Source organism: Rhinatrema bivittatum, chromosome 2 (assembly GCF_901001135.1).
Source record: "Rhinatrema bivittatum chromosome 2, aRhiBiv1.1, whole genome shotgun sequence".
NCBI classification, from domain to species: domain Eukaryota; kingdom Metazoa; phylum Chordata; class Amphibia; order Gymnophiona; family Rhinatrematidae; genus Rhinatrema; species Rhinatrema bivittatum.
In genome coordinates this window covers 25,511,368-25,655,546 of record NC_042616.1, presented here as the reverse complement: position 1 = coordinate 25,655,546, position 144,179 = coordinate 25,511,368, and the positions used below count along the sequence as shown (strand labels likewise).

At 45.0% G+C, this 144,179-nt stretch overlaps 3 protein-coding genes and 1 non-coding gene across 4 annotated transcripts; 1 reads left to right on the top strand and 3 right to left on the bottom strand.

Annotated features, from left to right (window-relative positions):
* Positions 1 to 9,414: 9,414 nt before the first annotated feature.
* Positions 9,415 to 9,488, bottom strand: TRNAI-GAU. The gene has a single exon. It is a non-coding gene; the product is annotated as a tRNA-Ile (tRNA).
* An 865-nt stretch (positions 9,489 to 10,353) lies between these two features.
* On the top strand, positions 10,354 to 14,072 carry LOC115083710 (gastrula zinc finger protein XlCGF57.1-like). The gene is made up of 2 exons (XM_029587692.1): positions 10,354 to 10,408; positions 11,825 to 14,072. Exon 2 carries the CDS (start codon positions 12,124 to 12,126, stop codon positions 13,777 to 13,779), a length of 1,656 nt encoding a protein of 551 aa, XP_029443552.1. The 5' UTR covers positions 10,354 to 10,408; positions 11,825 to 12,123; the 3' UTR covers positions 13,780 to 14,072.
* A 37,755-nt stretch (positions 14,073 to 51,827) lies between these two features.
* On the bottom strand, positions 51,828 to 55,562 carry LOC115083713 (zinc finger protein OZF-like). Its single transcript, XM_029587694.1, has 2 exons — positions 55,507 to 55,562; positions 51,828 to 54,164 (listed from the first exon to the last, which is right to left on the bottom strand). Exon 2 carries the CDS (start codon positions 53,863 to 53,865, stop codon positions 52,489 to 52,491), a length of 1,377 nt encoding a protein of 458 aa, XP_029443554.1. The 5' UTR covers positions 53,866 to 54,164; positions 55,507 to 55,562; the 3' UTR covers positions 51,828 to 52,488.
* A 48,874-nt stretch (positions 55,563 to 104,436) lies between these two features.
* LOC115083704 (gastrula zinc finger protein XlCGF57.1-like) lies at positions 104,437 to 142,806 on the bottom strand. Its single transcript, XM_029587676.1, has 4 exons — positions 142,672 to 142,806; positions 133,673 to 134,074; positions 110,685 to 110,808; positions 104,437 to 109,264 (listed from the first exon to the last, which is right to left on the bottom strand). The coding sequence occupies exons 2-4, from the start codon at positions 134,006 to 134,008 to the stop codon at positions 107,838 to 107,840; spliced, it is 1,887 nt and encodes a 628-aa protein (XP_029443536.1). The 5' UTR covers positions 134,009 to 134,074; positions 142,672 to 142,806; the 3' UTR covers positions 104,437 to 107,837.
* Positions 142,807 to 144,179: the final 1,373 nt, after the last annotated feature.

The window sequence follows — 144,179 nt, the reverse complement described above, 5'->3', positions numbered from 1 at the left end:
GAAGGACACGGCATTTGCAAGGGCAATTCTAAGTGGACCACGGGCAGCCTCCCACCCGGTTCGGGAGTAGCTTTTATACATCCCATTGGTCCTGAGTCCATCTGCTACACGCTAGGAAATGGAGAAATTACTTACCTGATAATTTTGTTTTCCTTAGTGTAGACAGATGGACTCAGTATCTCACCCTTGGCTGCCGTTATGCATGGTCTTCCAAATGATTCAAGGGTAAGCCATGTTTTGTTTACCTAGGGCATCCACCCTGCCGGGTGTCGACGCTTTCTGGTTGAGTACACTGGCGGTCTCCAGCTATAGTCAGTCAGCCAGTTCAAGTTAATCATGTTAATCAAGTTTTAACGTTTAACCAAGTTATGAAATTATTTGTTAATCAATTAGTCAGTCACACATATATCCACAATCTTTTCAAGGAGAATACTGAAGACCTGCATTTCCTGCAGGGGTATATGTACTAGGGGCTGACGTCAGATTGAAATCTGATCCGTCTCCAACTGCTAACAGGAGTACACTATACCCATTGGTCCTAAGTCCATCTGTCTACACTAAGGAAAACAAAATTATCAGGTAAGTAATTTCTCCACTATGTGAGTTTTGGGTGATGGTGCTGTTTAGATTTGGGTTTGATACAAAGGTGCTGGGAGTGTTTTCTGCAGGGTTTTGATACTTCCCAGAGTGCCCGGTACAGGAGGGAGTTAACTCTCCAGATTCTCTCTTTCTTTCATCCTCAGCCCGACCTGTCTCTGATGCCGACTACATCGAATAGAAAGGGAAAGTCTTAATCTCGCCCGTCTCCCATGGATGTTCCTGTCGAGCTGATGGATGGTTTTATGGGTTCTGGGACTTCAGTGGAGCCCAGGAAGGGGTTTCTACCTTCTCCAGAGCCAGATCCCTCCTCGGTGCAGCCTCTGGCAGAGCCCCCGGGGTCAGAGGAGGGGGCAGGGCTGGCTCTGGATCCCCTGCAGCCCAGGACTTTGGGCTCTCTGTGGATGGTTCTGGTGCGGCTGGAAGCCACAATGAGCAGCAAGTTGGAAAGGATTCAAGGGGAAATCTCCTCGCTGGAGCTGCGCTCAGGGACCCAGGAGAAGAAAATCTCTGCTCAGGCGAAGCGGCTGCAGGCGCTGGAGAACAAGGTGGGACGTTTACTCTCAAACTCTTCTGAGTAAGTTCTGGATAAGATTTCACTTAGAAGGAAAATTAAGAAGTTAGAAAATGTTGTGAGAAGAGAAATAATTTAGACTTATCAGCTTTCCCAAGGGAGATATTTCCCCAGGAGCGATGATTCGGGGCAGTTTCCTCCCCTGTGATTTCAGGAAGGGGAGGGGTGTAAAAGTGACCTGGCTTAGAACTCAACTAAAAATGACTTAAGGATGCAAAATAATTTGTTCAAATTCTTCTCTTCTTTAAATTTGTGGTTCAGCAACAAGAGTCTGAAAATCTTTTTAGATTTAATTTTCATCAGAAAGGGAATTTGGTTACCAAATAATGGATCTCATCTTCTTTGATCTATCGCTGCTTTTGACACATGGATCTACTCCTCGATTGTACTGATTGGGGTGGGAGTGAGCCCTTTATCCTGTGGCGGAGTTGGACCTACGAGACTGACGCCGACAGCAGGCGAACGCGCCCTCTAGCGGGTCAGGCTGGAGCTTCGCCTATACCAGTGTCCTACCCTGCAGGTTGAGCCCTGGGGCTCTGGCAGCAGGATTTGGATGGCTCCTTAGGGCAGTAGAGAGGGCACGCCGGGGACAGGACAGGCAGGCAGCAAGCTGGAGGTACTGGGGGGGGAGGGGGGGGGGCAGGCAAACACATGTGGTCAAGTCTAGGCCCATATCTGTGCATTTTCTTAGCATCAAATTGCAATTCCCAGACCCTAGCCCATTCATCAAGCTTCGCTAGATCCCTCCTCCATGTTTTCCACTCCTTTCTGGCTGTGTACTCTGTTGTTCTCTTGTAGTTTATGAACGTAAACCTTTTCAGTTACTTCTTTAGAAACCCATTGTTGCGCCCGTCAGTCGCAGACAGCTGCGCCCTCTGTGTCTTACCTCTTTTTTTTTCTCTCTCCTCTCCTCTGGGCAAGATGGCTGCCTCTGCCTCTCCTCGCCGACCTCTCCGGCATCCCCAGACCAGCCTGGGTGATTGCGTTCGCCATTTTTACACTTAGGGCGAGCGCAGTCACCCTCCCCTTTGAATATGTCACGGTGGGAACTGCAGGGGCATCCCTACCTCATGATGTCACTACCTCCAGGTACTTAGCCTCTGATCTCCAATCCAGCTACGAGTTAGCAAGGATTCTGCTCCAGCTAATTTCGACCACATTCAGAGACTCTCTGCTCTGCGTTCTCGCTACTATTAACCCTCCGGGGTTACGCTGTTCCAGCAAGGACAATCAAGGCACCTGCTCCTTGGGGGACTTGCTTTGCTCCTGTCTACTCTCCAGGTTACCCAACTTCTTCAAGGACTCCCAAGGTACCTGCTCCCCGGGGGGGCCTTGCTTTATTCCTGTCTACTCCCTGGGTCAACCTGCTCCTATAAGGATATCTTGGCTCCTGCACTCCGGGCCTTGCCTCATCTCTACCTTCGCGCTGCGGAGGTCATATCTCCTACACCTTACTAGCCTTCGTGAGTATTCATATTCTTCAGTTTCTCTCTGCCTTGTCTCACCACAGAATAGATTCTTGCCGCACTCCACTCTGTGGACCACTACCGGATCTACCACCACTAGCTACGTCATCTGTGACTGGGTTGTCGGCCTGCCCCGCTCTGCGGACCACTACTGGGTCTACCACCACTAGCTACGTTATCTGTGACTGGGTTCTCGGCCTGCCCTGCTCCGTGGACCACTACCGGACCCCCTCACTTCCTGGCTTCAGGCGAGACCTTCTCCCTACTTGATCAAACATGGTACCTGGCCTGAACTCTCCAATCTGAGACAAACGCTTTTGGCTGAAGAGCGCTGCCTGCTCCGCTGGCATTGCTGTATAATAAAGCTTCCATTCTCTCTGTGTTCATTTTTGTAGAGAAGGCCTATTGCTATATTTTCCCCATGGGGCTCCTCCCTGTGGGAGGAGTCATCAATATAGCAACTAAGGGTCTACAACCATGTCAAACCCACAACACCCATAGTGGCCTCTCTTTCCTCTAATTACTTTCCTAAGAAAGAGATTAATTGTTCTTATATTTCCTTTTAGTTTTGTCCATTGCTCTTTTACTTCCCCTAGATTTTCCCATCCGGCTAATGACTCCTTCAGATACTCCCCCCATTTCAACAGAGTTAGTTTTCCTGACATCTTGGAACCTTGCCTTTCAATGAACCTTCATCTCCTCTGCTCTAATACTGAACCTCACCAGTGAACATTGGCTCCCAGAAGGTTATCTACTCCATCATCAGAATTCCTGTCCCCCGTTGGTAAGGACCAGGTCCGGTACTGTCCCCTCCTTTGTAGGTTCTGTTACCGGCTGACAGAGCAGTTCTCCAGGCAGAGACTCCAGGCTCTCCCTCCTCCTAGAAGACACCGCAGCCAGGATGTCCCAAACCACATCCGGCAGCCTGAAATCTCCTGGCAATGGTGCTTCCCTTTTCAGAGCAGTTTTGTGAATCTCCTCCATTAAATTTCTCTCCATCTCCTCTGTCTGGGATGGAGGTCTGTGCCTGACACTAATATAAACAGATACTCCAGTCTCTATTTCCAGATTAACCCACAGTGCCTCCTTCTCACCTCGTGTGCCCTGTAATTAGGTTGCTTTAATATTCATCTTTATATATAGTGCCACGCCTCTTCACTTCCTTCCCGAAGAAATAGTAGTCCAGTATAACGATATCCCAGTCATGGTTTTCCATTTACCAGGTGTCCGTGACAGCCACTGCATCCAAATCAGCTTCTTCCATGACTCCCTCTAGATCCAGGACTTTATTTCCCATACACAATTTCACAGATTTCCAGATGTTGCTCTCTTTCCCATTTTTATACAGTATTTCATGTTTTACTTACCGTCAGGGGTTTATTCTCCCATCCCTGACCATCCTCTCCTGGTTTTCAATTCCATCTTATGCTGATGATTCCCAGATTTACCTCGACACCAGGAATCCAGTCCCAAATCTCAGCTTCTTATCTGACATCGCTGCCTGGATGTCCCTCCACCACCTTAAACTCAACGGGGCCCAGACAGAGCTCCTCATCTTTCTCTCCAAACCCAGGTCCCCTCTTCCTCCCCTCTTCCTGTCTTACTCTGGACAGCACTGCCATCCTCCCAGTCCCCTTAACCCATAACCATGCGGTCATCTTCCTCTCCTCTCTCTCTCCTTCTCTACACACATCCATAGCACTGCTAAAATGAGTCATTTCTTCCTCTATAACATCACCAACATTCATCCCTTCCTTTCTGAACCCTTATCCGCTCTCTCATCTCCTCCCGCTTACACCAATGCTGCCTGCTCCTCACAGCTCTCTCAGTGAGCCCTCTCTCTCTCCCCTCCAATCCATCCAAAATTCAGCTGCGTGACTTCTCTCACCACGGTCCCTGCACCCAGATAACCCCTCTTCTCACCTCACTACATTGTCGCCTTATCCATTCCCAGTTCAAGCTCCTCTTACTCACCTACAAGATCCTTCCCCCTGCAGCTCCTCACTCCCTCTCCTCTCTTATCTCTCCCTGTACCCCTCCTCGTGCACTCCCCTCATCATGCAGGTCCCTCCTACCTGTGCCCTTCTCCTCTGTCCTCAATTCCTGACTCCCTGCTTTCCTCCTGCCTGCATCGTGTGCTTGGAATAGACTTCATGAGCTGCTGCCTCAGGCTCCCTCTCTCGCCTGATTTATATCCCATCTAAATACCCAACTTTTTGGGGCTGCTTTTAATTCTTAACCCCTGATTATCCCCCTGACAGTCTGTATTTTTTTTTTGTAAATAACACTTTATTGTGGATATAATATAGCCTGATAGCCAGGAATACAGGAAAAGAAACATCCAAATAGTTAAAATGTAATTTCAGTAAATGTACAGACAGCATGTACCCATGAAATTTTCACATTTCAAATAAGACCCCTTCTAATCCTCCCCCCATACCGCCACCCCTTAATTACCCTAACATTATTCCTGACACTAATCCTTTCAAATGGGTCAGAGAAAATTCAGCCCGTCCACTTTTCGAAAGCCAACCATCCAGTAGAATATTTCGTCAGAGCATCACGTCGTCTGGCAGTGTTTTTTTTTTCTCCAGGTACTGAACTCTTTGCAATTTATCTATCACCTGGCCAACATTTCCGCTGTGCAGCCACCAGCATTGTGGCCACAACTACACAAAACAAGAGGTAAGGGCTGTTGAGCATCATTTTAAATCCGGGCACATGTCCCGTGTCGTAGGAATCGACGCGTCCCGCAATGCCGTCCGTCAGCTGCTTACGTTCACCCCGAAACTCACGTATTTTTGGGCATGTCTGCCACGCGTGCCCTTAGCAGAGCATTGCCTCCAGCACGTAGGACCTCAGCTTGAAAGCCGGTGAGCCGCCCTGGATGTCGTCGTTCTCCCGTGCCCACAGACGGCTAGCCATGTCTGGATCGTCTTTTTTTTTTTTTTTTTGTGTAAGAGCTGATGCGATTTGGAAATTAATTTCACCATTTTATCTGCCCATTATACAGTACCCTTCAAAAAAGAGATCGACCTTTCCTGCAAGTCTCTCGGAATCTCATCTGTAGGCAAGAAATGCTTCAGCTGGGCGTAAGCTAGAGACTCCTTTTGCATCCAAACCAAAAGGGGCCAGTAGGACAAGAGAAAGAAGTCACCACCCAAACGTGCGAGCCCTTTCTCTTCCCATCTGCGAAAAATATGATTATTCAGTCCCTGCTGGGAATTCAGCTAAATTAGCGAATCGGGGGGGAATCCTGAACACGCCACCTTGCCCCCGATCTCCTGCCTTTTCTGATCAAGTTTCCGCATGGGAATTGAACCAGGATATTGTTTGTGGTGTTCTAATCTGCTCAATTCCTGTATTAGAGTAAGGTGTGTTTTCCCTTTCTCCTTTTTATGAAAGGAGCCCAACCCCCATCAAAATTCCCCTTTCCTACCGTGTAGCCAGATGGACCCAGGACCAATGGATTATCTGCTCCCCTGCTAGCATATGGGAGACGGAGTCAGATTTCAAAACTGACATCAACCTAGATCCACCCCTGCAGTGACCTCAGCCATTCAGTATCTCTCCATCTCCTTAGCAGATGCGGACATTATCCCACACACTAGAATAGTGTTAAGTATTACAGCAAAGAAGAAACAAAATTTACCTTAAGAACATAAGAAATTGCCATGCTGGGTCAGACCAAGGGTCCATCAAGCCCAGCATCCTGTTTCCAACAGAGGCCAATCCAGGCCATAAGAACCTGGCAAGTACCCAAAAACTAAGTCTATCCCATGCTACTGTTGCTAATAATAGCAGTGGCTATTCCCTAAGTAAACTTGATTAATAGCCATTAATGGACTTCTCCTCCAAGAACTTATCCAAACCTTTTTTGAACCCAGCTACACTAACTGCACTAACCACATCCTCTGGCAACAAATTCCAGAGCTTTATTGTGCATTGAGTGAAAAAGAATTTTCTCTGATTAGTCCTAAATGTGCTACTTAAAGAAGATCGAGCCCCGCTCTCCTGTGGTGAAACCTAAGGGTCCCTCCCCCAGTCGAGAATTCCTGAGGTGATTTCCGATATCCCTCAGTGGTGAGCCTTGGTCCAGTAGCTGGTTCCCAGCGTGGACGTAGCCTCCAGGGTGCTGAAAGGCAGCGGGTGCAAAACAGAGCATGGCGGTGAAGGTAAAACCCTCTCACCCCGCAGCTGGAGGCAGTCCCAGCACTCGATCGGTAAGCAGGAAACTTTAAATTCAGGTCTCCGCAGCTCGGATTTCCGTACCGATCTGATTTACTTCCCAGCGAGGTAAAAGGGAGCACCGATCGGGTTGAGCAGCCCTGGTTGGGCTAGGCCCTGATCCGGGGCAGGGGTCCACGTGGAGACCCTCGGGTGCGCCATTTTACGCGTGGGGGTGTCGGCACCATCTTCCATTTATTTATTTATTTATTTATTTATTTAAGGGTTTCTTATATACCGAGGCACGTTTGCAAAACATCACCTCGGTTCACAATGTAACATAACTTAGCAACAAGCTTTACAATAATAATAATAATATTAATAACTTAGCAACAAGCTTTACAATAATAACATTAACAGGTAGCGGTTAATAGGGCAGGGGATGATAATACGAGATATATATACAAATGTACATGTTAGTTTAAACAATAAAGTTATATAAAGCAATCAGGATAATCAGCAGGGTGAAGTGATAGATGGAAGGGGAAGATGAGGAGAAGACCTAAAGAGGTTGGGAGGAGGGGAGAGAAGATAGAAAGGGCGAGGGTCAATTGGGTAGGGAGAGAAAAAAGAAAGGGCGAGGGTCAGGTGGGCGGTCGGTTGGGCGGTCATGTCGCTTTCAGGCCTTCCCAGACCAAAATAGGGGATAAGCCTGCAGATTCATTCAGAAAAATATACTCTTCTAAATCCCTTCTAATCCGCATACTATACCCCACATCCTTAAGACAGTCATTCAACTTCCAAAATCTCCTGCCAGATTCTCTTTCTAAAGAGGAAATTTCCCACCAAATGGGTGCATGATCTAACCCATGTAATACATTTCAGACCTACATGTGCGAGGCACTAAATCCTTAGCTATTAGGAAAAAATCTATCCTGGAATATGAATTATGTGGATGAGAATAAAAAGTGTAGTTTCTACTAGAAGGGAACATGAGGCACCAAATATCAATCAGTTGCCAGTGGTTCATTAATTTTTTGAGAGATATCCTATCCCTCTTGCCCCCCTCCAACATTACCAGAGGAAGTATCCAACAATGGCGACCTAGTGATGATAAAATCCCCCGCTATTACAATGCTTCCCCCAGCATAGGCCTCTAGCTTTACATTAATCTCATCAAACAATGCTTTTTGAGCTGTATATGGGCACTAAATACTACTAAGATGTACCTACTATTGTTTATATCCATGTGGAGTATTATATAGCGACCATTTGGATCTTTGTAGTCGCCAACACTTGAACCGCGGCTTGACTGGTGAATAAAATCCCAACTCCACTATACCTACTACCTGGTGCAATAGAAGCAAAAAATTGTTGGGGGAAACGGCGCGTGGCCAGTAATCGTTCGTCCCTGCGATGCAAATGTCTCTTGAATGAACGCTACTGACGCTTGTAGCCGATTCACCTCTCAAAACGGCATTTGGCACTTAAAAGGGGAATTTAACCCTTTACATTAATAGAAACAAATTTTACATTAGCCATATATCAATCCCCGCCTCCCCTTCCCAACCAACAGAAAAATAAAACCTCCCTTGTTCCTCGCGCCCACCTCTTCCACTTGCGGCTTTATCCGGCACCCCTAAACTTACTCAGCACTGAACTAACTTGACACACAGTTGTCCCTCCCAACAACCCCACCCTAATCTTAAAATACCCGTCCAACCCATATAATTAAAGTCCTATTGGAAACCCCGTCTACTAAACCTGTAGACCCCCTTCTGAAGGGAGGAGTGAGCCACCCGTCCCCCCTCCTCTTCCACTATAATATACACATCAGTTCCTACCTCCTACCACCTCCCGTCTTAAACAATTAACCAACCATATACCTAAAATTACCTCAAAACAACCCACATTCAAATAACGGTGATAAATATCTTTTAGCGTCCAGATAATAAATCTAGCAAAACTCTTGTCAGGCCAATAACCAGCCTGCCTGTCTCCTTATACCGCTCTGCCCCTCCTATCCCCTGCCAGGAAGTTCTCTCCTTCTTCTCTTTAGTGTAAAATACCAGCTCATGTCCTTCCCAGGAGAACGGGCCCGACTTCCTGCCACGTCTTTCATCAGGAAACTATGTAAGCAGGCAATAATGTCTCTAGGGGGCGTTCCCCCAGAGCCCAGTGAGCCCTTTCTGTTACTGCCTCTGGCTGTTTATTCTCCGTTCCAGGCTGCGCCACTGTGCAGAGAAGCGCGGAGCAAATCCATTGCACCACTTGGCATAATCTGGTGTTCCCCGGGAGCCCCTGAATCCGTATGTTAGATCATCGCCACCTATTCTCCAAGTCCTCCGTTTTTAATGCCACTTCCTTACCTTGTTGCGTGAGTTCAGCCACTTCTGCAGTGGTAGAGGGTAAATTAGTCCCTGGTCTTCGACGAGGGCCTCCTGCGTCTTCCACCCGCTTCTCCGAATTGCAGGAAATCTGAACGGAGGTTGGCTGTAGTCGCACACAGTTCTTCTTTTATAGAAACGACGGCAGAAGAAGACCAAACGGCCCATCCAGTCTGCCCAGCAAGCTTCGCACTTTTTTTTTCTCATACTTATAAATGCAATTTGGCCAGTACGGGGATCAAACCCGCGACCTTGGCATTATCAGCACCACGCTCTAACCAACTGAGCTAACCGGCCATAAAAAGCTTGACTAGTACCCACTTTCAGTCTCCTTCCCAATTTCTCCAAAGCAACAATAGAACCTGCGGCAGCTAGGGGTCCTGGAGGACAGTGCTTTTAGTGCAGAGCCACTGGGAAGTGCTATCTGCTTTTAAAGTGCGGATAGCTTGCTTAAGATCAAGGAACCGATTATCAAAGTCCTTCTTTTTTTTTTTGTTAAGAGCATCCGCAGTTCCGCTGCCGCTGGGAAGCACGGTGTCTTCCGCTGCTGCGGGTAGGCCGCATACCTCGATCCATTCGCATCAGACCAGAATTGTTTCAGATCCAGCTGCTTTTTCTTGCAGGTCATGTTCACGGTAATTGCAGGGCTGCTACTGAATATTTCACACTTTAAAACCTGGAGGTAGGTAGGGATAAATGCTGAAAAACCCGGGAAGAGGAACCCAGAGCGAAGCTCAGACGTCCATTAGAGATCAGTGATGTCACTTCCTGAGCCTCATTCATTTTTAATCATTTTCTTAAAAACTCAAGTCTCTCTTGCCCTCTCTCTCTGTGTTGATTAGTTTGTAAGCTCTCCTGAGCAGGGACCATCTTTTGTACTTTTTTGTGCAGCACTGTTTTTGTTGAGGAGCGCTATATAAGTGCTAGGTAATAGTAGTGATACTGTCAGAGACCTCATTACCTTTTGACACCAAAGAAAAGTTATTAGGGGATAGGGCACCTTACACTTGTACTTTTAGGGCCCGATCTCAAGAAGATTAAAGCCAGCTGAGCCCCTCCACGTGTCCCTGAGTGTTTCTGGTTTGTGTTTCAGGTGCCGGTGACATTCGAGGACCTCACTGTCTCTTTCTCCCAGGAGGAAGGGGGTTGTTTAGATGAAGGACAGAAGGAGCTTTACAGGGATGTGAAGGAGAATTATGAGACCCTGAGCTCTGAGGGTAAAGATTGCATTATCTCTATTTTTAGTAAATACAGGGGATGTTGTACTAAAAGTCATTTTTTCCTGGGTCAGTTCCATACCAGAGATTTGCAAACAGGGCTGGATTTAGCAATAGGTGCATGAGGCCTTTGCTCTCTCCCTCTCCCCTCCCCATACCTGCTCCTCTCTCCCTATCCCCTCCCCATGCCTGCTCCTCTCTCCCTCTCCCCTCCCCATGCCTGCTTCTCTCTCCTTCTCCCCTCCCCTCCCCATGCCTGATCCCCTCATCCTCTTTTTTTCCCCCCATCCCTGACATCTCCTCTCTGTGTTGATACCTGAGATCACTTTTTCTCAATTAAAAAAAAAGTGAATTATGCAGACACACAAGTTTGGAAAACTACTTTTATTTATATAATGTAATAGAAAAGATGGAATTGTTAGGGATGTGAGAGATTTTTAAGTGATCTGTGCTTTAGATATAGACATGCTATTGTATTTTAAATGTGGTTTCTTATTATTTTAATTTGTTATTGTAATCTGCTTCATATGGCAGGTCCACTATAAGCAGATGATAATAAATTATTTAAAAAATATAATAGTAGATAAGTCCAAAGGGTCCAGACCCACAGGAATCCTAAAGGAGGGACCTGTGTGATCTCCAGCGTTCCTGTATTCCCACAGCTTTATTGCTGCTCAGATAAAAATGTCACATCATTAGTGGCGGGGTAGGTATGATCCCAACTTCTCTGTTAAAGGATTATTACTGGCTCCCTGTGCAGAGTCGCTCTTAGGTGAAACTGATGGTGATATTCAGAAATAAAGTGTTTGATGTCTTCTAAGTTAGGAGATTATGAGCCACCGATATCATTGAGGGCTGAAGGGACAGGGATGCTTCTGTTCCCTCTGCTCGTGCGTACTGATTGCTACTAACACGTAAGGGAGCCTTTCCTTCCTCCACATCTTTTATATGGAAAGCTTCTCCAGTGTGATTTTAAAATAATTCAGAAAGGGTTTGAAAACTTAATTTTGTAAAGATGTTTTTAATTTATCCATTTAATGTAATGTTGTTTTATTTGTAATTGAATGTGCAGGTATCTTTGTAACCCAGCCTGAGCAATTGCTTTGAAGGTAGCCTGAGCAATTGCTTAGAAGGTAGCTTTGAAGGTAGCAATTGCTTTGAAGGTAGGGTATACATTTTATAAGTATAAAATAAATGCTATACAGTATGGTAACGTGAACAAGACGCTCTATAAAGACATCACACAGGAGTTTTCACAGGCATCTCCTAAAGCTTCTGCTAAATTACAGAATTCTCTAATATCAGAGATCCCATGCAGTCATTGTGTAATCCTTCAAGAAGTCTGATTCCATGTCCTTGGTAGCTTTCCATTCTGTGGTCACTGATACATGATTAATTCCTTCTTTTTATATCCAGTAGACAATGAGATCATACAGGAAGCGAAGGAGGAGGAGAATAGAGAACAATACCCTATACTACTGGCACTTACACTAAGACCATCAGGAATTGTCTGTGAAAATCTTTCCCAGAGGATTGAGGGGGAAGACACTAGCCAAAGTAATCAGGAATTGGAGAAGCAGCAATGCGACCCTGCAAGAGATTCACTGGATGGAGTCACTGCATGTGACAGAAGTCACAGAGATGTCATAGGCATCCCTGAGCACCAGAAACATCTGAGAGCAGAGAGATCCTTCCTGAGTAATAACATTGATCAAATGACTTTTACTCTCCATCAAATAGAGGAGAAAGGGAAGAAATCCTTTCACTGTGAGACCTGTGGGAAAACCTTTGATAGAAAATGTCATTTTGTATTGCACCAGAAGTCCCACACACGTGTGAAACCTTTTCCATGTTCTCATTGTGGAAAATGTTTCAAGCAGAAGGTAACCCTGAAATTACACCAGAAAATCCATACTCAAGGGAACACTTTTACTTGTATTGAATGTAAGAAAAACTTTTCTAGCAGGGAATCCTTAGTAATACACCAAAGAACACACACAGGTAAGAGACCCTCTCATTGCCCTCAAGATAGGGAATCTTACAGCTCTGAGTTCTCTTTATTAAATTACCAAAAAATGGAGACAGAAGCGAGAACATTTTCATGTTCTGCAAGTGGAGACAACATCATTCAAAAGCAAGACCTAATAATAAACCAAACAGAGAGAGAAGAAGAATTATTCATGTGTACTGGTAGTGACGGAAACTTCTATCCGAAAGAAAACTTCACAGGACAACTACCATTGCAACCAGGAGAGAGAATAATTTCAGGTAATGAATGCAATAAAAGTTTAGGTGAGGGGAAAGTCATTTCAAGCTTTGGAAAAAAACATATTGTTGAGAGACTGTCGTCTTGCTTTCAGCCTGAAAAATGTTTCAGTAGGAAGGCAGATGTCCCACAACAGAAGAAAATCCCTAAAGTAAAAAGTCAGTTTATATGTTCTGAGTGTGGTAAAAGCTTTAGGCAGAAGTGCAACCTCATAATCCACCAGCGCATTCACATTGGAATCAAGCCGTTTAGATGTAGTGAGTGTGGTAAAAGTTTCAGTCAGACAGGAACCTTCAAACGCCACCAGAGAATCCACACAGGAATCAAGCCATTTCCATGCTCTGAGTGTGATAAATTCTTTAGGACAAAGGGAGCACTCAAAATCCATCAGAGAAGGCATACAGGAGAGAAACCATTTCCATGCTCTGAGTGTGATAAATGCTTTAAGACACAGGGAGACACCAAAAGGCATCAGAAAATCCACACAGGAGAGAAGCTATTTCCATGTAGTGAATGTGGTAAAAGTTTCAGTTACAAGACATCTCTCGTATGGCATCACAGAATCCACACTGGAGTGATGCCATTTCCATGCTCTGAGTGTGATAAATGCTTTAGGGCAAAGGGAGAACTCACACTCCATCAGAAAATCCACACAGGAGAGAAACCATTTACATGTATTGAGTGTGGTAAAGGTTTTATTCAGAAAGGACACTTCAAATACCACCAGAGAATCCACACAGGAGAAAAACCATTTACATGTAGTGAATGTGGGAAAAGTTTCAGTCAGAAAGGACCCTTCAAATGCCACCAGAGAATTCACACAGGAGAGAAACCATTTACGTGTATTGAGTGTGGTAAAGGTTTTATTCGGAAAGGAAACTTCAAATACCACCAGAGCATCCACACAGGAGAAAAACCGTTTACATGTAGTGAGTGTGGGAAAAGTTTCATTCGGAAAGGAACCTTCAAATACCACCAGAGAATTCACACAGGAGAAAAACCATTTACGTGTAATGAGTGTGGGAAAAGTTTTGGTCAGAAAGGAAACCTCACCCGGCATCAGAAAATCCACATTGGAGTGAAACCAAGTCCTTATAATTTTTGAGGCAAAATCTTCAGAACGAAAGAAGAAACTGCAAGTCACCAGAGAAGCCACCTAGGAGTCAAATGCAATTCATGCACTCTTTTAAAGTTTTGAAATTGTAGACTGGACTGATAAGGATCTTAAATTGTTGGCTGCAAGAACAATAAAACTATCAGGCAGGCCAATGCAGACTAGTGGGTTATGCATCTCTATCAGCAGTTGGAGATGGAGCAAAGCTGACATCACGGTATATATACCTCTGCACTGACAGCCTGCCAGTAATCTCTGCATCAGCAGATGGTGGACGTGCACCTCCCTACTGAGGATTGCTTGTAGTAAAAAAAAAAAAAAAGGGGGTGGGGGGGGGGAGAAAAAAGTTGAAGGAGAAAAGAAGCTTAGCACCACTTAGGCTCCTGAGGTGACACCGGGGGGATCCTTCCCTCTTAGGGCTGAGCTCAGGTAAAGGAAAGTTTTGTTTTCTTTAATCGCCTATATTGAACAATAACGAAATAAAACAAAACAATTTCAGTAGAATGCAATACAATTTCTAGATATGCACATTCACAGAAACATGAAAATCTTTTTCCATCTTTTATAATTCTATCCCTTGATGCCCCCACTCCTCTCAGCTCATCCCCTCCCTACAATATCAGCGTACAAAGCCCTTAGTTATTGTTCAGTATTTGATCAGAATGTCATAGAGAGCATTTGTTTCTTAGGCCTCCATGACTGAAATGATATCCTTTTAACCTTTCCTTGTCCCCTCTCCCATCCCCCTCCCCTTCTCCATAAATGACTTTTATATCAACCACTAAAGACTCAACACTTAACAAACTAAAGAACTCAGATCTTCGATACTCAGCTTCTAGCACGCAGTGAGAAACCCTGCCACACTCCTAGAAATGTCCTCCGTCTCACAAATGTATTATGACAAGCTGGTTTTGCCAGTGCCAGAAGAAAGGTCTGTCCATATCTTTCCTAACCAATAGAATTGATTTCTTCCTCACAAGAACTCTTTTTTTTTTCCTTAGCACAAAACTGTAATTGTGATAGAGCATAATCAAAAAAAGATAAGATTTATATCACAGGACACTTTATGACCACCAACTTGACTTAAAATCTTTTTGGACTCAGGTGGTTGTTTTTTTATCACAGGACCATCCCAGAATCCATGTAGAAAGATCCCGGAGCTGTCCTACGTTTTTGGCAGGTGCCTGCGACCATTATAGACGGGCCTTGTAAGCGCTAATAGGAGTGATGCAAGCCCTATGCAAGAACCTAACAAACATCTCTCTCAGGTCTACATTTCCTGTAAGGCCTCGTATCCTTTTCAAGCATTTCCATAAGATGTCTTCAGACAGGATGAAGGCAATTCTCTGCTCCATGTTACCACCAAATCGCTACAAGAATTAGATTTGTCTGTGTTCTGAAAAGCTTTCTGAAGTTTTGAAATGGAGACACCCCCCCATATCTCCTCCCCTAACAATAATTGCTCGAATTTACAGAATAGACTGGGATCAAACTGAGGTCTCTATAATTCCTAGGTAATGTCTTGGTTGCAAATAAGCAAAGTAGTCTGAGTGAAAGCATGCTGGTCCTTTCATTTCTGAAATGTCAAAATCCCCATCCTTGGATCCTAACAGGCATTTTATCTGTGTAAATCCCCAGTTTGGTCCAATTTTAAAAAGTCTTAGCCTGCTCTCCTCCCGGGAAATCTGTATGGACAAAAAGGCGGAGACTTCTGTGCTGGAGCTATTAAAACACTTCCCTTAACTTCTTTAGCCAGTTTGCTTCTGTCAGCATGTTAAGTATAACACAGGGGGGAGATGTTATGACTGACTCCATCCTAGCGCCGGCATTAACAAAAGATAGAAAACAACCTATCCCTCAGGGTTCTGGCCAGACAGGCATCATTATATATTTTCAAATTTGGAAGGGCCAATCACACCCATCCCATTCCATCTTCAACCATTATTTTTTTAATTAATATGTTCTTTATTGACCATTTAAACATTACATTGTAATAAACACATCACAATCATCACAGTAAGTAACAGTGGTCAAAGACTTTTGGTTAATATCTATTTGTAACACCCCCACCCACCCCCTCTCTTCATGTTCAAAATAACCTTACAGTGATTATAAGGTAATGCAATATGATATGATAAAGCCAACTGGTACATTTTAATAATAAAATAAAGAAATATATATATATATATATATATATATATATATATATATATATATATATATATATATAAATAAAAATGTACGTGAAGTTTTTCATTTTCTAATGCTTTGTGTAAGGAGATTGGAAAGCGACAATCTACCTTCTGTCATGCTGTCATAATAAAGTCTACCATTAAGTCTCTCCGCTTTATATATTTGAATTCTGTAGCCATGTCCTCATGTATCTCCAGACTAATTGAAATGCCTTGAGTTTATCTAATTTCACTGCTGACAGTAGAGCCATCTGATATTGGTTATAAAGCCTATGAATCACAGAAGGTATAGTAGGGAGCAAAGGCTGTTTCCACGCCTTTGCAATTTTGCTCCTTGCTGCTATAAAGACTTGAGAGCAAACGTTTTGGGTATGGATATCAAGACCTGGGATTGGAATGTTTAACAGGGCATTTCTGAGATCCACAGTTCCTATACCGTCTATTAATTTGGCTAGCCACTTAAATCTCCTTCCAAAAAAGGGATCACATTTGGGCAGTGCCACCATATATATATATAAAGTCTCCCTTTTGACCGCAGTTCCTCCAACACATATTTGAGGCCATTGGATACATGTCATGAAGTTTAACTGGAGTGATATGCCAGGGATAGAGAAATTTATAGCAGTGGTCTTGTGTTTTAGCAGAAATCGAGGCCTTTGCTGTCACCTGGAACACCATAATCCCAGTCAGCGTTTTCCAATTCTTCTCCCAGATCTTGATTCCATACCTGTATGTGAGAGAATGTATATGGAGTATGGGTATTCAAACGTGTATATATCTTAGAAGTGATACCTCTCATCTTATCTGAGTGTTCACAATAATTTTTCAGCATGGATTTTGACAACCTTAAAGATTTTGCTTTAATCAGGGATATTCAAAAGTGCTTAACCTGGGCATATTCCAAGAAGTGCCCTGAAACCAAAGTATATGTATCTGACAAAACTGCTCCGTCTATTATGCTACCGTCTTTTAATAGTTGCTCCATTTGGAAAAGCCCATGCGCTATCCATTCTTTTAAAGTATGAAGATCCCATGCCTCCAAGAAAGTTAGTATTATGGAATAGTTGAGAGAGGTGGAAATAGTCAGAGGGTCCTACTAATTTTGTTTTCCATTGTGACCATACTTTCAAAGTGTTGACTAAAGGAAAGGAAATATATACCAGCGGTCTTGCTGTGCATCTAGGTTGCCAAGGTGTCACTTCTAATGGCATTGCCGCTACTTGTATCTGTTCCAAACGTACCCATTGTTTAATTTCAACCTTGTAGTACAGATCTACTAATGCTCTGAGCTGCTCTGCTGCAAAATACCAATGTAAATTTGGTGCCTCCCAACCCTCCAGCGCTCCTGGGAAGGAATAATACTGCTCGAGCTACCCTTGGGGGCCTTTTTTTTCCAGATGAAGCTGTATATTTTTTTCTGCCATTGTTTCAATATGGTGGCAGATATGTGAATGGGTATTGTAGAGAAAAAATATAGTAAACGAGGTAACATTTTCATCTTGATGATCGCTATTCGACCCAGCCAAGAGAAGTGTTCCCTGCTTCAAGAATTTAGACTTTTTAAAAAAATTTTCCTCCAAAGTGGTATATAATTTAGAGCAAAAAGATTGGCAATATCTGGTCCAATTTGAATTCCCAGATATTTAATAGACAATTTTGCCCACCGAAATGGATAATCATGTTTAATTCTAGCTATAGCTGTTCCAGGAAGATTGATATTCAAGAGCTCAGACTTTTCATAATTTACCTTGAAACTATATGGAATTGTTCTAATTCTTTCATCACATCCACGAGAGACCTCTTCGGCTCTGTCAGTGTAAAAAGGATGTCATCGGCAAACAATGACAATTTGAAGTGTAGAGTCTAGATCTTTACCCCATTGATGTTAGCTGATAAACGAACCTTCATCGCGAAGGGGTCTAGAAATAGAGCAAATATCATGGGGGACAGTGGACTACCTTGCCTAGTGCGCGTTGTATATTAAAACTAGGGCCATATCCTCCATTCATCTTTACCCGTGCTTTTGGCAGATCACACAATCACCGAAACTATAGCTAACAAGCTATGCCCTTCAATTACAAAAAAACCACACCAGAATTCCTCCAAAAGACAGCCCTGGTTCTCCTCAGAACTAAGAAAGCTCAAACTCCAACTAAGACAAAATGAGGCTAAATGGCGCAAAAACCCAGGAACCAACACCCTTTCAATCTACAAATCATCTCTGCACCAATACAAATCAAGCACCCTAAGATCCAAGAGGGACTATTACGCCTCGAAGATACATGACCTGGTATTCGATGCCAAAGCCCTCTTCAGCTATGTAGCCAACCTCACACAATTAAACCAACCAGAGATTCCACATGACCAAGCTCAATCGAAAGCGGAAGAATTAGCTCTATTCTTCAGCAACAAAATCAACACTCTTCTATCTCAGCTCCCCACCAACCATACTGTTCCACTAACCACTCGTCAACCCTCAATCAACTACACTCAGTTAGAAGAACTTGACACAACTTCATCCATGGAGATCCAAGGAATTCTAAGGAAAATGAAACCTTCCTCCCACCCTTCAGATCACATCCCAGCTAAACTACTACTATCAATTCCAGATTCTATCGCCAAAACACTGGCAGATATCATAAACTGCTCCCTCACTCAAGGACTCTACCCGGACAACCTCAAACTAGCCTCACTCAAACCCCTTCTCAAAAAACCAAATCTGGACCCAAACGATCCTAACAACTTTAGACCTATAGCCAACCTCCCCTTCATAGCCAAGATAATGGAAAAATTGGTAAACTCCCGACTCTCAAACTACCTTGAAGACAATAACCTACTTTTCCCATCACAATACGGATTCCGTAAAACCTTAAGCACGGAAGCCCTTCTCATCTCTATGACCGACCACATCATCCTAGGCTTAGACAAAGGACAATCCTTCCTTCTGATCCTACTCGACCTTTCGTCTGCATTTGACACGGTCAATCACTCTCTTCTCATCAACCAACTAACAGCCATAGGTATCTCGGGCACCGCCCTATCTTGGTTTAGAACCTTCCTCAGCAACAGAGGATATAAGGTTAAGATTCATAATAAAGAATCCTCTCTTCACCCTGCGTCAGTAGGAGTCCCTCAGGGCTCATCCCTGTCTCCTACCTTGTTTAACATTTATCTGTTACCTTTATGTAAACTTCTCACTGACCTCAATCTCAAACACTTCCTCTACGCTGACGATATTCAGGTCCTGATCCCCATCAAGGAGTCACTCGCAAAAACACTGTCTCACTGGGAAACCTGCCTCCAAAATATCAAACAGCTTCTCACAAGTCTCAACCTTATACTAAATTCTTCAAAAACGGAACTTCTACTCATCACACCAGAAAACAGCTCCCTCACACCCACTCATCCAGCCTTACCAAATACTACACAAGTGAGAGACCTAGGAGTTCTAATTGACAATCACCTAAACCTGAAAGCGAACATCAACAAAACCACCAGAGACTGCTTTTATAAGCTCCAAGTGCTGAAAAGAATACGGCCTCTCTTCCACACACATGACTTCAGAACGATTCTACAATCAATCATTTTCGCAAAGCTGGACTATTGTAACTCCATCATGCTTGGTCTCCCTTCTTCACACACCAAACCATTGCAAATGGTCCAAAATGCCTCCGCCCGTATACTCACTAACACCAGGAGAAGAGAACACATAACCCCTATCCTGATGGGCCTCCACTGGCTGCCTATCCACTTCAGAATAATCTACAAGACCATTCTCACCATTTTCAAAAACATCCATCAATTAGCCCCAATCGATCTCCATATCCCCCTCCGATTACACTACTCAACAAGACCGACAAGAGATGCTTACAAAGGATCTCTTCAAGTACCTCCAGCCAAAACTACCAGACACATCACGCTTAGAGATCGGGCCTTCTCCACAGCTGGTCCAACTTTATGGAACGCCATTCCCCCGGATCTTAGAATGGAACCCAGCATCTCAACATTCAAGAAAAGACTCAAGACGTGGCTGTTCACGCAGGCCTTTCCTAACTCCAACATTACTTAACCTCCTCCAATCAACATTCTTCGCTAGTAATAGCATTAATAGCCAATCAACATTCTTCGCTAGTATTAGCATTAATAGCCACCTCTTATAATGTTATTATATATATATATATATATAATTATTTAATCTTCATTTTCCTTCTTACTCCTAGTTTTTGATTCCCTGTTACATGTAACTGCTTTTCTGCACCATTGTTCAAATTGTAAAGTTTATTGCACCCCTGTTTCTTGTGAACCAGCATGATGGGACTACTGTCTTGAATGTTGGTATATAAAAAAACTTAAATAAATAAAATAAATAAATAAATATAGTTTCATAATCCATTGTTGGAAAAAGCTTCCAAATCGCAATTTTTGTAATATTTTAAAGAGAAATGACCAATGGACAAGGTCAAAAGCCTTTTCAGCATCAATTGACAATAAAGTGGTAGGAATATGTTTATGCTGAACCCAGTCAATTAAGTCCACTACTTTCTTATATTATCACTTGTCATTCTGGAGGGTATAAATCCTACTTGATCATTATTGACTAGTTGAGGGATAATTATTTTTAGTCGTTCAGCTAATATCCTCGCCAGGAATTTGAGGTCAGATTTATCAAAGAGATGGGTCGATAAGAGCCACAGTTAGTAAGGTCTCTACCTGGTTTTGCCAGCATTGTAATTCCTGCTACATTTGCGTAGGTTGCTAATGAATTGTCTTCTCTCAGGGAATTAAACATTCCAGTAAGAGAGGAGTACTTAATGTGTGGACTAACTTTTTATAGTAATTACCGGTTAAACCGTCTAATCCAGGAGATTTACCAGGTTTTAACGCTTTTATAGCTTGTCTCACCTTGGATTCCTGGATGGGTCTATCCAGAAGAGATTGTTGTTTGAGAGTTAATTCCATTAAGGGTAGGTTTTCCAAATAGGCATCTATCTCTGTCTCTTGAATATTATCCTGTTTGTACAGAGTGGCATAAAAATCAGTAAAGCAATTTCAAATTTCCTCAGAGGAAGTGACAGTGTATCCCATTGTATCTTGAATTTTAGCAATGTTATTTTGAGCCAACACGGCTCTCAATCGCCTGACCAGTAGATGCCCAGCCTTGTTTCCCCCCTCATAAAATTGCTGTTTGGTTAACTCCATGGCAAAAGCTACAGTCCTGATGTTCAAGGTCTGTAGTTCTGCCTTAGCCTCATTTAGTCATCGCAATATTGAAGTATTTTGAGTTGTCATATGTTAAGAACATAAGAAAATGCCATACTGGGTCAGACCAAGGGTCCATCAAGCCCAGCATCCTGTTTCCAACAGTGGCCAATCCAGGCCATAAGAACCTGGCAAGTACCCAAAAACTAAGTCTATTCCATGTTACCATTGCTAATGGCAGTGGCTATTCTCTAAGTGAACTTAATAGCAGGTAATGGACTTCTCCTCCAAGAACTTATCCAATCCTTTTTTAAACACAGCTATACCAACTGCACTAACCACATCCTCTGGCAACAAATTCCAGAGTTTAATTGTGCATTGAGTAAAAAAGAACTTTCTCCGATTAGTTTTAAATGTGCCCCATGCTAACTTCATGGAGTGCCCCCTAGTCTTTCTATTATCCGAAAGAGTAAATAACTGATTCATATCAACCCGTTCTAGACCTCTCATAATTTTAAACATCTCTATCATATCCCCCCTCAGCCGTCTCTTCTCCAAGCTGAAAAGTCCTAACCTCTTTAGTCTTTCCTCATAGGGGAGCTGTTCCATTCCCCTTATCATTTTGGTAACCCTTCTCTGTACCTTCTCCATCGCAATTATATCTTTTTTGAGATGCGGTGACCAGAATTGTACACAGTATTCAAGGTGCGGTCTCACCATGGAGCGATACAGAGGCATTATGACATTTTCCGTTTTATTCACCATTCCCTTTCTAATAATTCCCAGCATTCTGTTTGCTTTTTTGACTGCCATACTGAACCAACGATTTCAATGTGTTATCCACTATGACGCCTAGATATCTTTCTTGGGTTGCAGCACCTAATATGGAACCCAACATTGTGTAATTATAGCATGGGTTATTTTTCCCTATATGCATCACCTTGCACTTATCCACATTAAATTTCATCTGCCATTTGGATGCCCAATTTTCCAGTCTCACAAGGTCTTCCTGCAATTTATCACAATCTGCTTGTGATTTAACTACTCTGAACAATTTTGTGTCATCTGCAAATTTGATTATCTCACTCGTCGTATTTCTTTCCAGATCATTTATAAATATATTGAAAAGTAAGGGTCCCAATACAGATCCCTGAGGCACTCCACTGTCCACGCCCTTCCACTGAGAAAATTGTCCATTTAATCCTACTCTCTGTTTCCTGTCTTTTAGCCAGTTTGCAATCCATGACTTTTTACTTTTCCTAGAAGCCTCTCATGAGGAACTTTGTCAAACGCCTTCTGAAAATCCAAGTATACTACATCTACCGGTTCACCTTTATCCACATATTTATTAACTCCTTCAAAAAAGTGAAGCAGATTTGTGAAGCAAGACTTGCCTTGGGTAAAGCCATGCTGACTTTGTTCCATTAAACCATGTCTTTCTATATGTTCTGTGATTTTGATGTTTAGAACACTTTCCACTATTTTTCCTGGCACTGAAGTCAGGCTAACCGGTCTGTAGTTTCCCAGATCACCCCTGGAGCCCTTTTTAAATATTGGGGTTACATTTGCTATCCTCCAGTCTTCAGGTACAATGGATGATTTTAATAATAGGTTACAAATTTTTACTAATAGGTCTGAAATTTCATTTTTTAGTTCCTTCAGAACTCTGGGGTGTATACCATCCGGTCCAGGTGATTTACTACTCTTCAGCTTGTCAATCAGGCCTACCACATCTTCTAGGTTCACCGTGATTTGATTCAGTCCATCTGAATCATTACCCATGAAAACCTTCTCCATTACGGGTACCTCCCCAACATCCTCTTCAGTAAGCACCGAAGCAAAGAAATCATTTAATCATTTAATCTTTCTGCGATGGCCTTATCTTCTCTAAGTGCCCCTTTAACCCCTCGATCATCTAAGTCAACTTAATTAATAACAGGTAATGGACTTCTCCTCCAAGAACTTATCCAATCCTTTTTTAAACACAGCTATACTAACTGCACTAACCACATCCTCTGACAACAAATTCCAGAGTTTTACTGTGCGTTGTTGTGTCAATGCTTTTATTTCTGTGTTTAGGGACATACATCGTTGCTTTCTCTGCTTTTTGCAAAAGGTCGCTTGAGAGATAAATATGGCAGTGGCTAGGGGCATATCATTGGGGGGGATAAGGTTGAGGCGGAATGTAAATGAAAATATTCCGTCAGTTGAGTTCCAAGTTTAGTTATGAAATCGGTGTCTTTTAATAACGTTTCATTTAAATGCCAGAAGCGTTGTCCTGGTGATTGAGAAGTTAAGTGGATGCATATCCATATGGGCACATGATCTGTCCACGTAATGGGTTCAATACCGGCTTCCACTACCCTATTCTGTATTTGCGTATCCCCCGACAGGTAGTCACTTCTCGAATTGGGGTGCAGCGGAGTAAAAGGTGTAATTGCATGAGTGGGGGTAGCGCTGTCGCCATATGTCTCCCAATTTCCAATGGTTTAGCAGTGAATCAAACTGTTTTCTCGCATGCCCCAAGGAGGTGGAACTCTGTGTTGAGTTATCCATCTTTGGGTTATGGGAGAGGTTGAAGTCCCCTCCTAAAATTAGAAATCCCGCCACATGCTTAATTAATAGGTTATCTAAAGTGCAAAGGAACATTCCCTGCCCTGAATTGGGTGCATATAGATTAACGAGTGATTATTTCTTTTCCTATGCTTAGTTTTAAGAGAACATATCGTTCTTGAGGATCCGGAATTAGCTCTAGTACCTCGTACACTGAGTCCCTGGAAATCAAAATACCCACTCCAGCATATTTTCCCCCTTTCATACTTGTTGAGAGATATTGAAATTGGCAAATCGATAACAAATGCTCATGCCTCAAATGTCAAATGTGTTTCCTGCATAAATGCAATGGTGATTCTATGAGTTAATAGCTCTTGTTCTAACAGGAAACGCTTGCAAAAGTGATTAAGCCCTTTTACATTAATGGACATGATTTTATCTGCTGTGGGTATATTGGTGGAGATGTTATATGCCATAGCCGTAGTACAAATGCTTAGTAAAATAACAGGTAGTGTAGACAGCATGTAATAAACCTTAGTTAGTGTCTTAGAAGAGATTTTTCCCTCATAACCCCCTAGAACCATAAAGTACTACCCAACCACCAGGGATTAGTCCCAATTCTGGGGAGTTGTCGTCCCCCCCCTCACCGCCAAAGTGTAACCCCGCCCCCCCCGCAACCCACAAACCCTATGCAGACTATAACGTTTGGGGAGCAAACCATATATTACTTATAACTTGGATCTCGCCAGCTCACTTTTAATTAGAACTTAGTAAATCCGCATACAAATCAGAGGATCATTCTGTTCATTGGCCTGCACTGTCATGCAGAGATAGTCAGCAAATGGTTTTCCTCTTGAGTTTGTAGAAATTTAACCTTGATCAGACAGTGCGGCTCTTGAATTTTCAGAGTGTCTACGGAGACGGCTCCCTCCTTTGCCAATTCTGTGCCATCTCGGGTGGTCGTCAATCTTCTGGGCTTTTGGCGCCATCTTTGCGGCGGGGATGGTAGGATGCAATCCTTCCTTTTCAAGAGCTGCTACTGCTTCGGCCGGTGTCTTGATGCAATGAGATGTTCCGTTGATCATAAATTGTAACCCAAATGGGAAAGTCCAGCGATATCTAACGTTTTCTGACCTAAGATAGGCCGTAACCTCTCGTAGCTCATACCTTTTCCGTAAAGTGGAGGGAGCGAGGTCTTGATATATATTTAGGAGTCATCTCTCCCACATCCAATTATTGCGTTTCCTGGCAGCATCCAGAATTTGAGATTTTTGTATAAAACTATGCAGACAGATGATAATGTCTCTCGGCTGGGTTGCCATTCTGGGCCTCAGCGCTCTGTGAGCCTGCTCAAGTTTTATAGTTTCTGGAACAATTTCTGCTGTGGAGTCAGCTGCTGGCTTTTCTTCTTGTAAAATAAATGCACAGATTTTCGCAGCTATTGCAATAACATCAGTATTCTCTGGTGACTTGTTAACTCCCCTGATTCTGATATTACTCCATCTTGTTCTGTTCCCTAAGTCCTCGAGTTTATCCTGTAGTGAGGAGAGTTCTGCCCCCAAGGCTGAGTTTGTTCTGCCATCTTGTTTAATGCCGCTCCATACGCAGTTCAATTTCATCTACTCTGTGCCCCAGGGTTGCCAGACCATCCCTTAAGACAGCTGTGGAAGTTAGGAGCTCATGTTTATGAGCTTTTTAAGTCAACTCTGATTTCTAAGAGCCAGCCCCTAATTTCACTCCTGAAATGTGCAGGCATTTCAATTATCTCCGCATTCCCCGGGGATGACTCGCCGGCGCCATCTTCATTCCCCTGCCCAGGCCCTGCTGCGCCTTCCCTCCCGATTTCTGGCGGCAGTTTGCTGAAGGTAAACTGCTTCAATTCCACCGCTTTTTTTTTTTCTTTGTCGCCATTGCTGCAGCAGTGCGGGAGCTGGGGCGTCTCCATGTGCTTCGTTTGGGAGCGAGCACCGGCGGTTTTAGAGTGAGTCTGTGTGTCTCAGGAGGGAGAGCGCTTTCAGTGCGCAGTCATCTTTCCCGCGGCGGAAGCGCGCCCCCCATCTTCAACCATTTTAAGGGAATTCTGGGCTTAGCTCCTTTCCATTAAAATTTGAAAAGTAAGTTTGCCTATTATACTGAGTTTAATATAAAGCTTCTAGGTCTGCTAGAGCGATTATGCAGCTGAGGGCCCCAAACCTCCGTTCCCTCCGAGGCCACTGCCCAGGGTTCTGAAGGCACTGAAAAATGAAATTTCAGATCTATTAGTTAAAATTTGTAACCTACCATTAACATCATCCATTGACTCTGAAGACTGGAGGGTGGCCAATGTAACCCCAATATTTATAAATGGCTCCACTGGCGATTTCCTGCACTGAACTCAGCCTGAGTTCAGTGCAGGAAAAAATAGTGAAAACTATTCTAAAGATCAAAATCACAGAGCGTATAGAAAAACATGATTTAATGGAACACAGTCAGCAGGGATTTACCCAAGGGAAGTCTTGCCTAACAAATCTGCTTCATTTTTTTGAAGGAGTTAATAAACATGTGGATAAAGATGAACCGGTAGATGTAGTGTATTTGAATTTGAGAAGGCATTTGACAAAAGTCCCTCATGTGAAGCTTCTAAGAAAAGTAAAAAGTCATGGGATAGGATGCGATGTTCTTTCGTGGATTACAAACTGGTTAAAAGACAGGAAACAGAGAGTAGGATTAAATGGTCAGTTTTCTCAGTGGAAAAGGGTAAACAGTGGAGTGACTCAGGCATTTGTACTTGGACTGGTACTTTTCAATGTATTTATAAATGATATGGAAAGGATTACGATGAGTGAGATAATCAAATATGCAGATGATACAAAATTATTCAGAGAAGTTAAATCACAAGCAGATTGTGATAAATTGCAGGAGGACCTTGTGAGACTGAGAGATTGGGCATCCAAATGGCAGATGAAAATTTAATGTCAACAAGTGAAAGGTGATGCATATAGGGAAAAACAACCCATTCTGTAGTTAGTTATTTATTTATTTTGAACTTTTTTATACCGACCTTCATGTTGAAAGAGAACATATCAAATCGGTGTACATGTAACAACAGAAGAGCCCAAGGCATTACATAGAACAATGTTGCACAGGGCATTACATAGAACAAAAGCAGGAGGTTACATAGAACTGGGAAAAAACGGGCGAAATGAACGGATAATTGAACAGATAATTGCAACGGCAAATGGGAGAATTAACAATTGATAAAGGATGCGAGCAATTGAGGACCTTTGTCTTATTAGGACAAAGGAGGAGAAACCTGCATCCAACATGAATGCAGATTGATGAAATAAATAAAATAAAGTAGAAGGACAGTTATAAGGTCTGGGATCAATTAATGTAGTAAATCTAAGTCCAGATATAAGTGGTTTGAGATGAGTAGGATGAAGGAATGACTAACCGCCCCGCTTGGGGGGGAGAAATCCAGGGTTTTCTGGGGGAGGATCTAAATCCAAGGTTTTCTGGGAGAGGATCTGTCAGGTGGGTGACGAGATCTAGTGCGTGACGAGATAGGGCATTCCAGAGTTGGTGGAAGGATCGTGATGTTCTGGAAAAGCCTGTTTGAATAGCCAGGTTTTAAGTTTTTTTTTGAAGGTGAGCAGGCAGTGTTCTTGCCGGAGATCGGAGGGAAGGGCATTCCATTGTGATGGCCCAGCGGTGGATAAGGCGCGCTTCCTTAGGGCTGTCTTGGCTGGGGGGGGCATAGAGGGTGCCTTTGTAAGCAGATCTGATCGGTCTGGAGGATTCATGAAGTCGAAGAGGAGAGGTCAGCTCCAGTGGAGAAAGATTGCGTGTAGCTTTGAAAATTATCATGAGGACTTTGTAGAGAATTCTAAATTTGATGGGGAGCCAATGTAAGTTATGCAGAATGGGGGTGATGTGCTCTCTTCTGTCAGCGTTGGAGAGGATCCTTGCGGCCAAGTTCTGGACCATCTGCAGGGGTCTGATAGAGTTGGCTGGGAGACCTAGCAGAAGCGAATTGCAGTAGTCGATTTTTCAAAAGATGATTGCTTGTAGAACCATCCGGTAGTCATGGAAATGGAGAAGGGGGTTTCAATCTTTGCAGGACTTGTAGTTTGAAGAAACAGTCTTTTGTAGTAGTGTTGATAAATTTTTTTAGGTTGAACTGATTATCAAGCATGACGCCAAAGTCTCTGACATGCGGAGAGGTATTTATTTGTGACGAGATTGGGGGATTGTTTAGACCATGGACGTCGTCATGAGAGATGAGAAGGATCTCCGTCTTGTTAGTGTTTAGAACTAGGTTGAGGCTGGTAAGTAGGTGATTGATTGATTGAAGGCATTTGTTCCAGAAGCTGAGGGTTTTGGATATAGCGTCTTTGATGGGGATTAGTACCTGCACGTCGTCGGTGTAGATATAGTAGGTTAGTTTGAGATTTGAAAGGAGTTGGCATAACGGAAGGAGGTAAATGTTGAAGAGTGTGGGGGAGAGAGAGGAGCCTGTGGGACTTCCATGGAGGAGCTGACCGGATGAGATTCTTTTCAACATATACCTGCTACCACTATGCCACCTGCTAGCTGGTCTAGGAATCTCACACTATATATATGCCGACGATATCCAATTAATCTTACCCATCGACGATACAATTGAGAAAACATTAAACATTGCCAACATGTATCTAGATATCATCAAACAGCTACTAAACCAAATATAATTAATAATCAATATAGAGAAGACAGAATTCCTACACTTAGAACGAAAAAATATGGAAATTAAACAAAGCCCAATCACACTCAAAAACAATCAACAAATATTACTAGTAGAGAAAGTACGGAATCTAGGAGTAATAATTGACACTGAACTAAGCTTAAAACAACACACATCTCTAAAAGTAAAGGAAGGATACGCTAAACTTATGGTCCTCAGTGTTACGACTGGGCACAGGTCTCATGTTGTGAACACCACTATGAGGAGTGTCTTGGGGTGGAGAGAGACAGTAGTGTCTAGTACTGGCTGGTGCAGGCAGGAATGAGAAACACTATGGTAATTCTGAAGGTGAAATAAACAGATGGGGGCGGATTTTAAAAGGCGCGCGAATAGCCTACTTTTGTTTGCGCTCCAGGTGCAAACAAAAGTACGCTGGATTTTAGTAGATACGCGCGGAGCCGCGCGTATCTGCTAAAAACCTGGATCGGCGCGCGCAAGGCTATCGATTCCGTATAGTCGGCGCGTGCCGAGCCGCACAGCCTACCCCCGTTCCCTCCGAGGCCACTCCGAAATCGGAGCGGCCTCGGAGGGAACTTTCCTTTGCCCTCCCCTCACCTTCCCCTCCCTTCCCCTACCTAACCCACCCGCCCGGCCCCGTCTAAACCCCCCCCTTACCTTTGTCGGTGGATTTACGCCTCCCGGAGGGAGGCGTAAATCCCCGCGCGCCAGCGGGCTTCCTGCGCGCCGGGCCGTGACCTGGGGGCAGGTACGGAGGGCGCGGCCACACCCCCGGACCGCCCCGGGCCGTAGCCACGCCCCCCGTACCCGCCCCCAAAACACTGCCGACACGCCCCCGAAACGCCGCGACGACCGGGCCCGCCCCCGACAACACCCCCCCTCGGAGAACCCCGGGACTTAACGCGAGTCCCGGGGCTCTGCGCGCGCCGGGAGGCCTATGTAAATAGGCTTCCCGGCGCGCAGGGCCCTGCTCGCGTAAATCCGCCCGGTTTTGGGCGGATTTACGCGAGCAGGGCTCTGAAAATCCGCCCCATGGAGTATAACACAGGTTGGCAATATCTGATACGAGATGCATGGAAGTATGGGTGAGCTTAGTACTGGATCAGCATGAAGGTATGTATGAGAGTGACTGCAAGTAAAAGTGAACAGGAACTGGAACTGGGTGCTGGTAAGGCTGAATACAGAAAGCATGCAGGTAAGGGTGAAACTGACTGGAGGTATATGTGATTAGACTGAGGGAACCTAAGGAGCCAAGACAGACAGTACACTGGACATGAAACACATAAGCCTGAAGACAACAAGGCAAGAAGGGGACCCGAAGGTCTAACACAAGGCCAGACAAGGCAGAGACCCTAAGGCCACACACGCACACACCGCAAAGCAGAAGACCCGTAGGCCACACGCACACAGTAATGCTGAGGGCCCGAAGGCTACACACACACACCGCAAAGCAGAAGACCCGTAGGCCACATGCACACAGTAATGCTGAGGGCCCGAAGGCCACACACACACGGCAGGCCTGAGGGCCCGAAGGCCACACACACACAGTGCTAGGCAGAGGACTCGTAGGCTACATACAGAAAGCAAAGGGCCTGTAGGCCACAGACAGCAGGTAGAAGGCCCGTAGGCCACACACAGCAGGCAGAGGGCCCGTAGGCCACACACAGAGTAAGCAAGGCAAAACAAGGCAATGCAGGGTAGAAGGCCCGAAGGCCAAACACAGAGTAAGCAAGGAAAGGCAAGGCAACGCAGGGTAGAAGGCTCGAAGGCCACACGCAACAAAGCAAGGAAGGCTAGAGCAGGGAGCCTAGGCGAGCTCGATGCTGAAGCACCGATGGAACTGCTAGACAGAGTAGACAGGAAGGAAGGAGTGGGCCAGCCAGGAGAACACGCTCGTGGGGGACCTCTGGTGGTGAGGCGGCTGCATAGCAGCCATAGCCGTAACAGTACCCCCCCTTCAAGGCCTCCCCCTCCTCCTGGGTCCCAACTTTGCAGGGGGTACTGAATAATGAAGGTAGACCCCTCCTGGGGTGATGCGGTAGGTTCAACTCCTTCATGGGGTGATGAGGCAGACACCGACCCCAGCTGGGGCAGCAAAATAGTCCATAACCCTTCCTGACGCAAGGCGGCCAGCTTGGATTCCTCCGGGGACGGCAGCAGGACCGGTTTGGACCCCTCCGGGGGCGGCAGCAGGACCGGTACGGACCCCTCCGGGGGCGGCAGCAGGACCGGTTTGGACCCCTCCTGGGGCGGCAGCAGGACCGGCTCGGGCCCCTCCGGGGGCAGCTCGGCAGGCTCAAGCCCCTCTTGAGGCACACCGATAACTATAAGCCCCTCCTGGGGCACAGTGGTGAGTCCAAACCCTTCCTGGGGTGGTAGAGTAGGTTCCAGCCCCTCTGGGGGCAGCAGCAGCTGGACCGGTACGAACCCCTCCGGGGGAGGCAGCTGGACCGGTTCGGGCCCCTCTGGGGGCGGCGGCAGCTGGACCGGCTCGGGCCCCTCTGGGGGCGGCGGCAGCTGGACTGGCTCGGGCCCCTCTGGGGGCGGCTCGGCAGGCTCAGGCCCCTCTTGAGGCACACCGGTACCTCTAAGCTCCTCCTGGGGCACAGTGGTGAGTCCAAACCCCTTCGGGGGTGGTAGAGCAGATTCCAGCCCCTCCGGGGGCAGCAGGGCAGGCTTAAGCCCCTTCTGAGACACAGCGGTGAGTCCAACCCCCAAATCATGGTTCCTTGAATCTGCAGTGGAGACTTGCAGCTTTGTGAAGACACAGGCAGGTTTGGGCCGTCTCGGGAAGGTGCTTGTTAAAGGCTGATCAGCAGCTGTGGGAAGCAGAGCCCTGCTCGGGTTAATGAGTTCCATCTGTTTTTGTTCTTGAGATTCTAGAACGGAAGTCCTAGAAGTTTTCTTGACCAGGTAAGTTTTAGGTTTTCCTGAAGTATAAGTTGCTTTTTGGTGAGAAGTTTTGTGAAAAGTTGTGCTGAAATTTTCTGTTTGCAAACTGCCCCGGGTGAAAACATTCTTAGTTGGGCCAGAAGCAGGGCAGAGTGTAATAGCGCTGGCTGAATCTTTTTGAGGGGGAAGATGGCCCGTTAGCTGTGCAGCGGGGGCAGGGTTTGCCTGGAGGCAAAAGACAAGGGAGACAGAGACACTTCCACCAGCCTGGTCTGGGAGCATTACAGTTTAGGCATTCATGATAGAAGGAAACATTCCTTTTATGACAATTGCTGCATGCCCAATGTTCCAGGTCAGAAAACTGACAGGCTAAACAGTTCTGGTTCGTGGGGTAATTCAGGGTTTGACAAGAGATACAAGTAACCAACCGTGGAGACTCGCCCTCAGAATATAGAGTCCTCTCTGTCTCTCCAAAAGTGAATGGCTTCAGCATACTGTTACGACTGGGCACAGGTCTCATGTTGTGAACACCACTATGAGGAGTGTCTCGGGGTGGAGAGCGACAGTAGTGTCTAGTACTGGCTGGTGCAGGCAGGAATGAGAAAACCCTATGGTAATTCTGAAGGTGAAATAGACAGATGGAGTATAACACAGGCTGGCAATATCTGATACTAGATGCATGGAAGTATGGGTGAGCTTAGTACTGGATCAGCATGAAGGTATGTATGAGAGTGACTGCAAGTAAAAGTGAACAGGAACTGGAATTGGGTGCTGGTAACGCTGAATACAGAAAGCATGCAGGTAAGGGTGAAACTGACTGGAGGTGTATGTGATTATACTGAGGGAACCTAAGGAGCCAAGACAGACAGATAACCCAGGACAACCTTACACTGGACATGAAACACATAAGCCTGAAGACAACAAGGCAAGAAGGGGACCCGAAGGTCTAACACAAGGCCAGACAAGGCAGAGACCCTAAGGCCACACATACACACAGCGAGGAATGGCAGAAGGCCCGAAGGCCACACACACCCACACACCGCAAAGCAGAAGACCCGTAGGCCACACCACACAGTAATGCTGAGGGCCCGAAGGCTACACACACACGGCAGGACTGAGGGCCCGTAGGCTACACACACACAGCAGGACTGAGGGTCCGAAGGCTACACACACGGCAGGACTGAGGGCCCGAAGGCCAACATCCACGGCGGGGCTGAGGGCCCGAAAGCCACACACAGACGGCAGGGCAGAGGGCCCGAAGGCCACACACACAATGTGCTAGGCAGAGGACTCGTAGGCTACATATGGAAAGCAAAGGGCCTGTAGGCCACAGACAGCAGGTAGAAGGCCCGTAGGCCACACACAGCAGGCAGAGGGCCCATAGGCCACACACAGCAGGCAGAAGGCCTGTAGGCCACACACAGAGTAAGCAAGGCAAGGCAAGGCAATGCAGGGTAGAAGGCCAAACACAGAGTAAGCAAGGAAAGGCAAGGCAATGCAGGGTAGAAGGCTCGAAGGCCACACGCAACAAAGCAAGGAAGGCTAGAGCAGGGAGCCCAGGCGAGCTCGATGCTGAAGCACCGATGGAACTGCTAGACAGGGTTGTAAAGGAAACTCTGGGGTATAGAGTAGACAGGAAGGAAGGAGTGGGCCAGCCAGAAGAACACGCTCATGGGGACCTCTGGTGGTGAGGCGGCTGCATAGCAGCCATAGCCGTAACACTCAAACCACTCCTAACAACTGCTAACTTTCGATCAGTACTACAAGCGTTGATATTTGCAAGCACTGATTATTGTAATGCACTTCTACTAGGTCTACCATACACCTCACTAAGACCACTGCAAGTTTTGCAAAACACAGCAGCAAGAGTTTTAACCGGCAAAAACAAAAGAGAACATATCATAGAAACACTGGCTGAACTACACTGGCTTCCGATTGAACAAAGAATCCAATACAAAACATTGTGCACCATACATAAGTTAATACATAACGAAAACGCAGACTGGTTAAATACAGCCCTTCAAGTACACGTCCCTAACAGAAACCTAAGGTCAGCAAACAAAGCTCTCCTGACTATACCATCAGTCAAAACAGCAAGACTAACACAAGTAAGAGAGAGGGCACTATCATTGGCAGGACCCATACTATGGAACTCCATGCCCTTGGATTTAAGGTTACAAAGAGACAGCAAAACCTTTAGAAAAAGTTTAAAAACCTGGCTATTTAAACAAGCTTTCCAGAAAGAGAAGGGAGAATAGAAGCCAGGGATGGGCAAGGCACAAACAATTAAACAACCATACACGCTGCAGAAATTCACTAAGGGGTAGATTTTCAAAGGGATATGAGCGTACCCCCCGAAAACCTACCCCAAACCCCGCCTGCGCGCGCCGAGTCTATTTTGCATAGGCTCGGCGGCATGCGCAAGTCCAGGGGCTTGCAAGGAGGGGCGTGTTGGGGGGCGTGCCGGGAGTGACGCGCCGTTTTGGGGGCGTGTCGCGAGTGACGCAGCGTTTCGGGGGTGGCACTGCGGGCATGGTTTCGGCCCGGGGGCGTTCCGTGGGCGTGGCTGCGGCCTCCAGACCAGCCCCCGGACCGGAACATGGAGTGCGGAAGCCGGCCCGGCGCGCGCAAAGTTAGGGGGGAGGTTTAGATAGGGCCGGGGGGGGGGTGGGTTAGGTAGGGGAAGGGAGGGGAAGGTGGGGGGAGGGCGAAGGGAAGTTCTCTCCGAGACCGCTCCGATTTCGGAGCACCCTCGGAGGGAACGGAGGCAGGCTGCGCGGCTCGGTGCACGCAGGCTGCCGATTTTGGGCAGCCTTGCGCACGCCGACCCCGGATTTTAATGGATACGCGCGTATCTATTGAAATCCCGCGTACTCTTGTTCGCGCCTGATGCGCAAACAAAAGTACGTGTGTGCGCAGATTTATAAAATCTGCCTCTTTGTGTGTAGTTTTTAAGATATAGCGCACCATTACTAATGGATAAGGTACATTTGTAAAATTAGTTCTGTAATTAAAGCTGAGAAGGAAAGACATGGACATGATTAATCACATTTAACAACGAACATTGATAACAAACTATGTTACCGAACCTTATGGCACCTATGTAAATGGACAAATTGTAGTATCATTATTTATTTATTTATTTGCTTTTATATACCGACATTCGTAGGGGTACATCACCTTAATGTAAACCGTTGTGACAGTCCCCAAACGACGGTATAGAAAAGACTTAAAATAAAAATAAATAAATAAAATAAATATTGTTAATTTTAACCTTATAGCATCTATTATTAAGGAAGGACTTAAGAACATAAGAACATAAGAAATTGCCATGCTGGGTCAGACCAAGGGTCCATCAAGCCCAGCATCCTGTTTCCAACAGAGGCCAAAACCAGGCCACAAGAACCTGGCAGTTACCCAAACACTAAGAAGAACCCATGCTACTGATGCAATTAATAGCAGTGGCTAGTCCCTAAGTATAATTGATTAATAGCCATTAATGGACTTCTCCTCCAAGAACTTATCCAGACCTTTTTTGAACCCAGCTACACTAACTGCACTAACCACCTCCTCTGGCAACAAATTCCAGAGTTTTATTGTGCGTTGAGTGAAAAAGAATTTTCTCCGATTAGTCTTAATTGTGTTACTTGCTAACTTCATGGAATGCCCCCTAGTCCTTCTATTATTCGAAAGTATAAATAACCAGTTCACATCTACCCGTTCTAGACCTCTCATGATTTTAAACACCTCTATCATATCCCCCCTCAGTCGTCTCTTCTCCAAGCTGAAAAGTCCTAACCTCTTTAGTCTTTCCTCATAGGGGAGTTGTTCCATTCCCCTTATCATTTTGGTAGCCCTTCTCTGTACCTTCTCCATCGCAATTATATCTTTTTTGAGATGCAGCGACCAGAATTGTACACAGTATTCAAGGTGTGGTCTCACCATGGAGCGATACAGAGGCATTATGACATTTTCCGTTTTATTCACTATTCCTTTTCTAATAATTCCCAACATTCTGTTTGCTTTTTTGACTGCCGCAGCAAACTGTACAGACGATTTCAATGTGTTATCCACTATGACACCTAGATCTCTTTCCTGGGTTGTAGCACTTAATATGGAACCCAACATTGTGTAATTATAGCATGGGTTATTTTTCCCTATATGCATCACCTTGCACTTATCCACATTAAATTTCATCTGCCATTTGGATGCCCAATTTTCCAGTCTCACAAGGTCTTCCTGTAATTTATCACAATCTGCTTGTGATTTAACTACTCTGAACAATTTTGTGTCATCTGCAAATTTGATTATCTCACTCGACGTATTTCTTTCCAGATCATTTATAAATATATTGAACAATAAGGGTCCCAATACAGATCCCTGAGGTACTCCACTGTCCACTCCCTTCCACTGAGAAAATTGCCCATTTAATCCTATTCTCTGTTTCCTGTCTTTTAGCCAGTTTGCAATCCACGAAAGGACATCGCCACCTATCCCATGACTTTTTACTTTTCCTACAAGCCTCTCATGAGGAACTTTGTCAAACGCCTTCTGAAAATCCAAGTATACTATATCTACCGGTTCACCTTTATCTACATGTTGGGGTTTTTTTTAATTTATTTTTTATTAATTTATACAATATCATGACATATACTGTCACTAACAATTCGGATATCTACTGTCGTAACCATAACAATTATACAATCTCTATCTTTACGCATATAAATTTACAACCGTAGGTATCCTAATTACGAAGAAATCTAACAGATATCCAACCAATCTTAAACATGAGCAATCTAAAGAAAATTCTTCAAATATAACTGAAGGTATTGCTTCCCTACTTTTCTAAATCGATAACTAGAACTCTCTACTTATTCTCTTTTTCGCATCCAAAAAAACTTTCAAGTCTTCTGGTTCAAAGTATACATGAGTATTATTTTCATAACGAATTAAACACTTGCATGGATATCTAATCAACATTTGGACACCCAATTGATCAGCCTGAGCTTTCATTTCAAGGAACTGCTTCCGTCTTACCTGAGTTACCCTAGTAACATCCGGGAAAATCCAAATTTGATATTCTACCGGTTCACCTTTATCTACATGTTTATTAACTCCTTCAAAAAAGTGAAGCAGATTTGTGAGGCAATACTTGCCCTGGGTAAAGCCATGCTGACTTTGTTCCATTAAACCATGTCTTTCTATATGTTCTGTGATTTTGATGTTTAGAACACTTTCCAGTATTTTTCCTGGCACTGAAGTCAGGCTAACCGGTCTGTAGTTTCCCGGATCGCCCCTGGAGCCCTTTTTAAATATTGGGGTTACATTTGCTATCCTCCAGTCTTCAGGTACAATGGATGATTTTAATAATAGGTTACAAATTTTTACTAATAGGTCTGAAATTTCATTTTTTAGTTCCTTCAGAACTCTGGGGTGTATACCATCCGGTCCAGGTGATTTACTACTCTTCAGTTTGTCAATCAGGCCTACCACATCTTCTAGGTTCACCGTGATTTGATTCAGTCCATCTGAATCATTACCCATGAAAACCTTCTCCATTACGGGTACCTCCCCAACATCCTCTTCAGTAAACACCGAAGCAAAGAAATCATTTAATCTTTCCGCAATGGCCTTATCTTCTCTAAGTGCCCCTTTAACCCCTCGATCATCTAACGGTCCAACTGACTCCCTCACAGGCTTTCTGCTTCGGATATATTTAAAAATGTTTTTACTGTGAGTTTTTGCCTCTACAGCCAACTTCTTTTCAAATTCTTTCTTAGCCTGTCTTATCAATGTCTTACATTTAACTTGCCAACGTTTATGCTTTATCCTATTTTCTTCTGTTGGATCCTTCTTCCAATTTTTGAATGAAGATCTTTTGGCTAAAATAGCTTCTTTCACCTCCCCTTTTAACCATGCTGGTAATTGTTTTGCCTTCTTTCCACCTTTCTTAATGTGTGGAATACATCTGGACTGTGCTTCTAGAATGGTATTTTTTAACAATGACCACGCCTCTTGGACATTTTTTTACTTTTGTAGCTGCTCCTTTCAGTTTTTTTTCTAACAATTTTTCTCATTTTATCAAAGTTTCCCTTTTGAAAGTTTAGCACGAGAGCCTTGGATTTGCACACTGTTCCTTTTCCAGTCATTAAATCAAATTTGATCATATTATGATCACTATTGCCAAGCGGCCCCACCACCGTTACCTCTTTCACCAAGTCCTGTGCTCCACTGAGAATTAGATCTAAAATTGCTCCCTCTCTCGTCGGTTCCTGAACCAATTGCTCCATAAAGCTATCATTTATTCCATCCAGGAACGTTATCTCTCTAGCGTGACCCGATGATACATTTACCCAGTCTATATTGGGGTAATTGAAGTCTCCCATTATTACTCCACTACCAACTTGGTTAGCTTCCCTAATTTCTCTTAGCATTTCACTGTCCATCTCACCATCTTGACCAGGTGGACGGTAGTATACCCCTATCACTGTAGTCTTCCCTGACACACAAGGGATTTCTACCCATAAAGATTCAATTTTGTATTTAGTCTCATGCAGGATGTTTATCCTGTTGGACTCTATGCCATCCCGGACATAAAGCGCCACACCTCTTCCCGACTGCTCCTCTCTGTCATTGCAATATAATTTGTACCCTGGTATAGCACTGTCCCATTGGTTATCCTCTTTCCACCATGTCTCTGAGATGCCAATTAAGTCTATGTCATCATTTACTGCTATACATTCTAATTCTCCCATCTTACTTCTTAGACTTCTTGCATTAGCATACAAACATTTCAAAGTTTGTTTTTTGTTTGTATTTTCATTCTGCTTTTTAATTGATAGGGATAAGTTAGAATTTTTTAGCTCAGGTGAGTTTTTAGTTACAGGCACTTGGACTACTTTTCTAATTATTGGAACCTCACTGTCGGGATGCCCTAATTCTAATGCATCATTAGTATCCTTTAAAGATACCTCTCTCTGAACCATGCGCTGCTGAGCGACTGTTGGCTTTCTCCTTTGTTCTAGTTTAAAAGCTGCTCTATCTCCTTTTTAAAGGTTAGCGCCAGCAGTCTGGTTCCACCCTGGTTAAGGTGGAGCCCATCCCTTCGGAAGAGACTCCCCCTTCCCCAAAAGGTTCCCCAGTTCCTAACAAAACTGAATCCCTCTTCCTTGCACCATTGTCTCATCCACTCATTGAGATTCCAGAGCTCTGCCTGCCTCTGGTGACCTGCGTGTGGAACAGGGAGCATTTCAGAGAATGCTACCCTGGAGGTTCTGGATTTAAGCTTTCTACCTAAGAGCCTAAATTTGGCTTCCAGAACCTCCCTCCCACATTTTCCTATGTCGTTGGTGCCCACATGTACCACGACAGCCGGCTCCTCCCTAGCACTGTCTAAAATCCTATCTAGGTGACGCGTGAGGTCCGCCACCTTCGCACCAGGTAGGCATGTTACCAGGCGATCCTCACGCCCACCAGCCACCCAGCTATCTTTATTCCAGTGTTGCCAGGTTTTCATGAAAGAACAAGCACTTTTTTCCAAAAAAACAAGCCCAAAAAAAGCCCAAAACACATGAGATTGAAACATTTTATTTTTTTATAGCAGTTAATGCACTCACATACTCATACCCCTCTCCCCACCCCCCTACAAGCACATCTCTGGCCCCCACACATAGATTCCCCCCTCCCTAACCCCTCCTAGCACATCTCTGGCCCCCACATACTCAGTCCCCTCTCCCCAGCCCCCTCCAAGCAAATCCCGGGCCCCCACACTCATTCCCAGCTCCCTAACCCCTCCGAGCACATTTCTGGCCCCGCACACACTCATTCCCCCCTCCCTAACCCCTCCAAGTACATCTCTGGCCCCCCACATATTCATTCCCCCCTCCAAGTACATCTCTGGCCCCCCCACTCTCATTCCCCTCTCCCCACCCCCTCCAAGCACATCTCTGGCACCGCACACACTGATTCCCCCCTCTGAGCACATCTCTGGCCCTCACATACTCATTCCCCTCTCCCCAGCCCCCACACACTCATTCCCCTCTCCCCAGCCCCCTCCAAGCACATCTCTGGCCCCCACACTCTCATTTCCCCCCTCCCAACATACTAACTCCTCCCCTCCTGATACCTGGCTGTAGCTGCACACTCTGGATTCCTTTGCTATTGCCTCCAATGCTGCGCTGCTGGCCTTCCCGTTCCGCTCACGTGCGATGCTGTTCAGTGCTGGCTGGGTCTGCCCACAAAATGTGTCCTGTGCATCAACAAGGCTTGCATTCTGCTCTGATTGGCTTACTGCTGCACTATAGGGATAGGGTGCGCCTGCTATGGACAGGCTTCATCGCAGCAGCAGCAGCAGCCAATCACTGTAACATCAGAGCACAAGTCCCGCCCAACAAGCCCAAAAAAACGCGACTGGCAGAAAAAATAGCCCAATTAAAAGCAACCCGCGAACCGGAAAAAAACCCCGCGAATGACTACAAAAAGAAGCCCAATCTCGCGGTAAATAAGCGAGGTTGGCAACACTGCTATATTCCTAATAATCGAATCACCAACTATGACGGCCGACCTAACCCTTCCCTCCTGGGCAGTAGGCCTTGGGGAGATATCCTCAGTGCGAAAGGACAATGCATCACCTAGAGAGCAGGTCCTTGCTACAGGATCCTTTCCTGCTACACCTGGTTGGTGCTCTTCCATCATGAGACCTTCTTCCTCCAAGGTAGCACCAGGGCTGCCAGTCTGAAGTTGGGACTTGACTACTATGTCCCTGAAGGTCTCATCTATATACCTCTCTGTCTGCCTCAGTTCCTCCAGGTCTGCCACTCTAGCCTCCAGAGATCGGACTCGTTCTCTGAGAGCCAGGAGCTCTTTGTATCGCATGCACATGTACAACTTCTCACCGGTGGGTAAAAAATCATACATGTAACACTCGATGCAAAAGATTGGGAAGCCCCCCTCTTGCTTGAACCATCTGTGTGCTGTACCAGTGATACCATGTCCGTGAGACAATCTAAAAGTATGGGGTGGTTCACTGTGTCGAATGCTGCGGATAGATCAAGGAGGGCGAGAAGGTAGGATTGTTTTTTCTCAAGGCTGAGGATGATAGAGTCAGAGAGTGAGATTAGAAGTGATTCAGTGTTTAGTGATTTTCGGAATCTGAATTGAGTTGGGGCTAGAATCTTGTGCAATTCAAGGTATTCTGATAGTTGTTTGTTGACTATTTTTTCTAGTAGTTTTGCAATAAATGGTAGATTGGCTATCAGACGGAAGTTAGCAGGATCCGCTGGTGACAAGTTTGGTTTTTTTAGCAGCGGTTTGAGGATTGCGATCTTAAGTGAGTCCGGGACTAGCTCTTGAGCAAGGGAGCAATTGATGATATCTGAGATATACTTCGCAATGATTTTGGGGATGGAGATGAGGAGATTTGAAGGTATTGAGTCCGCAGGATGAGATGAAGGCTTGACCTTCTTGAGCATGCTTTCAATCTCCAATGAACAGGAGGGCTCGAATGTATCAAGACGGGAATTTTGCTGATTATTGGGGTTATAAGAGGGCTGTGGTTGGATATTATTGGACTTAAGTGGTGCCACCAGGTTGGTGATTTTTTTTATCAAAGTAGATCGCTAATTCTGTAGCTTTTGATGAGGCTTGATTGTCAGGAATTGTTGGTGGGGCTGATTTAGTGAGAGATGAGACGTACGAGAATAGGGCTTTAGAATAAAAAATGAAGTGATGAATTTTTTGGGAGAAAAAGTCTCTTTTTGTCTGAAGGATCGTGTTCCTGTACAGGTGCATGGTGTTTTTGTAGGCGGCCTGGGCATCCTTGGAAGGGTTTTTGCGCCATCTATGTTCTTTCCTTTTTAGTTCTTGTTTGAGGCCATTCAGTTCGGGTGTGAACCACGGTTTTCTGTTATCCATGTTGGGGTGTATAACTTTGGCGATTATAGGGCAGGTGAGATCCGCTACTTTTCTGGTTATATTGAACCATTAGGAGGTGGCCGACTCTGTGTCAGAGAGATCAAGATGCTCTAATTCTTTGGAGAGGTGGGAACTGAGGATGTCTAGAGAGCATATTTTCCTGAATTGGATTGTAGACTTGGTATGTGGTTTAGGCGAGGTGCCGGAGATATCTAGGGTTGTGGTAATCACTCGGTGGTCTGACCAGGGGACAGGTGTACAGATCGGTTTGGAAGCTAAGGACAGTCCTTCGTTAAAGAATATTAGATCCAGTGTGTGTCCAGCTTTGTGAGTGGGACTGTCTATTATCTGTTTGAATCCCAAATATTTGAGATGAGAGTAAAGATTCGCAGTTGGGGGATAGAGGAGCCGCATCTATGTATGTTAAAGTCTCCCAATATTATAGCTGGAGTGTCGTAGTTAATGTGCTTGGCAGTAAGTTCGATAAGAGGGGAAGGGTCAGCTTCTAGTAGGCCTGGGGGGGCATACACGATGGTAGGTTCCATATTAGGAGCTACAACCCAGGAAAAAGATCTAGGCGTCATAGTGGGTAATATATTGAAATCATCGGCTGCTCCGGCAGTCCAAAAAGCAAACAGGCAAACAGAAACTTAGTAATTATTATGAAGGGAATGGTAAATAAAACAGAAAATGTCATAATGCCTCTGTATCGCTCCATGGTGAGACCGCACCTTGAATACTGTTTACAATTCTGGTCGCTGCATCTCAAAAAAGATATAGTTGCGATGGAGAAGGTACAGAGAAGGGCTACCAAAATGATAAAGGGGATGGAACAGCTCCCCTATGAGGAAAGGCTGAAGAGGTTTGGGCTGTTCAGCTTGAAGAAGAGACGGCTGAGGTGGGGATATGATGGAAGTTTTTTAAATCATGAGAGGTCTAGAACGGGTATTTGTGAATTGGTTATTTACTCTTTCGGATAATAGAAGGACTAGGGGGCATTCCATGAAGTTATCAAATAGCACATTTAAGACTAATTGGAGAAAATTATTTTTCTCTCAATGCACAATTAAGCTCTGGAATTTGTTGCCAGTGAATGTGGTAAGTGCAGTTGGTGTAGCTGGGTTTAAAAAAAGTTTGGATAAGATCTTGGAGAAGTCCATTAACTGCTAACAATCAAGTTGACTTAGAGAATAGCCACTGCTATGGGATCTATTTAATGTATGGGTACTTGCCAGGTACTTGTAACTTGGATTGGCCACTGTTGGAAACAGGATGCTGGGCTTGATGGACCCTTGGTCTGACCCAGTATGGCAATTTCTTATGTTCAAGAGTTGCTCTGTTCCATATTACACCGATCCTAAAGGAACTTCATTGGCTGCTAGTTAAACAGCGCATTGAATTTAAATTGATTACAAGATCTTTAAAACTATAAAACAGGAAGGCCCAAGTTGCTTGTCATCTTTACTAAAATATTATCAACCAACACGTACAGTACGTTCTCAAGGGAAATTTTTATTGGACACCCCCTGTAGTAAGAGGGAGCATCTAAAAGAAAGCCGGAGCCAAGCTTTTTTTTGTCTCAGGTTCTTCTCATTGGAATTCTTTGCCTCACAATCATCGAGCAATTGATGACATTAAAGTGTTTTGGAAACAGCTGAAGGCTTTGTTGTTTCAGGCAGCTTTTTTTTATAATTTTATTATTGGTTTTATTGTTTATTTAATGTTGTAATTATTTTTGCCTTAAGTTTAAACTCAGAAACTTGTAATCTTCTTAATTTATTTTCATATTATGCCGAATATAAATATTTTTAATAAATAAAATTTTCTGTCCCTCAGTTGTGAATGGAGCACTTGGTGCCTTTTAAGGTGTGGAGCTGAGTGAAACTCTTGTCATATTCAGTACAGACAAATACCAAATCAGGGTATCTGGAATAAAATCTCAATCTCTCACATTCTCTGCTAATGCCCTTCATAATACTTGCATTGTACCAAAGAGAGCCTCCTTCTGAAGTTCATAAGAAGTTTTATGCACAGGCAACATCTCCAGCTGTGCCAGAAATTCTTCTTACTCAGGCCACTGGAACTCAATACAACTAGGACTATTTCTGTATCTCTCTGCCACACTCTCCTGCTATCTAATTGCATTATTTGATACTTGAGGATCTTCTCTCTCTCCATCTGAACCACAGAATAGTTACTTGGTACTGACTCCTGTCAGCAATGCTCTTCTTGTGCTTTTCTTCTTTACCACAAGAACATAAAAACATAAGAAATTGCCATGCTGGGTCAGACCAAGGGTCCATCAAGCCCAGCATCCTGTTTCCAACAGAGGCCAAAACCAGGCCACAAGAACCTGGCAATTACCCAAACACCAAGAAGATCCCATGCTACTGATGCAATTAATAGCAGTGGCTATTCTCTAAGTATAATTGATTAATAGCCATTAATGGACTTCTCCTCCAAGAACTTATCCAAATCTTTTTTGAACCCAGCTACACTAACTGCACTAACCACATCCTCTGGCAACAAATTCCAGAGCTTTATTGTGCGTTGAGTGAAAAAGAATTTTCTCCGATTAGTCTTAAATGTGTTACTTGCTAACTTCATGGAATGCCCCCTAGTCCTTCTATTATTCGAAAGTGTAAATAACCGAGTCACATCTACTCGTTCAAGACCTCTCATGATCTTAAAGACCTCTATCATATCCCCCCTCAGCCGTCTCTTCTCCAAGCTGAACAGCCCTAACCTCTTCAGCCTTTCCTCATAGGGGAGCTGTTCCATCCCCTTTATCATTTTGGTTGCCCTTCTCTGTACCTTCTCCATCGCAACTATATCTTTTTTGAGATGCGGCGACCAGAATTGTACACAGTATTCAAGGTGCGGTCTCACCATGGAGCGATACAGAGGCATTATGACATTTTCCGTTCTATTAACCATTCCCTTCTTAATAATTCCTAACATTCTATTTGCTTTTTTGACTGCTGCAGCACATTGAGCCGATGATTTTAAAGTATTATCCACTATGATGCCTAGATCTTTTTCCTGGGTGGTAGCTTCTAATATGGAACCTAATATCGTGTAACTACAGCAAGGGTTATTTTTCCCTACATGCAACACCTTGCACTTGTCCACATTAAATTTCATCTGCCATTTGGATGCCCAATCTTCCAGTCTTGCAAGGTCCTCCTGTAATGTATCACAGTCTGCTTGTGATTTAACTACTCTGAATAATTTTGTATCATCCGCAACTTTGATAACCTCACTCATCGTATTCCTTTCCAGATCATTTATATATATATTGAAAAGCACCGGTCCAAGTACAGATCCCTGAGGCACTCCACTGTTTACCCTTTTCCACTGAGAAAATTGACCATTTAATCCTACTCTCTGTTTCCTGTCTTTTAACCAGTTTGTAATACACGAAAGGACATCGCCTCCTATCCCATGACTTTTTAGTTTTCGTAGAAGCCTCTCATGAGGGACTTTGTCAAACGCCTTCTGAAAATCCAAATACACTACATCACTTTTCTTGCATTGAGCTTTTTATCCCTTGGAACAGGATTGTCCCAGATCATCACAAATTCTTCAGTTATCTCAAGGGCGTGATACCAGTGTTTTCCTTCAAGTCTAAATTTCTAAGTCAAGCTTTTGATCCACATGAGGTTTCTGAAGCATTCTCTGTATTTCCCACTATATTCAATTTACTTGTTTTATGTATAAGACCTCATATATTATCTTTATGTTAAATGTATAACGCCCCGGCGTATGTTCCTGTTCTCTGTACACCGACGTGATATCTCTGATGAGAGGCGGTATATAAAAAACAATAAATAAATAAATAAATTTATGCTAGTGTCAATTGAGTTTCCTCATCTGCTACTCAGATTCTTTAAACAGTTTTTCCTCTCATTTTACAAATTCTGTTACCTCTTTCCCATCATGTGCTGCTAATTTCTCACTCCTTCCATTCACAGAAATGATCATCTGAGTTTAAGGATGGAGACAGATTTTGGCCATTTACTTCCATACTACATACTATTTGAGTACTGGGATCTGTTGATGCCCTTACATAAGCTTGAATACAGTTTTTATCCCGTGTATGAATCCTTTAGTTACTGAAAATTTTATCACAATCAGGATATGTAAATTCCTTTCAAGAGGCAATGTTTACAAATGAGATTTGAGCATATTTTGACAGGAATGAACCTCATTCATAAGACAGAGTAAGTTGGGAATGAGCTCATTCTCTCATGTTTACTGCTAATACTCTCTTTTTTAACTTTATTTTTATTAGAATACATAATTAAAGCACACAACTTTGTATAGCAACATAAACAGAAAAAGCACAAAATTATACAAATTCATAAACATGGCGGCTCTGGGCACCCGAGTTGACAAAAAGAATATTTTTGTGGAAGGTTAGGCTGATTCACTTAAAAAAGTGGCAGACCAACAGAAACCTTTGCAAAAAGCAGAGTTGCTTACCTGTAACAGGTGTTATCCCAGGACCGCAGGATGTAGTCCTCACATATGGGTGATGTTGCTGGACGGAGCCCTATCACAGAAAACTTTCTGTCAAAGTTTCTAGAAACTTTTGACTGGCACAGTGAGCATGCCCAGCATGCCATGATCCCTTAAGCCAGAGGGGTCTCCCTTCAGTCTCGTTTGTAGCAAGAAGTGTGAGTGAAAAAATAAAATAATAAAACTTTTCGGACCCAACTCCGCACAGTGGCGGATGGGTTTCGTGAGGACTAACATCCTGCTGTCCTGGGATAACACCTGTTACAGGTAAGCAACTCTGCTTTTTCCCAGGACAAGCAGGATGATAGTCCTCACCTATGGGTGATTAGCAAGCCACAGGCTGAGTCATATTTGTTTTGTACCAACAGCATACAACTTGTGCAACAGGCACAACAACTGGTGTACTGTTGGAAAAAATGAGGCAGCCTGGAATCAAAGCAGGTTGGATGTGGAAGGAGTTGGGATTATACTGGAAATAAGTTCTTTAAGACAGATTGTCCGAAGGCTGAATCTTGTCGTCCTTCCTTGTCCAAGCAGTAATGGGCTGCAAATGTGTGAAGAGAGCTTCATGTTGCAGCCTTACAAATTTCAGCAATCGGTACAGAATGATAGTGTGCTACTGAAGTTGACATTGCTGTTATGCAATGCGCCTTTACTCGTCCCTGGAGAGGAAGGCCTGCTTTTTCATAGCAGAAATCTATACAATCTGCTAGCCAGTTGGAGAGAGTTTGTTTGCCCACTGCCATACCCGGTTTGTTTCTATCAAAAGAAACAAAGAGCTGGGTGGATTTCCTATGGACTGCAGTGCGGTCAAGGTAATATGCAAGGGCACGTTTACAGTCTAAAGTGTGTAGAACCCTTTCACCTTGGTGAGAGTGAGGTCTTGGGAAGAATGTGGGCAAGACTATAGACTGATTCAAGTGGAAGTCAGTAACCACTTTGGGAAGGAATTTTGGGTGAGTACATAGGACCACTCGGTCATATAGGAACCTTGTATAGGGTGAGTATGTGACAAGTGCTTGTAACTCACTAACTCTTCTAGCAGATGTAATAACTACTAGGAAGATAACTTTCCATGGAAGAAATTTAAAATTGCAGGAATCTTTGGGCTCCAAAGGAGAATGCATGAGCCTTGTTAGTACTACATTAAGGTCACATTCTGTGACTGGTGGCCATAACAGGGGTTTTAGCTGAATTAAACCTCTCATAAACCTACTGACAAGGGGTTGCACTGATATCGGGCATCACCTACTTCTTTGTGGTAAGCTGAGATGGCACTCAGATGCACCCTTACTGGTGTAGTCTGGAGACCACAGTCTGAAAGGTATCAGAAATAGTCCAATAAAGATAATGTGAGGCAGGAAAAGGGGTCAATACTTTTCTGTGTGCACTACGTGGTGAATCTTTTCCACTTACAATGATAGGATTGTCGTGTGCAAGGTTTTCGTGAAGCTAAAAGAACTTGAGAGACATTAGTTGAAAGATTGATTGGTTGAAGGATCAAGCTTTCAACATCCATGCTGTGAGGGATAGAGTTTGAAGGTTGGGATGGCGCAACCTGCCCTGATCCTGAGTTATGAGAGTTGGTGCTGTGCCCAGGCGAATTGGTTCCCTTATCCAGAGGTCGCGAAGTATGGGAAACCACACTTGTTGAGGCCAATACGGGGCTATGAGTAGCATTGACCCTTTGTCCTGTTGTAGCTTCATTAGAGTTTTGGCTATCAGCGGTATCGGAGGATATGCGTATAGGAGGCCTGAGTTCCAGGGAAGAGCAAAGGCGTCCACTTTGTGATTCAGTTCGAATGCAAAGAGGTCTATTGTTGGTTGACCCCAACGTTGGAATATTCTGGTCATTACTACAGGGATGGAACGGACGACTGAGACGATCTGCAACTACGTTGTGTATGCCTGCTAGATAAGTGGCCCGGAGAAACATGGAATGTGTTAGGGCCTAGTCCCAAATCTGTGCGGCTTCTTGGCAAAGGAGATAAGAGCCCGTACTTCCTTGTTTGTTCAGGTACCACATGGCAACTGTGTTGTCTGTTTGTATTAGAACAGTCTTGTGTGAAAGGCAGTCCTTGAATGCATATAGAGCATAACGTGTAGCTCGAAGCTCCAGGAAGTTGATTTGAATGTTGCTTCGAGTCTTGTCCAAGTACCTTGAGTCTGAAGATTGTCCATATATGCTCCCCAATCTAAAGTGGATGCATCTGTGGTTAAGGTTACTTGTGGAAATGGTTGCTGAAAAGGTAGACCTGTTAGCAAGTTGTTCATGTTCGTCCACCAGAGGAGAGATGAACGTAACTGGTGGGTTATTTGAACTGGAGACGACAGTGGTTGAAAAGCTTGGAGACACTGTGATCTCAAAGTCCATTGTGTTATTCTCATGGCTAATCTGGCCATAGGGGTGACATGGACTGTGGAAGCCATGTGGCCCAGCAGCGTTAGGAACTGATGGGCTGAAGCCTTTTTCTTTGCATGCAGAGATTTTGCTAATCTGGAGAGGGTGTCTGCGTGGTCTTTTGGTAGGAAGGTTTTTGATATTGTGGTGTTCAAGTCTGTTCCAATGAACTGTAGAAGGCAAGATGGTATGAGGTGGGATTTTTGGTAGTTGATAAGAAATCCCAACGAGTGAAGCAGATTGATTGTGAGCTGGAGAGAGTCGAGAGCTCATTTCAATAGGTTCTTGATGAGCCAGTTGTCCACCTAAGGAAAGACATGTATGCTCTCCTTGTTTAAATGGGCCGCCGCTACTACTAGGCACTTTGTAAATACATGGAGTGCTGATGCAAGTCCGAAGGGCAGAACCCGGTATTGAAAGCGTTGATAATCCAATAGGAAACTTGCGATGAGGTGGAAATATTGGAATGTGAGCATAAGCGTCTTGAAGATCCAGAGAACAGAGCCAATCTCTTGTTTGAAGAAGGGAAAGCAAGGTGCCTAAGGACACCATCCTGAATTTTTCTTTTCGTAGAAATTTGTTGAGATTTTGGAGGTCTAAAATGGGGCGGAGGCCTCCTGTTTTCTTTGGAATGAGGTACAGCGGGAGTAGAATCCTCTGCCCTGCTGAGGTCGGGGAACAAGTTCCACAGCCCTGGCTCTCAGGAGGGTGGCTAATTCTGTTTCTAGAAGAGTGGTATGATCTTTGTTTACCCAGAGGGAGAGTTTGGTGGGGAATCTCTGGGTACCGTGATAAAATCCAGATGGTAACTTGTGTTATAATGGAGAATACTCATTGATTCGTGGAAATGTTTGTCCAACTGGGTAGAAAATAAGAAACCCGGCCTCCAACTGGTAAATTTTGATTTGGGTTTCTGGAGAGGTTGTTGTTCTCTGGGAGTTTTTCAAAACCCAGATGCTTGACCTGTCTGAGGAGGAGGCTGAGGTCTGGTTGCTTTTGACTGCCTGGGATGAACTCTTTGGTACGGCCTTGTTATTCTACCACGAGAAGCTGGTAGATAATACCTGTGTGGTCGATAGAATGGCTTTCTTGTATCTTTTCTGGATGGGCTTCTTGTAGAAGATGGAGTTTCTGCAGTAATTGTGGATAGTTGGCACAGAGTTTTGTTATGATCTTTCAGTTGTGCAACTCCATCTTGCACTTTTTCTCCAAACAGGTTTTCACCAGTGCAAGGAAGGTCAGCTAATTTTTCTTGGACCTCAGGCTTGAGGTCGGATGCCTTCAACCACTCCCATCTTCTGGCACTAATGCCAGTCGCTGCCATTCTGGAGGATTTATTTATTTATTTATTTAAAAACTTTTATATACCGTCGCTAAGTTACGTACCATCGCAACGGTTTACAAACAGGCACAAAATAATGTATGTGTAGGTAGGTTATTGTACATTCTAACAGGTGCCAATTAAGTACGGTTACAAACTCATTAAGTCATAGGCCGCACATACCTCGTGCTTCCCAGCTTCAAGACCTTTGTGTATGATGGAACTGAAGGTGTCTTGATGCTGTTGTGGAAGAGTTTCTAATAATTCTTGAATCTGCTTCCACAAATTTCTCTGGTATTGCGTCATGTATAATTGGTATAAGGCAATTCTTGCTAAGAGCATGGAACCTTGGAACATTTTATGTCCTAAATTGTCCAAGAATTTTTGCTCTTTCTCAGGAGGTGTTGAGGAATGTGGATGAATACTCTTTGATCTTTTTTGCGCAGACTCTACCACAACAGATTGATGTGGGAGCTGAGGCTTTTGGAAACCAGGTATGTGCTGCACCAAATATGTGGCATCTGTCCTTTTGTTTACTGGTGGAACAGTGCAGGGAAGCTCCCAAAGGCGATGTTGGAGGTCAACTAGTACTTCATGTACTGGTGTAGCGACTATCTCTTTGGAAGCATCAACAAATTGAAGGACCTCTAAAGTCCTGTGTCTTGTATCCTCTTTTGTAAGTAATTGAAAATTGATTGTTTCTGTCATTTCCCTTACAAAGTTTGAGAAGGAGAAGTCTTCAGGTGGTGATTTTCTCTTTTCCTCTAGTGGAGATGGGTCTGATAAGATATCTTCAGTAGAGGAATCAGTGTCTACATCCTCCCAGGTATCTGACAAGGTGTGTTGATGAGGACTGGAAGGAGGAAGGGAGAATGACATCAATGGATGTAAGGTCTTCGATGGATCCATCAATGGTTTCTGTTTATGCCTTGGTGGCATCGATGGCAACGGGTGCGGCATCGATGGAAGACTCTGACGTCTCGATCCAGAGAGTCCTGATGGTCCTGGTATCGGTTGAGGCATCGATGGCTGAAGGTCAGAATCGGTGCCTCCTTCGTCCGAAGAGCTTGGAATCGGTATCGGGTCTTTTGGAAGCTTGATCGGTTCCTTCGGCATCGATGGAGCAGGTTGCGGCGCCGATCAATGTATCAAGCTTAGGCAGCAGTGGTTTGAGGATCGATAGCTCCAACATCGGTGGTGGTATGGGAGCCGGCACCGGTGGATGTAACTCCTGGAGGGCATTGATGAATGCCTGGCGGATAAATCTGTCCAGCTTCTCCCATATAGCTGATAAAGGCAGAGCAGCTATAGGGGGTGACAGAATAGGCAAAACTGGCTCCTCCACAGGGCCCTGTGGGGGCACAGTACCCAGCACCGATATCAGTGGGGATTGCCTTGGACTTTGTGGCGTCGAGGGCATAGATGCATCCTCTATCCTAATCTTCTTTGGGGGCGGCTCAATAGCCAACGAGCCCGCTCCAGGATCAGATCCTGTACCGGGTGTCGTTTCTCGATGATACTTTTCTCAGTGCTGAGTTCTTTCTAGCACTGAAGCGGACTCGGTGCAGGAATCGGGGTCAGTTGGTCACCGCTACCCTCATGTACTCAGCAGGTTTTTATTACCACCTTTTTGGAAGCCCCTGTCGGTGAAGATTGCGTCGATGTTGACAAATTAGCTGTATTTTGAACAGATGTTCCATTTTTTCTAGACGGGCCCATCTACCTTTTGATGTAATTTCTGCACACTGAGGACATGAAGAAACATTATGGCCTGTGCCAGGGCATAGTATGCTCTCGATGTGGGGATCGGTGATCAATATAGTATGAGGGTAGTTTGGGCACTTTTTGAAACCGGTTGCCATTATGACAAAAATTTAGGCCAGATAGCCGGGCACCAAGCAACGGTGAGAACGGTGTTGACCGCAAATAAGTATTTTACTCACCAATCAAAGAAAAATGAATTGAGAATGGGAGACCCCTATGAGGGGATATTTTTCTGAGGAAAATAATACTTTTTCAGTGAGGAAATATGTGTGAGGAATCATACAGGGCTCCTAACCGTGAGGCAAATTGCAGTGCGGAAAAAAAGACTGAAAGGAGACTCCTGTGGCTCGAGGCATATAGAAACATAGAAATGACAGCAGAAGACGACCAAATGGTCCATCCAGTCTGCCCAGCAAGCTTTCACACTTTTTTTTTTTCATACTTTTCTGTTACTCTTGTCCCTTTAAATAACTTTTTTGGTTCTATTTCCCTACCAGCTCAGTGGGCTCAGTGTGCCAGTCTAACGTTTCTGGAAACTTTGACAGAAAGTTTTCCGTGATAGGGCTCTATCCACTGATATCACCATATGTGAGGACTATCACCCTGCTTGTCCTGGGATAATGAATGTGTATTGCTTGCCGAAAAGTTGAAGGAATTGGAAAACCATTATCGGTGCAATTTACAGATTTGCGGCATCCCAGAATTGCCTGAATATGTTAATTGCCTGACAATGGTGTTGTCAGTTTATTCAAAGCCCCTGATGGTAGCTTTATCTCAAATTTGGTGTCCTTGCCGGAGATAAAAATTGAGAGTGCTCATAGAGCATTGGGCCCCAAGACTGATAATAAAGCTCGGGACATTATTTTTTTTGTCTGCAAGGCTATGCATTGTGCCAGAAAGCAAAATGAAAGGCTTTGGGAAGGCCACAGGATTTTCATCTTTAATGATTTGACACCTTCCACTTTCCGCAAGCGATATGAACTGAAAGAAGTTACTAAGGTTCTCCGTTCGGAAAACATTTGCTACAGATGGACCTCCTCCTCCAAATTACAGGAAAATGTGTGAATTACATTTGACTCCTGTGTGGCTTCTCAGGTGACTTGAAAGTTCTTCCTTTGTTCTAAAGTTTTTACTTCACAAAGTACTCCAAAGGTGGATTCTCTGATGCCATATGAGAAATTTCTGTCTGAAGCTTTTATCACATTCACTATATGTAAATGGTTACTCATATGTGAATTCTCTGATGAGTTTTAAAATCACCCCGCTGACTAAAACTTTTACCACATTTAATACATGTAAATGGTTGTTCTCCTGTGTGAATTCGCTGATGAAATTTGAAGTTTCCTTTCCGACTAAAACTTTTCCCACACTCACATGTAAATGGTTTCTCACCTGTGTGGACTCTCTGGTGACGTTTGAAGTTCCCTTTCCGACTGAAACTTTCCCCACAGTCACTACATGTAAATGGTTTCTCACCTGTGTGGACACTCTGATGGATTTTGATGTCTCCCTTTGTCATAAAGCATTTACCACACTCAAAGCATGAAAATGGTTTCTCTCCTGTGTGGATTCTCTGATGACGTTTGAAGTTCCCTTTCCGACTGAAACTTTCCCCACAGTCACTACATGTAAATGGTTTCTCACCTGTGTGGACACTCTGATGGAGTTTGATATCTCCCTTTGTCTTAAAGCATTTACCACACTCACTACAAGTAAATGGTTTCTCACCTGTATGAATTCTCTCATGGTATTTCATTTCTCCCTTTGTCTTAAAGCATTTACCACACTCACAGCATGTAAATGGTTTCTCTCCTGTGTGGATTCTCTGATGGCTTTTCATTTCTCCCTTTGTCTTAAAGCATTTACCACAATCACAGCATGTAAACGGTTTCTCTCCTGTGTGGATTCTCTGGTGACATTTGACGTTTCCTTTCCGACTGAAACTTTTCCCACACTCACTACACGTAAATGGTTTCTCACCTGTGTGAATTCTCTCATGGTATTTCAAGTCCGGTTTATGAATGAAACTTTTACTAGGCTCACAGCATGTAAATGGTTTCTCTCTTGTTTGGAATTGTAGTTGTCCTGTGAACATTTCGTTCTCATTGAAGTTTCTGTCACCATCAGTACACATGAATAATTTTTCTTCTCTCTGTGATTTTTCATTTATTATTAGGTCTTGCTTTTGAATGATGTTTTCTCCTCTTTCAGAAGATGAAAATGTTCTCTCTTCTGTCTCCATTTTCTGGGGATTTAATAAAGAGAACTCAGAGCTGTAAGATTCCTCATCTTGAGGATAATGAAAGGGTCTCTTACCTGTGTGTGTGCTTTGGTGTATCATTAAGGATCTCCTGCTAGAAAAGTTTTTCTTACATTCAATACACGTGAAAGTGCTCCCTTGACTGTGGATTCGCTGGTGTAATTTCAGGGTTCCCTTCTGTTTGAAACATTTTCCACACTGAGAACATGGAAAAGTTCTCATTTCTGTGTGGGTTTTCTGGTGCAATACAAAATGACATTTCCTAGCAAAGGTTTTCCCACAGGTGTGACAGTGAAAGGATTTCGTCCCTTCCTCCTGTCTCTGGATGGGGTCAGAAGTCATTTGATCACTGTTATTACTCTGCAAAGATCTCTCTACTCTCAGGTATCTCTGGTGCTCATGGATGACTGTGAGCTCCCTGCCACTTCTCTCCCATGCAGTGACTCCATCCACTGAGTCTCCTGCAGGGTCTCGCTGCTTCTTCTCTGATTCCTGTTGACTGTGGCTTGTGTCTCCCCCCTCAGTCCTCTGGGAAAGATTTTCACAGAGATTTCCTGCATATCTTGGTATTATTGCCAGTACTATAGGATGTTCTTCTTGATTCTCCTCCTTCTTCTCTTCCTGTATGACCTCATTGGCTGCTGGATATAAAAAGAAAGAATTAATCATGTGTCAGTGACAATGGAATGGAACGCTATTAATGACCTGGGATCAGACTTTTTAAAAGATCACACAATGAGTGCAAAGGATCTTTAATATTAGAGATTTTTCTAACGAAGCAAAAGCTTCAGGAGACGCCTGTGAGAACTCCTATATGATGTCTTTCTACAGCTCCTGTGGTTTGTTTTATTTATTTATATATTTATAAAACTTATAGCCCGCCTCTTCCAATGCAATCGTTCAGGGTGGATTACAAAGATACCTGCACATGCAATCACAAATAAACAGAACATAATAATATAAAATTGATAAATTAAAAACATCTTTAAACAATAACTTTTTCAAATACTTTCTGAACTCTTAAATCACCCTCCATCCTGAACTCAAATGGAAGAGCAAGAGAAATTAAAGGCTTTCTTGCGTGTTAGTAGCAATCAGTATTCACGAGCAGAGGGAACAGAAGCATCCCTGTCCCTTCATCCCTCAATGATATCGGTGACTCATAACCTCCTAACTTATAAGACATCAAACACTTTATTTCTGAATATCACCATCAGTTTCACCTAAGAGCGACTCTGCACAGGGAGCCAGTGAAGATCCTTTAACACAGGAGTTGGGATCATACCTACCCCTGCCACTAATGATGTGACATTTTTATCCGAGCAGCAATAAAGCTGATGCAATACAGGAACATTGGAGATAACACAGGTCCCTCCTTTAGGATTCCTGTGGGGCTGGTTCCTCTGGGCTTATCTACTATTATATTTTTTTAAATCATTTATCATCATCTGCTTATAGTGGACCTGCCATACTAAGCAGATTACAATAACAAATTACAATAATAAGAAACCACATTTAATATACAATAGCATGTCTATATCTAAAGCACAGATCACTTAAAAATCTCTCACATCCCTAACAATTCCATCTTTTCTATTACATTATATAAATAAAGTAGTTTTCCAAACTGTGTGTCTGCATAATTCACTTTCTTTTTATTGAGGAAAAGTGATCTCGGGTATCAACACAGAGAGGAGATCTCAGGGATGGGAGAAAAAGAGGATGAGGGGACCAGGCACGGGGAGGGGAGAGGGAGAGTGGACCAGGCACGGGGAGAGGAGAGGGAGAGAGGACCAGGCATGGGGGAGGGGAGAGGGAGAGAGGACCAAGCATAGGGAGGGGAGAGGGAGAGAGGACAGGCCTCGTACACCTATTGCTAAATCCACCCGTTTGGACATCTCTGGTGTAGAGTTGATCCAGGAAAAAATGACTTAATAAAACATCCCCTGTATTTACTAAAAATAGAGATAATGCAATCCTTACCTACAGAGCTCAGGGTCTCATAATTCTCCTTCACATCCCTGTAAAGCTCCTTCTGCCCTTCATCTAAACAACCCCCTTCCTCCTGGGAGAAAGAGACAGCGAGGTCCTCAAACGTCACCGGCACCTGAAACACAAACCAGAAACACTCAGGGACACGTGGAGGGGCTCAGCTGGCTTTAATCTCATAACATTTTATCATGGAAGAGGAGACCAGGACCCCTCATCCGCAGGAACTGCCAGACTTGTTCCCCTGGACTCAGTTTCCTTTCTGGACCTCAGGGTTTGCAAGTCTAAACAGATTCTCAGTGAAAACTATTCTAAAGATCAAAATCACAGAGCATATAGAAAGACATAAGAACATGCCATACTGGGTCAGACCAGGGGTCCATCAAGCCCAGCATCCTGTTTTCAACAGTGGCCAATCCAGGCCATAAGAAACTGGCAAGTACCCAAAAAGTCTATTCCATGTTACGTTGCTAGTAATAGCCGTGGCTATTTTCTAAGTCAACTCAATTAATAGCAGGTAATGGACTTCTCCTCCAAGAACTTATCCAATCCTTTTTTAAATACAGCTACACTAACTGCACTAACCACATCTCTGGCAACAAATTCCAGAGGTCAATTGTGCATTGAGTGAAAAAGAACTTTCTCCGATTAGTTTTAAATGTGCCACATGCTAACTTCATGGAGTTCCCCCTAGTCCTTTTATTATCCGAAAGAGTAAATAACCGATTCACATCTACCCATTCTAGACCTCTCATGATTTTAAACACCTCTATCATATCTCCCCTCAGTCGTCTCTTCTCCAAGCTGAAAAGTCCTAACCTCTTTAGTCTTTCCTCATAGGGGAGCTGTTCCATTCCCCTTATCATTTTGGTAGCCCTTCTCTGTACCTTCTCCATCGCAATTATATCTTTTTGAGATGTTGCGACCAGAATTGTACACAGTATTCAAGATGCGGTCTCACCATGGAGCGATACAGAGGCATTATGACATTTTCCGTTTTATTCACCATTCCCTTTCTAATAATTTCCATCATTGTTTGCTTTTTTGACTGCCGCAGCACACTGAACCGATGATTTCAATGTGTTATCCACTATGACGCCTATATCTCTTTCTTGGGTGGTAGCACCTATTATGGAACCTAACATTGTGTAACTATAGCATGGGTTATTTTTCCCTATATGCATCACCTTGCACTTATCCACATTAAATTTCATCTGCCATTTGGATGCCCAATTTTCCAGTCTCACAAGTTCTTCCTGCAATTTATCACAATCTGCTTGTGATTTAATTACTCTGAATAATTTTGATCCATCTGCAAATATGATTACCTCACTCGTCATATTTCTTTCCAGATCATTTATAAGTATATTGAAAAACATGGGTCCCAGTACAGATCCCTGAGGCACTCCACTGCCCACTCCCCTTCCACTGAGAAAATTGTCCATTTAATCCTACTCCGTTTCCTGTCTTTTAGCCAGTTTGTAATCCACAAAAGGACATTGCCACCTATCCCATGACTTTTTACTTTTCTTAGAAGCCTCTCATGAGGAACTTTGTCAAACTCCTTCTGAAAATCCAAATACACTACATCTACTGGTTCACCTTTATCTACATGTTTAATAACTCCTTCAAAAAAGTGAAGCAGATTTGTAAGGCAAGACTTGCTTGGGTAAAGCCATACTGACTTTGTTCCATTAAACCATGTCTTTCTATACATTCTGTGATTTTGATATTTAGAACACTTTCCACTAATTTTCCTGGCACTGAAGTCAGGTTAACTGGTCTGTAGTTTCCCGGATCGTCCCTGGAGCCCTTTTTAAATATTGGGGTAAAATTAGCCACCCTCCAGTCTTCAGGTACAATGGATGATTTTAATGATAGTTTACAAATTTTTACTAAAAGGTCTGAAATTTCATTTTTGAGTTCCTTCAGAACTCTGGGGTGTATACCATCCGGTCCAGGTGATTTACTACTCTTCAGTTTGTCAATCAGGCCTACTACATCTTCCAGGTTCACCGTGATTTGGTTCAGGCCATCTGAATCATTACCCATGAAAACCTTCTCCGGTACGGGTATTTCCCCAACATCCTCTGCAGTAAACACCAAAGCAAAGAAATCGTTGAATCTTTCCACGATGGCCTTATCTTCTCTATGTACCCCTTTAACCCCTCGATCATCTAACAGTCCAACTGACTCCCTCACAGGCTCTCTCCTTCGGATATATTTAAAAAAAGTTTTTCTTGTGAGTTTTTGCCTCTATAGCCAACTTCTTTTCAAATTCTCTTAGCTTGTGTTATCAATGTCTTACATTTAACTTGCCAACGTTTATGCATTATCCTATTTTCTTCTGTTGGATCCTTCTTGCAATTTTTTGAATGAAGATCTTTTGGCTAAAATAGTTTCTTTTCACCTCCCCTTTTAACCATGCCGGTAATCATTTTGTCTTCCTTCCACCTTTCTTAATGTGTGGAATACATCTGGACTGTACTTCTAGAATGATATTTTTTAACAATGACCAAGCCGCTGCATACTTTTTACCTTTGTAGCTGCTCCTTACAGTTTTTTTCTAACTATTTTTCTCATTTTATCAAAGTTTCCCTTTTGAAAGTTTAGCATGAGAGCCGTGGATTTGCTTACTCTCCCCCTTCCAGTCATTAATTCAAATTTGATCATATTATGATCAGTATTGTCAAGCGGCCCCACCACCGTTACCTCTGTCACCAAATCCTGTGCTCCACTGAGAATTAGATCTAAAATTGCTCCCTCTCTTGTCAGTTCCTGAACCAATTGCTTCATAAAACTGTCATTTATTCCATCCAGGAACTTTATCTCTCTAGCATGTCCCGATGATGATACATTTACCCAGTCAATATTGGAGTAATTGAAATCTCCCATTATTACCACACTACCAATTTTGTTAACTTCCCTAATTTCTCTTAGCATTTCACTGTCCGTCTCACCATCTTGACTAGGTGGACGGTAGATTACTCCTATCACTATAGACTTCCGCAACAGACAAGGAGTTTCTATCCATAAAGATTCGATTGTGCATTTAGTCTTATGCAGGATGTTTATCCTGTTGGACTCTATGCCATCCCGGACATTAAGCACCACACCGCCTCCCGGGTGCTCCTCTCTGTCATTGCGATATAATTTGTACCCCGGTATAGCACTGTCCCATTGGTTATCCTCTTTCCACCATGTCTCTGAGATGCCAATTAAGACTGTCATCATTTACTGCTATACACTCTAACTCTCCCATCTTACTTCTTAGACTTCTGGCATTAGCATACAAACATTTCAAAGTTTGTTTTTTGTTTGTATTTTCATTCTGCTTTTTAATTGATAGGGATAAGTTAGAATTTTTTTTAACTCAGGTGAGTTTTTAGTTACAGGCACGTTTCTTATTTTTGGACTACTTTTCTTATTATTGGAACCTCACTGTCGGGATGCCCTAATTCTAATGCATCATTAGTATCCTTTGAAGATACCTCCCTCAGAACCATGCGAATGTCTCTACCTGGATAAATCAGTGAATAATAAAACCCCAGATCTAACAGAGCATTATCCAGAACAACAGGAACATCAGATTCTGTCACATCAGGAGGGCTCACTGTGCTCTCATCCTCCTGGTTTGCTCAGCCCCTAACCTTGGGTCATCTTTGATGCCTCTCCCTCCTTCTACACATCCAAAACACTGCTAAAGTGAGTCAGTTCCTCCTCTATAACACTGCTAAAATCGATCCCTTCCTCTCTGAGCCAAAACCCTCCTTCCCTCTCTTATCTCCTCCTGCTTAGACTTCTGTAACTTGCTCTTTGCTGACCTCCCGCTGAATCGTTTTTCTCCCCTGCAATCTCTCCAACATTCAGCTGCATGACTTCCCTGTCTTTAACCTCGCTATGATCATGTAACCCCTCTTCTCAGGTCGCTATTTTGGCTCTCTGTCCACTTCCACCTACAGTTCAAGCTTCTCTCCCTCCCCTACAAATGCACTCACTCTGCAGCTCCTCACTGCCTTTTCTCTCTCTCTCTCTTCCTCACAAACATTGTTCCTCTTATTTGTGCCTTTCTCCTCCTCCGCCACTTTCTGATTCCCTGCTTTCTGCCTCACTTTGCTGAAAGCCTGGAAAAAAACTTCCTGAGTCCTTGGATCTTGTTTTCTTCTCTGGCCATATGCAAATCCAGTTGAAAACGCTCACCTCATTAATGCTGCTTTCAAATCCTAAAATACTTCTCTATATAAGACACTTTTTTCAGATTCTTGTTGTCGTGTATGAGGAGAAATCACTACTGACCTGATAATTTCCTTTTCTTTAATGAAGATAGCTGGATCCACATCAGTGGGTTATGCAACTCTACCAGCAGATGGAGACAGAGCAACGCTGACATCACAGTATATATACCCCTACACTGACATCAGCCTGCTAGTATTCTCTGCAAAAGCAAACTATGGACAAACTAACAAAACTTGATTATTAACAGACAACCATTCCGGCACTTAGCCAACAGGAAACACTGACCTCAGACAAGGAGGGTAATAACATTAATCTAGGGGCTGGATTGACACTTACCAGTACCCCTGCAACATGCGGCCACACAGGAGGACAATAGCACAACCATCCGGCAGCCAAGGACGGGAAGGTGGATCCACCTATATTCATTAAAGAAAAGGAAATTAATCAGCTAAGTAGTAATTTCTCCTTTCCTAGCATTCAGATAGATGGATCCACACCAGTGGGATGTACCAAAGCTACTCACGAACAGGGCAGGAGGCTGCTCACGGTCCAATCAACACCACATGCGCGAAGGCTGCACCCTGGCCTTGCACATCCAGATGGTAATGCCTGGAAAATGTGTGTAAGGAGGACCATGTCGCAGCTAAAACATTTGCCAAAATCTTCAAATCTAAATGTAATATTGAGATCGACCAATAGGAGCCACATAAAGAATTGACCTTACCCGGCTTAGGTAGTACTGTGACCCCTGCCAAACCCATAAAAGTAGGCAAAACTGGGTAGGTCAACAGCACGTTAAAAAGACGCTGGAGTTGAGGAATTAGCAAGTCTCTAAATTTCTTATGAAAAAAAAGCTGTAAAACCATCTAAGCCGGGAGCCTTATTAAGTTTAAGGTAAGATACGGTAGTATATATTTCTCCCCATGAGAACCGGTAAATGAACCCCCTCCAAATATTCATCAATGTCAGTATCTAGATTAGAGCCTTCCCAGGTACACTGCTCCTTATAAACCTGGGCAAATCTTTCCCCTATAAAGGTCATTATCAGAGACAACTACCCCCTGTCATTCTCTTACCTTCAAAATTTGCCTTTGGGAAATTTGCCTTTTCAACTGCCAGGCAAACAATTTACTGGGTTTATTGCCTTCCTCAAAAACATGTCCGACGAGATCCATCTATCCTGAATTGAATTTCCCCGCACAGGATAGTATGCAGCTTGTTCCTTTCATTGTCTAATTCCCTGAGAATTTTAGTACCCCCAAATAATTTATGTCGCTGTTCTAACTGCTTAATAAGCAATACTAAATCTGATTTCTCTTTTTGTGTTCACTTCTTTGTGGCCACAGCTCTAGAAATCAATTTACCACAAAGAATAGCCTTAAAACAATCCCAGAGAGTTTGAATCGATACCTCCCCTGAATCGCTGAACCAAAAATATTCTTTAATATCCTCCTGAATGTCCTCACAAAGCTGTTTATCAGACAATAGAGAGTTAACATTAGGTGCATATACGTGTATTAAAGTCACTAATCCAGTATCTAGCTTAACTTTTAAAGCTATATATCGTCCCTCCCTAACTTTCCTGCACTCCAGGACTTCAGCCTGCAGATCCTTAGAACATAATGCCCACATCCCCCTTTTTCGGTTCACAGTGTTAGATGCCAAAAATATCTGTAGAAAATATCTATTCTTAAGTGTCCATCTTTCCTAACAAAATGTATCTCGTGAATAAAAAAAGTGGATGCCCACCTAACTTGTGCCTCCTTAGATAACAGTTGTCTCTTCCAAGGAATATTAAGACCTTTCACATTTAAAGATACAATCAACCATTACAATCAACATTAACCATTACAGCCACTGAACCCAACCCACCTCCCTGTAGAAGGTCTACCAGAAACGCTCAAAGCTCACCCATCCCCTCCCCCCAATATCCCTGCCCACAAGACCCCCCCTTCTTTAAACAAGGAACCATGTGATAGTGAATCCATCACACTACCCAAGAGGAATGACGCCCCCTTAAATGGCATAATTTATCACAACCGCAAACAGTGGCTTTGCTAATGAATCTTCAGAGTTCAAGGCAAAAAAAAAGACTGAGTGTAAGATCGTATAAATATACGCTGCCAGAGTCCAGATCAAAATAAGAATCAAAACTGTAACCCAACGATCAATTTTCCGGTAAACCTATCCACTGGCTGGAAAGAGCTCAAGTCAAGTTCCGGATTCCTGTGCCGGCATATCGCCGTTGGAATTCCTACTCAGCCGTTTGCCTCCTTTGCCAATTCTCTGCCATTGGGTCGCTATCAGCCTAGGGCCAGGCAGGTCATCCACCTTAGCATCTTTAATCTCAATGCCTTTCTGCCGCGAGAGACTCTCCGCATACTCCGGCATTTGAGCGGTCAAGGATTGGCCACTTATGCACCTAAACTCAACTTTGAGTATCATAGCAAAAGGGAAATGACTCAAGACACACTGTAGGCTGAGACTCTTCATTTGGCCAACATAGGAATTGCCCACAGGTATTGCTGTAGCTGAGCATTCTAGGCCACACAGCCTGACAACCTACAAAACCCTAGTTTTCTCCAGGACAAACAGAAGTACCGGATTACAACCTCCCCAGAAGTGAAACAGCAGAGGAGAGTACCCTGCCAACCTGGCACTGAATTTAGCTGCATTTCCCCAGTGACCTTGCTGCTAAACGGGAGCCGGAGTCCCAGTGCCTTGCAGCAACTCCATCCCACTGGTGATTTCATAGGGGAGCGCCTTGGTTAAATCCGAGGCCAGGACACTGGAGGTGCTTGCGCCAAGGTTGGGCGCGCCCTTGGTGTGCACATGAAGGACTGCAACAAAGGGGTTAGCCCTTTGTGCGCGCCTCTCAGGAGCGCCATAGGGGCACCCTCAATGGCTATGCATTCATGGAAGCCTGTATTTTCTTTTTTGAAAGAGTTCTTTTTTCCTTTTGTGTTCATATTTGCTTTATATTTTTTAATGTGCAAGATATGGAAAAGTTTCCAGTGATTTGGGGGAGAGGGAGCTATGCTGGGCTTTCAAAAACGTTACGAGCGTTGTCAGTTCAAGTTGTTAAAAGTCCTAAAATATGAACCTCCTTGTAGTTACTCTACCACTAGCTTGAATAACTTTCTTAACTATTTGATTAATATCCAATCGATTAGGAAAAAAATTCCGATTCTGATTTGCTTTCAACTCAAAACCTGATATAATATGTATAACCGAGTCTTGGTTATTAGATTCAGATGCTGTAGTCCTAAAGCAGCTTCAAATACATGATTATGATTTTCTTGAAACCTAGGCAGGCAGAAAGAGGAGGGGGCCTCAGTCATTGCTAAATCTAAATTTGCTCCTAAGATGGAGGAGGAGTACCCTAGTGGTTAGAGCAGTGGATACGAACCAGGAGACCAGGGTTTGAGTCCCACTGTCGCTCTTTGTGACCTTGGGCAAGTCACTTTACCCTCCATTGCCTCAGGTACAAAATTTAGATTGTGAGCCCTCTGGGGATAGGGAAATACCTACAGTACCTGACTGTAAACCAATGTGATATCTCAGATCGAATGTCGGTGTATAAAAATAAGCTGGTTCTGCAGACGAGGGAAACATTAGGCTGGTCTCAATTGGTCAAAGAGCTGACTCACTCTCGAGGACATATCTTAGATTTGGTCTTTTTCACATCAAGTTCTACACTTTAATCCTGTGAAAATTAAAAGTAAGGCTGTCCCGTGGTCCCATCACTACTTGATAGAAATTTCCACCACTTTAGCCCTCTAATGACAATAAAAAGAACTCCTCCATTCAAATGTTCTTTAAAAAGGAAAACTTTTGATACAAAATCCTTAAAAGAATCCTGGATTCCTAAGATAGTAGATAAGAAACCTAAGAACTTAGACGAAACAATTCTTTGTTGGGCAGACTCTCTAACTACTTCTGAATTTTAATTAGTTGTAGATATTAGAAATTTTTTTTTTCTGTAAAATGTTTATTAATCCTGAAATTTGAAATGGATATTTAATTTTATGGATTTGAATTGTATGTTAATAGGTATTTTAATAATGTTTTATTTTATTTACTTACAACTTATATTTTATAAGGTTTATTTTATAATGTGTTACATTGTATAGAAGGTGACAATTATGGCATCAACCGTTTTTATGGGATAGTTTTAAGTCTGTATGATTTGTGGTTTTTAAGAAGTATATAAACCGGCTTGATGTAATTTACGAAAGTTCGGTATAAAAAAATGTTAAATAAATAAATCAAGCATTGGCCCAAATTGGCCCTGTTGTCAAGTTTACTTCTAACAGATCTAATAAAGCCCCTTGGTTTGGCAAAGAGCTGATCACACATAAAAGAGCATTAGAGTGCTGCTGAAGGAAAAACAAATCGGAATTAAATCGTGAAATCTATTTGAAAGAATTGCGTAACTATAGGGAAGAGTCAAACAAAAAAAACCCCAATTCGTTACCAAACAAATCCAGGATGCAGCTAATAAAGAGAATTATTTCGTATTGTAAAAAACCTAACCACCAAAGTCCCTAGCGGTGAGATTCAAATTATACCAAGTGCACAAGATTTTGGCGTGTTTTGTTAGAGAAAAAATTAAAAAATGTATTTCTGGTTTCCCCAGCCAAATCGATTTGGATGATGTGTTCAAATATTTCGTTTAAACATCTAAGATCAGAAATGTCATTAGAAGAATTAATCAACTGCTCTTTATTGGGAGGTCATGTTCCAACAATCTTGAAAGAAGCTATAGTGAGACCTGTACTAAAGAAATCTACAGCTGAACCTAGCGACCTTAATGGTTATCATTCTATTAGTAACCTTTCTTTTATAGCCAAGTTATTGGAAAAAGCAGTCCTAGCTCATCTCCAACATTTTTTTGGATGGTAATCATATTTTAGATAATTATCAATTCAGCTTTCGACTGAACTATAATATAGAGCCACTATTACTATTCCTTGTAGATACTTTTCGGCGAGGCTTTGATAGTGGTAAAGGGTTTTTCCTAGTATTTTTGGATTTATGTGCAGCATTTGACACCATCAACCACTCTATCCTAATCAATTGGCTAGCTAATACTGGGATTGGCGACAGTTTTGAATTGGTTTTCTTCTTTTTTAAAAGATCATTCACAGTCTGTCCGCATCTCAGGTAAATGATCTGACAAGTTTGAACTCAATACTGGAGTGCCACAGGGGTCGGCACTCTCCCCTATTCTTTTTAATATCTATATAGCCCCAGAATGCAAAGTATTGGCACAGTTAGATGTGGGCTATCGATTATATGCGGATGACATTCAGTTTTATGTACCAATTGAAGGATCAACTGAATGCATATTGAAGAGGATTACATTCTGCCTGAACATCCTGAATGATTGGCTTTTCAAAAATAAGTTACTATTGAATGTATCAAAAACAGAAATCCTACATCTAGCCAGATTTCCTGATCCTAACCCGCCGAAATCCTTAACACTGGGTGATCAGAAAATTCCGAAAGTAAGAGAGGTTAGAAATGTAGGATTTATATTGTACACAGGGAAACCCAATCAGGTAAACAATGTGGGTGAAGTTAGCCACACTCTCAACACACACATATACAAGAGAGTGTACAAACTTTATTATCAAAAATTACTTGACAAATACCATAAAATGTGTCTCGATGGCTTAGCAACACTCACCCTTATACACATCCACACTCATACCCATTCATTCTGTGTGTTAAAACAATAAGACAATCCTTATTGTTAAACAGCCTTACTGTGCCAACTCACAAACATATTTAAATTGGTTCTATGTTTGCATATATCGGTACAGATCTTATATGCAATACCGTCGGGTGAATTGAGAACAACACACAAGTAAAATTGTGGTCTGTTGAAGATATAAGAAAATTATTCCTTACCTGCTAATTTTCGTTCCTGTAGTACCATGGTGATCAGTCCAAACCATGGGTTATGTCCCCCTTCCAGCAGATGGAGTCAGAGCAAAAACTGAGAGGGTAGTCCCTCAGAACCGATCTGTAAATTCAATATTAAGAATATCCAAGCAATAAGGAAAAACACTTTGGATGGATCAATACAAAATTGAATATCAACTGTAAACAAGTCTAAGCAAAAAACTTTCAACCTGAACTCTTAAATCAGTCCCAAACCGATCCTGAAATAATTACACAGTCGAGCTGAAAGATTATCCCAAAGAACCCCCAACAATCCGTAAGGTGGGCGTCTGGACTGATCCATGCTATTACAGGAACGAAAATTAGCAGGTAAGGAATAATTTTCTTTTCCCTGTACGTACCAGGATCAGTCCAGACCGTGGGATGTACCAAAGCTTCCCTAAGTAGGGTGGGTCACTGATAGCCCAGCTCAAATGACCTGAGCCCCAAAGGAGCCCACGATCGGTGGTTGAAGATTCAAGCGATAGTGACGCGCTAATGTGTGTAACAACTTCCAGGTAGCCGCTCTGCAAATCTCCTGCGGAGAGGCTGCTTGGCTTTCTGCCCAGGAGGCTGCTTGAGCTCGGAGAGAATGAGCCTTTATACCGTCTGGCGGTGGATGCCTAGCGCCAACGTACGCCGTAGAAATTGCTTCCTTTAGCCAGCAGGCAATGGTGTTTTTAGAAGCCTTGTTTCCCTTCTGGGGACCACTCCAGAGGACAAAAGATGATCCGATAAACGGAAGCATTGGTAGCCTCCAGACATCGAAGGAGGACGCACTTGACATTGAGGCGACTAAACTCTCTGGAATCCTCGTCCTGGAAGGTCGGCAGCTCCACCAACTGATTCAAATGAAAGAGCGAGACCACCTTTGGTAGAAAAGATGGTACAGTACACAAGGATACCCCTGAATCCGTGAAGCGTAGATAAGGCTCTCTACATGACAAGGCTCAGAGCTCCGAAATTCTGCGAGAGGAACAGATAGACACCAGGAATACTGTCCTGAGAGTGAGGTCCTTGAGGGTAGCTCTCTTCAGAGGTTCAAATGGTGGACCGCTTAGAATTCGAAGGACCAAATTCAAGCTCTACGAAGACCTAAATTGTACATCGGTGGCTTCACATGCTTTACTCCCTTTAAGGACCGGACTATGTCAGGGTGCAATGAAAGAGTAGTTCCATCCTGATGATGGAGGGCACCAAGGGCTGCCACCTGTACTCTGAGGAATTGTAGGCTAATCCCATCTCCAGACCTCGCTGCAAGAAAGATAAAATCTGGGGTATTGTCGCATGACGTGGAGAAAGTTATGTGGACTGGCCCCAAGACTCAAAAACTTTCCAGACCCGGACATAGGACATGAAGGTGGAAGACTTCCTAGCTTTGAGAAGAGTGGAGATAACAGCCTATGGGTACCCTTCTCTTCTCAGCCGGTGCCACTCAAAAAAGCCAGGCCGCTAGACAGAAGCGATCTCCCTGGTCTAAAAATACTGGGCCCTGTCGGAGAAGGTTCGGCAGATGTCTCAGTCGAAGCGGGCCATCCACCGCTAGGGTTGACCAAGTCTGCAAACCACGGCCGTCGAGGCCATTCCGGAGCTACCAGGATCATGGGACCCTGGTGACTCTATTCTTCGGAGCACCTTTCCCACTAGGGGCCAAGGCGGAAAGACGTAGAGCAAGAGGTCCCTCGGCCACGGGAGGACTAAGGCATCGACGCCCTCTGCACCTTTTCATCTTCTGCGACTGAAGAAGCGCGGAGCCTTCGCGTTCTTTGAGTGGCCATCAGATCGAGATGGGGAGTCCCCCATCGCGTGAAGAGCAGTGACACTGCTTCCTGGGACAGCTCTCTCTCCCCGGGATCTAAGCGTTGGCAATGTAAGAAGTCCGCTTGAACATTGCCTACTCCTGCAACGTGAGACGCCGCCAGATGGGTCAAATGGAGTTCCGCCCATGGCATGAGCTTGTTCATCTCCTGAGCGACATGGAGACTCCTTGTCCCTCCCTGTCAGTTGATGTACGCCACTGTCGTTGCGTTGTCGGAGAGGATTCGAACTGCTCGGCCTTGGACTAGAGGCAGAAAGCTCTTCGGCGCCAGACGAACCGCTCTTGTCTCCAGACAGTTGATGGGCCACGCTGACTAAACTGGCGTCCACTGCCCCTGCGTCGATTGGCGTCCGCACACAGCCCCCCAGCCGGCGAGGCTGGCGTCTGTCGTAATGATCACCCACTGCGGAATCTCTAGGTCCACCACTCTTAGCAAGTGATCCAGGTTGAGCCACCAGGTCAGGCTGTCCTTGGTTAGAGATGATAGCGGCAGAAGAGTCTGAAATTCCCGAAACACTGGCTTCCAACGGGAGAGTAATGCTCTTTGCAAGGGACGCATGTGGGAAACACCCAAGGCACTACATCTATAGTGGAGGCCATGGAGCCCAGCACCTGGAGATAGTCCCAAGCAGTGTGAAGTCGGAGGTTCCGAAAGCATTGAACCTGAGAGAGGAGAAATTGGGCCCGATCCAAACAAAGAGAGACTGTGCCCACTTTTGTGCCGAAATGAGCTCCCAAAATGTCGAGTGACTGCGCCGGAGTGAGGCTGCTCTTGGCAAAATTGACGATGCAGCCTAGCGACTGGAGGAGAAGTAATACTCTTTCCACTGAGTGCTGGCACAAATCCATGGGCTTCGCCTGGATGAGCCAGTCTTCCAAATAGGAATGAATCGGAATCCCTTCCCTCCGTAGGACCACCGCCACCACCATCATAACTTTGGTGAAGGTGCAAGGAGCGGGTCGCCAGGCCAAATGGCAGGGCCTGGAACTGGAAATGCTGCCCTAAAATCTTGAAGCGGAGGAAGCGCTGATGCTCCTACAGGATGGGGATATGAAGATAAGCCTCCATCAAGTCCAAGAACGTGAGGAACTCTCCCCGGTGTACCGCAGCAATCACTGAACACAGGGTTTCCATCCTGAAGTGTGGTATCTTCAGAGTCCTGTTGACCATCTTGGGGACTACGAAGTAGACGGAATAATGGCCGAACCCTTGTTCCGGTACCGGGAGAATGGCACCCAAATCCAGGAGCCAATCCAGTGTTTGTCGCACTGCGCACTGTTTGATGAGACCGCACGGATAGAAGACAAACCTGTCTCTGAGAAGTCGAGCAAATTCTAAAGCGTAACCGTGCCGTAGAATATCCAAGACCCACCGGTCTGAGGTGATTTTGATCCACTCCTCGTAGAAGAGGGAAAGATGTCCTCCTATCCTGGGAACCGAAGAGTGGACCAGCAACGTTTCATTGGGTAGATGTAACAGAAGCTCCGTGTGTAGAGGAGTTCCAAGCCGGTCTCCGGCCTCGAAAGGAATGAGACCTGGACTGTGACTTCGAAGAGGGAGTCCTGTGAGGCATCGGTCTAGTCTGACGACAACGCCGTTGGCCTCTGAACCGGGTCAGTGTAGTGACGATCTTCCAGCAATTTATGCACCTTATTCTCTCCAAGCGATTTAATGATCTGGTCCAATTCGTCTAGGGTGGACCCATCAATGTCCCCGTCTGCATCCCCAAGGAGAAGGTCCTGTGACCCAGGGTCCGGCAGATTAGGAGCTAAAGACCCCGAGGAATTAACAGCTGTCCTTCCTGACTGTCCCCTAGAGGGATCCAACACCCCTGATGGCCTGGGGACCTTTGCTGGTATAAGTCCCTCCTCCTGCCATTCAGCCTCCGCTTCTAAAAAAAGCTTTGTGCATTAAAATCACAAACTTAGAAGAAAAGGCCTGCTCTTTAAGGTTCCCTCCCCCCCCCCCCGGGGGAGGGGCCGCATCGGGAGGAGAGGCAGGCTCTAGGTCTGCACAGGGCTTAAATTAGGTGTAATAAAAGTACAAAATCATGATGTGTTTGCAACATGAATGCCGGTATATAAAAATTTTAAATAAATAAATAAATAAATAAAATCAGTAGTAAAATGAGAATTCCCTTCCCCCATCTGGCAAAGAAACAAGTGCAGCAGGCTGGCTCTCCACATGTGGATATAAAATGTGGAATCGAGGCATCGGGAGGGAGGGGGGTGAGGAGTTGCCACGGGAACGGCAAAGTCTTTCTGTGCCTGGCTGCTGCGAGCGGAAGAGAGAGAAAACTGCTCTCCGCTCCTTCCCCCATAAACTGACGGTCCTCGTACAGGGTACTGATTAATAAAAAGTAAAAACCTTTCCTTTTTTTTCTCCCCTCCAGACAGCCTAAAGTGACAGAGGGATTTTACTTCTCTGACGAGAGAGACCTGAGGTATGAGACTTCTCAGGGAAGTTAAAGTGACAGAGGGATTTTACTTCTCTGACGAGAGACCTGAGGTATGAGACTTCTCAGGGATGTTAAAGTGACAGAGGCATTTTACTTCTCTGACGAGAGACCTGAGGTATGAGACTTCTCAGGGATGTTAAAGTGACAGAGGCATTTTACTTCTCTGACGAGAGACCTGAGGTATGAGACTTCTCAGGGATGTTAAAGTGACAGAGGGATTTTACTTCTCTGACAAGAGAGACCTGAGGTATGAGACTTCTCAGGGATGTTAAAGTGACAGAGGGATTTTACTTCTCTGACGAGAGACCTGAGGTACGAGACTTCTCGGGATCTCCACAGGGAAGGGACTGGACCACCCCTCCCCCTGCACCCAGCTCCTCACAGGAACAAAGAAATTCAGTGCTGCTACCTGTCAGAAATGACCCGCTCTCCCGTTCAGTCAGAGGAATGGCGCGTCTCTGCAATTGTTAAGCTGCCCAGAGGAAGAAACGGCATCTCAGGGCAGCAGGGGGTCGTGGGGGAGAGGTTGGAGCACCATCATTCAGCCCTAAGGCAGCTAAAATACTGGCTGTAAGAAATAAGTAAACACTTACCCCAAAAACAACAGAATAACATAAAGACAGAATGTACAAGACAGATCTGTCACTGAAAACAAAGTTCTGCCTGCAAGTCTCCAGAGAAGCTGAACATAGGCTTTTTCTTTTTAAACTTTATAACTATGATCCATCCAAGGAAAGAATTAGAGGAAAACAAAGAATAAAGAAATTCTGTAAACTATCCTCTAAATGAACTGGGGAACCGAAGGTGCAACTGCCATCTGCTGGAGTCAGAGAAATACTGAAGGTTTACAGAGGGTGCACCAGGTATGAGGGACCGCCCTCTCAGTTTTTGCTCTGACTCCATCTGCTGGAAGGGGGATATAACTTCCCCTCCACGGTCTGGACTGGTCCTGGTTCGTTCAGGGAAGGAAAGATCTCAGCACTGGCCATATTATAAAATACGTGTGGAAATTTAGGAGTAAGGATTTGGTTATATGTGTACATAACAGTTTGTAAAGAATTTTTTTTGTTAACTATTGAAAAGATGCTTTTCTCGCCTAATAATTATTGAAAAGATGTTTTCTTCTAAGTAAATGATATATAAGCCACATATGAAGTGCTGAAAATGGCACACAAGCCATAAGGGTATATAAGATCTGTACTGATATATGCAAACAGAGAATCAATTTAAATATTTTTGTGAGTTAGCACAGTAAGGCTGTTTAACAATAAGGATTGTATTATTGTTTTAACACATAGAGGGGCGGATTTTCATACTCCGCGAATAGGCCTACTTTTGTTTGCGCTCCAGGCGCAAACAAAAGTACGCTGGATTTTAGTAGATACGCGCGGAGCCGCGCGTATCTGCTAAAAACCTGGATTGGCGCGCGCAAGGCTATCGATTTTGTATAGCCGGCGCGCGCCGAGCCGCACAGCCTACCCCCGTTCCCTCCGAGGCCACTCCGAAATCGGAGCGGCCTCGGAGGGAACTTCCTTTTGCCCTCCCCTCACCTTCCCCTACCTAACCCACCCACCCGGCCCTGTCTAAGCCCCCCTCTTACCTTTGTCGGGGGATTTACGCCTACCAGAGGAAGGCGTAAATCCCCGCGCGTCAGCGGGCCTCCTGCGCGCCGGGACGCGACCTGGAGGTGGGTCCGGAGGGCGCAGCCACGCCCCCTGGCCGCCCCGGGCCGTAGCCACGCCCCCGGGCCCGCCCCCGGAACGCTCCCGACACGCCCCGAAAACGCCGCGCGGTTTGGGCCCCCCCCCCGACACGCCCCCTCCGAAAACCCCGGGACTTACGCGAGTCCCGGGGCTCTGCGCGCGCCGGTAGGCCTATGTAAAATAGGCCTACCGGCGCGCAGGGCCCTGCTCGCGTAAATCCGCCCGGTTTTGGGCGGATTTAGGCGAGCAGGGCTCTGAAAATCCGCCCCAGAATGAATAGGTATGAGTGTGGATGTGATTAAGGGTGAGTGTTGCTAAGCCATCGAGACGACACATTTTATGGTATTTCTCAAGTCATTTTTGATAATAAAGTTTGTACACTCTCTTGTATATGTGTCTGGATTTATAATAGACACCACACTGTCATTTAAACCTCAAATTTCAAAGTCTATAAAAACATCATACTTTAAATAACAGCTATTAAGGAGATTAAAACCGTATCTAAGTGAGTCAGATTTAAGAACTACAATACAGTCTACTGTACTGTCCCCCCTCGATTATTGTAATTCTTTGTACCTAGGACTCCCACAAAAATAAAAAAAAGGAATGGATGGATGTTGGTGATGTTAAAGAGAAAGAAATTACTCATTTTAGCAGTGCTATGGATGTGTGTAGAGAAGGAGAGAGAGGAGAGGAAGAGGACCGCATGGTTATGGGTTAATGGGACTGGGAGGATGGCAGTGCTGTCCAGAATAATACAGGAAGAAGGGAGGAAGAGGGGATGTGGGTTTGGTGGGAAAGATGAGGAGCTCTGTCTGAGCCCCGTTGAGTTTAAGGTGGTGGAGGGACATCCAGGCAGCAATGTCAGACAAGAAGCTGAGATTTGGGACAGGATTCCTGGTGTAGAGATAAATCTGGGAATCATCAGCATAAAGATGGAACTGAAAACCAGGAGAGGATGTTCGGGGATGGGAGAATAAACCCCTGATGGTAAGTAAAACATGAAATACTTGTATAAAAATGGGAAAAAGAGCAACATCTGGAGAGCTCTGTAATGCTCACAGTATGGGAAATAAAGTCCTGGATCTAGAGGCAGTCATGGAAGAGATGAGGAGGGAGTTAGAGAAGCTCAAGAAATGGATGAGGGTCTGGCAAGTAAGATTTAATGATAAAAATGCAGAGTTATGTATTTAGGGAGAGGTAAAACATTGGGGTGAAATCCTTCTAAGCACAAAAGAAGAGCAGGATCTGGGGGTGATTGTATCTGATGATCTTAAAAGTGGCCAAAAAGGTGGATAAAGCAACAGCAAAAACCAGAAAGATGCACAGGAGGAGGAAGGGTCAGCAGAAAACGGGAGGTGATATTGCCCCTGTATAGATCCCTGGTAAGACCTCACTTGGATTCCTGTGTACAATTCTGGAGACCGCACCTTCAAAGGATATAAACAGGATGGAGTCGGCCCAGAGGGAGGCGGCTACAATGGTCAGTGGTCTTCATTCTCAAGTATATAGGGATAGACTTAAAGATCTAAACATGAATACCCTAGAGGAAAGGCGAGACAGGGGAGATATGAGAGAGGCATTTAAATACCTGCAAGGTTTCCATGCACAGGAGGTGAGCCTCGTTCAAAGGAAAGGAGGCTCCAGAACAAGGGGTCATGGGATGAGGGTGAAAGGGGGCAGACTCAGGAGTAAACTTAGGAAATATTTCTTTACAGAGAGGGTGGTGGATGCATGGAACAGCCTCCCAGTGGAAGTGATGGAGGGAAAAACATGATCTTAATTCAAGAAATCATGGAATAAGCACATGGGATCTCTGAGGGAGTGATGGGAATTGTAAAGCTAAGTTATTTGGGTGGATGGGCAGACTACAGAGTCCTATCGGTCCTTTTCTGCCATCATATTTCTATGAGATCAGAGCACCAAGGGAATTAGTATAGAGAGAGAAGAGAAGCGGGCCTAGGACAGAGCCCCGAGGTAACCAAGTGATAGTGGGATGGCAGGCGAGGAGGATCCACCAGAAGACATTAAACGTGCAATGAGAGAGGTAAGAAGAGAACCAAGACAGGAGGGAGACCTGAAATCCCAGTGAGGACAGAGCATCAAGGAGGAGATTGTGATCAACAGAGTCAGAGCAGGAGACAGATCGAGGAGGATAAGGACTGAGGGAAGGCCTTTGGGTTTAGCCATGAACAGGTCCTTGGAGACACTGGCAGGAGCTGTTTCTGGGGAATGTAAAGGACAAAAACCAGACTGGAGTGGTTTGGGAATGGCTTGAGATGAAAGAGTCAAGGTAGAGGCGGTGAACAGCAAGTTCAAGTAGTTTGGAAGTGAAAGGGAGGCGGGAGGAGGAAGCCGGGACGATATTTGGCAGGACAGGTAAGGAGCAGTGAGGGTTTCTGAGGAGTGGGGAGATCACAGCGCGTTTCAAAGCAGCAGGAACAGTAACAGTGGAAAGTGAGAGATGGAGGATGGGACAGATACAGCTCAGGAGCTGGCGGCAATGGGGTTAGAGGAGCAAGGACTGCAGGGGTGGCTAACTCTGGTCCCCGAGAGCCACAAACAGGCCAGGTTTTCAGGATATCCACCATGAATATGCATGAGACAGATCTGCATACAATGGATGCAGTGCATACAAATCTATCCCATGCATATTCCTGGTGGATATCCTGAAAACCAGGCCCGTTTGTGGCTCTCGAGGACTGGAATTGGCCGCCCCTGAAGCAGTGAGTTTGGAGGAGGAGGAGAGAAGATGGGCAGCCCCCGTCACTGTGACTTCAGTAAAGGAATAGAGGGTGGCGGGGGAAGGGAGGGGGTAGAGGTGACCTGGCTGGGAACTCAAGAATAAAAATGACCAAGGTTTAGAAAATCAGTTTTTGGGTTCAACTTCTTATTCCTCAATTTGTGGATCAGAAGCAAAAGACAGAAAACCTTTATAAATTTAATTTTCATTAGAAAAGAAATTTGGTTACTTGGAGGAAGAGATTCCTTGGATATTTACAAAGCCTCCCCTAAATAATTATTAATCATCTCCCCAGATGAAATATTATCTCTTGGGAAAGTTGATAATTCTAACTTCTTACTGTTCCTTCTGAGTGAAACACGATCTTGAATGGAGGCTGAAGAGTTTGAGAGTAAACGTCCCACCTTGTTCTCCAGCGCCTGCAGCCGCTTAGCATGAGCAGAGATTTTCTTCTCCTGGGTCCCTGAGCGCAGCTCCAGCGAGGAGATTTCCCCCTGAATCCTTTCCAACTTGCTGCCTATTGTCGCTTCCAGCCGCACCAGAACCATCCACAGAGAGCCCAAAGTCCTGGGCTGCAGGGGATCCAGAGCCAGCCCTGCCCCCTCCTCTGATCCCGGGGGCTCTGCCAGAGGCTGCACCGAGGAGGGATCTGGCTCTGGAGAAGGCAGAACCCCCTTCCTGGGGTCCACTGAAGTCCCAGAACCCATAAAACCATCCATCGGTCCGACAGGAACATCCATGGGAGACGGGCGAGATTTAGATTTTCCCTTTCTAATCGATGTAGTCGGCATCAGAGAAAGGTCGGGCTGAGGACGAGAGAAAGAGAGAATCTGGAGAGTTAACTCCGTGCTGTACCGGGCATTCTGGGAAGTAACACAAAACCCTATAGAAAAAACTTTCAGCACCTTAGTATCAAACCCATGACACCTAAACAGCACTAATACCCAAAACTCACACAGCAACAATCTAATTTTGAAACGGTAACACTGGAACATAAAATTTACCATACTGGGTCAGACTAAAGATCCATCAAGCCCAGTATCCTGTTTTCATCAGCAGCCAAGCCAGGTCACAAGTGACTGGCTGCATCCCAAGGATTAGATAGAGTCCATGCTGCATTTTCCCAAGAATAAGCGGGGGATTTCCACAACTCTAATTTAGTAATAGTTATTGGACTTTTCCAAACCTTTATTAAAGAAGTTATACTATTTTCTTTCACCACATCCTCTGGCAATGAATTCCAAATCTTAATGGAGAAACTACCTACCTGATAATTTCGTTAGTGTAGACAGATAAACTCAGAACCAATGGGTTATGTGGTCCGCTGCCAGCAGATGGAGACGGAGTCAGGTTTCAAAGCTGACATCACCCTAGATACACCCCTGCAGTGACCTCAGCCATCCAGTATTCTCTTCAAAAGCTACTGTGGATTAAGCATTGAGAAACTCGATTTTAAAACTTGAAGGCCAGAGAACGTAGCTGCACTCAGACGTAAGCCCTGAATCCCGGCCAACTCGTAGAAATCCCGATCCAGGGATAGGGAGATGGCTTACCTGTAATCCCTTGGGGATGAGGTTCATGTCCTCTCCCTTGGCACTATTCGTGGGTGGGATGCTGAGTCCATCTGTCTACACTAAGGAAAACGAAATTATCAGGCAAGTAATTTCTCCATTTCCTAGTGTGTAGCCAGATGGACTCAGGGCCAATGGGATGTACAAAAGCTACTCCCGGACGGAGCAGGAAGCCACCCGTGGTCCAGTTAGCCCTGCCCTCGCAAAGGCTGCGTCCTCTTGGGCTTGGACGTCCAAGCAGTAGAACCTGAAGAAGGTGTGCAAGGAAGACCATGTTGCTAGTCGGCAAATGTTGCTGGGATACAGTAGCTTAGCTTCCTCCCAGGATACCGCCTGGGCCCTAGTGGAGGCGTGAGCTTTTATCTAAAGGGGTAGAGGCTTCCCTGTCTCTATGTAGGGTCCCTTGATCACTTCCTTGATCCAACGGATTATGGTAGCTCGTGAAGCTGCTTCGCCTTGTTTCTTTCCGCCATGAAGAACAAATAGACAGTCCGTCTTCCACACTGGTTCTGTACATTCTAGGTACCATATCAACAGCCTGCTGACATTTAAGTTTTGGAGGAGGTGGTAGTCTTCCGCGTCCTTGCATCTGTCTAGGGACGGTAAGGAGATGAACTGGTTCAGGTGGAACTCAGACTACCTTTGGTAAAAAGGGATGGTGTGAAGCTGCAACATTCCTGGAGTCAGCCAGAGGAACGGCTCTCAACATGACAGCCTGTACTTCAGAGACGCGACGAGTAGAGCATATCTCCACCAAAAATACGGTCTTCAGTGTTAGTAGGTGAAGGGACAGAGCTTGCAGTGGCTGGAACGAAGGCCCTGTCAGGAAGTCCAATACAAGGTTGAGGTTCCATAGGGGAACCGACCACTTTAAGGGCGGTCGGAGATGTTTAACCCCTTTCAGGAAAGGGTCAAGTCCGGATGCATATCTAAGCAGGCTCCATTCACCTCGTCTCTGAAACAGGAGAGAACCGCAACCTGAACCTTCAAGGAGTTCAGGGACAGCCCTTTGTTTAGACCGTCCTGTAAGAATTCCAGGATCATGGGGATCTTGGTCGTCTGAGGAGGCACCCCACCAGGCCTCAAAAACTCTGCAGATCCTAACGTACGCCAGGGATGTTGAGAAATTCTACACATGCAGCAAGGTGGCGATTGCACCCACCAAGTATCCACGCTTCTTCAGGAAAGCCCTCTCAAGGGCCAGACCGTAAGACAAAATTGAGTCGGGTCCTCATGGAGAATCGGACCTTGTTGGTCCTTGAGCGGGGGTGGGAAATTGTAGGAGACTCTGCACCAGAAGCCTCCGCAAGTCCACATACCATGGGCGTCTGGGCCAGTCCGGGGCCACCAAGAGGACTAGCCCTCTGTGTCATTCAATCTTGCGGATGACCTTGCCCTGCAGAGGCCATGGAGGGAAGGGGTACAGTAGGCCCTCCTCTGGCCAGGTCTGAACCAGGATGTCGATTGCTTAGCAGTTTTTATCTCTTCTGTGACTGAAGAATCAGGGGACCTTTGTATTGTGAGATGTGGCCAACAGGCTGATGGATGGAAGGCCCCAGCAATCAACTAGGAGCTGGAAGGCTCTGGCTGACAATATCCATTCTCCTGGATCCAGAATCTCCCTGCTGAGGAAGTCTGCCCTAACGTTGTCTCGTCCCGCTATGTGGGAGGCCGAAATCCCTTGCAGATTTAGCTCCGCCCATTCCATAAGGGAGTCTATCTCCAGAGACACTTGGTGGCTTTTGGATCCTCCCTGGCGGTTGATATAAGCTACTGTTGCATAAGAAGACATTACAGATATCTACAAGTGTGAGTGTATCATCTATCACTAGTTATATGTCCAGCATACCCTGTCTACTCACTACCTATAGTCTCTCCTTACAGGTCAGCAACTCAGAGATCATAATTACAGTATCAGAAGGACTTCAGCCCTGCCGGGCACATCAGCTCACTACTGCCACCTCTGGTGGTTCTAATTCCAGTCTAATAAAGAACTATCTGTGTTTGTCTCAATACTCCAGCCTAACTGGTGGTCCTTCTCAGGGTCTCCACTTGAGGGCGCTGTAATCTGCCATCGGCCCAGGGATTCACTATTTCTACTAAGTGTTACTCCTTACACTAATAGAGCGGTATCATCATCTGCCACTCTATGGGAGCCAACCCACATCAGACCATGTCGCCGCCTGACAGATCTCTGCGGGTGACAGCATCTTGGTTTCCACCCAGGACACTGCCTGGGCTCTAGTGGAATGAGCCTTGATTTGTAGAGGTGGAGGTTTGCCTGCCTCTACATAGGCCGCCTTGATGACTTCTTTAATCCAGCGGGCTATGGTTGCCCGCGAGGCAACTTGACCTTGTTTCTTCCCGCTGTGAAGGATGAATAGGTGATCCGTCTTTCATATGGATTCCGACCTTTCCAGGTATTAGACTAGAAGTCTGCTGACGTTAAGATGGCGCAGGTGGCGAGATTCTTCCGAGTCCTTATGCTCATCTGGCGATGGCAGAGAGATGGTTTGGTTTAGATGGAAGTGAGAAACCACCTTTGGTAAGAAGGAGCAGACCGTGCGTAGCTGTATGGATCCCGGTGTGAACCTGAGGAACGGTTCTCGACAGGATAGTGCTTGAAGCTCGGAGATGCGACAGGCCGAACAGACTGCCACTAGAAATGCAGTCTTCAATGTTAGGAGTCGAAGGGACAGACCGTGGGTGGGTCTGAAGAGGCTCCCGCTAGGAAGTCTAGGACTAGGTTGAGGTCCCATCGAGGTACCGGCCACTTTAGGGGTGGTCAGATCTGCTTGACCCCTTTCAAGAAGCTGGAGACGTCTGGGCGAGGGGCTAGGCTGCTGCCCTCCACCTTGGCTCTGTAGCAGGCCAACGTGGCCACCTGAACCTTGATGGAGTTGAGAGACAGCCCCTTCTATAAGCCGTCCTGCAGGAATTCCAGAATCGTGGGAATTTTGACTGTCTGCAGGAGGATGTCGCAGTCCTCACACCAGGCTTCGAATATTCTCCATATTCGTATCTAGGTTAGAGATGTGGAAAATTTGCATGCTCGGAGCAGGGTGTCAAATCACCGCCCCCGAGTATCCGCTCTTCTTCAGGCGTGTCCTCTCAATGATCAGACCGTAAGAGAGAATAGAGTTGGGTCTTCGTTGAGGATCGGGCCTTGTTGGAGCAGATCCTTGTATGGAGGTAGAGGGAGAGGGCTCCCCAACCAACAGTCTTCACATGTCTGCGTACCACAGCCTTCTTGGCCAGTCCGGGGCCACTAGAAGTATTTGCCCCCTGTGGTGTTCTATCTTGCGGATGATCCCGACCAGTAGTGGACACGGGGGGGAGGGCATATAGCAGGACTTCCTGTGGCCAGGCCTGAATGAGGGCATCGATCCCTTGGGATTGTGGTTCCCGTCTGCAACTGAAGAAGTTGGGAACTTGGGCTTTGGACCAGGTGGCCAGGAAATCCATTGCTGGTTTTCCTCATTGGTTTACTATCAACTGGAAGGCTGTGGTCGAGAGCTTCCATTCCCCTGGGTCTAGATTTTACCTGCCAAGGTAATCCGCAGTGACGTTGTCTTTTCCCACGATGTGGGCGGCTGAGATCTCTTGTAGGATTGTTTCCACCCATGTCATTAGGGGATCTATCTCCAGGGACACCTGTTGGCTTCTGGTTCCTCCCTGGAGGTTGATGTAGGCATCTGTTGTGGCGTTGTCCGACATGACTCTGACCGATTTGCTCCTGAGTCTGTGACTAAACCGAAGGCAGGCTAGTCTGACTGCCTGGGCTTCCAGTCGGTTGATGTTGCATCCCGACTCTTCCTTGTCCCACTGCCCCTGGGCGGTCAGTTCCTGGCAGTGGGCTCCCCACCCTTGTAGGCTCACATTCCATGGTGAGCAGAATCCAGGTCGGTGGGGATAGACTTACTCCCTTGCTCAGAAGGTCTTCTTGTAGCCACCATTGGAGCTGGGTCCGTACTTCCTCCGGGAGCTGGAGGCGAACGGAATAGTCCTGGGACATCGGGTTCCATTGTGACAGTAGGGAACGCTGTAGGGGTTGCATGCGAGCTCTTGCCCATGGGCCCACTTCCAGGGTGGATGCCAGGAGTCCGAGAACTTGGAGGTAGTCCCATACTTTGGGGCAAAAACCGCTTAACAGGTTTCGCAAATGGTTCATCAGTTTTCTTCTCCTTGTGGGAGTCAGAATGACCTTGTCTTGTCTGGTCTCAAACCGGACTCCCAGGTATTCTAGAGATTGGGAGGGATGCAGACAGCTCTTGTTTGTTTTGGCCACCCACCCGAGGTTCTCCAGTAGAGTCTTGACTCTGGTGGTCGCCCGATGACCTTCCTCTGGGGATTTTGCCCTGATCAGCCAATCGTCCAGATTGGCTGATCAGTGTCGCCGCCACTACAACCATGATTTTGGTGAACGTTTGAGGTGCTGTGGTTAGCCCGAAGGGTAGCATCTAGAACTGGTAGTGGTGGTCCAGGATCACGAAGCGTAGAAAGCGCTGATGCTCGTGATGGAACGGGATGTGCAGGTAGGCTTCTGATAGATCCAGGGATGTAAGGAATTCTCCCAGCTGTATCGCCCTTATGACAGAGCGTAGGGTTTCCATGCGGAAGTGGGGTACCCTCAGGTGGCGGTTGACCGACTTGAGGTCCAGGATGGGCCGGAACGTACCCTCTTTCTTGGGAACGATAAAATAGATGGAATAGTGCCCAGTATTTTGTGGTTGGTGGGTACCGGCGTTATGGCCTTTAAGGCGAGCAATTTGGTCAGCGTGGTTTCCACTGCCGTCTTCTTTGAAAGGGCGTGGCAGGGAGATTTCACAAATTTGTCCGGAGGGTTGTTGTGGAAGTCCAGATAATATCCCTCTCGAATGATGGTTAGGACCCACTTGTCCGACGTTATCTCGACCCATCTTTGGTAGAATAGGGCAAGCCTGCCCCCTATGGCTTCTTCCTGTGGATGGGTCGGCTGAATCTCATTGTGGGGTGCGGCTGGGGCCTGGCCCGGAGCCGGCTCCCCTTTTGTTGTGTTTGATCCGAAAGGACTGGCCCCTGTCTGCGGGGCGAGATGTTTGATATGTACTTTTGTACGGTTTGAAGCGCTGTGATCCCCTGCCCTTAGATATTCGGGGGGAAGGGCGTTGGCTTCTTTTGTTCTTGACCTCCGGTAGCCGCGGTACTGGGGATTTGCCCCATTTGTCGACTAACTTCTCCAGTTCGCTTCCGAACAGGAGTTTCCCTTAAAAGGCATTTTCGTGAGTCTCGTCTTGGACGTTGCGTCGGCTGAACAGCTTCGGAGCCAAAGTTGCCTTCTGGCTGCCTCAACGGATGAAATGCCCCTGGCTGAGGTGCGCACCAGGTTGGAGGTCGCATCCGTGAGGAAGGATTCCGCTGGTTCTATTGCTTCTACGGGTGTGGCGGTGTTCCTGGTCATTGATAAGCAGGCGCGTGTCACCACGGCACAGCAGGCCGCGATCTGCAGTGACATAGCTGATACGTCGAATTTATTTTATTTTATTTATTTATTAACTTTTATTTACCGACATTTGTGAAGCACATCATGCCGGTTTACAATGAACTCAGGCGGAAAAATACAATTAAAACAATAAAACAATGGGGCAATAAAACCAGGGAGGAGAGAGGGGAAGGAGAGAGGGAAGGAGGATAAGAAGGGGGAAGCGGGAAGAGGGGAAGGAGAGAGGGTAGGAGGATAAGGAGGGGTGGGGGAGGGAGGTATGGGAAAGGCAGAAAAGATGGATGAAGTAAAAACAGTATGGAGGAAACTATGTACGTCGAATGACTGTTTAAGGATGGATTCCAGACGTTTGTCATGGGCATCCTTGAGTGCCGCTCCTCCCTCGACTGGGATGGTAGTGCGCTTTGAGACCACGCAGACCATAGGGTCCACTTTGGGGAATGCCAGGAGATCTTTGGCAGAGGGATCCAGTGGGTACAGGGCTTCCAGGGCCCGAAAGTGGCCTCTGGAGCCTCCCATTCCAGGTCAATCAGCTGTTTTACAGCTTGCAGCAAAGGGAAATGGCGGGAGGCCTGACAGAGTCCCTCTAGGAGGGGGTTCGTCTTCGGTTCTCCTGTGGCACTTGAGCCTGGGATAGCTAGCTCTTTCAAGCTGTGAGCCATGAAGTCTGATAGTTCGTCTTTGGCAAAGAACTGCCTCATGTTTCGGTAAGGTTCCGTTCCTGGAGGGATTTCCCCTTCCTCCAGGGAGTCTTGATCCTTGTCCGAGGTGTCTGTGTCCCCATTGTTGGAGCTTTTGGGCAGGAGAGGCACTTTTCTGAGTCTAGAGCAGTGGTTTTCAACCCTGTCCTGGGGACCCCCCCAGCCAGTCGGGTTTTCAGGATATCCACAATGAATATGCATGAAAGAAAATTTGCATACACTGCCTCCATAACATGCAAATTTTCTCTCATGCATATTCATTGTGGATAGCCTGAAAACCCGACTGGCTGGGGGGGGGGGTCCCCAGGACAGGGTTGAGAACCACTGGTCTAGAGGGTCCCGGGATGTTAGGGTCCTCTGGGGGAGGCTGTGGCTGTGTCCTCGGAGGCGCCGGTTGCATGTCGACAAAGGTTTGTAGGCCTTTGAAGAATTCTACCCAGGAAAAGGAAGCTTGGTCTAAATTGAGAGGTACCGCGATCTGTGCGGCTATTCGAGCCTCAGAGACCGGAGACTTTCAGGAAGTTTTCTACCTTACCTTGTCTCTGCATTTCCCAGTCTCGTTCTGGGTGGTCTCCGGCTGCGGGGGGAGAGGGTAAAGTACCTTCACCACCGCGCTCGATGTTGCACCTGCTGCCACTCAGCCGCTCCCGTTCCTGGAAGCTAAGTCTAAGTCTATGCCGGGAACCGGCTGCCGTACCGAGCCTTATCTCTGAGGGATCGTGGAAATCAGGAATTCTCAACTGGGGGAGGGACCTGTAGGTATCACTGCAGGAGAGCGGGGCTCGTCTGTAGAGGTAAGATGTCTTCTTTGTTTGGATTTCTTTGGTTAGAATACTTTAACGCTGTCTAAGCGTGAATAGAGTCCCGAACTGCTATGGAGACGGAAAATATTGAAGAGCAGGGCTTCCTGCAGGGGTATATGTATAGTGCTGACGTCAGATTGAAATCTGACTCTGTCTCCAACTGCTAACAGGAGTACACTATACCATTGGTCCTAAGTCCATCTGCTACACGCTAGGAAAATGTGGATAAAGGTGAACCGGGAGATGTAGTATATTTGGATTTTCAGAAGGCATTTGACAAAGTTCCTCATGAGAGGCTTCTAGGAAAAGTAAAATGTCCTTTCGTGGATTACAAACTGGTTAAAAGACAGGAAACAGAGAGTAGGATTAAATGGTCAATTTTCTCAGTGGAAGGGAGTGGGCAGTGGAGTGCCTCAGGGATCTGTACTGGGACCCGGTGCTTTTCAATATATTTATAAATGATCTGGAAAGGAATATGACGAGTGAGGTAATTAAATCTGCAGATGATACAAAATTATTCAGAGTAGTTAAATCACATGTGGATTGTAAAAAATTGAAGAAGAACCTTGTGAGGCTGGAAGATTTGGAATTGAAATGGCAGATGAAATTTAATGTAGACAAGTGTAAGGTGATGCATATAGGGAAAAATAACTCATGCTATAGTTACACAATGTTAGGTTCTATCTTAGGAGTTACCATCCAGGAAAGAGATCTAAGCATCATAGGGGATAATACACTGAAATCATCGGCTCATTGTGTTGCGGCAGTCAAAAAAGCAAACAGAATATAGGAAAATTAGTTCTTACTGTTAATTTTCGTTCCTGTAGTACCAAGGATCAGTCCAGACTGCTGGGTTATGCCTCCCTTCCAGCAGATGGAGTCAGAGAGAAACTGAAAAGCACCTCCCACATAACCCGGGGTGCCACCTGCGATCCCTCAGTATTATCGATATCAAAGCAGAATGAATGGCTGTTGTCACCATTTCCTCACACTGAAGTATGTGCAAAACACGCCTCATCAAACAATGACTAGATCAAGTTAAAAAACTGAACTAATAACAAAGTAGAACGTGTATGAACGTGTAACAAGGAACAATTGGACTGAAGAAAGTTCTGCAAAAAGAAACTGACATGAAAACAGTGGACTGGACTCTCCTGTGTACAAGCGGGCATCTGGACTGATCCTTGGTACTACAGGAACGAAAATTAACAGTAAGAACTAATTTTCCTTTCCCTGTATGTACCAGGATCAGTCCAGACTGCTGGGATGTGCTCAAGCTGCCTTAAATGGGGTGGGACCTGGAGAGTCCTGCGCGAAGCTCACTACTGCCAAAGGAATCCACCTTCGGATCCCATGCATCCAAACGGTAGTGCTTAGCAAATGTATGCAAGGATTTCCACGTGGCCGCCCGACAAATCTCTTGTGGCAAGACACACTGGCTTTCTGCCCATGAAGCCAACTGAGACCTAAGAGAATGTGCCTTAAGGCCTTCTGGCACTGGGCGCCCATGACAAATGTATGCGAAGGCAATAGCGTCCTTCAACCAACAGGCGATAGTAGTTTTAGAAGCCTTAGCCCCTCTCTTAGGACCGGTCCACAAAACGAAGAGGTGGTTGGACAAACGAAACGGATTAGTAACCTCCAAGTATCGCAAGAGGACTCTACAGACATCCAATCTCCTCAGATCCTTATCCTCAGTAGAAAAAGCCGGCAACTCGACGGACTGGTTGACATCAAAATCGAAGACTACCTTGGGCAGAAAAGAGGGAACTGTGCGAAGAGAAATACCAGTATCAGAAATACGCAAGAAAGGCTCTCGACATGACAATGCTTGGAGCTCTGAAACCCGTCTAGCTGAACAGACAGCTACGAGAAAAACGGCCTTGAGCATCAAGTCCTTAAGTGTCGTTCGCTTCAAGAGCTCAAAAGGAGGCCTGCAAAGGCAATGAAGCATTAAATTCAAACTCCATGACGGGCAGACTGCGCGTACCGGCAGTTTCAAGTGCTTGGCCCCCTTCAAAAATCGGATTACATCTGGGTGCGCCGCAATGGACATACCCTCAACCTTACCACGAAGGCTGCCCAAAGCCAAGACCTGAACTCTGAGCGAACTGTAAGACAGACCCTTCCGTAAGCCGTCTTGCAAGAAAGACAGGATGTGACCAATAGTGGCCTGTCGCGGGGACAAGATCAACCCGCGACACCAAGAATCAAAGACTTTCCATACCCGAACGTAGGCAATAGAAGTAGACGTTTTCCTGGAACGCAGAAGGGTAGAAATAACTGCCTCCGAGTACCCCTTCTTTCTCAACTGCCTCCTTTCATAAGCCAGGCCGCTAGACAGAATCGACCGGCCTGTTCTAAAAATACTGGACCCTGTCGTAGAAAGTTGTGCAGATGACCGAAGCGTATCGGACCGTCCACTGCCAGGTTGACTAGATCGGCGAACCACGGTCTTCGGGGCCACTCGGGAGCCACTAGAATCACCGGACGCAGATGAGACTCTATGCGCCGCAGTATCTTTCCAATTAGAGGCCATGGAGGAAACACGTAGAGAAGAATGTGCGGCGGCCAAGGGAGGATCAGAGCATCCACTCCTTCGGACCCGTGTTCTCGCCGGCGATTTAAGAAACGAGCTGCCTTTGTGTTCAGACGAGTCGCCATCAGATCTAGGCGGGGGACTCCCCAACGTTTCGAAATCAATCGCATCGCTTACTCCGACAGCTCCCATTCCCCGGGATCCAATTGCTGCCGACTGAGGAAATCCGCCTGCACGTTGTCGACTCCTGCTATGTGAGATGCTGCAATCCTGTCCAGGTGACGTTCTGCTCAGCTCGTTTATTTATTTATTTATTTAATAGCTTTTATATACCGAAGTATAGCTCGCTGCCTTCACTCCGGTTTACTGGATAACAACTTATTACATTTAATAACAGTAGAACCATTTAACATATTAGAACTGAGCACCTTAGAACAGTTTGTTAAACAATAGTACTGAGCAAGGTATTACAGTCAACAATCAGGTAGTGATTAACATGTCATATAAAAACTTGTGTACTTCATCAATCGCTGGGAGAGTTTAAATTTCTCTTACTTGGGTAAAGTTGGAACTGAAGGGAAGTTTCTTATCACGGAAAGCGGTGAGATGCAAAACAACTGATTAAATAAGAGTAACTAATTTAGGAATCTGTGGATAGGCGTGTAGTGTCACGAGAAGTGTTCTCTCTAGAGGTTTAGTATGTGCATAACGGAGAGTGTTTATGTGTAAGAGGAGTTGTGAGCAAATTAACCAATGTCATCTTTGAATGTTTGAATGAATATCCATGTTTTGAGTTCCTTTTTGAAAGATTTGATGTCGCTGAGTGAGCTTAGGTAATCTGGTAAGGAGTTCCATAATTTCGGTCCCGCAATGGAGAAGGCTCTGTTCCTAGTGTTGGAAAGCTTTGCTAAAGGAAGAGATGGTATGACTAGATGCAGTTTACTGGCGGATCTTGTCGTGCGTGGTGATTTGTGTTTCTGGATCATGTTATTGAGGGAAGTGTTGTCTGCTTTGTATATTGCATTGTGTAAGATTGTTAAAGATTTGATTTTGATTCTTTTTTCGACTGGTAGCCAGTGAAGATTTCTCAGAACAGGGGTGATATGGTCTGATTTTTTCTTGCCGGTTAGTACTCTAGCTGCGGCATTCTGTAGTAATTGTAGTGGTTTTAAGGCAGTTTTTGGGAGACCAATCAAAAGTGAGTTGCAGTAGTCGAGGCTAGTGAAGATAAGGGATTGTAGGACGGTTCTGAATTCTTGTTGGTGTAGAAATGGTTTTAGATGTTTGAGTATGTGAAGTTTATGAAAGCCTTCTTTTGTTTTCATTGCGATGTTCTTTTTGTAGTTTAGTTCGTTGTCGATCCAAATGCCGAGGTCCTTTACATTGTTCTTTAGTTGGATGCTAATGTTGTCAATTTGTAAGGAAGGCATGAGGGTTATTTGTCCTGCATTTTTTCTTTCTATGAGGATGCATTCTGTTTTGTTCATGTTGAGGCATAACTTTAGGTGGTTCAGCATGTTTCTAATTGAGACAAGGTGGTTAGCTGTTAGTCTCAATGCATCTTCGATAGTGGAGGTTATTGGAATGAGGAGTTGAATATCGTCGGCGTACATATAATATGTTATGCCTAGACTTGAGATGAGTTGGCAGAGTGTGAGTAGGTAGATATTAAAGAGGGTGGCCGAGAGGGCGGACCCTTGAGGTACCCCCGTTTCAAGGGAGATGGCATCGGAGGAGTTGTTATTTGTCGGCCTCGTCAGACACGAAACGACTTTTGGTGCCTCCTTGCCAGTTTATGTAGGCCACCGTGGTTGCATTGTCGGACAGGATCCGTACCGCTTTGTAGCGTAATATTGGTAAGAAGCGCTGTAGAGCTAGTCGGACTGCCCTGGTCTCCAACCTGTTGATAGACCACTTTGACTGCAACGGAGTCCAAAGACCTTGAGCCGACCTTGACCGCACACTGCCCCCCAGCCAGAGAGACTGGCATCAGTTGTTACAACTACCCACTGGGGACTCTCGAGGTTCACCCCCTGCAGCAAGTGAACCGGAATGAGCCACCAGTTCAGGCTGGATCTGGCAGGCTCGAGCAGCGGCAAGGGAATCTGGTACTCCTCTGACTTGGGGTCCCAACAGGACAGCAAAGCTCTCCGTAAAGGTCTCAGATGCGAGAAGGCCCAAGGAACTAGTTCCAGGGTAGAAGCCATAAACCCAAGAACCTGCAAATAATCCCACACCACAGGGGACGGGAGCGATAACAGCCGCAGCACCTGAGACATCAACCGGTCCATGCACACGATTGGCAGCGAAATCTTGCCGACCAAAGTATCGAATCAAGCCCCCAAAAACTCTATCACCTGGGTTGGGATCAACTGACTCTTTGAATAATTGACCACCCAGCCCAAGGACTGTAGACGACACACGACCGCACGAACCACCGCCCTGCAGAGTTCTTCCGACTTCGCCTGAATGAGCCAGTCGTCCAAATAGGAATGGACTAAGATCCCTTCTCATCTCAAGCTCGCAGCTGCTGCCACCACCAGCACCTTGGTGAAAACGCGGGGAGCAATCGACAGTCCAAACGGTAGGGCACAAAACTAGTAGTGTTGGTCCATGATCATGAACCTCAAAAATCGCTGGTGGTGCTCTTGGATTCTGATTTGGAGATAAGCCTCCGTCAGATCCAACGAAGCCAAAAACTCTCCTTTGTGGACCGCCGCAATGATCGATCTTAACGTTTCCATCCGAAAACGAGGTACCCGTAAAGCCTTGTTGACTTGTTTGAGATCCAAGATTGGTCGGAAGAGGGGGATTTGGGGTATGAGTGGGGGGTGAGTGTTATGAACTAGCTCCTGCAGAGGGAGGAGTTAGCAATCTTGTTGTGAACTAGCTCCTACGGAGGGAGGAGTTAGCAATCTGTTATGCTACGACTCCTGAGGAAGAAAGGAGTTAGCACTCTGTTTGGTTTTGGCTCCTATGGAAGGAGGAGTTAGCAATCTGTAATGAATCTGCTCCTGTGGAAGGAGGAGGTAGTAATCTGATATGCTCAGCTCCTGTAGAGGAAATAGTAAACAATCTGTTAGGGTTAAGACTGCGGAGTAGCAATCTGTTATGCATCTGTTGCTGAAGAATCCTAATGGAGAAGGAGTAGCAATCTATTACCAGCGGAGTGCTTGGAGAGGGCACTCAGCTGTAGAGGAATGTAGATAGGTGGATCCTTGGGCCGATGGCAGATGACTGCGCCCCCAGGAGGATATCCTGAGAGGGACCACCGGCTAGGCTTGGGTACGGAGACAGATACAGATAATTCTTTTATTAGACAGGTTAGTAGAACCACCAGAGATGGCAGTAGTGAGCTGTGTATCCCACTCAGTCTCCACCTCCATATATGCCTTATGCATTAAAAGTATGAATTTTGAAGAAAAAGGCTGCCGTCTCTTTAAGGGCCCTCCCGGGGAAGGAAACGGAGGAGCTGTGCCGGGCTGTAATTCGCACGGTCTATGCGGCGGTGACAGTGGAAGGGGGAACCATCCTCTCCCTCTTCAGAATAGTCAGCTTCTCCCTCCGAGGCCGACAAAATGGCCGCCGCTCCCGCACAAATTGGGAGTGGGCCAGGCCTCTGCCCCTCGGCTTCCTGCGTGCCTCGCGACTTCCTGCACCGTGTATTGGCCGCCCCCTGCATTATTTAGCTATAATTTGGGTTACTCTTCCCTATGTGCATCATTCTGCAATTGTCCACATTAAGTTTCATTTGCCATTTGCATGCCTAATCTCCCAATTTTGCAATGTCCTCTTAAAAGTTCTCAGTCCTCTTGTGATTTAAGAACTTTGAATAATTTTGTGTCATTGGCAACTCTGATCACCTCATTTGTTGTTCCAATTTCCAGGTCGTTTATAAATATATTAAAAAGCAGTGATCCCAGAACAGATCCCTGGGGCACTCCACTATTCATCTTTTTCCAATGGTAGAATTTACCATTTAGCCCTACTCTCTGTTTTCTATCTTTTAACCAGTTGGCAATTCACAATAGGATACTGTCCCCATCCCATGACTTTTTTAATTTCCTAAGAAGTCTCTTGTGAGGAACTTTCATCAAATCTTTTTGGAAATCCAGATACACTATATCAACTGGCTCACCTTTATCCACATGTTTATTTATGCCCTCAACAAAATGTAAGAAATTTATAAGGCAAAACTTCTCTTTGCTAAATCCATGTTTGCTTTGTCCCATTAAATTATACTTATTTATAAGTTCAGTAATTTTGTTCTTTATGATGGTTTCTACCATTTTGCCTGGCACAGATGTCAGACTCACTGGTCTGTAGTTTCCTGAATCACCTTTTGATTTCTTTTTAAAAATTGGCATTATACCGGCAACCCTCCAGTCGTCAGGTACCATAGATTATGTTACTGATAGTTTACATAATCTACCTCAGTGAAAAAAAAAGGTCTGCAATTTCGTTTCTCATTTCTTTCAGCATTCTGGGATGTATACTATCTGGTCCAGGTGATTTCCTACTCTTTACTTTGTGAATTTGCCCTAGTACATCTTCCAGGTTCACTGAGATTTGTTTCAGTTCTTTTGGATCACATCCTTTTCTGGCATGGGTATATTTCTTACATCTTCCTCTGTGAATACCGAAGCAAAGAATTCATTTAGTCTCTCTGCTATAGCTTTCTCATCCCTTTTAGCCCTTGATTATAGAATAGTCCAACTGACTCACTCACAGGCTTTTTACCTTGAATGTACCTGAAACGTTGTTTTATTATGCCCTAAAGCAGCTATACAATGAGCTTTTTGTCATATAAATTAGAAATGTTTTTAAATACATTAAAAAAATGTATTGTAAAACAAAACAAGCTGGACTGGTACAGATCCTTACACAAAGACTAAATATTAGGTGAATCCCTCACCTGAGTCACACATGGAATATACAGACAGACCCTCACCAAATAAGGAATATCAAAATTGAAAAAAGTAATAAAAATTACAAATTAATAACACTAAAGTAAAATTACAGATTACAGAGAGTACAAAGGACAAGTAAAATTGTGAGCTTTGAGAGGAGCCTCTGGTGGGCTAACTCCCCTCTTCTCTCTTTACCGGGGTGGTGCTTAGCCCCCCACTCAGCTCCTATTCAAGCCACCTGGTCTTGTGGGGATTTTTCTTGGCAAAAATTTGACCCCTAAATCCTAACATTTTAATGTTCAAGTTATTGAAAGCCAAATTCATGAGAAACCTCAGGGCAGCAATCAGAGCAGCTCATGATGAGGGCTGAATTCAGGGCGGGGAGGCTGCTGAGATTCCGAATCAGAGACCTGAGCCCGCTTTGCTTTCCCTCCCCTGCTCCCTGTGCAGAGCCCCCTGCCTGGAGCTCCTCACACTCAGCGCTGCTGCTTCTGCTAGAAAATGTCACAGGGACACCGGGAAGAGAACAGGCTGGAAAGGCACCGCTTACCCTCCGGGGCTGAGCTTCACTGCAATCGCTTATTCCTGGTTAAGAAAAGTAAATTGCTTTGTTATGAGCACGAGGTAGGGGAGAGATCTCCGTCTTCCACCTTCTGCAGGCTGCAGCCACCGTCCCCTTCTTCTAGTGACCTCCTCCTCTTGCCACTTCTGATTGGCTGCTGCCGCCGATGAGTCATCAACCTGAGACTGCTGCCTGGGCTGCTGCTTCATGTGCGTCATCAGTTTGCGACTGCCAGTGGGACCGTGCAGGGAATAAAAAAAAGAGCCAAAAGCAAAGGAGCCGATGCAATAATCTGAGCGTTAAAAAAAAAAAAACTGTGCTGGGAATTCCAGCGCTCAGGTTAATTTTTTTTAACTTCAGGTAAAATAAGTTAATAAGATGCTCATGCATCAGGAGTTAAAATTACCAAACACGCATTTTAACGCAGATAGGGGGAGCAGCAGGCCGAGTAGGGGGGAGAAGTGGGAGGCACAATCGAGATGGGTAAGGGGAGGTGGTGGGCCAGCCCGGGGACCCCGCTGCGGGACGGGCGCATTAAGGCGAGAGCGGCGGAGGGTTCTCGGGGTTTGGGCTGCAGGTGTTGCATGGGGCTGTTCCTGGCAGCTGCTTCCCGTTGCCCAATAGATGGATAAATCGGTACTTATCTGCCTAGGTGGCGACAGCAGGGACATTTTTTTCCCTTTTTAATTATCTTTTCTATAGCACTGGAAACAACTCCAGCCTTGACTCGGGCGTTAAGTTTCAGTGGTAAAGAAGGTGCATTGCGTGATAATACTTAATGCAATCATTTGCATGGGATTTCCATGCGAGGGCGCTCAGTATTACTCTCTTGAAGTATGCACATTTTCTGCATGCAAAAATTTCCTGCATCCGGAGTAAGTTTTGCTCGCAGAAAAAGGCACTCCCAAGTGTGGGTAAAACCAGTTGAACACACTTTATTGTATCAGCTTACGAGGGGGGAAGCAGGAAGCCGAGGAAGAGGGCAGTGCCAGTAAGGAGAGGTGGCCCGGGGACCCTGCAGTGGGACGGGCTCATTAAGGTGACAGTGGCAAAGGGTTCTTAGAGTTTGGGCTGGAATTGTGCTGCTCCTGACCTCAGTTACTACAGGTATTTTATGGGGCCGCACCTTTATTCTGCTTTGCTCCCCCTTCCCGGGAGAGCTTACAGTGCTGGCTTTTCACGGGGCTATTTCTACAAGTGGCTATGTAGTGGTTGACCCCATCAGCCAGCCGGATAAGTACTGGATGCTAAGGGAGAAATTCAGAGCATACATTATCAGGGATTTAAACTAGAAGGCAGGGGTGCCAAGAGGTGGCCAATAAATTGCCTTGTCACCTACAAGAAATACAGGAATTGGGAGAAGAAAACAAGAAAATCAATTAACTCAAAATAGCAGAAAAGATGACTAGAAAGAGCAGCAATCCTAGGGAGAATGGTTGGAAAGCTATGACCACAAATGCCCATAGTCTGGGCAATAAAATCCCAGAGCTGCAGGCCTTAATGGTGGAAGTGGACTTGGACAGAGTTGCTGATACAAAGACCTGGTGATAACGCAATAAGGATATCTCTGGTGATAACGCAATAAGGAAGGAGAGAGAGGACAGAAAAGGACGAGATGTAGCTCTTTATGTCAAAAACAATATCCAAGCAACTGAATTGCAAGGGATGTGGTGTAGAGAAGAAGCATTATGGACAGTCCTAAAAAGAGACGATGGTGCTTCCATTTTTACTGGTGTGATCTGCAGGCCACTAACTCATAAGAGAAGAACTGGACAGAGATCTGGTCAAATATATCCAAAAGGTGGGAAAGGAAGAAGTGTTGCTGGCTGGAGATTTTAATCTGCCGGATATAGACTGGAGAATCCCTTCTATGGAATCTACCAGAAGTAGAGAGATAGTGGATGCCCTTCAAGGGGATCTGTTCAAATAAATGGTAATGGAGCCCACGAGAGAGGGTTTGATACGCGACCTAGTGCTCACTAACGAGGATAATGTCTCTAATGTCCAGGTGAGTCCCTACCTGAGCAGCAGTGATCATCAAATAGTATGGTTTCATTTCGAAAATAGGATACAGAGAAGTCACATGAAGATCCCGAGTTTTCAATTTAAAAAATACGGACTTTGTCAAAATGGGGACGTACCTGGAGGTAGAACTAGAAGACTTGGAGACGATGAGAGAGATGGAACAACAGTGGGGCAAACTAAAAGGAGCAATTACAAAGGCAACAAATGTATATGTTAGAAAAGTAAACAGAAGTAAGAGGAATATGAAACTGATCTGATTCTCAAAGAAGGTGGCTGAAAAAATAAAGGCAAAAAGAACAGCGTTCAAGAAGTATAAGAAGAATATCTATTGAAACTGAGGGAGACAAAGAAAGAAATCAGGAAAGCAAAAAGTCAAGTGGAAGAAAGGACTGCCAAAGAGGTAAAGTGAGGTGATAAAACATTTTTCAGATATATTAGAGAAAGGAGAAAAGTCCGAAGTGGTTTAGTGAAATTGAAAGGTGACAAAGATCAATGTGTGGAGAGAAATAATGAAATGGCAGAAACATTGAACAAAAACTTCAGTTCAGATGTTCATTAAAGAAGGCCTTGGAGAAGGACCATCGCTGGTTGACAAGACCGAAGATGGGGGTGGAGTAGACAAAACTCCATTTACAGAAGAGAATATGTGGGAAAAGCTAGAAAAACTGAAAGTGGACAAGGCAATGGGGCTGGATAAGGTACATTCCAGTATACTGAGGGAGCTCAGAGATGTGCTGGTGGGTCTGCTAAAAGACCTGTAAAGTAGATCCCTAGAAACGGGAGTGGTGCTGAGTGATTGGAGAAGAGCGGTGGTGGTTCCCGCTTCACAAGGATGGGAGCAGAGAGGAGGCTGAAACCTCAGACATGTTAGCCTCACCTCGGTGGTGGGAAAATTAATGGAGACTCTGCTGAAGGAAGGAATAGTGAGCTGTCTACAATCGGCTGGGTTGCTCGACCCGACATAGCATGGATTCACCGGAAGAAGATCCTGTCAGACAAATCTGATTGATTTTTTTGATTGGGTGACTAGAGAATTGGATCAGGGAAGAGTGCTTAATGTGATTAATCTGGATTTTAGTAAAGCTTTTGATACAGTCCCATATAGGGGATTCGTGAACAAAATGAGAAGCTTGGGAGTGGGTGCCAAGGTAGTGGCGTGGATTGCAAACTGGTTGACTGACAGGAGACAGCGTTTAACGGTAAATGGAACACTCACCAAATACAGGATAAATGAATATCAAATTGAAAAAAAAGGTTAAAAATTACAAAGTAATAACACTAAAGTAAAATTACAGGTTACACAGCACAAAAGACAAATCTCAGGTCTTTGTATGCAAGTAAAACTGTGAGCTTTGAGAGGATCCTCGTGGGGGCTAACTCCCCTCTTCTCTCTTTATTGATGTGTTGCTTAGCCTCCTCACTCAGCTCCTATTAAAGCCACCTGGTCTTCTGGAGATTTTTCCTTGCAAAGGTTTGGCCAATAAATCCTAACATTTTAATGCTCAATTTTCTGAAAGCCAAATTATTGCGAATCCTAAGAGCATCAATCGGCGCAGCTCATGAGGAGGACTGAATGCAGGGCGGGGAGGCTGCTGAGATTCCGAATCAGAGACCTGACCCTGCTTTGCTTTCCCTCCCCTGCTCCCTGTGCAGAGCCCCCTGCCTGGAGCTCCTCACACTCAGCGCTGCTGCTTCTGCTAGAAAATGTCACAGGGACACCGGGAAGAGAACAGGCTGGAAAGGCACCGCTTACCCTCCGGGGCTGAGCTTCACTGCAATCGCTTATTCCTGGTTAAGAAAAGTAAATTGCTGGGTTATGAGCAGGGAGGGTGGAAGAGCTCTCCCTCTGCCTGACCACATGGGTCTTCTCCTTCCGCCTTCTGCAGCCCTCAGTGTTGCCAGGAGTTATGAAAGCACAAGCACAATTTGCTGAAAAAAACAAGCCCAAAATACGTGAGAGTTAAACTACTTTTGTTTGGTTTGAAATATTTTTATTGAACTTTCAGCTGTAACAAGCAAGTTACAGAATCCAGAGCTCTCGTTTTATGCATTCCCTTATTTCCTAAGTTTAGCCGGTAGGGAATTCATATATGGAGAGCAGTTTTGTTGAACCCGCCCCTGAGCTTTCTCAGAACCCTCTCTAACGGACATTTTCTCTAACAAATATTCATCCATAAGTGAAACCTTCCACATCTCCAATGTCGGGCTGAAAGGTTTAACCAGTTACACATTATAAGGCACAAGGCAACCAAGCAGCCTTTCGTCAACAGCATCGTGTGCTGTATGTTTACATCCCATGAAGTATTCCTTGTTGGGACTTGCATCAACTGAAAGAAAACTTTCACAGATTCTGCCCAATTATGTAACTTTTGTTTACATTTCTTAGAGGTTTAAAATTAAAGTTATATCACTTCCTGGGATTCCTGTGTACATTGATGCCCAAATATTTTATAGTTTCAGTTGTAGGGATGTGAATCGTTTTTGAATGATTAAAATTATCGTTCGATAATTTTAAAATCGTTCTAAACCGTTAGAGTACACGATACAATACAAATGCCCACGATTTATCGTCAGGAGCATTTATATTGTATCGTTAAATAGGGCACGGGAATTATTTGGGGGAGGGTGGGAAAACCGGCACACCAACACAACCTCTAAACCCACCCCGACCTTTTAAAACAAATTCCTTACACTCCCCCACCCTCCCGAACCCCCCCAAAATGTTAAATTACCTGGTGGTCCAGTGGGGGGGGGGGGGGGTTCCCGGCACGATCTCCCGCTCTCGGGCCATCGGCGCCATTTTGGCTACCACTGATAAAAAGGCGCAGATGGCCCGAAAAAAACCCCCCACCCCGACCCTTTTCAAATTACCCCTTTGCTTCTCCCACCCTCCCGACCCCCCCAAAAACCTTTTAGATGTACCTGGTGGTCTAGCGGGGGGTCCAGGAGCCATCCCTTCAATCGTGCCGGTGCCGGTGCTGGAGGTTTCAAAATGGCGCCGATCGCCTTTGCCCTTACCTTGTCACAGGGAGCGACTGTCGCTCCCTGTGACAAGGTAAGGGCAAAGGCGATCGGCGCCATATTGGCAGTCTATCTCCCTAATTGGCTGTTTTTGTGGAAAGCAGGGGCACATACATGGGGGGGGGGGGGGGTGAGGGGAGGGGGTTATGGTGCTCACTTCTCCATATGCTTCTAGAACATAGGAATATTTCACAGCTCTTCCGCTTGACTTTTACTTTGCACCTCTTGTTTTCGTGAAACAAAGGACGGTAGGGCAGTGGCGTAGCCACGGGTGGGCCTGGGTGGGCAGGTGCCCACCCAACTTAGACCCAGGCCCACCCAACTGGCACCGGAACTGCAAGGCTGTCGCGGGATCCCATCCCCGCGACAGCGAACAAGAGAACCCACACCTCGCGCGCCATCACGGCACACATGGGGAAGCGCTGCTGCGGCCGTATGGCCAACCGGTCTTCCTGTTCGGGGGGGAGCGGAAGCGCCGTGCGCAGCTTCCGCTTCCTCCCCCCAATGCAGGAAGATCAGCTGCCTCTCCTGCTGCCACCCGTTCTCCTGCTATCTTCGGACCAAACGGCCTGCCGAACTTCCTGTTTGGGGGAGCGGAAGCGCCGCGCACAGCTTCCGCTGTCTCCCCCAAAGCAGGAAGATCAGCTGCCTCTCCTGCTGCCACCGGCCTCCTGCTATCTTCGGGCGTCGGGCCGTACTGCCCGCCGATCTTCCTGCATGGGGGGGGGGGGGGAGGAAGCGGACGTTGTGCGCTGCGCTTCCGCTCCCCCCCCCCCCCCGCAGGAAGTTCGGCGGGCAGTACGGCCCGACGCCCGAAGATAGCAGGAGGCCGGTGGCAGCAGGAGAGGCAGCTGATCTTCCTGCTCTGGGGGAGAAAGCGGAAGCTGTGCACGTGCTTGAATGTGTATGTGTGGATGAGAATGGGAGTGTGTGTGGGTGAAAACTGGAGCCTGGGTGTGTATGTGGGTGAGAATGGAAGCTTGAATATGTGGGTGAATGGGAGCTCGAATGTGTGTATGTGTGGTTGAGAATGGGAGCCTGGGTTTGTGGGTGGGTGAGAATGGGAGCTTGAATGTGTGGATAAGAATGGGTGCTTGAATGTGTGTATGTGTGGGTGAGAATAGGACCTTAAATGTGTATATGTATGGATGAGAATGGGAGCTTGAATATGTGTGGGTGAGACTGGGAGCATGGGTTTGTGGGTGAGAATGGGAGTCTGGGTTTATGTGTGTGGGTGAGAATGGGTGCCTGGATGTGCGTCTGGGTGTGCATAAGAATATAAGCCTGGGGAGGGGTGAGAAAGTGAGAACTTGTATGTGTGTCTGCAGAGAATGTGAGCTTGTGGGGGGGGGGGGAGAGCATATGAGAGTGACAGCATGAGTGTGTGAGAGGGAGTCTGTGAGAGAAAGCTTGTATGTGTGTGTGTGTGTGTGTGTGTGTGTGTGTGTAAGGGAAGAAGACAGTAATAGAAGAAAGACACTGAAAAGGAATTAGGAAATGAGCTATAAGGGAAAAAATGGGAAAAAGAGACCAGGACCAACTGATTAGAAAAATACAAAGATCAGACAACAAAGGTAAAAATATATATCTATATTTTGAGATGTTAGCAATTTAAATATAAGCAACACAACCGCTCTCTCAAAATTTATGGACAGGTAGGAGCCGTGTATAAAATCGTAATAATAAGAAGGCTAAAGTACCACAAATCACCGTGAATTATGTTTGTATCATTAAGTAATCCTCATACTTAGGCGTAGATGTGAATGCTATGCTGCATAATTTGGCATTATTTATCAGTAAAAAAAACAACTAGTAGACCTGCATGCCTACAGCCCACCCATGTTAACCTTGTGCCCACCCAAAAAATCAATTCTGGCTACGCCACTGCGGTAGGGGCTGTGCTGAGGGGTTTGCTCTCAAAGCTCTGCCCTTTATTTCTTAATACCTAGCAAGGAACGCAGAAGGATTTCCTAATTTGGCAGTGTGGCAGTTAACGGGTCCCTGCAGAAAGAGGTAGGGCTGTGCAGACATCAGTGTGTGTGTGTGTGTGTGTGTGTGTGTGTGGAGGGGGGGTGGGGTTGGTTCTGGTTTCTCGCTTTCTGGCTTGCAGAGGCCTGTTTATTTCACAGGATGATTCTATAATATTGATTACATGGTGTTTCTTATCCAAATGTAGTGTATATGAGGGAGTTTTGAGAAGGGTTGGGGGCTTTCATACTCCTTGTTCATTACCTTTATGCTTGGCTGAGGCCTATGTCCTGGTGTCGTTAGCCTGTTTTCCAGCCAAGCTTCTTAGCTTGCTTGTAGTTTTTGTACTTGCACGGCCCACTTGTCACTTCCTCCTGCTGCAAGTGCTCTGTGTCAGGGACAAAAATCATCTTTTAAAGATGATCTCTGTTTCTGCTTTAGCTTCTTGAAAGAATTTTATTTTAAAATGATTCTTTTGCTTTTTCTAACTAGCTTAGCAAGGCATGATATTTTTCGGCTGTCAGTTTTGCCCTACTCTTATTTCTAGCAGCCCTTCTGTTTAATAGCAGCATAAAAGTAGTTTCATATAAAATATCTATATAAGAACATAAGAACATGCCATACTGGGTCAGACCAAGGGTCCCCCCCCCCCTTCCAGGGAATTGTAACTAAATTCAGAGATTCATGTAGGAAAAGAGTTTGACTGATTGGTTATTAATAAGTAATGCCTCATACAAAAAGAAAGGCTCGGTTAAGGGAGGTACAAACCTCAACCCCCTTACCTATCCCCTCTCAGCCTCAAATCTCTTCTTTCTTCATGGCAACATTGGATAAGCCGGTGGAAGGAGCCGCAGTAGATGTAACTTCAGAGCGAGAAGCAAGTCTACAGGCTGAAGCCATTTCATTAAGTCCCGGCGCTCCTATGACTCCCTCCCCCACCTTGTATAAATGTAGAAAATCTTTGTGGCCCTCTCATTTTAGATGAGGGTATTGAAGATACAAGGAAAAATATGGAAGAACTGGTAAGGAATGGAGAACCCCCCATAGGGTATAAGGAAGATACCAGGGCAGAACTTGAGATAATATTACAACCAAAATATTCAGAGATTACCATGGACACGTTTGGTCTGCGATTAAATCCCTGGAACAGGCAATAATAAAATTAACTTTGAATACTAATAATTTTCAACAGAGAATATTAAAAGTAGAAAATTTAACTTCTATTTGTAACAATAAAATAACCTCAGTTGAAGATAGGCTGGGAAAAGTGGAAAAGATACAAAAAAACAACGGTTAAATCTGAAGTGATAAATGAAAAAAAATTAGAATTTCTCGAAAACTCACTACGATATTCTAATCTTAGGGTATGTAAGAATAACTAGCACAAAACTACACCTAGTGGACTGCTAGCGAGCACACGTCAGCACACAGTGACGTAAACTCTGGGAAAACGAAAGTTAACTCGGACTCATTCTCTGAAAATGACCACAAGAGGCTCCTGCCCATAGTAAGATTACGCACACATGCTAAAATGTATTAATTGGCTATAAGGTAATGGGTGGGCATTTGCAGACATCTGTTGATTGGCTGAGCGAAACCCTTAAATTGCTGAGCACACACGTCAGATTTTTGAGCAGGCTTAGAATTATATACCACTTGTTTTGTGTTGCTTCTGCTCCTGGAGGAACCACGCCTTCCTCCATAAATAAACCCTTCACTTTTATGACTCTTTAGAGCTGGTTTTTATTGGGTCTATTAGTCAGGGGCTTACCGCCTATTTACAGGTATTAAATTTTCCCATGCAGAATTTAATCTCAGCTCTTCAAATGTTTAAAGATTATATGCAATTTGTATTAAAAATACCTCAACAAACGTTACCTGCCTTAGCTAAGGCTTATTATATACCTATTAAAAATACGAAAGATCAATTGGGGAATGTACAAATTGAGGAGCCAATAAATTTGACTGAGGTTATAGAGTCATCTATTGCTACAGATATACATACTAGGAGTACACATTTGGTATCCTTTTTGTTTTCAACAGAGAGGGATACTGTGCTCCGGCTATTTCTCAGCCATCGTACTGAGAAGTTTCACGGACAACAAGTATGGATTTATCCTGACCTCTCAAGAACTACTCAATTAAAAAGGAAAGAGTTTCTAAAGTTAAAATCTGAAATTCTTTCAAGGGGGGCCACATCTATATTAAAATATCCCTGCAGATGTGAATTAAAATATTTGGAACAAAAATACGTATTCCATGAAGTATCTCAATTGCAATCTTTCCTGGTTTCTCACCCCCCAAATGTGGGAAATGGTTCACAGGGCAATAATTAATGGTCTATGTTGCATCTCTGATTGTAATGAGAAAAGTATTGATTCCTTAAATCGCTCATGTTAGATTTATTTTCGCTGGAATTTCTTTGAGAAAATACAGAAAATGAGAAGTAATATTTCCTTTGTATCCTTACAATTATAATTATATGAAAATCATAGTCTGTATACATTTAGTTATATTAAGGTATGTTCTTTATTGAAAATTCATAAATTAAAAAATTAAAAAAGAAACATGTGAGGGAATCGGTTGGACTGTTAGATGACCAAGGGGTTAAAGGGGCCCTTAAGGAAGATAAGGCCATTGCAGAAAGACTAAATGAATTATTTGCTTCGGTGCTTGTTAATGAGGATGTTGGGGAGATACCGATTCAGGAGATGGTTTTCAAGGGTGATGAATCAGAACAAATCACTGTGAACCTGGAAGATGTAGTAGGCCAGATTGACAAACTAAAGAGTAGCAAATCACCTGGACCAGATGGATCGGTGTAATATGGACAAGATGGTATGTATCCCAGGCTTCTGAAGGAACTGAAAAATGAAATTTCAGATCTATTAGTTAAAATTTGTAACTTATCATTAAAATCATCCATTGTACCTATTTCTGTATCTCTCTGCCACACTCTCCTGATATCTAATTGCATTATTTGATACGTGAGGATCTTCTCTCTCTCTCCATCTGAACCACAGAATAGTTACTTGGTACTGACTCCCGTCAGCAATGCTCTTCTTGTTATTTTCTCCTTTATCACAAGCTCCAGTTTTCTTGCATTGAGCTTTTTATCCATTGGAACAGGATTGTCCCAGATAACCACAAATTCTTCAAATATCTCAAGGGCATAATGCCAGTGCTTTCCTTCAAGTCTAAATTCCTAAGTGAAGATTTTGATCCACATGAGGTTTCTGAAGCCACTGTTGGAAACAGGATGCTGGGCTTGATGGACCCTTGGTCTGACCCAGTATGGCAATTTCTTATGTTCTTATGAGGTTTCTGAAGCATTCTCTGTATTTCCCATATAGTTATGCTTGTGTCAATTGAGTTTCCTCATCTACTACTCAAATTCTTTAAATAGTTTCTGCTCTCATTTTACAAATTCTGTTACCTCTTTCCCATCATGTGCTGCTAATTTCTCACTCCTTCCATTCACAGAAACGAACCTCTGAGCTTAAGGATGGAGACTGAGTTTGCCATTTACTTCCATACTACATACTATTTGAGAACTGGGATCTGTTGATGCCTTTACATAAGTTTGAATACTGTTTTTATCCCCTGTATGAATACTTTAGATTACTGAAAATGTTATCACAATCAGGATATGTAAATGGTTTCTTTCAAGAGGCAATGTTTACAAATGAGATTTGCACATATTTTGACAGAAATTAACCTCATTCATACGACAGAGTAAGTTGGCAATGAGCTCATTCTCTCATGTTTACTGCTAATACTCTTTTTAACTTTATTTTTATTAGAATATATAATTAAAGCACAAAACTTTGTATAGCAACAGAAACAGCACAAAATTATACAAATTCATAAATATAGCGGCTCTGGGCACCTGAGTTGACGAAAAGAATATTTTTGTGGAAAGTTAGACTGATTCACTTTAAAAAAAAGTGGCAGACCAACAGAAACCTTTGCAAAAAGCAGAGTTGCTTACCTGTAACAGGTGTTGTCCCAGGACAGCAGGATGTAGTCCTCACATATGGGTGACGTTGCTGGACGGAGCCCTAGCATGGAAAACTTTGTCAAAGTTTCTAGAAACTTTTGACTGGCACACTGAGCATGCCCAGCATGCCATTATCCTTTGAGTCACAGGAGTCTCCCTTCAGTCTCATTTGTAGCAAGAAGTGCGAGTGAAAAAATAATAAAACGTTTCGGACCCAACTCCACAGGGTGGCGGGTGGGTTTCGTGAGGACTACAGCCTGCTGTCCTGGGATAACACCTGTTACAGGTAAGCAACTCTGCTTTATTCCAGGACAAGCAAGATGATAGTCCTCACCTATGGGTGATTAGGAAGCCACAGGCTGAGTCATATTTGTTTTGTACCAACAGCATACAACTTGTGCAACAGGCACAACAACTGGTGTACAGTTGGAAAAAATGAGGCAGCCTGGAATCACAGCAGGTTGGATGTGGAAGGAGTTGGGATCATACTGGAAATAAGTTCTTTAAGACAGATTGTCTGAAGGCTGAATCTTGTCGTCCTTCCTTGTCCAAGCAGTAATGGGCTGCAAATGTGTGAAGAGAGCTTCATGTTGCAGCCTTACAAATTTCAGCAATCGGTACAGAACGATAGTGTGCTACTGAAGTTGACATTGCTGTTATGGAATGCGCCTTTACTCGTCCCTGGAGAGGAAGGCCTGCTTTTTCATAGCAGAAATCTATACAATCTGCTAGCCAGTTGAATATAGTTTGTTTGCCCACTGCCATGCCCGGTTTGTTTTTGTCAAAAGAAACAAAGAGCTGGGAGGATTTCCTATGGACTACAGTGCGGTCAAGTTAATATGCAAGTGCACGTTTACAGTCTAAAGTGTGTAGAACCCTTTTACCTTGGTGAGAGTGAGGTCTTGGGAAGAATGTGAGCAAGACCATAGACTGATTCAAGTGTAAGTCAGTAACCACTTTGGGAAGGAATTTTGGGTGAGTACATAGGACCACTCGGTCTAGCTGTGTTTAAAAATGGATTGGATACGTTCTTGGAGAAGTCCATTACCTGTATTAATTACGTTGACAGCCACTGCTATTACTAGCAACAGTAAATTGGAATAGACTTAATTTTTGGGTACATGTATAGGAGGCCTGAGTTCCAGGGAAGAGCAAAGGCGTCCATGGCTAACTGGTTTCTCTGCTTGTGTAGGGAGCAGAATTTGTCCACTTTGTGATTCAGTTCAGATGCAAAGAGGTCTATTGCTGGTTGACCCCAACATTGGAATATTCTGGTCGTTACTAAAGGATCCAGGGACCACTCGTGGGGATGGAACAGATGACTGAGGCGATCTGCAACTACGTTGTGTATGCCTGCTAGATAAGTGGCTGGAGAAACATGGAATGTGTTAGGGCCCGGTCCCAAATCTGTGCGGCTTCTTGGCAAAGGAGATAAGAGCCCGTATTTCCTTGTTTGTTCAGGTACCACATGGCAACTGTGTTCTCTGTTTGTATTAGAACAGTCTTGTGTGAAAGGCAGTCCTTGAATGCATATAGAGCATAACATGTAGCTCAAAACTCTAGGAAGTTGATTTGAAAAGTTGCTTTGAGTCTTGTCCAAGTATCCTGAATCTGAAGATTGTCCATATGTGCTCCCCAACCTAAGGTAGATGCATCTGTAGTTAAGGTTACTTGTGGAACTGGTTGCTGAAAAGGTAGACCTGTTAGCAAGTTGTGTTTGTCCACCAGAGGAGAGATGAACATAACTGGTAGGTTATTAGAATTAGAAACGACAGTGGTTGAAAAGCTTGGAGCTTTAGTGATCTCAAAGTCCACTGTGTTATTCTCATGGCTAATCTGGGCATGGGGGTGACGTGGACTGTGGAAAGCATGGAGCTCAGCAGTGTTAGGAACTGATGGGCTGAAGCCTTTTTCTTTGCGCGCAGAGATTTTGCTAATCTGGAGAGTGTGTCTGCGCGGTCTTTAGGTAGGAAGGCTTTTGATATGGTGGTGTTCAAGTCTGTTCCGATGAACTGTAGAAGGCGAGATGGTATGAGGTGGGATTTTTGGTAGTTGATAAGAAATCCCAACGAGTGAAGCAGATTGATTGTGAGCCGGAGAGAGTCGAGAGCTCCTTGTTTTGATTGGCTCTTGATGAGCCAGTCGTCCACCTAGGGAAAGATGTGTATGCTTTCCTTGAGTAAATGGGCCACAGCTACTGCTAGGCACTTTGTAAATACACGGATGCAAGTCCGAAGGGCAGAACCCGGTATTGAAAGTGTTGATGACACACTAGGAAACGCAGGTACTTGCGTTGAGGTGGGAATATTGGAATGTGAGCATAAGCGTCTTGAAGATCCAGAGAACAGAGCCAATCTCCTGTTTGAAGATGGGGAAGCATGGTGCCTAAGGACACCATCCTGAATTTTTCTTTTCGTAGAAGTTTGTTGAGATTTCAGAGGTCTAAAATGGGGCGGAGGCCTCCTGTTTTCTTTGAAATGAGAAAATAGCGAGAGTAGAATCCTCTGCCCTGCTGAGGTCAGGGAACAGGTTCCACAGCCCTGGAACTTTTTTTTCCGTGAGGATCTTTGTGTACCCAGAGAGAGTTTGGTGGGGAATCTCTGGGGACCGTGAGAAAATCCAGATGGTAACCTTGTATTATAATGAAGAGTACCCATTGATTCGTAGTAATGTTTGTCCAATTGGGTAGAAAATAAGAAACCCGGCCTCCAACTGGTAAATTTTGATTTGGGTTTGTGGAGAGGCTGCTGTTCTCTGGGATGCTTGACCTGTCTGAGGAGGAGGCTGAGGTCTAGATGCTTTTGGCTGCCTGGGATGACCTCTTTGGTACGGCCTTGTTGTTCAACCATGAGAGGCTGATGGATAATACCTGCATAGTCGACAGAATGGCTTTCTTGTATGTTTTCTGGATGGGCTTCTTGCAGAAGATGGAGTTTCTGCAGTAATTATGGATAGGTGGCGCAGAGTTTCGTTATGATCTTTCAGTTGCGCAACTGCATCTTGCACTTTTTCTCCAAACAGGTTTTCACCAGTGCAAGGAAGGTCAGCTAATTTTTCTTGGACCTCAGGTCGGATGCCTTCAACCATGCCAATCTTCTGGCATTAATGCCAGTCGCTGCCATTCTGTAGAATGTCTCAAATAAGTCATAGGCCGCACGTACCTCGTGCTTCCCAGCTTCAAGACCTTTGTGTATGATGGAACTGAAGGTGTCTTGATGCTGTTGTGGAAGTTTCTGATAATTCTTGAATCTGCTTCCACAAATTTCTCTGGTACTGCGTCATGTATAATTGGTATGAGGCAATTTTCGATAACAGGATGGAACATTTTACGTCCTAAATTGTCCAAGAATTTTTGCTCTTTCCCAGGAGGTGATGAGTAATGTGGACAAATCCTCTTTGATCTATTTTGCGCAGATTCTACCATAACAGATTGATGTGGGAGCTGAGGCTTTTGGAAAACAGGTATGTGCTGCACCAAATATGTGGCATCTGTCCTTTTGCTTACCGGTGGAACAGTGCAGGGATGCTCCCAAAGGCGATGTTACAGGTCAACTAGTACTTCATGTACTGGAATAGCGACTATCTCTTTGGGAGCATCAACAAATTGAAGGACCACTAAAGTCCTGTGTCTTGTATCCTCTTCTGTTAGTAATTGAAAAGGGATTGTTTCTGACATTTCCCTTACAAAGTTTGAGAAGGCGAGGACTTCAGGTGGTGATTTTCTCCTTTCCTCTGGTGGAGATGGGTCTGATAAGATATCCTCAGTAGAGGAATCAGAGTCTCCATCCTCCCAGGTATCTGACAAGGTGTGTGGATGAGGACTGGAAGGAGGAAGGGAGAATGACATCGATGGATGTAAGGTCTTCGATGGTTTTGTTTATGCCTTGGTGGCATCGGTGGCAATGGGTGCGGCATCGATGGCATCAACGGAAGACTCGGACGTCTCAATCCAGAGAGTGCTGATGGTCCTGGTATTGGTTAAGGCATTATTGGCTATGGGTCAGAGTCAGTGCCTCCTTTGTCTGAAGAACCCAGAATCGGTATCGGGTCTTTCGGAAGCTTGATCGGTTCCTTCGGCATCGATGGAGCAGGTTGCGTCAGTAGGGCACCGATCAATGCATGAAGCTTAGTCAGCAGTGGTGTGAGGATCAATGGCTCCGGCATCGGTGGTAGTATGGGAACAGGCACTGGTGGATGTAACTTCCAGAGGGCACTGATGACTGCCTGGCGGATAAATCCGTCCAGTTCCTCCCATATAGTTGATGAAGACAGAGCAGCTATAGGGGGTGGCAGAGTAGGCAAAACTGGCTCCTCCACAGGTCCCTGTAGGGGCAGAGTACCCGGCACCAATATCGGTGGGGACTGCCTTGGACTTTGTGGCGTCGAGGGCATAGACACATCTTCTATCCTAGTCTTCTTTGGGGGCGGCTCGATAGCCATCGAGCCCGCTCCATGATCGGATCCCAGCACCGGGTGTCATTTCTTGTCTATGCCGGTGTCGATGTTTTTCTCAGTGCTGAGTTCTTTCTAGCATCGAAGCGGACTAAGTTGATGACTTGGATGGAGTCCGGGACAGTTGTACTCGTCAGGTATTTATTATCACCTTTATGGAAGCCCCTGCTGGTGAAGATTGCGTCGATGTTGACGAAGTAGCTGTATTTTGAACAGATGTTCCATTTTTTCTAGATGGGCCAGTCTACCTTTTCATGTCATTTCAGCGTATTGAGGACATGAAGAAACATTATGTCCTGCGCCAAGGCATAGAATGCACTCGATGTGGGGTTCGGTGCTCGACATCGTACGAGGGCAATATGGGCACTTTTTGAAACCAGTTGCCATGATGAAAAAAATTTAGGCTGGATGGTGTCGACCGCAAATAAGGATTTTACTCACCGATCGAAGAAAATGAACTGAGAATGGGAGAGCTCTATGAGGGGATACTTTTCTGAGGAAAATAATACTTTTTCCGTGAGGATCTTTGTGTGAGAAATCATACAGGGCTCCTAACCGCCAAGCAAACTGCAGCACGGAAAAAAAGAGACTGAAAGGAGACCCTGTGGCTTGAGGGATAATGGCATGCTGGGCATGCTCAGTGGACTCAGTGTGCTAGTCAAAAGTTTCTAGAAACTTTGACAGAAAGTTTTCCGTGATAGGGCTCCGTCCAGTGACGTCACCCATATGTGAGGATATCATCCTGCTTGTCCTGGGATAATGAATGTGTATTGGAGGACTTGGAAAACCATTCTTGTCGGTGCAATTTACAGATTCGCGGTATCCCAGAATTGCTTGAATATGTTAGTTGCCTGACAGTGGTGGTGTCAGTTTGAAAGCTTTTACTCAAAGCCCCTGGCAGTAGCTCTACCTCAAATTTGATGTCCTTGCCGGAGATAAAAATTGAGAGTGCTCATAGAGCATTGGACCCCAAGACTGATAATAAAGCTTGGGACATTATTTTTTTTTGTCTGCAAGGCTATGCCCTTAAGAAGCAACTTTACGCTGTGGCCAGAAAGCAAAATGAATGGCTTTGGGAAGGCCACAAGATTTTCATCTTTAATGATTTGTCGCCTTCCACTTTGCGCAAGCGATATGAATTGAAAGAAGTTACTAAGGTTCTCAGTTCGGAAAATAACCGCTACAGATGGACCTCTACCTCCAAATTATAAGAAAGTGTGTGAATTACACTTGACTCCTGTGTGGCTTCTCATGTGACTTGAAAGTTCTTCCTTTGTTCTAAAGCTTTTACCTCACAAAGTACTCCAAGGTGGATTCTCTGATGCCATATGAGAAATTTCTGTCTGAAGCTTTTATCACATTCACTACACGTAAATGGCTACTCATATGTGAATTCTCTGATGCATTTTAAAATCACGCCTCTGACTAAAACTTTTACCACATTCAATACATGTAAATGGTTTCTCACCTGTGTGGATTCTCTGGTGGCGTTTTAAGTTCCCTTTCCGACTGAAACTTTCCCCACACTCACTACATGTAAATGGTTTCTCACCTGTGTGGATTCTCTGGTGACGTTTTAAGTTCCCTTTCCGATTGAAACTTTCCCCACACTCACTACATGTAAATGGTTTCTCACCTGTATGGACTCTCTGATGGATTTTGATGTCTCCCTTTGTCTTAAAGCATTTACCACACTCATAACATGAAAATGGTTTCTCTGCTGTGTGGATTATCTGATGGCTTTGCATTTCTCTCTTTGTCTTAAAGCATTTACCACACTCACAGCATTTAAATGGTTTCTCTCCTGTGTGGATTCTCTGGTGACATTTTAAGTTTCCTTTCCAACTAAAACCTTTCCCACACTCACTACATGTAAATGGTTTCTCACATGTGTGAACTGTTTCACAGTAATTCAAGTCCTGATTATGAATGAAACTGTTACCAGACTCACACCATGTAAATAGTTTCTCTCTTGTTTGGAATTGAAGTTGTCCTGTGAACATTTCTTTCTCATTGAAGTTTCTGTCACCATCAGTACACATGAATAATTTTTCTTGTCTCTGTGATTTTTCATTTATTATTAGGTCTTGCTTTTGAATGATGTTTTCTCCTCTTTCAGAAGATGAAAATGTTCTCTCTTCTGTCTCCATTTTCTGGGGATTTAATAAAGAGAACTGAGAGCTGTAAGATTCCTCATCTTGAGGATAATGAAAGGGTCTCTTACTTGTGTGTGTGCTTTGGTGTATCATTAAGGATCTCCTGCTAGAAAAGTTTTTCTTACATTCAATACAAGTGAAAGTGCTCCCTTGAGCGTGGATTCTCTGGTGTAATTTCAGGGTTCCCTTCTGTTTGAAACATTTTCCACACTGAGAACATGGAAAAGTTCTCATTTCTGTGTGGGTTTTCTGGTGCAATACAAAATGACATTTCATAGCAAAGGTTTTCCCACAGGTGTCACAGTGAAAGGATTTCTTCCCTTTCTCCTGTCTCTGGGTAAGGTCAGAAGTCATTTGATCACTGTTATTACTCTGGAAGGGTCTCTCTACTCTCAGGTATCTCTGGTGCTCATGGATGACTGTGAGCTCCCTGTCACTTCTCTCCCATGCAGTGACTCCATCCACTGAGTCTCCTGTAGGGTCTCGCTGCTTCTTCTCTGATTCCTGCTGACTTTGGCTCGTGTCTCCCCCCTCAGTCCTCTGGGAAAGATTCTCACAGACATTTCCTGACTGACTTCGTGTAAGTGCCAGTACTGTAGTGTGTTCTTCTTGATTCTCCTCCCTCTTCTCTTCCTGTATGACCTCATTGGCTGCTGGATATAAAAAGAAAGAATTAATCATGTGTCAGTGACAATGGAATGGAAAGCTACCAATGGCCTGGAATCAGAATGTTTAAAAGATCACACAATGACTGTATAGGATCTCTAATATTAGAGATTTTTCTAACGAAGCAAAAGCTTCAGGACACACCTGGGAGAACTCCTGTGTGATGTCTTTATAAGGCTCCTGTGGTTTGTTTTATTTATTTATATATTAATAAAACTTATACCCTGCCTCCTCCAATGCAATCGTTCAGGGTGGATTACAAAGATACCCGCACATGCAATCACAAATAAAATAGTTAGAACAACATAATATAAAAATGATTAATTAAAAACATCTTTAAACAATAACGTTTTCAAATACTTTCTGAACTCTTAAATCACCCTCCATCCTGAATTCAACTGGAAGAGCTGGAGATAGAAAAGGTCCTCTACATGTTAGTAGCAATCAGTACTCAGGAGCAGAGGGAACAGAAGCATCCCTGTCCCTTCAGCCCTCAATGATATCGGTGGCTCATATCCTCCTAACTTAGGAGACATCAAACACTTTATTTCTGAATATCACCATCAGTTTCACCTAAGAGCGACTCTGCACAGGGAGCCAGTGATGATCCTTTAACACAGGAGTTGTGATCCTATCTACCCCTGCCACTAATGATGTGACATTTTTATCCAATCAGCAATAAAGCTGTTGCAATACAGGAACGCTGGAGATCACACAGGTCCCCTCCTTTAGGATTCCTGTGGGGCTGGTTCCTCTGGGCTTATCTACTATTATATTTTTTGAAATAATTTATTATTATCTGCTTATAGTGGACCTGCCATACTAAGGAGATTACAATAACAAACTAAACTAATAAGAAACCACATTTAATATACAATAGCATGTCTATCTAAAGCACAGATCACTTAAAAATCTTTCACATCCCTAACAATTCCATCTTTTCTATTCCATTATATAAATAAAAGTAGTTTTCCAAACTTGTGTGTCTGCATAATTCACTTTCTTTTTATTGAGGGAAAAGGGATCTCAGGTATCAACACAGAGAGGAGATCTCAGGGATGGGAGAAAAAGAGGATGAGGGGACCAGGCATGGGGAGGGGAGAGGAGAGGGAGAGAGAAGCAGGCATGGGGAGGGGAGAGAGAGGAGCAAGCGAGGGGAGAGGGAGAAAGGACCAGGCATGGGGAGGGAAGAGGGAGAGAGGACCAAGCATAGGGAGGGGAGAGGGAGAGGAGAGAGAGAGAGAGGATGAGGCATGGGGAGGGGAGAGGGAGCGAGGACAGGCCTCGTGCACCTATTGCTAAATCCAGCCCTGCTTGCACAACTCTGGTGTAGAGATGACGCAGGAAAAAATGACTTTTAGTAAAACATCCCGTTATTTATTAAAATAGAGATAATGCAATCCTTACCCTCAGAGCTCAGGCTCTCATAATTCTCCTTCACATCCTGGTAAAGCTCCTTCTGCCCTTCATCTAAACAACCCCCTTCCTCCTGGGAGAAAGAGACAGCGAGGTCCTCAAACGTCACTAGCACCTGAAACACAAACCAGAAACACTCAGGAACACGTGGAGGGGCTCAGCTGGCTTTAATCCCATAACATTTTATCATGAAAGAGGGGACACCAGGACCCCTTATCCCCAAGAACTGCCAGACTTGTTTTACTGGCATAAGTTTCCTTTCTGGACCTATAGGTTTGCATGTCTAATCCCAGAGACAGAGAATATCAAATAAGAACATAAGAACATGCCATACTGGATCAGACCAAGGGTCCATCAAGCCCAGGATCCTGTGTCCAACAGTGGCCAATCCAGGCCATAAGAACCTGGCAAGTACCCAAAAACTAAGTCTATTCCATGTAACCATTGCTAATGGCAGTGGCTATTCTCTAAGTGAGCTTAATAGAAGGTAATGGACTTCTCCTCCAAGAACTTATCAAATCCTTTTTTAAACACAGCTATACTAACTGCACTAACCACATCCTCTGGCAACAAATTCCAGAGTTTAATTGTGCGCTGAGTGAAAAATAACTTTCTCCGATTAGTTTTAAATGTGCCACATGCTCACTTCATGGAGATCCCTCTAGTCATTTTATTATACGAAAGAGTAAATAAGCGATTCACATTTACCCGTTCTAGACCTCTCATGATCTTTAAGACCTATATCATATCCCCCCCTCAGCCATCTCTTCTCCAAGCTGAAAAGTCCTAACCACTTTAGTCTTTCCTCATAAGGGAGCTGTTCCATTCCCCTTATCATTTTGGTCGCCCTTCTCTGTTCCTTTTCCATCACAACTATATCTTTTTTGAAATGCGGCGACCAGAATTGTACACAGTATTCAAGGTGCGGTCTCACCATGGAGCGATACAGAGGCATTATAACATTTTCCATTTTATTCACTATTCCCTTTCTAATAATTCACATTGTTTGCTTTTTTGACTGCCGCAGCACACTGAACCGATGATTTCAATGTATTATCCACTATCACGCCTAGATCTCTTTCTTGGGTGGTAGCTCCTAATATAGAACCTAACTGTGTAACTATAGCATGGATTATTTTTCCCTATATGCATCACCTTGCACTTGTCCACATTAAATTTCATCTGCCATTTGGATGCCCAATTTTCCAGTCTCACAAGGTCTTCCTGCAATCTATCACAATCTGCTTGTGATTTAACTACTCTGAACAATTTTGTATCATCTGCAAATTTGACTACCTCACTCGTCGTATTTCTTTCCAGATCATTTATAAATATATTGAAAAGCACGGGTCCCAGTACAGATCCCTGAGGCACTCCACTGTCCACTCCCTTCCACTGAGAAAATTGCCCATTTAATCCTACTCTCTGTTTCCTGTCTTTTAGCCAGTTTGTAATCCACGAAAAGACGTCTCCACCTATCCCATGACTTTTTATTTTTCCTAAAAGCCTCTCATGCGGAACTTTGTCAAACGCCTTCTGAAAATCCAAATATACTACATCCACCGGTTCACCTTTATCTACATGTTTATTAACTCCTTCAAAAAAGTGAAGCAGATTTGTAAGGCAAGTCTTGCCCTGGGTAAAGCCATGCTGACTTTGTGCCATTAAACCATGTCTTTCTATATGTTCTGTGATTTTGATGTTTAGAACACTTTCCACTATTTTTCCTGGCACTGAAGTCAGGCTAACTGGTCTGTAGGTTCCCGGATCACCCCTGGAGCCCTTTTTAAATATTGGGGTTACATTAGCCACCCTCCAGTTTTCAGGTACAATGGATGATTTTAATGAAGAGAGATTGAAGAATCTAAATATGTACACCCTGGAGGAAAGGAGGAGCAGAGGTGATATGATACAGACTTTCAGATACTTGAAAGGCTTTAATGATCCAAAGTCAACGACAAACCTTTTCCGTTGGAAAATAATCAGCAGAACCAGGGGTCACGATTTAAAACTCCAGGAAGGAAGACTCAGAACCAATGTCAGGAAGTATTTCTTCACGGAAAGGGTGGTGGATGCCTGGAACGCCCTTCCAGAGGAAGTGGTGAAGACCAAAACTGTGAAGGATTTCAAAGGGACGTGGGATAAACACTGTGGATCCATAAAGTCTACAGAGAAACATAGAAATGACGGCAGAAGACCAAATGGTCCATCCATTCTGCCTAAGTAAGCTTTCTCACGTTTTTTTTTTGTTTTAACATTTTTATTGGTATTAAACATGAGAAATACGTAACAATATGAATGCAAGGAAAGACTGTTGAATACCACTTTTTCAAGTGTAAGCCGCCCCATCCCTCTCCCCTCCCCCAGTACCTAAATTGCGCTATTTATCACGGAAAGTCAATGTCAATCCAATATTGGATAGGGAATAAGAGTCTATCCTCCTCTTGTACATGTTATCTTCATCCTGTGTATCATGTGGTCGTAAATTGTCCTTGGTATCTGATTCAACGTCCAATAATAAAGCTGTGTTAAGCGATCAGAGTCTCCTGTGATTTTATTCCAGTCTGAACGAGTCCCCAACTTATCCTGTTGTAGTTTTTAGCCAGCTGAGATGAGGTTCCCAGGTGGACTGAAATTTCACACTTATTTTTTCATACTTATCTGTTACTCTTGTCCCTTATAAGTAACTTTTTGATTCTATTTCCCTTCCACCCCTGCCATTGATGTAGACAGCAGTGCTGGAGCTGCATCTAAGTGAAGTATGTACTCCAGGTGAGGCCTCTATGACAATTTCAGACCTTATAAATAAGAAACACATTCATAAAACAATCTGGTATGAATATACCAATACAATTAAGGAATATGATGTGCTTCCAAAAGCGTTTTTCTAGTCTCCATGCTTTAAACAAAGAGTTCCAAAGAATTGGTACAACACAAGTAAAGGCATGAGTCCTTGTTTTAGCTAACTTACATTCTTTAATCAATAGTACATATAAAAAGGCCCTCAGCTGCCAGCCTGGAACATATCTATGCAATTTCTCAGTGAGCTATGCAGGAACTCACCCATACAATGCCAATGCAATTTGACCCATATTGATATAATATGATCCCTTGACCCACAACGTGAAATCACATACTCCCGAAGCTCTTCAAAGGAAATCCCACAAGCGGGGAACTGCAGTATTTCATAGGAGTCAAGACCAGAGATTAGACAACAATTTGAAACTGTTGACTAGATTTAAAAAAAAAGGCCTCAAAGAACAGACAATTATACCAAGCCTTTTTACAAAGCTGGACAATATAGTTCTCTAAACTAAGGTAGGCATCCAATAACAACCGCTTCACTTGTCTCAGAATTCACTTCCAAGGTAAAACTCCTGGACCAATGGTCATCTCTACAGCCCCTATACTGTGGTACTGTCCTCTCATGTTTTCTCTCCTTGCCTCTTAGTCTCCAAGATCCATCTGTTATCCTGGGGACCTAACCCTGATTGCAGCAGAGTGCACTCCCTGTGACCCAAATACCTAATACCAGAGGGGTTCTGAAAACAATGAGTCGCTTTGACTTACATCAGCTCGCTGGGAAGAAATGCTTCATCTGCTCCGGGGTCTAATGGCAGCTGTATAGGGACATCTGAATAACACCAACATGAGAGGATTTGGCCATCTCAGGTCCCAGCCTCTTGGGCCCAGACATGGTGACTGCTGAAAGGGGTGGGCAGTGGGACAGTTCATTCTCTAATTCTCTGACACCCGTTTGTTCATTTCCAGGGGGCATAGGGTCACTCCTTCTGTGGCTTGGCAGCAGGAGGGATGTCAGGAGAAGGAAGAAGTGAGTTGAAGAGAGTTTGAGTAGATGTAAACATAGCATGTCTCAAGGCTGCTTTCTAGCCCTTTCTGCTCTCTTACCACAGCAACTTCTATATTCAATTTCTAAGCCCTGGAATAAGCAGCACTGTGCTTCCATGGAGTTTGACGCTGTGAATTATTTAATGTCCATGGTACAGTAACTACTCTTTGCTTGTTACAGAAATCAATTGAAAGTACAGACAAGCAGGAGGTCAGAGCGTGCATCAGAGCATGGAAGGGCATCTTGGTCCTTGACGTCCATAAGCAGGAGGCTGGGCTACAAAGCGCATTAGAGCACAGAAATGGCAACTCGATCTTTGAAAGTCACAAGCAAGATAACCAAGATCATGCAAATCAACCTGGACCTTACCTCAAACGTATGCAAATATATCTGCAGAACATTCATTATGGATAAGCTAAAAACCAGACCTGCTGCCGTCCTGAAGGCCTGGGGACCTTGTGCAAAGTTCAGGGGGTAGTCACAATCTGCAGCAAAGGAATCAGAGCCAGAGGAGGGACAGGACAGGAGGAAGCTGAGAAGATGGGAGAACTGATTGGGTGAGGACAAGGGGAAGAGAATACAAGGGAAGTATTTAGAGACTCAAAGCGAGTCCAGGTCAGGTTGGGCGCTCCAATGATGCACCATCCCAAAGGATTTTTTTGTTTTTGCCTGGCAGTTTCCTCCTCCTTCCAGCTCAATTGGCAGCAGCCTCTGCTGGGTCATGCTCCAGGAGCCTTCATTCCCAACTACCTGGGGATTATTCTTCCTATGTTATATCCCCTCCCAACTCACTTAGCTCATGACAGTCCTCAGTCAGGGGCCAAGCCCCAGGGAACCTTCTGGAAGCCTGCAATCATCAGTCTGGTTAGTAGGTGTCATTGTTGCACAGAGACTGGGATGCCCTCCTCACAAGAGCTGTGAGTGCTGCCTCTGCAGCATCCCCAGACCCCGGCTGGCCCAGAGAACAGAGCTGGCAATCAAGCCCGGGTCCCTCCACATAACAGCAGAGAATCACTGGGCCAGCACTGGCCTCGTAGATTTTTTTTTTATTGCTGTCTCCTCCCTGCAACTAAAGGCAGAGCTCAAATGAAGAAACCCCAGGCAGCCGTGGGCGCCGTAAAAGTTCCTTCATCCCAGGATCAATTGTGCCAGGGAACTGCTTTCTGAATTTGACCTCAGAGAGCCATCAATCGAGCAGAAACTCTAAGCTTGAATGAGCTGATCCCCCCAACACAGCACTTTTCAGGCTAATCAAGCAGACTGCATTATTTAATAATGAGAATCGGAGCAACTTCAAAGGCTTCGGACTGCGCGGCCCCACCGCACTCCAAACATTTCAGCTCCCCCCCCCCCTCCTTCCCCCAGCTCTCCTTCCACTTTAACTCCTTCCGCCTGGTTTTCCAGGCAGGGGTAGGAGCTTGTGATATCATCCTTAGGGCAAGGGTTTGCAGAAGCTCAAAGCTTCAGAGAGTGTCGCCTTCCCTGGCCAGGCTGTCGCCTTCTTGCATGCATCGCTCCCCCCTCCCCCAGAGTTCAGCGGCATGCCCTTAAATTGACTAAGGTCACAGGCGCAGTCTGCAGGAGGAGCTGATGCAGATGTCAGAAATAGAAACACCCAAAAGTGCCGTTTGGGAGACCTCCAGCAAAGAGGGCTTTATGGGACATGATGGTTCAGGCCTGGTTTTCCCGAGCTGGAATATTGCACCAAGCATCACTGAGACCCAGAGATTCAGCACATCAGTGGCCTGGGTGTTAATGGCTTATTCCATGAGCAGGATTTACTAGCTCTCCTTTGAATTCTGCCTGTGACATATTTGTTCCTTTTTAAAAGGAATCCCATGGGGCTGGGATTTATGCTGGATTTTCCCCTTCATTGCTTTGACAGCTTAAACTCAAAGCGGGATGGAAGTATCATTAATAATAATAAAATCATTGTGGAGTAATTTGGATAAATGTTCTGCTAAAGCTTTTGGCCTCTTTCCTGTAATGTGGGCCTTGCCCTCATTGGTTAGATTGAATTGTTGGGCTGCGGAGGTGTTGGCGTCCCCTCACATGCATTAGCTGCTGGAGGCCAAGTAGCATTAGGAAGGTGACAGGACTTCTGGCATCAACCTTCGGCTATGCTACCAGCAGTTTGCCACACATAGCCGGGCTAGAAACGTTTCCTGATTTCCACACTTGCCTGCACAAGCTCCACCACAAAATGGCCATCGCTCCCATGCCTGCTGGGACACCAGCCAGCCATCACCCTGGGGCATGGGGGCTTCCTACAAGCTATTGCCTTTCTTCCAACATCAATCAATCAGTTGGAGTAGAAATGCATTGTAATGGCTGTAAGTGTGGATTTCATGCCTGATATGATTACAGACCTTTTTTTGGCCACCTACACCTCCTGTTTTTAAATATTTTTCATTCTGCATTTGATATAACATGATCTAGTTGTCACTCTGGAGAGAAATAAAAAGGATTATGATATCGCCTCATGTCATCAGGGAGGGGCTGAAATGTTCTGGTTTTATTCTCAGTGCATGCTGGGACTTGTATGGCCACATTGCTAAGAAACTGGAAGCCTGTGACCTTGTTATCAAAGCCTCTGGCTGCTCTGAACTCCCTAGGCCATGGGTTCAAATCCTGCTGCTTCTGACAACTTAGTTGAGGGGGTTGGGGGGGGGGATTATCAAGAAACTACAAGAGCTTGTATGCAATGGATGATGTAAAACCAGGACTGGCTCAGAGCTCCTTACTGACATGGACTTATAGTATAGAGTGATCCTAACCCAATGGTTCCCAAACCTGGCCTGGGGGACTCCCAGTCAGTTGAGTTTTCAGGAGAGCCTCAATAAATTTGCATGGGATAGATTTGCGTGCACTGCCCTCCATCGCATGCAAATGTATCTTATGCATATTCATTGTGGATATCTGAAAACCTGATGGGCTGGGATCCCCCAGAACAGGGATGGAAACCACTGCCCTGGTCCAAGAGTGGCCAACTCTAGTCCTCAAGAGACACAAACAGGCCCAATTTTCAAGATATCCCCAATAAATATTCATGAGCTAGAACTGCATGCACTGCCTCAATTGTATACAAATATCTCTCTTGCATATTCATTTTGGATATCCTGAAAATCTGGACTGTTTGTGGCTCTTGAGGACTGGAGCTGGCCATCTCTGCACCTAGTCCATTAAAGAAAAACACTACTATTCCTGGCTACTACTTGACCTGTTTCCTATTGGTAATAATACAGGATTATGAGTCCCAGAATGCACAGAGCTGGCAGTAAAGCCTGGACTGATCAAAACTCCCCTTGCAGCCCCTGACGCTGGCAGATGAGTACTTGCGAGAAATGCCATTTACATCACAATTCAGGGAAAGTGAGAAGAGGCACCTGTGACCACGCAGAGGAAGAGGAAGGCCACAGCCTGGCTGCTTGGCTCACTGATTCCATTTCTCATGTATAACTAAGCAGCTCCCATCCTTAACCACTGCCTTGGGGGAAGGGAGGGGTCAGCGACACTGGTAATTACTCGTGCATTGATTCACCTTTCCCAAATATGATTTCTGTGAACGGTCTCAGTCTGTCCAGCTCGCCACGCCTGATTAACTCCAATTACTGTTTATTAATGTGTCAGTGAGAGAACCACTCGGCGCAGCACAGAGCCCCGGAGCCAGCAGAGACCGGCAGGTGCTTTATCACTGATCCTGAGGCAGTGCTGCCAGGGACAGGTGCAAACCCAGGCCTTATTCCCAGCAGCAGTGGGGATCACCTCAGTGCTAGCTACTAAACCTGGAAAAAAATAATGTAAAAAAAAAAAAAAAAAGGCCCATTTGTTTACCCTTTTCACTATTGCAAGAACAGAGAAGCAGACACACATAGAAATGTATACAGAGTACACATGTGCAAAGCCATGGAGATAGAACAGCATACGGAAAATAAGAAACTCATGGGCATACAGAGCCAGAAGACCCCCCACAGAAATGTCCACATTCATGCTACCACAATTAGAAACCAAATACAGGAACCCTAAAACACACGAAGGCAAGCACAAAACACATTCCCATAAACCCAAGTATACTCACATAAAAACATACACACACAAAGATAAGCAGACAAATACACGCACAGGGCCATCACAAGAGTGGGCAAGCAGGAAGACTACCCGGGCTGCCCAGCTGGGGGAAGCATGCACATGAGCCCATAACAGAAGGGGGCACTGTTTTGTCCAGTGAATTCCCTGCATACATACAGCAGAACACACCAAACCAAAAACATACAAAGATACAGCACATATACACAGAACCCCCTGCATACAGAAACATGTGAGACACATACAAACATGCATATACACAAATGTATACAAGAAGACATATCCAGTGTGAAACCCACATACATATAATACAAAGACATACACACCCCGTCCAGCTGCTCCCTCCCCTCCCCCGCACTAGTGATCAGTTGATTGTCTCCCATATATACATACATTCATATCTACATACACTCAAATGCACACACAAAGACATATCCAGTGTGAAACCCACATACATATAACACAAAGACATACACACCCTGTCCAGCTGCTCCCTCTATTCCCCTACGCTAGTGATCAGTTGATTGTCTCCCATATATACATACAAACATATCTACATACACTCAAATGCACACACAAAGACATATCCAGTGTGAAACCCACATACATATAACACAAAGACATACACACCCCGTCCAGCTGCTCCCTCCCTTCCTCTACGCTAGTGATCAGTTGCTTCTGTCTCCCGTTACTCACCAGATCAATGCTTACAGGACATTTATTGAAAAAGATACAGTAGAGAAACACAGAGAATAAAAATAATCTGCCAGGCTGAAAATTTACGAATCTCTTTGTCTTGGCCACAGCTGGTGGCGCGTCTGTGAGTAGAGAAGCAATGCCTGGTGCTGTCTGAGCTGGGGGAGGCTGCAGTAGAAGGTCACACCCAGGACAAGGGACTATCTGCTGCAGTCCGGGCCCTCACTTAGTTCTGAACAAATCTGCAGTTAGCCCCCTGTCCCAGCTCCTGCTTACCCGATGCACTGGTTGGAAGTCCCTTGATCAACTTAAATGTTTCTCACCCGAGCATGCTGGAATCCCTTCCCATTACTCCCTCCCCACTGTGGCATACCCGTCCCCTTCCATATGACTCCTTCTCCCCCATCACATCAACAGCAGCCCGAGCGTCTCGGCATCACATCCTCCTCCTCATTATGGTCCCCCTGGCCTTCTCCTGCCAAGTTCTTTTTAACATATCCCCTACCTTGTCACCCCTTCCTTCAGCTCACACAATCCGTAAGGATAAGGACTATCTCCTGTATCCTCAGGTTTACCTGATATCTTGCCTTAGGATTCAAGAGCCTCCTGAGCTTTCTTTGCATGGCCCCTTTTCCGGGGAAGGTTTATTTATTTATTTATTTATTTATAACTTTTATATACCGAGGTTCAATTAACAGAATTAATTATCACTTCGGTTTAATTAATTCTGTTAATTGAACCTCGGTATATAAAAGTTATAAATAAATAAATATTAACTGTAAAGCCAGAGACTTTGCTAAACCTATCCAGTTCTGTAACTAACACAGGCAAGGACAATTGCGGATTAGCAATGGAGAATAAAATATCATCTACAAATAAAGAAATCTTAAATTGGGCACGACCTACAGAAATTCCCTTGATGTCCCTATTTTGCAGAATCATCCCAGCCAAAGGCTCCGTAACCAAAGCAAATAATAAGGGTGATAACAGGCAGCCTTGTCTTGTACTCCTGCTCAACTCAAATATAATCGGAGCATGAGCCATTGACCTTTATACAGGCCCGAGGAGTGGCGTATATAACCTTCAACCAAGACCTAAAATTATGCCCCAGCCCAATCTTCTGCAAGACTTTAAATATAAATGCCAATGAACGCGGTCAAAGGCCTTCTCCACATCTATGGCAAATAAAAATGCCGGAATCTTCTCTTCCCTAGCATTCCAAATCAAAGCTACAATTTTACCAATATTATCCACAGCTTGCCTGCCCGGTATAAAGCCAGATTGGCAAACGCACCAAGTCTGGCAACACAGGATTCAATCTGCCAGCTAAAATTTTTGCCAAAATCTTCAAATCTAAATTTAATAATGAGAATGACCAATAGGAGCCACATAAAGAATTGACTTTACCCGGCTTAGGTAGTACTGTGACCCCCGCCAAACCCATATAAGTAGGCAAAACTGGGTAGGTCAACAGCACGTTAGAAAGACGCTGGCATTGAAGAATTAGCAAGTCTCTAAATTTCTTATGAAAAAAAGAGATGGTTTTACATCTTTTAAGTTTAAGCAAATATATGGCAGTATATATTTCCCCCCGTGAGAACCAGTAAATGAACCCCCTCCAAATATCCATCAATGTCAGAATCTAGAATAAAGCCTTCGGAGATCACGTGATGCGGTGGGTTCAGTAGGCAGCAGCTAACCTGAGCTCCGGCTCCATCCCCAGCTAAATCCTCCACCATCGTGTGATTTCCGCTGTCTTGTCATAACTGCTCAGTGCCATATCCTTTTGAGATACCAGGGTCTTGTTAGAGCGGCGCAATTGGAAGACACACGGCTTCCCGCACGGTAAAAAAAGATGTAGCTCAATTCTTTAAAGAAAAAATTGAGAACCTGAGAAAAAAAATCCCTAACACTACAAAACAAGGGATTAAGATGCCCTCTAGAGATGTTAGTAACTGGTCAGAATTTGAGGAAGTATCACAGGTTGAAGTCGAGAAAATGATAAATCAATTGAACCCTGCTACCCACGTAATAGACATCATTCCCATTACAGAACTAAAAAAATTAGCCAACACAATAACCCCAACACTAACGAAGATCATCAACCTCTCACTAGATGAAGGAGTAATGCCTGATACCTTGAAAGGAGCCATAATCAAACCAATCATTAAGAAAACGAACCTCGACCCCCTAAATCTTAACAACTATAGACCAGTTTCCAACACAATAACCCCAACACTAACGAAGATCATCAACCTCTCACTAGATGAAGGAGTAATGCCTGATACCTTGAAAGGAGCCATAATCAAACCAATCATTAAGAAAATGAACCTCGACCCCCTAAATCTTAACAACTATAGACCAGTTTCCAACTTACCCCTATTAGCCAAGCTAATAGGGGTAAGTTGGACAAAAACAATTGTCAAACCTAAATCTTAACAACTATAGACCAGTTTCCAACTTACCCCTATTAGCCATGGGGTAAGGGGACAAAAACAATTGTCAAACCACATTGAAAGCAACAACAAATTTACCCAGCACAACATGGTTTTCGTAAACACTACAGTACTGAAACTTTGCACTTAGCCTTATCAGATACTATCTTAAGAGGTTTCGATACAGGAACACACTACATTCTGGTTCTATTAGATCTCTCCGCAGCATTTGACACAGTAAATCACAAAATACTAATCAACAGGCTGAAAGAAATAGGACTCACTAACAAAACAATAAAATGTTTTGAGTCATACTTAAACAATAGATGTTTTCAAGTACAAATTAAAAATACATTTTCAGACAAAATCAAACTGCAAACCGGTGTCCCACAGGGATCAGCCCCGTCAGCAACACTCTTTAACATTAATCTACTTCCAGTATGTCACCTACTAGCAGGACTCGGAATCATACATTACATATACGCAGATGATATACAGCTACTGCTACCTATTGTAAACACCATTGAAGAAACAATGAAACTTGCCAATATGTATCTTGAAATAATCAAACAGCTCTTAAATCAGATGGAAATGGTAATAAACATTGACAAAACAGAATTCTTACACCTTGAACGTAAAAACATACATCATATACAACCAACAATCACAATCAAAAATATTCAAACCGTTTGTTGAGTTAGCATTAAAAGTACGAAATCTAGGAGACCGTAAGAGAGAATAGAGTTGGGTCTTCGTGGAGGATCGGGCCTTGCTGGAGCAGATCACTGTGTGGAGGTAGAAGGAGAGGGATCCCTGTCAGCAGTCTTCAGATGTCTGCGTACCACGGCCTTCTTAGCCAGTCCGGGTCCACTAGAAGTACCAGCCCCCTGTGGTGTTCTATCTTGTGGGTGATCCCGCCCAGTAGTGGCCACGGGGGAAAGGCGTATAGCAGGACTTCCTGTGGCCAGGCCCGGATGAGTGCATCGATCCCTTGGGATTGTGGTTCCCGTCTGTGACTGAAGAAGTTGGGAACTTGGGCGTTGGACCGGGTTGCCAGGAGGTCCATGGCTGGTGTTCCCCAGTGGTTTACTATCAACTGGAAGGCTGTGGTCGACAGCCTCCATTCCTCCTGGTCTAAACTTTCTCTGCTGAGGTAATCCGCAGTGATGTTGTCTTTTCCCACGATGTGGGCGGTTGAGATCTCTTGTAGGTTTGTTTCCTCCCATGCCATTAGGGGGTCTATTTCCAGGGACACCTGTTGGCTTCTGGTTCCTTCCTGGCGGTTGATGTAGGCTACTGTTGTGGCATTGTCCGACATGACTCTGATCGATTCGTCCCGGAGTCTGTGACTGAACCATAGGCAGGCTAGTCTGACTGCCCGGGCTTCCAGTCGGTTGATGTTCCATCCCGACTCTTCCTTGTCCCATTGCCCCTGGGTGGTCAGTTCCTGGTAATGGGCTCCCCACCCTCGTAGGCTTGCATCTGTGGTGAGCAGGATCCAGGTTGGTGGAAACAGCCTTACTCCCTTGCTCAGATGGTCTTCTTGTAGCCACCATTGTAGCTGGGTCCGAACTTCCTCCGAGAGCTGGAGGCGAACAGAATAGTTCTGGGACATCGGATTCCATCGTGACAGTAGGGAGCGCTGAAGGGGTCACATGTGAGCTCTTGCCCATGGGACCACTTCCAGGTGAGATGCCATGAGACCGAGGACTTGGAGATAGTCCCATACTTTGGGGTGAAGACTGTTTAACAGGTTTCGCAAATGGTTCATCAGTTTTCTTCTCCTGGTAGGAGTCAGAATGACCTTGTCTTGTCTGGTGTCGAACCGGACTCCCAGGTATTCTAGCGATTGGGAGGGCTGCAGACAGCTCTTGTTTGTGTTGTCCACCCACCCAAGGTTTTCCAGTAGAGTTTTGACGCTAGTGGTCGCCTGATGGCTTTCCTCTGGTGATTTTGCCCTGATCAGCCAATCGTCCAGATATGGGTGTACGAGGATTCTTTCTTTCCTCAGTGTCGCCGCCACTACAACCATGATTTTGGTAAACATTTGAGGTGCTGTGGCTAGCCCGAAGGATAGCGCCCGGAACTGGTAGTAATGGTCCAGAATCACGAAGCGTAGATAGTGCTGAAGCTCGTGATGGACCGGGATGTGCAGGTAGGTTTCTGACAGATCCAGGGATGTCAGGAATTCTCCCGGTTGTATCGCCCTTATGACCGAGCGTAGGGTTTCCATGCGGAAGTGGGATACCTTCAGGTGGTGGTTGATGGACTTGAGGTCCAGGGTGGGTCGGAATGTACCCTCTTTCTTGGGAACGATAAAATAGATGGAATAGTGTCCAGTATTTTGTTCTTGCGTGGGCACTGGCATTATGGCCTTTAAGGCGAGCAATTTGGTCAGCGTGGTTTCCACTGCCGTCCTCTTGGAAGGGTCAAGGTAGGGAGATTTCAAATTTGTCCGGAGGGATGTTGTGGAAGTCCAGATAATATCCCTCTCAAATGATGGTTAGGACCCATTTGTCCGAAATTCTCGACCCATCTTTGGTAGAATAGGGCAAGCCTGTCCCCTATGGCTTCTTTCTCTGGATGGGTCGCCTGATTCTCATTGCGGGGTGTGGCTGGGGCCTGGATCAGAGCTGGCTCCCCTTTTGTTGTGTTTGTTCCGAAAGGACTGGCCCCTGCCTGTGGGGCGAGATGTTTGATATGTACGTTTGTACGGTTTGAAGCGCTGTGATCCCCTGCCCTTAGATATTCAGGGGGAGGGACATTGGCTTCTTTTGTTCTTGTCCTGCGGTACTGGGGATTCACCCCATTTGTCGGCTAACTTCTCCAGTTCGCTTCCAAACAGGAGGGATCCCTTAAAAGGCATTCTCATGAGTCTCGTCTTGGACTTCGCGTCGGCTGACCAGCTTCGGAGCCAGAGTTGCCTTCTGGCTGCCACAACGGATGAGACGCCTCTGGCTGAGGTACGTACCAGGTCGGAGGTCGCATCCGTGAAAATTATACTGCTGGTTCTAGTGCTTCGAAGGGCGTGGTGGCATTTCTGGTCATTAATAAGCAGGCGCGTGTCACCACGGCACAGCAGGCCGCGATCTGCAGTGACATAGCTGATACGTCGAATGACTGTTTAAGGATGGATTCCAGACGTCTGTCCTGGGAATCCTTGAGTGCCACTCCTCCCTCGACTTGGATGGTAGTGCGCTTTGTGGTCGTGCAGACCATGGCGTCCACCTTGGGGAATGCCAGGAGATCTTTGGCAGAGGGATCAGTGGGTATAGGGCTTCCAGGGCCCGCCCCTCTTTGAAACTGGCCTCTGGAGCCTCCCATTCAAGATCAATCAGCTGTTGTACAGCTTGCAGCAAAGGGAAATGGCAGGAGGCCTGACAGAGTCCCTCTAGGAGGGGGCTCGTCTTCAGTTCCCCTGTGGCAATTGTGCCTGGGATGGCAAGCTCTTTCAAGCTGTGAGCTACAAGGTCTGATAGTTCGTCTTTGGAGAAAAACTGCCTCATGGTTCTGTAAGGTTCCGTTCCTGGGGGGATTTCCCCTTCCTCCAGGGAGTCTTGATCCTCGTCCAAGGTGTCCGTGTCCCCAATGTTGAGGCTTTTGGGCGGGGGAGGCACTTTTCTGGGTCTAGAGGGTCCTGGGATGTTAGGGTCCTCTGGGGGAGGCTGTGTCCTCAGAGGCACCGGTTGCATGTGGACAAAGGTATGTAGGCCTTTGAAGAATTCTAACCAGGAGAAATATGCTGGGTCTAAATTGAGAGGTGCTGCGTCCCCGGGGAGCCCCATTTGAAGGATGTTCACGCTGGGGGTAGAGAGGTTCGGTGTACTGTCGATGGATCCGGATTTCAGTACTGGCTGGGGAGGACCCTGACCTGGTTCTCCCAGAGCCTCCTCACACTGTAGACACAGACCCATGGCCTCTTCGTGCTGCGCAGCTCTTATGTGGCAGGCTGGGCAGAGGACCTGAGCCTTGACCTTCTTGTCCGGTGGTGCCATGGCTTGTGCATGTAGGATCGCAGAAACCCCTGGTTTATGTGTTTAATGTGTGCAGCAGGAGGCTTAGTTATGCCCTCCGTGTGCGCCGAAAATGCACGTGTAGGTCGGATGCGCACTCAATAAGATGCACGCGCCGCTGTGCGCACATTGTTAACTTATGTGCCCAGCACAGTTGAGTGTGTGGCTGTGCGCCCGGCCCCCTCGTGCACGTCGCTGTGCGCATGGCACTTATGTGCGTGCCGATGTGCACACAAGTGATTTGTGCGCCTGGCTCACCTCTATGCGCACGGTTCAGAAAGGCGGACAGGGCGGCGATAAAGGGGAAATGGCGTCGGCGACCACGCGAGCAATATGGCGACCACCTTGGAGGGTTTCCACGTGGAAAGACCCTTGTATCAGACTGGGGTCTAGCCCAGACGGAGCTGATCAACCCGGTAGCTCTGACGCCGGCTGGCGATCTGTGCAGCTATTCGAGCCTTGGAGACCGGAGACTTTTAGGAAGTTTTCTACCTTACCTTGTCCTGGCGGGGGGGAGAGGGAAAAGTGCCTTTACTGCCGCGCTCGAAGTTGCACCCGCTGTCTCTCAGCTGCTCCCGTTGCCGGGGGCTAAGTCCACGCCGGGAACCGGCTACCGGGCCGAGGCCTACCTCTGAGGGATGACAGAAATCACCTCAGGAATTCTCAACTGGGGGAGGGACCCGTAGGTATCACCGCAGGAGAGTGGGGCTCGTCTGGAGAGATAAGATTTCTTCTTTGTTTGGATTTCTTTGGTTAGAATACTCTAACGCTGTGCAAGTGTGTATAGAGTCCCGAACTGCTATGGAGACGGAGAAATACTTAAGAGCAGAGCTTCCTGCAGGGGTATATGTACTAGTGCTGACGTCAGATTGAAATCTGTCTCCGTCTCCAACTGTTATCAGGAGTACACTATACCCATTGGTCCTGAGTCCATCTGCTACACACTAGGAAATTTTGGATTTAAGTGCAGCATTTGACACCATCGACCACTCTATCCTAATCAATCAGCTAGCTAATACTGGGATAGGCGATACAGTTTTGAATTGGTTTTCTTCTTTTTTAAAAGATCGTTCACAGTCTGTCCGCATCTCAGGCAACTGCTCTGACCAGTTTGAACTCAATACTGGAGTGCCACAGGGGTCGGCACTCTCCCCTATTCTTTTTAGTATCTATATAGCCCCAGTATGCAAAGTATTGGCACAGTTAGATGTGGGCTATCGATTACATGTGGATGATATTCAGTTTTATGTACCAACTGAAGGTTCAACTGAATGCACATTGAAGAGGATTACATTGTGCCTGAACATCCTGAATGATTGGCTTTTCAAAAATAAGTTACTATTGAATGTATCAAAAACAGAAAACCTACATCTAGCCAGATTTCCTGATCCTAACCTGCCGAAATCCTTAACACTGGGTGATTAGAAAATTCCGATAGTAAGAGAGGCTAGAAATGTAGGATTTATAATGTACACCACTGTCATTTAAACCTTAAATTTCGAAGGCTATAAAAACATCATACTTTAAATAACAGCTATTAAGGAGATTAAAACCCTATCTAAGTGAGTCAGATTTAAGAACTACAATACAATCTACTGTACTGTCCCCCCTCGATTATTATAATTCTTTGTACTCAGGACTCCCACAAAAATCCTTAAGAACACTGCAATTGGTACAGAATTCAGCAGCTAGGATCATCACGGGGACATTACTGAAGGAACATCTTACTCCGATTCTAAATGATTTATATTTCTTACCAATTAAATGGAGAACTGTTTTTAAAACCATCATGCTAGTGTTTCAGGGCATTAATAAAATTGCTCCCCCTAGCTTTAATGCAGCTTTGAAATTATACCAACCATCTTGCAGCCTGAGATCCTCAAGTCAACTCCTACTGACAGTACCTGCTCCAAAAAGCTGTTATATGTACAGGATTCATTACTATGGAACTCCCTCCCCTTCAACCTAAAGGAAGAAATATCTTTATTGAAATTCAGAAAACATCTTAAGGCACACTTATTCTCTAGTTGCCTTCATGGACGCATAGCAATTGGAAGACCAAGCTGAATGGCTGAAAATATATAGCAGTTAGCAGCAGGTAGCAACAGTTAGCAGCTGGAAGATCAAGTCGATTAGTCGAAAAATGGGCTACCAGCATTATGGAGTAGCATAAAATCTAAGTAGATTTACTTTTCATTTTATTAGTTATAATTTTTGTTTGTTATTGTCATTGATTTATGAGTTTATTATGTATGTTACTTATGCGAAACCGCATAGAAATTCTGATTTGTGGTAGACAAATATTTTAAATAAATAAATATGGTAAAAGAAATTCCAAAAGGGTACAGCCACTTGTATCTGATGTTACCCGCTTTCAAGGAATCAGTAATGGGTTTCATAATTCTGCGTCGTCGTAAAGTAATGACAGAGATATCATTCAATATCTGAAGCTTCATCCCTTTTCCAGGGTATATTCCCCATCCCTCTTGCTTTTTGCATGATTTTATCTTTCACGGGGAAGTCATGTAGGCAGGCTACATCATCTCTAGGGTTATTACTGATCATCCTTCCCAAAGACTTGGGGAAGTGAAGGTGGATTGGGCCCATATCAACAGAGTCAACAGCCAAATCTCAAGAGAATATATCCTGGAGAAGCATATTATAATCTGTGAAGCCCTCTTCTTCAGTGACACTTTGAATCCGCATGTTGTTCCTGCGAGATCTGTTCTCCAATCTAGTTTGCCAGTAAGCTCCTCAGATATTTGCTTCAACTGCTGGAAATCTTTTGATTTGTAGCGATGTCGCATTTCAAACCTTTAAACCAGGCGAAGAATTCCGCCCTCGCCGGACCCACCATACCACCGGCAGCACTCTCGCCCGTCCCCTCCATTTCCAGTGTGCTCCCACCGGCCACTGCATTGTCGGCCTCTTTCAGTTGCACCGCGGTCCCTGGATAAGAAACTTCCTTTAGATCCACTGTCTTCCGATGGGTCCCCATGTTCCTGGGAACAATATCACCACCGGTAAAAAACACAGAATGTGCTCAGGTTGGTAAAAAAAAAAAGCCACTTTTTTGATCGAGCCATTAGGAGACCAGGCTTCAAGCAGCCATTTGCAGAAGCTGACATCACTTCCCCCCATTTTTTTTTTTTACAGCTAAGTCCAAGCCAGCAGAAAACCAGCTACCGGACCAATGCACTCATCTAAGAGAGAAATCCGAAGATATCACCTTAGGAAAACTCGACTGAGGGAGGGACCATAAGCTATCACCACAGGAGAGGGGGGCAATCAACTTCTTTCTTCTTTTCTCCTTCTTCAAAAATCTTTAAATGCAATCCCCAGTAGGGAGATGCACGCCCACCACCTGCTGGAGACGGAGGATACTGGCGGACTGATGTTAGTGCAGGGGTATATATACTGTGACGTCACCTTTGCTTCGTCTCCATCTGCTGGTAGATGCAGAACCCACTGGTCAAGGATCCATCTATCTGAATGCTAAGAAATTGCTTTGACCAGGCTGTAAGCTCTCTTGAGCTTGTGTGTCTGTACAGCACTGTGAATGTCTAGTAGTGCTTTAAATATGATAAATAGTAGCAGTAGTGCTAATCGTGACATACGATTAGATATTTCAGTGTCTGTGTGTGCATCGCATCAAGATGTTTTTTCAAATTAGGAGACTAACAAAATACAAAATCAACCAATCAAATAAATAGCAGGGCAGGAAGAGTTTGGGGTCCTGGGGAGTAACCTGGCTCCCAGTTCCAGTTATTTCCATGGTTCACATGCAGGATGATTAAGTGATGAATTATATTTAATGTAAAGTTCTGATTTTCTGTAGTTTCCACCTCTGTGACTCCCTGCGTAACTTTATAACCTGCACAAATTTGGTGACATAAAGAGAGGCTCTCTGGGGGTGGGAGGGACATTTTGGGGGCCTGCTCTAAACCTGTGTGGGTGACTTTAGATCTCAAGGTGGGTGAGATTTAGTGGCCCATTTAGGACTAAAGCTTGGGTGTACAGAGCACGCACAAGTCTGCTTTGAATATTATATATTTAATATTGAAACGCTTCAAGAAAAACTACAACTCGAACCAACAAACACAGATCTATCCAACTCTGAAAATGCCACATCTTGGCTCAATATTACCAAATCTGTCTCTGACAACATAAATCCCACTATCAAAAAGACAATGAAAAACCCACAACAACAGAATTAATGGTATAACGACAATATTTGATCAGCCAAACTTGAACTCAGGAAAAAAGAGAAAGCATGGCGTAAGAATAAAACAATTCAACTTCTTACTGCCTATCGAACACACTTGGCCTACTACAAAAACATTATTAACAACGCAAAGAAAGAATTCTACTCAAACAAAATCAATAAGTTACAACATAACGCCACAATGCTAAAAACCTTACTAAATCCCCAAATGAGCATAAAACACCATTTACCAAGAACAGAAGCAAAGAATTTGCAGAATTCTTTAGAGAGAAAATTAATAACTTAATCAATAACAATCTTAATGATAACATTCAAAACATCAAAATTATAAAAAAAACAAACATCAAGCTGGTCCAACTTTGACCCAGCCTCCTCACTGGAAATTCAAACAATCATCAAAAAAATGAATCCAGCAAATCACCCATTGACAGCATTTCTATACCAATGATCAAAGCCATCGAAACATCCTTAATCAAAACTGTAACCGATATTGTTAATTTATCTCTTGCAGAAGGAAATTATCCTGTTTAAAATCAAAAGTAATTAAACCCATCATAAAAAAGAACAATCTCGACCCAGACAATCCACTAAACTACTGCCCTATATCTAACCTACCATTCGGGCCGATACAGTAAAGTCTGCGGGAGAGCAGGCAAATGCCCGCTCTCCCGGCGCGCACACCGGCCACTTGCCGGTGCGCGCCATTCTGTATGCTAATTAGGCCTGGCGGTAGAAAAAGGCAAAAGGAAGCGCTAGGGACACTAGCGAGTCCCTAGCGCCTCCTTTTAGCCTGGAGCGGCGGCTGTCAGTGGGTTTGACAGCCGACGCTCAATTTTGCCGGCGTTGGTTCGAGCCCGCTGACAGCCACGGGCTCGGAAACTGGACTCCGACAAAATTGAGCAAATCCCTAAGCACAGAAATCCTTATCTCCCTCACGGACCATCTCATTATGGGCCTAGAAAAGGACACTCTTTCCTGCTAATTCTTCAACATCTCAGCAGCGTTTGATACAGTGAATCACTCTATCCTTCTAAATCGCCTATCAGACATTGGTATCTCAGGAACGGTCTTCAGATGGTTTGATTCTTTCCTCAGTAATAGAGGCTATAAAGTTAAAATTAACAACAAAGAATCCCCTAGCATCAAATCATCACTAGGAGTACCCCAAGACTCTTCACTGTCTCCCACCCTCTTCAATATCTACCTTCTACCCCTCTGCCAGCTGCTAACAAACCTAAAATTAAAACATTATCTTTACGCCGATGACGTGCAGATTCTGATCCCTATAACAGAATCCCTACTGAAAACACTCAAGTTCTGGGAAAGCTGCCTCCAATCTATCAACCTCCTCCTCAACAGTCTAAATCTTGTCTTCAACTCAGCCAAGACGGAACTCCTCCTCAACTCCCCTGACCACATCGATTTTTCTCTGCAGACCCCTCCCAACACCATGTCACCCAAGTAAGAGACCTTGGAGTGATACTTGACAACCGTCTGAACTTAAAGAAATTCAATCACACAACCAAGGACTGCTTCTGCAAATTACAAGTTCTAAAAAGACTTAAACCACTCCTCCATTTCCATGACTTCAGGACAGTCCTCCAAGCCACTCTATTTTCCAAGATAGACTATTGTAAAGCCCTCCTATTGGGTCTCCCCGCCTCCACCACCAAACCACTTCAGATGCTCCAGAACGCAGCCGCCAGAATCTTGACGAACACCAACCGAGGAGATCACATCACACCCATCCTCAGGAATCTGCACTGGCTCCCAATAAATTTTAGAATCCTACACAAGTCCCTCACTATCATTCACAAAACCATTCGCAATCAGCTCCCTCTCGACCTTCAGATCCCGTTTAGTCTCCACACCTCTACAAAACCTATAAGAGAAGTTTACAAAGGAACGCTGCACGCCCCCACAACCAAATCCACCCTTCGTACAGCCACCAGAGAACGGGCCTTCGACAGTGGGACCAGCCATCTGGAATGCCATTCCTCCAGATCTCAGACAGAAACCCTGCTTGTTGACATTTAGGAAAAAACTCAAGACCTGGCTGTTTCAACAAGCCTTCCCTTAACCCAGCCCCCTCCCCAATTCCAACCCCTTCATCCCGGCAAGCCTCCCCCTCCCTCCTGCTAATCCCCTATTGACACTGCTTCGCTTTCGTAGCTAGTTTACGGTTCGTATATAAGTGCCTCTTATATACGGAGCACTCTATATCTGACCCAAGGCACTGCCAATATTTCCTTGTTACGTTTACTACGTTAAACCTCTGCCTCTGGCGAGGTCAGCTCCCAGGTTCCCATGACCTTGTTTTATTGTAACTTTGCTTCTTCTTCAATGTTAATGTTATAACCCCCTTATTCCTTGTGAACCGATATGATATGATTTGTATCATGAATGTCGGTATAGAAAAGAGTTAAATAAATTAGTATAGAGAGAAGAGAAGCGGACCTAGGACAGAGCCCCGAGGTAACCAAGTGATAGTGGGATGGCAGCCGAGGAGGATCCACCAGAAGACATTAAACGTGCAATGAGAGAGGTAAGAAGAGAACCAAGACAGGAGGGAGAACTGAAATCCTAGTGAGGACAGAGCATCAAGGAGGAGATTGTGATCAACAGAGTCAGAGCAGGAGACAGATCGAGGAGGATAAGGACTGAGGGAAGGCCTTTGGGTTTAGCCATGAACAGGTCCTTGGAGACTTTGGCAGGAGCTGTTTCTGGGGAATGTAAAGGACAAAAACCAGACTGGAGTGGATTGGGAATGGCTTGAGATGAAAGAATCAAGGTAGAGGCAGTGAACAGCAAGTTCAAGTGGTTTGGAAGTGAAAGGGAGGTGGGAGGAGGAATCCGGGACGATATTTGGCAGGACAGGTAAGGAGCAGTGAGGGTTTCTGAGGAGTGGGGAGATCACAGCGCATTTCAAAGCAGCAGGAACAGTAACAGGGGAAAGTGATAGATTGAGGATGGGACAGATACAGCTCAGGAGCTGGCGGCAATGGGGTTAGAGGAGCAAGTACTGCAGGGGTGGCTAACTCTGGTCCCCAAGAGCCACAAACAGGCCAGGTTTTCAGGATATCCACCATGAATATGCATGAGATAGATCTGCATACAATGGATGCAGTGCATACAAATCTATCCCATGCATATTCCTGGTGGATATCCTGAAAACCAGGCCCGTTTGTGGCTCTCGAGGACTGGAATTGGCCACCCCTGAAGTAGTGAGTTTGGAGGAGGAGAGAAGATGGGCAGCCCCCGTCACTGTGACTTCAGTAAAGGAATAGAGAGTGGCGGGGGAAGGGAGGGGGTAGAGGTGACCTGGCTGGGAACTCAAGACTAAAAATGACCGAGGTTTAGAAAATTAGTTTTTGGATTCAACTTCTTATTCTTCAATTTGTGGATCAGCAACAAAAGACAGAAAACCTTTATAAATTTAATTTTCATTAGAAAAGAAAGAAATTTGGTTACTTGGATAAGAGATTCCTTGGATATTTACAAAGCCTCCCCTAAATAATTATTAATCATCTCCCCTGGTGAAATATTATCTCTTGGGAAAGTTGATCATTCTAAAATATTTTTCTTTTGGCAACATTTTCTAACTTCTTAATGTTCCTTCTGAGTGAAACAAGATCTTGAACGGAGGCAGAAGAGTTTGAGAGTAAATGTCCTACCTTGTTCTCCAGCGCCTGCAGCCGCTTAGCATGAGCAGAGATTGTCTTCTCCTGGGTCCCTGAGCGCAGCTCCAGCGAGGAGATTTCCCCTTGAATCCTTTCCAACTTGCTGCTCATTGTCGCTTCCAGCCGCACCAGAACCATCCACAGAGAACCCAAAGTCCTGGGCTGCAGTGGATCCAGAGCCAGCCCTGCCCCCTCCTCTGATCCCGGGGGCTCTGCCAGAGGCTGCACCGAGGAGGGATCTGGCTCTGGAGAAGGCAGAACCCCCTTCCTGGGGTCAACTGAAGTCCCAGAACCCATAAAACCATCCATCAGTCCGACAGTAACATCCATGGGAGACGGGCGAGATTTAGAATTTCCCTTTCTATTCGATGTATTCGGCAACAGAGACAGGTCGGGCTGAGGATGAGAGAAAGAGAGAATCTGGAGAGTTAACTTCCTCCTGTACCGGGCACTCTGGGAAGTAACACAAAACCCTACAGAAAACACTCTCAGCACCTTTGTATCAAACCCATCACACCTAAACAGCACTAACACCCAAAACTCACACAGCAACAATCTAATCTATGAAATGGTAACACTGGAACAAAAGAACATAAAACTTCCCATACTGGGTCAGACCAAAAGTCCATCAAGCCCAGTATCCTGTTTTCATCAGCAGCCAAGCCAGGTCACAAGTAACTGGCTGCATCCCAAGGATTAGAAAGATTCCAAGCTGCTTATCCCAAGAATAAGCAGGGGATTTCTGCAACTCTAATTTAGTAGTGGTTATTGGACTTTTCCTCCAGGAACTTGTCCAAAAACCTTTTTTAAAGAAGCTACATTAATAGCTTTCACCACATCCTCTGGCAATGAATTCCCAATCTTATTGGAGAAACTACTTACCTGATAATTTCATTTTCCTTAGTGTAGACAGATAAACTCAGGACCAATGGGTTATGTGCCCCTCTGCTAGCAGATAGAGACGGAGTCAGGTTTCAAAGCTGACATCACCCTGGATATACCCCTGCAGTGACCTTAGCCATCCAGTATTCTCTTCAAAGGCCACTGTGCACTAAGCATTGAGAAACTCGATTACAAAACGTGAAGGCCAGAGACCGTGGCTGCACTCAGACGTAAGCCCTGAATCCCGGCCAACTCGTAGAAATCCCGATCCAGGGATAGGGAGATGGCTTACCAGTAGTCCCTTGGGGACAAGGTTCATGTGCTCTCCCTTGGCACTATTTGTGGGCAGCTGTGGACGGGATACTGAGTCCATCTGTCTACACTAAGGAAAATGAAATTATCAGGTAACTAATTTCACCATTTCTAGCGTGTAGCCAGATGGACTCAGGACCAATGGGATGTACAAAAGCTACTCCTGGACGGGGCAGGAAGCCGTCCGTGGTCCAGTTAGCACTGTCCTCACAAAGCCTGCATCCTCTTGGGCTTGGATGTCCAAGCGATAGAACCTGGAGAAAGTGTGCAAGAAGACCATATCGTTGCTCGTCAAATGTCGCCGGGAGACAGTAGCTTAGCTTCCGCCCAGGATACCGCCTGGCCCTAGTGGAGGAGTGAGCCTTTATCTGAAGGGGTAGAGGCTTCCCTGCCTCTATGTAGAGTCCCTTGATCACTTCCTTGATCCAACGGGCTACGGTAGCTCATGAAGCTGCTTCGCCTTGTTTCTTTCAGCAGTGAAGGACAAATAGACAGTCCGTCTTGCGCACTGGCTCTGTACGTTTTAGGTACTGTACCAACAGCCTACCGACATTTAAGTGGCCAAGGAGGTGGTAGTCTTCCAAGTCCTTGCATCTGTCTAGGGACGGTAAGGAGATGAACTAGTTCAGGTGGAACTCAAATTACCTATTGTAAAAAGGAAAGGATGGTGTGAAGCTGCAACGTTCCTGGAGTCAGCTGGAGGAACAGCTCCCGACATGATAGAGCTTGTAGTTCAGAGACGCAACGAACAGAGCATATCACCACCAAAAATACGGTCTTCAGTGTTAGTAGGCGAAGGGACAGAGCTTGCAGTTGCCGGAACGAAGGCCCTGTCAGGATGTCCAATACAAGGTTGAGGTTCCATAGGGGGACCGGCCACTTTAAGGGCAGTCGGAGATGTTTAACCCCTTTCAGGAAACGGGTCAAGTCCGGATGCATAGCTAAGCAGGCTCTGTTCACCTTCGCCTCTGAAACAGGAGAGAGCCACAACCTGAACCTTCAAGGAATTCAGGGACAGCCCTTTGTATAGACTGTCCTGTAAGAATTCCAGTATCATGCAGATCTTGATCGCCCGAGGGGACATCCCGCTTTCGTCACACCAGGCCTCAAAAACTCTCCAGATCCTCACGTACGCCAGGGATGTTGAGAAATTCTGCGCGTGGAGCAAGGTGGTGATTGCATCCACCAAGTATCCACGCTTCTTCAGGAAAGCCCTCTCAAGGGCCAGACTGTAAGACAAAATTTAGTCGGGTCTTCGTGGACGATCTGATCTTGCTGGTCCTTGTGCGGGGGGTGGGGGGGTAGGGAGGGGAGATGTAGGAGGCTCTGCACCAGAAGCCTCCGCAAGTCCACATACTACGGCCATTAGGGCCAGTCCGGGGCCACCAGGAGGACTAGCCCTCTGTGTCGTTCAATCTTGCCCAGCAGAGGCCATGGAGGGAAGGAGTACAGTAGGCCCTCTTCTGGCCAGATCTGAACCAGGGTGTCAATTCCTTGGGAGTTTTGATCTCTTCTGTGACTGAAGAATTAGGGGACCTTTCTACTGTGAGATGTGGCCAACAGGTTGATGGATGGAAGGCCCCAGCGATCTACTAGGAGCTGGAAGGTTCTGGCTGACAATGTCCATTCTCCTGGATCCAGAAGCTCCCTGCTGAGGAAGTCTGTCCTGGCGTTGTCTTGTCCTGCTATGTGGGAGGCCGAAATTCCTTGCAGATTTAGCTCTGCCCATTCCATAAGGGGGTCCATCTCCAGAGACACTTGGTGGCTTTTGGTTCCTCCCTGGCGGTTGATATAAGCTACTGTTATCACGTTGTCCAACATCACGTGGAGTGCTTGACCCCGGAGCCTGTGGTTGAAGTGTAGACACACAAATCTGACTGCTCTGGCCTCTAGGAGGTTTATATTCCATCGAGCCTCCTCCTTGGTCCATCGGACCTGTGTTGTCAATTCCTGACAGTGGGCCCCCCACCATCGGAGGCTTGTGTCCATCATGATGGCTAGCCAGTTCGGTAGGGACAAGCTTACCCCCTTGCTCAGGTTCACTTCCTGTAACCAGCATGGGAGCTGTGAACATATTTACATTGTTAAGTGGAGGCGAATCGAGTAGTCTTGAGACAGTGGGTTCCAATGTGACAGCAGGGAGTGTTAGACTTGTCTCATGTGTGGTCTCGCCCATGGCACTACCTCCAGTGTTGACGCCATCAGGCCGAGGTCCTGGAGATAGCTCCACACCCTGGGGCATATTGTGTTCATCAATGGCCCACTTGGCGCATCAGCTTCCTTATCCTTGAGAGATGGAGGAAGAATCTGTCTTGTTTGGTGTCAAACCAGACTCCCAGGTACGCCTAGGACTGGGAGGGCTTGAGACTGCTCTTGTCCATGTTCATGACCCTGCTGGTAGCCTGCAGATTCTCTTCCGACGACTTTGCCAGATAGCCAGTTATCTAAGTAAAGGTGTACCAGGACTTCTTCTTCTTTGTGCCGCTGCTACAATCACCATAATTTTGGAGAACATTTGGGGAGCTGTTGCCAGGCCGAAAGGCAATACCCGGAACAGATAATGGCAGACAAATACCACAAAGCACAGAAAATGCTGGTAGTCTTGATAGATTAGGATATGGAGGTAGGCCTCTGAGAGGTCCAGGGATGTTAAGAACTCTCCTGGCTGAATAGCCATTATGAAGGAGTGAAGAGTTTCCATGCGGAAGTGGGTTACAAGCAGATAATGGTTGATGCTCTTGAGGTCCAGAATAGAGCGAAATGACCCCTCCTTCTTGGGTACGATGAAATAGATGGAATAATGCCCGGTGCCCACACCTCAGGAAAATACGGGGATTATAGCCCTCAAACTGAGGAGCCTTACTAGCGTGGATTCCATTGCCAGTCTTTTGTGCTGGGAGTGGCAAGGTGACACCATGAACGTGTCCCGAGGAATGCTGCGAAATTCTAGGGCATATCCTTTTCATATGATGTCCAGAACTCAATTTTCCGACGTGATCTTGACCCACCTGATAAAAAAGGGATAGTCGGCCCCCTATCTCCTCTTCCCATGGATAGGTCAACCTAGTTTCATGGTACAGTTCGGGCTAAACCGGAGCCCGAACCAGTTCTCTTTTTGGTTGTCAGTTACGAAAGGCCGGAGATATTTCCGAAGATCGAGATGTCTGGAATGGCAGGTTTCTGTAGGGCTGGAAGCGCTAGGAGCCCCTAGCCCAACTCCTCCTGGGTGACGAGCCAAGTGACCTCTTCTTCCTATCTTCCAGTAGCCGAGGCACTGGCGATTCTCCCCACTTACTAGTAAGCTTTTCCAACTCGCTTCCGAATAGAAGGGATTCCTTATAGGGCGTTTTCGACGTGCTATTTTTACCCCTTATACAGTAAGGGGTAACAGCGCGTCAAAAACGCGCGGCCAATCCCCCCCAAAACTAATAGTGCCCACAACATGCAAATGCATGTTGATGAGCCTATTAGTTATTCCCGCGTGATACAGAAAGTAAAATGTGCAGCCAAGCCGCACATTTTACTTTCAGAAATTAACGCCTGCCCAAAGGCTGGCGTTAATTTCGACCGGCATCAGGAAAGTAAAAACTGCTTTTCTGTACACCCTCAGACTTAAAAGTAAAAAAAAAGTAAAAATCTGCCCACGGCCCACAAGACGGATGCTCATTTTTGCCGGCGTCCATTTTCCGAACCCGTAGCTGTCAGCAGGTTTGAGAACCGATGCTGGTAAAATTGAGCGTCTGCTGTCAAACCCGCTGACAGCCGCCGCTTCTGTCAAAAAGGAGGCGCTAGGGACGCGCTAGTGTTCCTAGCGCCTTTTACTGCGGGCCCTCATTTGCATGTTGTTCCCTCCTGAATCACGCACACTGGAGAATGGACTGTGCCAGTTTCTTTGGCTTCGCTGCTTATGTACACATAAAGCTGATTTCATTACACAGTCACAACTTATGATCTATAAATTTTTACAAAAGGCTATCCTATCAAGTATGTGAAGCTTGCATACAAACGGGCTTACAATGCAGAACGGGATTGGCTACTCCTTGATAATAAATGTTCAGAAGAAATTCCATTGACATGCGTTTTACCGTACTCCATCCGTTCTCCACAAATTTCTGAATTAATTTTTTATCCTTGGCCAACTTTAAAAATGCATTCCATTTTTCATACACGACCTACAATCTGGTCGACAAATCTCAAAAAAGATAATTGCCATGGAGAAGGTACAGAAAAGGGCTACCAAAATGATAAGGGGAATGGAACAGCTCCCTATGAGGAAAGACTAAAGAGGTTAGGACTTTTCAGCTTGAAGAAGAGATGGCTGAGGGGGGATATGATAGAGGTGTTTAAAATCATGAGAGGTCTAGAACAGGTAGATGTGAATCGGTTATTTACTCTTTCGGATAATAAAGTCTAGGGGGCACTCCATGAAGTTATCATGTGGCACATTTAAAACTAATCGGAGAAAGTTCTTTTTCACTCAAAGCACAATTAAACTCTGGAATTTGTTGCCAGAGGATGTGGTTAGTGCAGTTAGTATAGCTGTGTTTAAAAAAGGATTGGATAAGTTCTTGGAGGAGAAGTCCATTACCTGCTATTAATTAAGTTGACTTAGAAAATAGCCACTGCTATTACTAGCAACGGTAACATGGAATAGACTTAGTTTTTGGGTACTTGCCAGGTTCTTATGGCCTGGATTGGCCATTGTTGGAAACAGGATGCTGGGCTTGATGGACCTTTGGTCTGACCCAGTATGGCATGTTCTTATGTTCTTAATCGCATACAGTCGAGGCAAAAATTTGAAAGATTTGTTAATTCATTCCTATTTACCTGATTTACCTAATGTTTTCGATTGCACCACTATTGGTCATTGGACTTGCAACAAGGGCTCATTTTGCAGTCAAGCCATTACTGGCACCACATAGATCCTAAAGGGAAAACTACACTGCTTATGAACACACAGATTGTGCTTCTACCTACGTTATTTATATGTTACAGTGTCCATGTCCCCTCTTCTATGTAAGGAGAACCAAGCGCTCTATTAAAACTAGACTTAAGGAACATCGCAGCTGTCTTGCAACTTATGGCCTGGATTGGCCACTGTTGGAAACAGGATGCTGGGCTTGATGGACCCTTGATCTGACCCAGTATGGCATGTTCTTATGTTCTTAACTTCCAAACTTCAAGCCCCGATTGTATCTCATTGTATGCAACATCACAGCTTTCAAGATATCAAATGGCATGTCATTGAATTAGTTCACATTTATTTATTTATACATTTTTATATACCGACATTAGATCAAAGATATCACATCGGTTTACGGATAACAAAAAAAGGAACTAAGCAGGGGGGGGGGTACTTATTTCTTACAGTGAAACATTTTCTTTAACAGTGCAACGAAATGACACTTGAGGTTTAGCAACGGGATAAGGAAACGAACTGGGAATATAGAGAGGAAGAACAGTTATACGTGAATTATTCTAGTGCAAATTAAAGGGATCGGATAGCCTTAAAATGACACGTGGTGGAGAGAGCAGCATGCGACCGGGGACGGGGGTCGGACAACATGCTAGCAGGGCAGGGCTAACAGGAAGAATGTTAGGGTGGTTATGGATATGCTCATTGGGGGAAGGCTCGCCCGAAAAGCCAGGTTTTTAGGTGTTTTTTGAAGAGCTGTATTGATGGTTCGGATCTTAGTTGAGCTGGAAGGCTGTTCCAGAGGGAAGGTCCGGCTATGGAGATTGCGCACTCTCTTGTCGTCGTTAGATGTGCTTCCTTTGGAATGGGGATGTGGAGGAGACCAGTATTAGAGGATCGGAGGGTTCGTTGCATCGAAGGGGCATGTTTAACCAATCCAATTTGTCGTTGTGGAGTGACTTGTGAATGAGGGAAAGAACTTTGTGTTGTGTCCGGAAGGCGATGGGTAGCCAGTGGAGGTCCTTGAGGATGGGGGTGATGTGATCGACTTCTTTTGGTTTGCGATGGATCTGGCTGCCGCATTTTGTAGTAGCTGCAGCGGTCTGATTGTGGAAGTGGGTAGGCCGAGCAGGAGGGAGTTACAGTAGTCAAGTTTTGAGAATATTATGGTCTGGAGGACGGTTCTGTAGTCGTGTGGGAAGAGCAGCGGTTTGAGTCTTTTGAGTGTCTGGAGCTTGAAGAATCCGTCTTTGATGATCGTGTTGATATGCTTTTTGAGGTTGATTTCTGTATCAAGAGTGATTCCGAGGTTTCTGGCTGTAAGGGCTAGTTGATGGTTCGGGAGGGTTGTTGGGCTTTGATGATTGATGATTGGGGGTGTTGGAGATGTGAAGGATTTCAGTTTTTTTGAGGTTGAGGGAGAGTGAGAGCTGAGCGAGGAGTTGTGTCATGTCCGATAGGTGGGTGTCCCAAGTTTTTAGAGTGCTTTCAAGGGAGGATTTGAGGGGGAGTAGAATCTGTACGTCATCTGCGTATATGTAAAATAAATCCAAGAGGTGGTAATGCTAAGGCCATTCTCAATTACAGAGAGCAACAATGGATTTATAGATTGAATTCAGTCCATCCTAATGGCTTGAATATTGCTGTCGCATGGTATACATTAATCTGATTGCGATCATTGACGTCACCAATGCTGATTCCTGCATGCTTATAAGGTTGGCGTTTCTGGCGCTGTCACAGGAAACAGAACGCGGAAACGACATGTTTGAGATTTAAGATCTAAAAGACTACAAGTACAGTAAGTTTATCAGCTGCCTCTTTAAATTCAGAAGTTTTGCCTATTCAAATGTATTCGATCACTTTTTATTCTCTTAGAACTGTCACACATTAAGCTTTGAGATAATATATTTTCTTCATTTCATAGACGCTGATCTTAAGCCCTTGATAAAGAACGGCATTGTTGGAAACATGGACCCATGTCGGGCGTGTTAAGAACTCAAGGCTTCAGAGCTAAGCAAATCAGCAGTGATTCTTAAGATAAGTCACATTTACTAAGTAAATTTGAAAAAATCTTTAAAAAATATATGTTGTCACGGACATTGACTGATGATTAAAAATAAGGCGGAGTCATATAGCAACCTTGCTCCCACGATGAAGCCTATTATGACTGGTTAACTCTAAAAGTAAGCGTCTTATTTATATAGTGTGCACTCTTTGGCATTCTGGTTGTTACATTTGAATTTGCCACAGCGCTAAAGTTCAGTCATTGGGGATTACGTGATTGATCGTTGAGTTACTATGGGTATATTTCCTACATCTTCCTCTGTGAATACCCACGCAAAGAATTCATTTAGTCTCTCTGCTATGGCTTTCTCATCCCTAAGTTCCCCTTTTAGACCTTGATCATCTAATAGTCCAACTGACTCACTCGCAGGCTTTTTACCTTGAATGTACCTGAGTACAAAGGACAAGTAAAATTGTGAGTTTTGAGAGGAGCCTCTCGTGGGCTAACTCCCCTCTTCTCTCTTTACCGGGGTGGTGCTTAGCTCCTCACTCAGCTCCTATTCAAGCCACCAGGTCTTGTAGGGATTTTTCTTGGCAAAATTTTGACCCCTAAATCATATTTTAATGCTCAAGTTTTTGAAAGCCAAATTAATGAGAAACCTCAGGGCAACAAATCAGAGCAGCTCATGAGGAGGACTGAATTCAGGACGGGGAGGCTGCTGAGATTCCTAATCAGAGACCTGAGCCCGCTTTGCTTTCCCTCCCCTGCTCCCTGTGCAGAGCCCCCTGCCTGGAGCTCCTCACACTCAGCGCTGCTGCTTCTGCTAGAAAATGTCACAGGGACACCGGGAAGAGAACAGGCTGGAAAGGCACCGCTTACCCTCCGGGGCTGAGCTTCACTGCAATCGCTTATTCCTGGTTAAGAAAAGTAAATTGCTTTGTTATGAGCACGAAGTAAGGGAGAGATCTCCGTCTTCCACCTTCTGCAGGCTGCAGCCACCGTTCCCTAGTTACCCCCTCCTCTTGCCACTTCTGATTGGCTGCTGCTGCCGAAGAGTCATCAATCTTAGACTGCTGGCTGGGCTGCTGCTTCAAGTGCGTCATCAATCTTAGACTGCTGGCTGGGCTGATGCTTCAAGTGCGTCATCAATCTGCGACTAATAGCTCGTGCATCATCATTCTGCAATTGCTGGTGGGACCGTGCAACAAATAAAAAAAGGAGCCAAAAGCAATGGAGCAGTTGCAATAATCCGAGCGTTAAAAAAAAACCTGTGCTCTGACTTCTAGCGCACATTTTTAACGCTCAGGTTAATTTTTTTTAACTCCAGATAAAATAAGTTAATAAGATGCTAATGCATCAGGAGTTAAAAATACCAAACACGCATTTTAACGCAGAGAGGGGAGGAGCAGCAGACCGAGGAGGGGGAAGAAGAGGGAGACACAATCGAGATGGGGAAGGGGAGGTGGTGGGCCAGCCCGGGGACCCCGCTGCGGGCAGGCGCATTAAAGCGAGAGCGGCGGAGGGTTCTCGGGGTTTGGGCTGCAGATGTTGCACGGGGCTGTTCCTTTATCCCACTGTGCTCCCCCTACCCTGGAGAGCTTGCAGTGCCGACGTTTTACAGGGCTCTTTCTACAAGTGTGGGTTATGTAGTGGTAATCGAGCCAGATAGCCGGCTATGTACTGATGTATCCAGCTATCTGGCAGTTGCTTCCCGCTGCCCAATGGACGGATAAATCTGCCTAGGTTTATAATTTCGGATAAGACGTTGATTTTAACTTGGTATATTCTGTTATTTAAAAAAGATGTTATCCATTGTAATGGTTTACTACCTATTCCGATTTCAGTTAATCTGTGTACCATAATTTTATGGTCAACAATGTCAAATGCTGCTGAGAGGTCAATCATCAGCAATAGAAATTTCTTCCCAGCAGCGTTTCGTATTTAAATTTATTCGAAAGCCGAACTGTGTCAGATAGAGGACCTCATTATTTTCTAGGTGTTCGTTTAATTATTTTAAAACCACTTTTTCAATAATTTTTGCAAGCAATGGGAGATTCAGAATTGGTCAATAATTGCTTAGGATTTTGTTGTCAAGATTTTTTTTTCCACAATAGGTTTGATAATTGCTCGTTTTAGTTCAGTGGGTAAAGAGCCTTCACCTAGTGATAGATTAGTGAGGAATGCAATTGTTGCATTATTAGAAAGGGAATAGTGAAAAAACCGGAAAATATCATAATGCCTCTGTATCGCTCCATGGTGAGACCGCACCTTGAATACTGTGTACAATTCTGGTCGCCGCATCTCAAAAAAGATATAATTGCAATGGAGAAGGTACAGAGAAGGGCAACCAAAATGATAAAGGGGATGGAACAGCTCCCCTATGAGGA

Bases quoted from the DNA above. Each gene is read 5' to 3' on its own strand.
- LOC115083704 (XM_029587676.1), bottom strand. From the start codon at position 134,008: ATGGATGTTACTGTCGGACTGATGGATGGTTTTATGGGTTCTGGGACT. The intron at 110,809-133,672 runs GTAGGACATTTA...TTTGTGTTTCAG, and splicing joins TGCAGGCGCTGGAGAACAAG to GTGCTAGTGACGTTTGAGGA. The intron at 109,265-110,684 runs GTAAGGATTGCA...TTTTATATCCAG, and splicing joins TGAGAGCCTGAGCTCTGAGG to CAGCCAATGAGGTCATACAG.
- LOC115083713 (XM_029587694.1), bottom strand. From the start codon at position 53,865: ATGACTTCTGACCCCATCCAGAGACAGGAGGAAGGGACGAAATCCTTT.
- LOC115083710 (XM_029587692.1), top strand. From the start codon at position 12,124: ATGACTTTTACTCTCCATCAAATAGAGGAGAAAGGGAAGAAATCCTTT.